At 41.7% G+C, this 108,295-nt stretch overlaps 3 protein-coding genes across 11 annotated transcripts; all 3 read right to left on the bottom strand.

The window, feature by feature from the left end:
• Positions 1 to 1,751: 1,751 nt before the first annotated feature.
• Positions 1,752 to 18,750, bottom strand: DUS1L (dihydrouridine synthase 1 like). 2 transcript variants are annotated; one of them, XR_009966234.1, is made up of 14 exons: positions 18,351 to 18,750; positions 15,901 to 16,009; positions 15,163 to 15,213; positions 12,637 to 12,749; positions 11,810 to 11,892; positions 11,546 to 11,649; positions 10,447 to 10,591; positions 9,728 to 9,824; positions 9,282 to 9,370; positions 8,097 to 8,257; positions 7,541 to 7,578; positions 5,183 to 5,258; positions 4,656 to 4,925; positions 1,752 to 3,128 (listed from the first exon to the last, which is right to left on the bottom strand). XR_009966234.1 is itself a non-coding variant. In XM_062626426.1 (13 exons), the coding sequence occupies exons 1-13, from the start codon at positions 18,585 to 18,587 to the stop codon at positions 4,765 to 4,767; spliced, it is 1,464 nt and encodes a 487-aa protein (XP_062482410.1). In that variant the 5' UTR covers positions 18,588 to 18,750; the 3' UTR covers positions 4,421 to 4,764. The 2 variants fall into 2 exon arrangements, 1 of the variants encoding a protein (XP_062482410.1); XM_062626426.1 differs by lacking the exon at positions 1,752 to 3,128 and having other exon boundaries at positions 4,421 to 4,925.
• A 2,080-nt stretch (positions 18,751 to 20,830) lies between these two features.
• Positions 20,831 to 65,055, bottom strand: FASN (fatty acid synthase). Its single transcript, XM_062626412.1, has 43 exons — positions 64,747 to 65,055; positions 57,048 to 57,194; positions 56,099 to 56,251; positions 54,632 to 54,805; positions 53,595 to 53,795; positions 53,036 to 53,158; positions 52,256 to 52,371; positions 51,878 to 52,012; positions 49,558 to 50,017; positions 49,034 to 49,221; positions 48,060 to 48,249; positions 46,651 to 46,745; positions 46,098 to 46,232; positions 45,598 to 45,801; positions 43,967 to 44,082; positions 43,337 to 43,512; positions 42,797 to 42,988; positions 42,429 to 42,509; positions 42,152 to 42,337; positions 41,662 to 41,841; positions 41,252 to 41,455; positions 39,586 to 39,896; positions 39,055 to 39,444; positions 36,655 to 36,819; positions 36,350 to 36,468; positions 36,091 to 36,245; positions 35,081 to 35,284; positions 33,922 to 34,072; positions 33,282 to 33,460; positions 32,576 to 32,695; positions 32,296 to 32,418; positions 30,499 to 30,719; positions 30,063 to 30,264; positions 29,052 to 29,203; positions 28,499 to 28,590; positions 28,195 to 28,346; positions 27,668 to 27,910; positions 26,071 to 26,259; positions 25,341 to 25,568; positions 24,699 to 24,919; positions 24,081 to 24,179; positions 23,710 to 23,961; positions 20,831 to 22,625 (listed from the first exon to the last, which is right to left on the bottom strand). Exons 2-43 carry the CDS (start codon positions 57,172 to 57,174, stop codon positions 22,488 to 22,490), a joined length of 7,542 nt encoding a protein of 2,513 aa, XP_062482396.1. The 5' UTR covers positions 57,175 to 57,194; positions 64,747 to 65,055; the 3' UTR covers positions 20,831 to 22,487.
• A 1,878-nt stretch (positions 65,056 to 66,933) lies between these two features.
• Positions 66,934 to 103,630, bottom strand: CCDC57 (coiled-coil domain containing 57). 8 transcript variants are annotated; one of them, XM_062626407.1, is made up of 11 exons: positions 103,473 to 103,491; positions 98,076 to 98,178; positions 95,713 to 95,897; positions 94,641 to 94,800; positions 89,628 to 89,811; positions 87,574 to 87,674; positions 83,971 to 84,199; positions 83,192 to 83,328; positions 75,766 to 75,888; positions 75,258 to 75,411; positions 66,934 to 68,972 (listed from the first exon to the last, which is right to left on the bottom strand). In XM_062626407.1, exons 3-11 carry the CDS (start codon positions 95,718 to 95,720, stop codon positions 68,758 to 68,760), a joined length of 1,311 nt encoding a protein of 436 aa, XP_062482391.1. In that variant the 5' UTR covers positions 95,721 to 95,897; positions 98,076 to 98,178; positions 103,473 to 103,491; the 3' UTR covers positions 66,934 to 68,757. The 8 variants fall into 8 exon arrangements, with proteins under 8 accessions (XP_062482391.1, XP_062482392.1, XP_062482389.1 ...); XM_062626408.1 differs by lacking the exon at positions 98,076 to 98,178 and having other exon boundaries at positions 103,473 to 103,609; XM_062626405.1 differs by lacking the exon at positions 95,713 to 95,897 and having other exon boundaries at positions 103,473 to 103,582.
• Between the last annotated feature and the right edge of the window lie 4,665 nt (positions 103,631 to 108,295).

Here is a 108,295-nt window from a genome sequence, read left to right as displayed (position 1 = left end):
TTCGAGTGGAAAGCTCTGAAAATCTGTAGACCAGGCCAGGTAATCTTCTTGTCCCTGATCTCACAGACACCACTGTTTCAGTTCTTTAATGCTTCTACAGCTGTAGCTTTCGCTTTGACTCTTATACTCCATGTGCCTTTGAAGTCTATGTGTATATAAAGTTTGTAGCCTGTAAATCCATGCTGAGATCCAGGGGTTTGTCTCCCAGTGCCCAGTACAGGGGCTGATGTGCTGCTTTTAGACCTTTTTTTTTTTCTTTTAATCCTGTCTGTCTCCTCTCACGAGCTCTTTGCCAACACAGGCATTTGCCTTCCTTTTTGTCAGGTGAATGACTACTACTTTTTTGAGTGCCTCTGTAAATAGATTTAGACACAAGAATCCAATCTCCCTCAAACCCAAAGACAGGGTCATTTTCACCATCATTCTGCATGCCGAGCTTTGCCTTTTCCTCCCCCTATTTCAATTCAAGTTAACTACTGTGTATCTTCTTGAAGGCCTGTGAAACAGTAACAAAATGGGACATGACCTTGCTCACTTGGCAGGCTGAATTTTTTTTTATTATACAGGGTAATGAGTATATTGCCTGAAAGCGATCCCTAGTTAGTGTGGGTGCAGATGTGTCCAGCCTGAATGGTAAATGGCTCAGCTTTATTTATGTTGTAATACTGCCTCCTAATTCACCAGCTTTTTTAATTAAGGAATGACAGTGGTCATCTCCACCTCCTCAATCGCAGTGTATCAGCTTCTAGAATGTCTTGGAAGTTCAGGTTGAAACTTTTTCCACTCGTGTGGTGATGCAGTTAATGCACAAAGCGCGTTGTGTTGCCGTGCCTGCCTGAGCAGTTTCCAGCCCTGTGGGAGGAGCACTGCAGTCTTCTGCCACAGCATGGGACAGGAGCCCACAAGACAAGCGTGCATCTGTCTGCATTGCCTATTCAGAAAGGCCTTGGAAGAGCAGGTAGGGACGCATATGCCTTAAACACTAATTCTGTATAGAGATGTCCAAATTGGGATTCCCAAGAATAAGGACCGTCCTTAATTTAGGAGCTTAACGCCAGCTTGATCCTTTCTTCACACTGGTGATTCTGTGATGAGGCTGCTTGTGAGAGATGTGTTCTGAAATCCCACTGTGTGGTTAAGAATGTGACCTGAATGTCTCACATAGCACCAGTCCACTGGTGTGTCAGCACAGCAGATGTTTCTCATTTCTTTTCTGACTCTGTAAACTCTTCTCTGGCACAGTGAGCGGTGAGTGAGCTTTCTGATGGGTTTGGGGAAGCTGTAAATGGTAAGGGTTCAGATAAGCAGTTTGAAATTCCATAATAACATTTAGCTTTTTATTATAAGAGGGATTTTTCAAACAGACCAGGGAACTCGGAATACTTGACAAAAGTGTGTGCTTGTGTGAGGGAAAAAGTGAACATTTCCACAAGAGGTGGGAGATGTGGTTCCAAGTTCCCATGTTTAAATAAGGCACAGAAGCATTTTTAAACACGGCTCTCCCACACTACTGGCTGGGCTCTTGGGTGCCTGCCACAAGTTTCCCTCCCCCTTGCTTTCTGTGCTAGTTCCAATTCACAAGGCAAGCTAAGTAACACCTGCCAGCTTAGTAGCTAAACTTGATTTGAATACAAGGGTAGTCAGAAATGATGAAAGCTGCTGAAAGTAGTGGTTGATGAGCTGATTAGAGTTGGAAGATGCTATTCCAATAACATACTTGAACAAGCAAATGAAATGGGAAGACTCAACAGGAGAGTTTGAACTACTTTTATTGTCATAATCTATAGAAAGCCACAACTAAAGGTTAGCCAGCATTTAAGTCCAGACTCCAAAATGGGTTTGAAGTTCTTAGCTCTTGTGGTCCCTCTAGAGGACTTGGTGCATGGGATGAGCTAGATAAAAGCAAGCTAGATGTAGGCAAATGTCTAGAGATCAAGATGCACATGCTTGTGTGATAGGGAAGGTGCCTTAAGAAATAGTATGTTTCATGTATGAACACAGCATAGATGCAAGTGAACGTAAGGGTGGTTGACACAAGGGTAGGCCAAGGCCTCTGCTTCACATGTGGTCTCTGTTTAGGGATCTGTTAATCTTGCTTATGGACTCTCTTGTTAATGTTTTGAATGAGAATGTTTCTCCATGGACTAAGTTTTACAGATACTAGAGTTCAGGGTAGTACTGAACTGCTAGTTCAATTTTCAGCACACTGTCCATGTATCAACTCATGACTGTAAACTAACATAGTTTGTAATGCAGGTCAGGAAATACAAACTGAGCTTGCAGGGCTCGAGGGGGGATGTACACGTGCATGCCTGAACACGTACAGGTGCATGTGTGCATAAGCAGTGAAGGGTCATTGCAAAGTCAAAAAAAAACGTGTTCAGAATGGGTTTTAGCCCAGACAGGGCCTCGCTTCAGCTCCTGAGGCCTCCAAGTGTTTCTGGCATTAAAAAAATACCAGGCTTGCCTCCTCTGTTGCAGAGGCAGGGAAGGGCTCGCCTTGGGGTCACAGAGGCCTGGTGCTGCCTTTGGCTCCTGACCTTAGAGGCACTTTGGGTTTTTGGACTATTACTGTTCAGTAATGCAGACCTGGTATTCTGGGCACTGGGTTTCCAGTGCATTTCCTTTCAGATCCAACATAACTTCCAAAGGGGAATATCTGACAGATTCTGACAGGCAGAGGGAAAATCTCTGCAGTTGAGATTCTAGAAAAACAAGTGCCAGGCAGATGAAGCATCAAGGAAGGAAACCATAGAAGTTTCCCTCCTGGCTTCTGTCCTTCCAGCTGTGTTCAAAACAGCTCTACCTCTGCTAAATTACCTATTTTTATTTTGAATTTGTGGAAGGTACACACCTAAGTCAGCTCCAACCTGTGGCACAGGCTGAACACAAGAATATAAGAATACAAATGGCCCCCTCACCCAGCCAAACCCTCAAACTGTAGACCAGAAAGTGGTAATACAGAGTATGCACTCAGAATGCATTACTACATACTGTACAGTGGTCCACTGTGTTGGCCTTTTGCTTGCTATATGTGCTTGCAAGACTGAGAACTCAACCACAGGATAATTTCTTGTCACTGGCCAGTAAAAGCTGCAGGAGCTGTTGGGGAATTGTTACACACCAACCTAGAATAAATTAAAAAAAGAGTAAGACCAATTATGACTAAAACCTGCCCCCATGGAGGCGAAGTGAATGGCTTAAACCAGGCACACTTAGCCTAGCACACCATGCCATACACCACACCTCTTGGTGGTCTGGCCATGTGACACAGAGGTTTGGGTTGTGGGCAACTACCATCCCCTCAGGGCCTGATGCTCTCAGTTGCAGACAAGCCTTTTGGGATGGGCAGGAATAGCTGCTCAGGACCAGGCCAGGCATGTAACTGTCATTGTACCCCCTGCCCCATGCCTGTTTCTTTCTCCTTCCCTTTCCACTTCCCTCCTCTTCACCACTTCCCTTGGAGGAACAGTAGTTTAAGACTTACTGATTTTAGAGTTGTGGGCACTACTGCTACAATGGTTTTGTTCATAACATGCCAGCTTTGCCAGACCAGGCAGGGCTAGACTGCACAGTTAACCGGCTTCACAATGCGTCATTGCTTTGTCCCCTTCAGTAGGCTACAGGTGACAAGAAAGCATTAACAGATCTGCTGCTTTTTGTGCACTGAGACAGTGCCAGCACCTCTGAAGAAAAGCTGCTCACACTGCAGCATACGCTGGAGCATGCAGCGACGGAAACAGCATTCAGCAAACAGGCCACAAAGAGATAAATTTTCAAAGTTGAGCTAAGGTTTAGTTATTTATTCTAGCTTAAGCAGGGGATGGCCTGACTTCCATTTTTTTTCAGTCTATTAAAGAGCTTGTACCACTGCTGTGGGTTTTTGGGGCTGGTTTGGGTTTTTTTGGCTCCTGACATTCTTTATTGCATCCCAAACACTGTAAGGCTAAACAGGCCAAATGCCTAGGGAGAAACACAGAGCCCATGGGGACAAAAGGGTAAAAGCCAGATAGGAGTCTTGCATGTATAGATCTGTGTCTGGTTTTGACACACTTCTCACAGAATTTATCAGGTGGGAAGGGGAAAGAATGATCATGTAGTTAAGTTTGAGACCTTGAGCAGGGAAAGGTTCATGAACTTGGTTCTTAGTTTCTGACAACCCTTTCTATTATAGAGATTTGATTTTTCCCCAACCTTCGGCTCATGGGAGACAGTTAAGCTTTGTACTGTAGAAAACTAATAATTGTTAATACACAATGTCGTTACAGCAGCATTTTGTACTTTTACATTCACATTTTCAAAGTACAGCTAGATTCTTTTTTGCACTTGAAAACGTGGCCTGTGGAAGCTCAGACAAATGTGACACATTTTCTGCTAGTGAAGAAGTCACTGACATTACTGTTTTTAGCACACCAGAAGACTGGTCTAATACAAGAAATTTATTCCCCAGTATTAAAAACAGGAGATGAAGGATTAATGAACATACAAGAGGCAGATTGTGATGGCAGCTTATATAGGTTGCCCCCACCCAAAAAATGCAGCATTTTCATTCTTTAAAACACAGCATGAGAAATTTAATTGTACCCTTTTTATTTCAAATGCAGGATAATTCCCTGAGTAAGCAGCATTTTACTTAAAACTTTTCAAGAACTTACTTAAAATAAATCTGAGGAACAAGTTCGCACAGCTGACGGTGAGCTGGAAACGGCATGTTCCTTGGCCCAGGGAAGCAGAGGTCTGGCAGAGTTCTTTAAGTGGGCATTGTCAAAGCTTCAACACAGCACTGTCACCAGCCTCGTTCAGTACAGCAGTCTCCCCCACATCTACATCTCCTCTCCGACTGACCTCTGGGTTTTGAATTACTCTTTGACTACTCTGCCATGAAAGGGATTTTTCATATTTGGTCTTAAAAAGTAATCCATGACCTGAAGAAGCAAGAATGGGGAAAAACAAATCTGAAATGAGATGACTGCACTGGCAAACAGAACAGCTCATTCCTTACAGCTGCACAGAATGGGTTCTCACAGTGGACACTATGCATCCCAAGGCTGTAGATTTTAACACCAACAGCTCCTCCCCTCCTCATCCCCCCCCACCCCCAAAAAAAAACCCAAGTTTAAAGCAATGAACATACGTGGGAGATGGGACGTCTGCTCAGTGACTTGAAGGAGGCTGCACTTACCTGGGCAGTCTGCTGTTGCTTTGAATGCACTTTTCTTACAGCAGCCTCGGCACATGTTAAACACACATTTATTGCCCTGGGGTGGGGAATAAAGAAGCTAGCATCAGTCAAAATAAAATTATTAGTGTTTACTACAATAAGCAACAACAATACAGCTCTGCTCATTCAGACCCTGGAAAAATATCATGAACTTGTGTATTAGGCAGCCACACCTCAGTCTAATGAAGATGACAGAGCTGATGTTATATGGGGGGGGAGCCCCAGCTACCAACTGTACATAGAGAACAAAAACCAAAACAAAAAAAAAAAATACCCCAAACCAAGACAAACAGAAAAAAATTCAGATTCAACTTCTGCAGCGTCTGTAACATGCTGGGCAGCCTGAGCTGCACAACACAAGCAGGTAAGTGCCATCAGTGCTTTGGAAAAGCACTGTGACATTTGTTGCATGTGAGCTTGTTGTAGTTCTCTCCAAAGTAGATGTGAAGCATGGTGCCCGACATGCTTGCTACCATCTGCAGCTATGCCTAAAGTAAATGTTACCACAGGAATTATTTCCCTACTTGCAGCTTAAAAATGTACCTGAGTATATATTAAAATGCAATGTATGACCCTTAGGGGATAGCAGCAGTTGAGTCTTGGGAAGCTGACACTTGCATTTAGCAATCTATCTGGGAGGCTACAATGCTTTGGTTCACACTTTGTTTTGTTCTCCCCCAGTTCCATGACACAGCTTAGAAACACATGATCTTGGGGAGGGAAATAAAACAGGCCCAGTCACAAGATTTCAAGGTCTGTCGGCATCATTACAGTGATGTAAGAGCAAAACAAAAGTGAGATTAAGCCCAGCTTCAGAGAGGTCTGTTGACACACCAAGCAGTGTCACCTGGATTAGCAATGAAATAGGGTGGCTTATGAAAGCAGGCCAGATGAGTGCTCAGTGTTCTCCCAACAATGAACACAGCACAAAATACACTGTCTCCTGTAGTTGCAGCTCCAAACTGAGCCCTAGCTGCTGGTTTTAAGGTACTACAGCTGTTACAAAAGGGAACAACACCACATGCTGTAATGCTACTTTTTGGAAAGGAAGACAACACATTTTTGGAAAGGAAGACAAATGATCTCAAAGACCCTATGTATGGTAGTGGTTTTTGTGCAGCACCTTTACCTCTGTTTATGGTTAATAGTTAAGAGACTTTTGTCCAAGTATGAACTGACTTTTTTCCCCTATGTATCAGCAGGACTTGGTACGTGTGTGCTACTCAACACTGTCATGCACCTACCTCAGGACTCAGAATCCCAGAATAGAGTTGGAAGGCACCTTTAAAAGTCATCTGTTCCAACCACCCTGCAGTGAGCAGGGACATCTTTCTCTAGATCAGGTTGCTCAGAGCCCCGTCCAACCTGACCCTTCCTGGAATGGGCCATACACCACATCTATGGGCAACTTGTGCCAGTGTTTCTCCACCCTCGTGGTAAAAAATTACTTTCATGTATCTAGTGTGAGTCTGCCCTCTTTTAGTGTAAAACCATGAACTCTTGTTCTATTGTAACAGGCCCTACTAAAAAGCCTGTCACCACCTTTCTTATAAGTCTCCTTTCAGTACTGAAAGGTTACAATAAGGTCTCCCCAAAGTCTCCTCTTCTCCAGGCTGAACAACCCCAACTCTCTCAGGCTTTCTGCATAGAGAGGTGCTCCAATCCTCTGACCACTTTTGTAGGCCCCCTCTAGGCTTGCTGCAACAAGTCCATGTCTTTCCTGTGCTGAGGACTCCAGATCTGGATGCAGTACTTCAGGTGAAGCCTTGCTAGAGCAGAGCAGAGGGGCAGAATCACCTCCCTTGACCTGCTGGCCATGTGCCTCTGGATGCAGCCCAAGATACGATTTGCCTTCTGGGCTGCAAGTGCTTATGAGTGCCTGCTCATGTTCAGCTTTTCATCCACCAGCACCCCTAAGTCCTTCTCCTCAGGGCTGCTCCTAAGCCCCAGTCTGTATTGATACCAGAGGTTGCCCCAGCCCAGGTGCAGGAACTTGCATTTGGCCGTGTTGAACTTCACGACGTTCACATAGGCCCAGTTCTCGAGTTTGCCCAGGTCCCTCTGGAGGGCATCCCTTCCCTCACGAGTGTCAACCGTACCACTCAGCTTCATGTCATCTGCAAACTTGCTGAGGGCGCCCTCTATCCCACAGTCTTATGTCACTGTTGAAGACATTAGACAGTACTGGTCCCAGCGTGGACTCCTGCGGGATGCCACTCATCACTGTTCTTCATTTGGACATTGAGCCATTGACCACTTCATGGTCATTTAATTTCCATTTAATAGAAACGCTCTAATGGACCACTGGCATTGACTTACCTTAGGGTTTCCACATTGATCACATTTTGCATATTTGGCTAGAAAAAGAGAGAGGATTTCAGCAATGGTATTTTTATGTGGAAGAAAGTAAACCAACCCAAACAAAGCAGCATCAGCTTGGCACTTCTCTAGCGAGAGAGACTTTTTAAAATTAAAATACAGTACCTCAAAGAACAGTGCAAAGGTCAAGGACTTTTTAAGTGCCTCTAAACTAAATCCAAACATGGAAAATTTTAATTCTCAAGTGTAAGAGAGGAGGACAACTGCTTGAAATGCACAGGCAATTTCAAATATTAATGACAGCTAAAATTCAGTTTGTAAAAGCATTCTGATCTTAAAAAGATGATTATAGTGGATCAGTGACCTACTTCTTTAATCCTAGTTTTCTTTAGTAATGAACATAAACTGAATCACATTGCCTACTACTGAAATTTCCCAGTAATCCTGTTTTAAGAAATTTCTACAACTACATGAACAAGGAAAATAAACAGTGGCTGTTTATGTCAAATGGGATATCAGCACCTTTCCAAGCATTAATCCAATAAATGGAACTTACGTTTTAAAGATGGATCAAAGCTTTTATTTGGATTTCTCAACTTCTTTTTTTGTTTATTCTTTGACAGAAGCTCAGCATTTCCATCTTCCTCCTCTTCCAAAGCACGTTTTCCTCGCACACCTTTTTCACTGGCTCCATTCTCCTTGCATCTCTCCTTTGGCCTGAAACAGTGAATATCATCGTAAATTGGCTGTAGTGAACAAGCAGGTGATCCCCAGATACTGTTCTGGTTTACTGAAATCTGGGTAAACTCTAAACTTTTCTATTAGGCTGAGAAAGTTGGGGCTGCTCAGCCTAGAGAAGAGAAGGCTGTGTGGAGACCTCATAGCAGCAGGGACTCTTCGTTAGGGACTGTAGTGATAGGACAACAGGTAACAGGTTCAAACTTAAACAGGGGAAGTTTAGATTGGATATAAGAAGGAAATTCTTTCCTGTTAGGGTGGTGAGGCACTGGAATGGGTTGTCCAGGGAAGTTGTGAATGCTCCATCCCTGGCAGTGTTCAAGGCCAGGTTGGACAGAGCCTTCAGTGACATGGTTTAGTGTGAGGTGTCCCTGCCCATGGCAGGGGGGTTTTGAACTAGATGATCTTAAGGTCCTTTCCAACCCTAGCTATTCCATGATTCTATGATTACGGTGAAATTACAGGGAAGTGTCACTGCCCATAGAAGTGGAATAGAAAAAGTGAACTTTTTTGTTATCATTGGCTATTAGTAACAGACACACTGTCTTCAGACCAATTTTCACAACAGAAAGGGAGTAAGTTATCTGAAAAGTCTGTCCATACAACACAAGCATCCTTTATAGAATACAATTTAGTTCTCATCTTCGCTACCCTGGCAGTTATCAGCAACATCCATGTTACATATAATGATAAAGTACTGTCAGGTAGCGTATTTGTTGTTCATCAGGTTCTCTTTCTGTTCTGCAGAGGAATTACTGGTTTTCACTTTTCAGAGAGAGAGAAATCTGAGAAGGCTCTAAAGGAGAAGATGAATGCAATGAGCAATATCCCCATGAACAAAGCAATAATCTAGAAAAAAAGAAATGAGAACAAAACCAATCCAAAGTCTTCATTTATTTTCAAATTAATATAAGCTCCTAGAACAGATTTGGGTGGCCCTGTACTGATAGGATAGGTGGGAAAGGCCTATTGGTCTCTGTCCATGTTAAAATAACTAACTTACCCAGGCCTGATGTATGGCTGACAGATCCAGTGGAAGAAAGGCAACCCTTCTTTTGGCTTTTCTCCTTCTTTCTGATTAGCTATTTCTTCCTGCAGTATAGAGTTACAGTCAGTTTTCCTGAAGTTCTCAGGCAACACTCTTAAATAATACTTTCAAACTTCAGGAAACCACAAATTGGAATTTCAAGTGACAGTTATTGACAGTCAAATATAGGCAAAAAACTTCTACTAAGAGAGATTAATTGAAGCAGACTTGTAACTCTTAAATCCTGTGTAAAACTGTCCAGACTTCGGGGGCCGCTACTGTAGTAAACTACCAACGTCAAGGTTGGTAAGCCACAAAGTTTCAATGAAGTGACTAACAGACATCAACTGTATGACATACACGGTAAGTTCCCACCAAGTGCAGACAGTGTTGTTCTGGGAGATTAGGACCCATCTTAGTACCTGGCATCGTAGTTTCAGCTCCCTGTTGACATCTACAATGCCCTCTAGAGTCTTCACTTTTGCTAATTCTTCACGCAGTTGCTGGTAAACTTGAAGCCTGAGGCAAATCCCAAACATCAAGTCATTTTATTCATTATTTCTACACTGAGATCAACTGAAAATATATTTATAAAAGCTTTTCACAGATTTCTCTTGCTGCACTTGCCTTTGGTAGAAGCTTATCTTCTTTCTTGTAAGTCCACAGAAAACCACACCTACCCACTTTTTTTTCAAATAAATACTTGGCACGCAACCAAGGTACTTTGAGATAAGCTAACATGAATACACAGTGCATCAGCCACTCCTCAGTAACTACCCATGGCCATGCTCTTACTACACAACAAATGCAAGACAACTTGCCTCACACTGAACAAGGAGTTAGTTAACTCGTGTTCGCCACAAAGTGCATATGTGTATCTGGGCAATTACCACATGGCAGTTGAAATACTGTGAGCTCACACCCTAGTTATCTTGTGGTAACCTGTTCATTCCCCATGCCCTGTTTTCCAGATATGCAGTGAAGAGTAAAGGCCTCAGCCCACATTCCGTCCAGCCAGGTCCAGGAAAGAAAACCTTGCAGCGTATTCATTCTGGCCAAACAAAATCTTGTCTACAAAACCCAGACACTTGCTAAGCAAGATAAGCCCTGAAAACATGAAGAGTTCTCTGGAGATACTCACGTGTGATGCCAGAGCTTGAAGAGATGAGCCCTAACATAAGACAATGGACAAGGGTACTTCTGCACTATCTCCAGATACTCCTCAGCCATCTCCCACACCAATGGGTTTCGGCCCTCAAACAAAGCTGGGTTATGGAGATTACCTTCTACGGAAGGAAAAGAAATACTCAAACTTCCATTTCAGAATTGAAACAGAAAACAAAAACCAGGCTCTGGAGCTTGATCAGCTCTGTTGTGATTCCACCAGCCAGACAGACACATCACCCATGTACTCAAAGAGGAACACAGGGTACATAAAACTCTGGTCTGACCTCAGGATACTACATTTGACTATACAGTTCTTAACTGAGCCAAATAGCTCATATCTAACTAAAGTACATTTTACAGAAAGGCATCCAATCTTAACATAAAGACAGTAAAAAAAATTGACAAATAGAAAAATCACTGGTTTTGTTGCCCAGTTGTTAAATACTTGGACAGTGGATGTCCTGTCTTATGTCTGTCTTAACATTCATTTGGCCTAAGTTTACAGATACTGCTTCTCACTATGCTTTTCTCTGTTAGCTTCAAAAGCTTTTGTATTTTCTAAGAATAAGATTCTACAACCTCCCAGAAAATATTTCATTGATCTAACTGTGCAAATGATTGGAAGCTTTCTCTGTTTCTGTCCTAGCTCTCCCTGTAGGAAGCTACGCCAGTTCTTTCTTGTCCCAACCCAACATGAAACATCTACAGGAATATTAATCAGTGGATGCACGCCCTGCATCAAGATCCGTTCAAAAACTGTTGCTTTGATTAACAGATGTCATGAAAATATTCCAGGACAACAGGAGTCCCATATGCCTTTGTCAAGTAATTAGATTTGAGCTGTCCACTCAATGGTACTAGAAGTCCAACATAACAATTCTTACATAATCTTAAGTGATTCCTGGTCCTGGTAAGACATGGCCACTCTAAGAAGAAGGAGAATGGCCACTCAGCTTTCAACCAAAGCTGTTCACTAAGTCAGTCTGACATAAGCTCTTAATGAATGTATATGGGGCTGCTAAGAGTAAGAAATAGTTTGTATTTTCACCTGAGTAAAAATTCATTTTATTTACCTGCACTCATGACACCATGCACTCCTGTTTTACGGATACATTCTTCAACATCACTGAGACACTGGATGTTTCCATTTGCAAATACAGGAATGCTTACAGCTTTTCTATACCAGTGAATAAAACAGATGCATAAAATTGAGAATTAGAGTCAACCCAGAAATTCTACTGCTGTCACACATAAACTTGTTTGCTCTTTAATCCACTTAAAATCTACCTTCATCATCTGTTAGCAGAATTCCAGCGACACGAGCACTGCTCACTGACCTGACAGCCTGAATGTGCTCCCAGGACGCCACGCCAGCAAGCGGTCCCTTCTGTTCTTTAGTACGGCCATGCACAGTCAGCAGCTAGAAAACAAAGTTACATCTACTTTTCATGTGCATGAACCACTGGACAAACCGACAAAAATTTCCTTTCACGCCATACACTTCATGGATGCCACTGAATTCCCACTGCTCTTTCAACAGCACAACGACTCTGGTATCACAGAAAGGCATCAGCAGCTCACCTACCATGGCATGGTCTTGGGCTTCTTTCAGATTGCTATTCCACAGCATGACAAGATCATATCTTGGGAGGACCTACAGATTTCCTCCTCTACTGGCTCCTATTTGTGATTCACTTTGGAATTTGTGGTTTATTGATCTGGCTTGCTCCTCAGCAGAAGGTCTGAACACTGTCAGTACTTGCTCTAACCACAGCATCTCTTCCTGTTTGAGTTAACTCCTAGAAAGCTGCCTATTTTCTCACTAGTGGCAGTCATTTTTGATACTAGGTTTTTATTATAGCTCTGTGGACTTCATGCACTCACACTGCCTCCTGCAGCAGACTGAGACGCTCAGCCACAGTGAAGGATGCCACCCTGTGCAGTGATTATAAGAGAGACTCTGAAATCATGATGTCTTCTGCAGCACACTATTGGCCTGCTGCCTACAACTGCGAATATATAAAGTCTCTCTGCATCCCATTTTTCCTCTTTGTAAAATGATGCAGCCTATTCATCTCCACTGTAATCCAAGATCCGGTCACCAGATGCTTTACAAAGAGACGTGTGTCCAATGCAAGAGTACAGGGAGCAGCTGCCACCTTACCTGGCATCCAGCCTTCTCCAGCATCTGTGCATACTTCACTGTCTTGTCAATTTCTGGGAAAACGCGGATTTTACATGTGATGGGAACAGAGAGCTTCTCATTTGCCAGTAAAACTGGGGAAGATTGAAAAGACACGTAAGTGGGCTGCACAATGCTATGAAGAGTGCATATCCTCAAGATACTAGGTGTGGTATGTAAAAAGCCTCAAAAGTTAATGCTAGGCAGTTCTCACAGCTTAAACAATCAGCAGTGTCCTCTGCAATCCTTACTGCACAGGTTAATCAAGTAATAGTAAAACATGAAGCACAAAATCTGCATTCTAACAAAAAGGCATAAAATAGTCAACGTTTAATAGTCCTAATGCTTCCACCACATCAAACCTTCACTTTCAAGGACCATCCCCTCAAATCTTCATCATTGGTACAGGTTTACTGTAATCACAGGCTATTGTACTCCTCCTACTCTGCCAACAACATTAATACTCTCTTGTCCACCTTTTCTACAAGAGATGCTTTGCTTCTTTCTAAATCTTCACATAAACAGTCATGACAAGTAGAGTCTTGTCCATGGCCAAAAGAGGCTTATCAACTGAATTTGACAACTGTGGACCCAGTTTAATAGTAAATGTAGGTTACACAATCAGGATGAAATCTAGAACATTTTAAACTCCCATAGTGTTTACACAGTGCATGAAATCGGAAAACTACTGAAAAGATTGCTAACAAAACCAACAGAAAAAACACTGAGCAATGGCATGCTTGAAATTCTCTTTACTTCCAGAGCTTGGATGTATAATATAGCCACCTGCTGTGTTCTAACTCAAATCCTAGGAGCCCTATTGATAGGTACTTTCTAACACCCTTTCAAATGAACACTTAAGGTGTATACAGGCGTAAGCAGAAAAGAGTACTCCATCATATTAGAAAAGGATGGGGGAGAAGGAGGAAGAGGAAGCTCTGACCACCTTTTATACAACAGTCTAATAAGACAACTCTCTTACTACACACCCTGGATTTTCACCCAACCGGATGACCTGGGTTCTCTTCTCACCTTGAGGCTGTTCTGATTTGTACCTTTTACTTCTAAGAAAGGTGCCCTAACTGCACATTACATGCTGGGCAGAAAAGCACCGTCTAGCTTTCCAGGGTCTCAGCAGTCTCTGTGCCAAACATCATTCAAGATTCCCTGGACCACGCAAACAGAAGTATTCTAATTTCACGGAATTCATAAACTTGCTCTGAAGTGGGGTGAAAGCACATTCTCAGCTATACTCAAAGACCAAAACCTTGCTTTTTAAATCAATTCTGAATGTATTAAAGAGAACAGAAAAACCCCAATACTGTTCACAACTGCTACCAGCAGTCTGAAAGCAACCTACACAAATTAGAAGAGAAGCATAACTTGTTATAGTGCGGACAGAAAGGTATGCTGAGTTGATCAGAAAAGGGCAGCTGTGGCTTCAAGTAGGAGAACACCTGGCTCCTGAGAACTTCAAAGTGAAAAAGTAAGACACTGGGAGTTCTGCTGTTTCACAGAATCCCAGATTGGTTTGGGTTGGAAGGGACCTTAAAAATCATCTGTTTCCAACCCCCGGCCACAGGCAGGGACCCCTTCCACTAGACCAGGTTGCTCCAAGCCTCTGTGTCCAACCTGGCCTTGAACACTGCCAGGGATGGGGCAGCCACAGCTTCCCTGGGCATCCTGTGCCAGTGCCTCAGCACCCTCACAGGGAAGAATTTCTAGACTCTAGAAGAAGTCTATAAAGAATTTCCAACTGCAGTTTCTAGAGCTGGAGAGACATTAAGCCATCATCAGACTGGGGCTTTATTGACTAACTTTCACCTAAAGTGTTTCAGGTACTAAAGTCTTTTAGCAGATCTAGAATAAGTCCTGTAGTGGGATACTATAAAGAATTCTGAGGGTGCCACTGGAATACAGTAAGAAAGAAAGAAGATACGAAGATAGGCTGAGAAAGTTGGGGCTGTTCAGCCTGGAGAAGAGAAGGCTGCGTGGAGACCTCATAGCAGCCTTCCAGTATCTGAAGGGGGCCTACAGGGATGCTGGGGAGGGACTCTTCATTAGGGACTGCAGTGACAGGACAAGGGGTAACGGGTTAAAACTTAAAAGGGGAAGCTTAGATTGGATCTAAGGAGGAAACTGTTTCCTGTTAGGGTGGTGAGGCACTGGAATGGGTTGTCCAGGGAAGTTGTGAATGCTCCATCCCTGGCAGTGTTCAAGACCAGGTTGGACAAGGCCTTGAGTGATGTGGTTTAGTGTGAGGAGTCCCTGCCCATGGCAGGGGGGTTGGAACTTGATGATCTTAAGGTCCTTTCCAACCCTGACTATTCTATGATTCTATGAAAAAAAACCACAAACCAAACCAACAAAACACAAACACAACCCTCCCCAAAGAAACATGCTGTACCTCCTTTCCCCCGAATCCATAAACCTCCTCTCAGTAATGAGTTCATCCTAGTCCCTCTCCAAGTGAAGTCTCTGTAAAGTGAGGCCTCTTTAAAGACTTACTCATTCTCTGAAGAAGATCCCATTCCTCTTGCAGAAATGCTCCGTAGTGACCTACGATAAAATAACATAACAGACTTGTAGAGAAGACCAAGATTCATAAACTCACATACAAAGATCCAGACACTCATACGCCTCTGGAAACAGAGTTGCTCTGTCCTGCCCAAACTGGAAGAGGTGAGTCATTCTGTCCCCCATGCCACCCTAGATTTACAGGACAAACGATGAATCCCCACAACCTACTTCCACTGCTACTCCTTAAGGCTGTTGTGTTGACACCAGCAGCTCGAAGTCCAACTTTCAGGAGTTTATATCAGGTGTATAAAAATTCCCTTCAGGATAATACCCAATCAGATTGAAAGATCTATTTGCTCTGTACACCACTGATCACTTCCTATTAGTCTTTGAAAGACATTTTAGAAGAGGAATAAGCAGTTACTGAACAGATCGCTTCTCAGCATCCTAACTTATTCAAAATTTTCAAACACTGGTTCTGGTTTTCAAACCAGCTATCTTTGCAATACCTCTTAGGGATCCGGTAGGTGTTATCCTTTTATATGCTAATGTGAATAAACTCCCTGCAAGTATCAAGGAAAGAGGGGACTTTACGTTCCTGCGTAACAATTTTAAATGCAGTGTTGCAAAATTGGTTTCATTTGGTCCTCTTGGTGTTTTACTAGCAACAGTCACATTTGAAACGTACCATTTCTCTATTTATGCAGGGTTCAGATTTGCACGTACCTCTCTTTGCAATCATTTGGGGGCAACCCAAATTTAGGTCTATGGCATCGCAATAATCCTGAGCCAACAGTGCTGCTTGGACAAACACTTCAGGGTCATTGGCACAGAACTGAGAAAGACAAAAAGAAGTGGAATAATTAGGCAATAGCTTTCTTGAAGTACTGACAACACATTATGACATAGTTATGAAGCAATCTACTTGCTACAGAAAACAGGCATAATATGCACAGTTAATAATAGCAAACACCATTTCCCAAAAAAAGAAAACCCACCACAGACAAAAACTGTGACACTCACCTGCCAAAGATCCTCAAACTTCAATTGAAAAACTGAGAAAGATGAGCATTCGAGAGGCAAAGAAATATTTATAGAATATTTGACATGTAATATCCACGAAAAAGATGGAACAACACTTAAGATCCCCTGTAGAACAAACAGCTATAGCATTTGATACATAAAGGTAGTGCAGAAGAAAAGAGTTACCTGTGGTGTCTCTGGGTCTTCAGACAATTCTTAGATAAGTACCACTGCCTCTCAAATGAATTCACGTTTGTGTGGAATGTGAAATAGACACACTGGGCTGATAGTCAAATGCTCAGTCTTAAATATAATTAATACTGCATGTAAAACAGTGCAAAAATCAGTTTATTAAGAAAAAAACGGGTGAATTTGAAGCTGCATTGTTGAACAGGACAGTAACAGACTATTATTCTCATTTATGCTTTTAAACAGATTTTCTTAAATTCATTATTAACAAAAACAATGCCATCACACCTTTAAATAACATGGATTTAAACTCAAACACGTGTGCAGAAGATGTCACTTAAGTGCTACAGCATTATGTAAATTATGTAACTAAAACAAGAAAAGGCATTTCCTTCTCGGAGATGTTTAAAACAGTAGAAAGCCTCCAACTATGCCACATCAGTGAGGATTTTTACACAGTAAAACCCACAACCCACAGGGCTGGCAGGGCTCAGACACAAATCTGCTTAATCTGGTTCCAAGAGTCTGTGACCAAAACCCAAACCTGCCCAGAAATATTGCAGAAATTGGTAAGGATTGCTGTACTGGGTCAAGCGAAGATCTAGTTAGCTCTGTGCCTTATGTCCAGTAGTGGCCAGTGCGATGGATAATGTAGCAAGCTCACAGTAACTGCCTCTCTTCAGGTAGGCTTCCCAGAACACAGAGTTTACTGAGCTGAAGATCTGTGTTCAAAAAACTTAAGAGCCTTCTAAGACTAGAAGTCTGCCACCTGTATTTTTCTGTGGCAAATGAAAGTACCTCTCTTAGAAAAAGGAGAATATACAAAGCTTTACTGAGACAGAACAAAGGTCCACCTCATCCTGCTCTGATAATGGTCAACAACAGATGAGTAGCAAACAGCAGAAACTGGTTCTTTGGAAGAAAATGTCTTCTTTGGAAGCAGAAGTGGTGTTTGCTGCACCTAATGACCCTCAAGAGAGTTTTCTTTCATTTGCTTTCTAAACTCATGTAATCTTTCAGCATCCATTACATCCTGCGGTAATAATTTTCAAAGCTTATCACTACCTTTATTTAACATTTGTTTCCTATTCATCTTCAAGCCAATCTTACTTTCACACACTTCTCTTATCTCTCCCCTCAGACAGGGGAGACACTTTTCTTCCAGGGCAGAGTCCCCATTCATTTAACTGCTCCACATGTGGAAACCACACCATTCCTCTGCTCATGCTGGCTGTCTTTCCCTGCATTCAGCTCTGCAGCCCTCTCCTTCTTTGGGATGGAGTGGAGGGACATACCTGAACCTCACAAGGTACTCAAGAAGCAGAAGCAACACAAGCTTTAAAGTGTGTCTTATCTTCCTTGCCTCTTTTTTCTATAGCTATGTACAGAACTCATTGTTTCAGAGTACTACTCAAAAATTTGTGATCCTCCCTGAATGGTATCACGTCTGGAACAACCCTTGACTCTAGAAGACCAGCTGCAACGTATGTGTAAAGATGACATGTAGAGGACTGAAACCCTGGGAGAAGTCTAGTGCTCCAGGCCTCTGTGGTTAAGATACCAAATCCCCTTTGCTACACAAGGGATAAACAGAAAAACACACCTTCATGAGCTAAGTACTGTTAGCAGTATTTAGGGGAAGAAAATGAGATTTCTGTCATCTCATAGAACCAGGTATATATATATATATATAAACACATACAGGTAACAAGTGACTGGCGTGAACTCATGAGCATTTGGAAAACGTCTGGATTTGTGAACACAAACGCGGTGGATGACAACGGTGTATTTGGCAATGCCGACTTGCCTTCGTAGCGCTACCCAAGAGCGCACCGCAAGGAGAACCCCGGGGAGCCATTCCCGGCAGTGCCTGCCGCCGCTCCGGCGCTGGGGCTGACCGGGCAGGCGCCGCCGCTCGGGGAGCGCTGCGGGCCGCCGGCTCGGACGCCAGTGGCAGCACTCACCTGCACGATAAGCGGACGGTCCTCGGGACAAGCCTCGTCGTAGAGGTTCTCGCGGCGGTAGTTAGCGTCCCTGAGGAAGACCTGGGCGTGCAGCATCGGCGTGTAGCAGAGCTGGGCGCCGTGGCGGCGGCTCAGCAGCCTCCAGGCCAGCTCGCTCTGGTCAACCATGGGCGCCACCACGTAGTGGGCGCTCCGCAGCGTCTCCCTCCAGAAGGCCTCCCCACGCAGCTTCGGCATTTCTCGCCCGCCCCCCGCCCGAGCGGCGCTGCGGCAGCCGCCCCCCCTCGCCGCCGCACCGGGGCTCGCAGCCGCCGCCTGGAGCCCGGAGGAGGGAGCGATCGCGGGTCCCTGTCAGGGCACGGCGCCGGCCGGACGGTGCCACCGCCATCTCGCTCCGGTCGGCTCCGCGGTGCAGCTGCGGCGGCGTCCCCTCCGGAAACCGCGGCGCTGCAAGGAGGGGCCGCCCGCTGAAGAGTTCAGGCAACGGCAACGCGCTACCATCTTCCATTGCCTTCACTTCCAGAGGCATAAACAACCCATTCTGATATCTTAAACACGCAGCCTAATTCTCCTTCACCCACCCCCATCTCTTAAGCAGCTGCTCCAGAATTTGTTTGGGGTTTGGCTTTTTTTTTTTTCTTTTGGGCCGAGTTGCTGTCAATGGGCCTGATCTTCAGTGACAGTAAAGTAACTAACTGCAGGAGGAAAATGCCTGCTTCCCTTATCACTGGTCTACCTTAAATGTTTTGGGTTTTACTTGACCTCCCCCTCAGCACTGGAAAGCTTCTCTACTGGAGCAGTCTGGTAGTGCTGTTTAGTCACCAGTTCTTGCATGTTTTAGCTATTGTCTTTGGCAAGAGGCGTATTTCTTTCTCCTCAGGGAAATGGTAGGATAGAAAACAAGAATAGCTTTCTTATTTTTCTTATTAAGGCTATATTGCAGATTTAAGGTATACTGCCCACGATTTCAGGGTAGCAATGTGTTTGTGAACCTATTAAGTTTACAGGGCCAACACGGCATTGTGTTTCTCAGTCTCAAGATTAAGACCAGCCTGGTGTAGAGAAGCCTATGAGAAGCTAGCTGAAAAGGAGACTGAAAAGTGAGTAGGGGTTGACAACAGAAACTCTCACTTCAATTTCTTATAGAAGGGTAGTTGTTAAGGACTTGACTTCTGCCCTCGTCTTCTCAAGGCAAGCAACTGTAGTTTTCGATTTTGCAGAATGTATGTTGCCATTTGCCTATGCCTATCTGATGGACTAGTGAGAAACAAGCAGCAGTACCAGCACTAGTAAGGTTTTTATTTTTGGCACACTGTGTTCAGCAGCCAGTTGCAGAATGGGATACAGGGCAGCAGCTCATAGTTACAAAATTACGGGGGGATCAAACCCAAAACAACCTTCTGCTTTTCAAGTAACAACCAAAGCAACATTGAGATCATGTAGACTAAGTCCTTGAGGAACTTCTGTTACTAAACCAGTTATCTTCAAGCTTTGCTTAGATGAGACCATGAATCTTTATACAGAGCACTCATCCACCTCCTACGCCAATAGCTGGAACAGCATTAGTCCTTGCTCCCTCTCATTCAAGATTTGTTGAAACATTTTAGCACAGAACTATTGCAGTATGTCTGCTTGAAGTTTAATCACTCCTTTCTCTTTCCTCCTAGGTTTTCAATTGAACCAAGCCAAGTAGAAGTCTTTCAACATTGTTTTTGTTCAGGCTCACTACAACTGCCAGTAGTTAAATTAAAAACGAACCAACCAACCACATTTGTTTTGTTACGTAGTATCCTATGCCACGATGTGCATGGGTAATATGCAGTAGACATAATGAAGTCCCAGAGCATGCACATATGCCCAGTTCACACAGCCACTCTTCAGTATTAGATTCTTTGTGGCTGTAAGGCACCTCACCCTCACACATTAGCCCCTTCCCCTCCTTCTGTTACTGCCTAACACCTAGTCATACCTAATAACTTGACAGCATTTATACCCATTACGTAACACTCTCAGTGACCTTGAGGTAGATGCCATTAGTCCCATTTTACAAATGGGGAAACTGAGGCAGTAGCATTAATGGCTTGTTCAAAACCACAGTAGTGGAGTCAGGATTAGAATGTAGGAGTTTCCACTTCAATCTTGTGGGTGTGTGCAAAATCATGGCAACAAGAAGCCATGCTCCAGAATAAGTAGTCTTCTTTATTATTATTATTTCTGCAGACTCCAACTCAGATATGCCAGAAGCAGGTTTTGCTTTTTACCAAGAAATGAGAGATTGTAGATGAAACACAGGATTAAAAAATGGTGGTAGAGAATAAGACAAAAAGCCAACCAGTGATCAATTCTGTTTAATACTAGGAAAGCCAAAAAGACACTGTTAAGACCAAAACATATTAAAAAAAAAACAAAACAAAAAAAACACCAAAAAACCAACAACAAACAAAACAAAAAAAGAAAAAGAACAAGACTTATTTTGGAAATTAAGGTGACATTATATTGGTTTTATTTCAGATTTCACAGAAGAAACACTTTATAAAACTAAAACCAGTTAACCCAGCCACTATCAACAGAGGGTGGCATAAGCAAGACACTAGGTCAGAACATGCAGTGAAGAACCATCTATTCCTGTCATTGAAATGCTCCTGTACTACCAGGACACTTCACTGGGGGATTCAGATGGAGCAAACTGGGGATTTATAGCAGTTCTGAGAGGCATAATAGCTCCTCCTAGTTGGGACTTCATTGCTACCCACATCTCCTCTGTATCATAAGTGTAGTAAGGATTTACTGATTTTGGAAAGGACAGATTCAGCATAGCAAAGGCAAGAAGTTTATTGACTTTTATGCAAGTTTCCTTTAAAAAGGTACTATGTCTTAAAATCATGCCATCAAACTGGTTACTTAGCTAACTTTTGTGGGATCTCCAGTCTCATTACTGAGAGGAAAATGAATACACAAGGCTTAGGAAGACCCTGTGCTAAATAAAATATACAGGGGCTCTGGGTACATACTTGTATGTTTGCCTGAACTTTGGTTATGGAAGAGCAGGGAGGGGTAAGAGGATTTGTTAAGTTATAATTGAAGAACTTTATCCCACCCCTAACCCCCACTCCAAATGTCTGGTTGGGTGGCAAGACTGGAGGTGGGAAGGAAAAAGGTAAAGCAATAGTCTTAATGCTTTACAAAGGTTCTGATAGAACAGAGCACAGAACCTTGCACAAATATAAAGTACCTTCCTATGGATAGCTTTGCCTTCTTTTTATCAGACCAAGTGTTAAGACAGTTCCATACAGTGGCATCCATCCTACACTCCCCCCGCCCCCCTCCCAAAAAAGCAGATGATGGCAAGAGCCCTGCCTTCCTCACTACTACCTTTTCCTTTCTGAACTGGGAATGGCAGTGAGAGAAAGAGAAAAAAAAACAGAAGAAAAAGAAACCACATTATTCCAAAGATGCACTTTGGTTTAACATATAGGCAACTTCCCCTTGTAGAATAAGCTTTCCCCTCCAAAAAGGGATGTTTCTTTTCTTCTATAACCCACGATAAATTAAAACCAAGTAAGAAGTCTCTGGTTTGACATAATAAATACTTAGAATATATCAAATGACAAAAAAAAAGTTACAAAAGCCTCAATGGAATTCTCTTTCTGACATAGCCACAGACAGATTCTTCACAGACAAAAAGGTATCTCAGAAATCAGCTGCAGCTCTTCTCCCTGCTCACCGGGCTTGGTCAACAAGTGCTATCACATATGCTTTGGAATACTGTTAAGACAAAAACAATATAGAGCACAAGAAATCTACTCCTAAATTTGTTTTTCATACTGCCAAGGGTGTAGGAACAATCATCGATGGGCAACCCTCACAGCAGTGCATAGTGACAGAGTTGGAGCACTAGAGTAACACAGACAGGGATACTAGGGGAAAACAAAGCATACGAAGAGAACAAGGAGAGAGAACCCATGAAGTTGGGAAAGGAAAAGATGAGCAAGAGAAAGAAATCAAGTTCAGCTGGACTTCCCAGTTCTGGCAGCAGAGCAGATGAGATGTTGAACAACAAGAAGAGTTCCTTGGGGTCTGTCATAACAAAGAATGTTGTTGGCATTTTCTTCACCATTGGTGGTAAGCGAGCAGAAATTAACCCTCTCTGACACTGACACGTGGCTCTGCCAGTGAGCTGTGGATGATCCCAATAATTGATTCAACGCCATCTCCCTCCAACAAGGTGCGGTGATCCCCTTCAATAATATGGACAGATACTTTCCCATCACATACCTGCATAGATATGGAAAAGAACAGCTTTACAGTCACATATACAATCAGGTAGTTGGTTTGGGTTTGGCAGTCTTCTAAGTCACTCATAGTTTACAACACTATCTCGGTCAAACTCAACTGAAAACAGCACCAGTTTGACACATTTCTATAGGTCAGCTGCGGGGCATTGCTTGGAATCAGTTTTAAAGCATGATAATTTGACAGCCTGACAGGTGACCCACTCAAATATAAGCTGGGCAAGAAGCCAACCTGATGCTAACTGAATAATTACCTACAATATCAAAGAATGATAAAATGGCTACTTCCAAGCCCTTAGGAAAATCAAATAATGCTCCTCTCGGCCTAATCTTTCTCCCACCACCATCAAATCTTCCTTTAAGGTCATTAAGTAACTCTTAATAACATACAAGTTAACCTAGTATCAATAATGAGTGTAACTTAGAAGTATGAAGGGAAAAGAGATACCAGAAGCAGGTGCTCCTGAAACTCTCTCCCTTTTCCCTGGTATTGTACAATAATGTAAGACACTTAACCCTTTTACATGAACAGGGCTAGAGACCAGCGACCTTATCTGGACCATGGGCTGAAAAAGTAAAGTTTTCAGTCTCACAGGAAACCCACAAACTAACTTCAAAGCGGTCCCCAAAAGCTAAAAGCTAAAGAGCGACCTCTGTTGTCAAAAGTCTAACAGTTGCTCTTCAGAAGTCTGTCCTCAAGCAGCAGACAAACTTTAGTTTACAGCGACAGAAGGATACTAAAAGTTACTTCTGTCAAGTTACTCTTAACATCTTTATTATCTGAAGTCTAGACAGAGAGCTGCAAGAACCAGCTATAGAAACACTTATCCAATAGAGAGAGTAGACCTCCTTCTAGCCCTCACTACCCCAAGAAAATGCCTGGAACAGTCAACTCATTTGCTTCTAGGGACTTTAAGTTCCTGTTAGAGCACAATAGCTGCAGAATTGTAATTTCTTTCAGTTGGTTTCATCCTTTCCCCCGCAGTAAGGATGATTTTCCATGCTTTTCTTTTGCTCCCTCAAGTATCAAGAGAACCTCAACAGTCACCAGCAGGCCTCAGACTGACCTCTGAGAGTCTGTAGTCTCCACCCAGTCCTTCTTCATATTCACTGTGAGACTTTGCACGCATCAATGTCACATTCCCATGATACTTGGACTCTGGTATATACTTGTCAGCAGCCTTTAGTTTATGGTAAAAGGAAGCAGCAGCAAAGCTGAGTGCTTCACGATTGATGTTTGCATGCATCCGAGTTATCAGGTCTGCAGCAGCATTCACACGAGCCTCCAGATCTTTCAGGGGTAGAAGAACCTCCAGCAGCTGGAAATAATATTTTTTTTTCCATTAGTCTCAATATCTGATAATCCATCTGTTAAACAGAAAACCACAGCCCTCTTGTGAAACAAAGATACAAAAAGCCCCAAACAAACCAACATCACCTTATTATATTCAATGCCTGTAAATTGCTGAACAAAGGCACACAATGCTTCAGTCTCCAATGCAGCCTCGTTTCCTTGGGCCAGCTTGGCTCTGTAGCTCTGTAGGAGAAGAATAAAATGTGAACATGATAAAAAATAATTACAGAACAAATGGCTTTGAACCAGGAAAAGGTGAGGGAGGAAAAAAAGAAAGAAAAAAGGTTAGGGTGTGGAATAAAGATCCCATGAGGACAGATCCACCGCTGGCAATTACCAAGAGCCTAGTATCCTACAGAAAATTCAATGGATACGTAAGGGAATGCTTAAGCAAGGTTTCCTAGCATCCCTACACAAGGATCTTGTCTTGCAGGCTCCAGGATCTCCCAAAAACATACTAATATTACAATTCATCATAGCAAGAGCAACATTTGTCTCCTAGCCCTCACCAGTTAATGGAGACCACCCCCCATATGCTTTCATCCTTCAGCCATTCCTAAGCATCTACTACCTACAGCCATCTGCCAACTCCCCTGTCAAGACATCTTTTCAGATGATTCATATCTGGAGCAGTAGGATCTTAGAATGTGAGCCCTGACACAGGATGATCCCCAGACAATAGATTTTCTTTGCGTCTCTTACCTGAGTGTATGCTGCCACAAAGGAATGAGACCCATCAAAGAGGAACAGACTATTGAGTGCATGGGAAGCATTTTGTTGGTCTTGCAGTTGGGAGCACATTTCAAAGGCTACGCAGGCACCAAAGGAATACCCAGCAATGCGGTAAGGTCCTTCGGGTTGTATCTGCTTCATACAGTCAATGTAATAGGCTGCCAGGCTCTGTATGCTGTCCAAGGGAGCAGCTAGAACACAGAAGCAAGTTAGAAACAGATTCCAGTGAAAGACACTGCCAGGCAGGTGGAAACATCCACATTATTTTGTTGAAGGTCAGTTTCTGAATTATGGTTAGCAACTTAACATTTTGGACAAAGAATAGTAATGTTGCTGCTTTCCAAAGACAGGTAGAGCACCATGCCTTGTTTTCCTCCTGCATGTTTATCTGCTGGCAGGGACTGTGCAACATCCAGTTGTTCCATTTGCCCATACATAATCTAACCTAGTACTTCTCTTGTTATTTGGGGAAGCCTGACATGACCCTGGTGCAGGCTATAGGTACTGATACTTTAACCTCAGAGTTTAAGAGTCTAGAAGCAAAGCTATCTCTATAAGGCAACCAAAAATTAGAATGTTATTTTACAAATTCAAGATGATGAACTGAGATACCTTTTGTGCACTGGAGCCCATAACAGGGCATATGAAGTCTGGAGGTGAGAGTGTAGAAAACTGCAACAGATCCTTCAATGGGGTGAACAAGGAAAAGAGGGCGCTCTGTGCTCTGAACATCATTGAGGCGGGTGACTGTTGGCCCTTCTGGGTTCACCAACAAGTTGTTCAAATCCAGTTTTGGAGATTTGCCTGGGCCTGTCTTCATCAGTTGGGATGGCTTTAGCTCTTTGAAGGGAAGCATACCAGACAAAATACAACTACATTCAGGATCAGTCTTGGTCACACACTCATAGTCCTGAAGAAGAATCTTAAGGTTGCTCTGGATTAGCCCATTGGCTCACTAAATCATCAGGGCACAGACAGAGATCTTCAGCAACTGCATATGCTTTTAGCTTACAGTAAGCATGACATTACATCGTTTACTCCTTAGACAGGTAAAAGGTATCGAATTGCATCCTGCACACAGCTGTAGAGGAGTACTCATACAGGCAGATAAGAGCCAGGCAAGAAAGTGGCTTTCACACTCTTTCTTATACCCTGCTCCCAGAACTAATGGGCCTGACCCCAGTGGCCCAATGCACTTCAGTGACATGTCTGTCACTTAAAAGCCTTTCAGCTATAACCTTATTTCATTATTTGAGGCTTATGCCACTACAGACAAAAGAAACTGGAAGCTTAATTATTTGCATTCAGGTGACTGTCAGCAACCCCAATGCAGGCACTATACCCTCTGCTGTCCTGGAATTGGAAGAAAGTTCATGGAGTTTTTTGATTGTAAGAAGTCGGATTTCTCTCATGGTCATAACAATGTCATAGTCTCTCTCCAGCGTCTGGCGCACCTCCACACCCATCAAGGAATCCAAGCCCAAGTCTGCCAAGGTACTCTCAGCATTCAAACTACTCACATCACGAACACCTGAGAAAAAAAGAGCACACCAATAAAAGGCCAATTTCTTTTCAGCTGTAGGCCTCTTGCAGTTTTCTTCTCAACCACCTTCTTTCCCCTGAAACCTGAATAAACTGCAGCTAGAGAATTACATTTTAGGATTATCTAATGCTTTCAACAAGTCACCTCTTCTACAATCCACATCTAGCCTACTCATATAGGATCTTGTCTTTAGAGTACATGTTAAATGTGTGCAGCTTTTACGACAGGGATGACAGGGGATACATCAGCCTCAGCTAAACAGGTGTGAGCTGTGTCACTACAGCTCTAGACCAAGTTCAGAACAGCCACCTAGAGGAATTTCACCTACTGCAGGCTCCAACTGAAACTGCAGTTCTAAACTTAACTAACCCTCAGCTACAGCATGAGACAAAACCATCAACGATGGTTGATTGCAACACCTGATGTCTATCACACTGGAGAAGACAATGCCTATAGTCTTCATTCCCTTTTCCTCTTCAGTTTTCACACTGTTAAAGTCTCTTACCCTTTCCTTACAAAACAACACTTGCATCTACAGCTCTTCCTCCCTGCCTCCACCTTCTGGTTGCCATGCTCCCACCATTAATCTTCTTACTAGCTTCCCCCTTTTTTGTCTTCACACAATCTCTCCTTTCAAACTAACCCTACAGCTGGTACAGATGCTTTCCTATGACTTCTCAAAGCCACATCTGTTCTGCGAGGTCAGACTTGTCCGACTGCCCACAGTTCCTTCAGTAATACTCAGGAGACTGCCTTTAATGTATCAGTATCTCTTTTGGTAGAAAACAAAGAAGCAATACATGCTTCTGTCCACAAAAGAGACAGAGTTGACAGAGATTATTCACTTTCAGCAGAAGAAGAGGGGACAATGGTAAAATTCATGAGGTACAAAACAGCCAGGAGGACATGGCATTTCTTGTAACACATAGTAAAGCTATGCTTACTGTATGTTCACACAGAATGACAGCTGATTAGAGAATACACTAAGTACATAAAAGCTACTTTTGGCAGTATAAGGATATCCCAAGGTGAATGTTTGAAAGCTGCAATAGTACTCAAAGCTAGTCATGTATTTGCTCTATTATGTGCTGTCCGAGAATTTTGCTCTTCAGGGCTGTTCATGTTGATTCTCCATTTGGAGAAAGGTGCCAGTCCACTCTAAAGAAAACCCAAGACAGTGAGGTATGCATGTGTATGTAAATACAGTAAGGTCAAGAAATGAACTGATTATTGGAGAGAAGCATCAGTGTAAAGGAAACAAACAGCCCCCCACCACCCCCACAGCACAGGAAATCAGGAGGAGATGCTGAATAGAGCATCTGCAGCATCATCACTGATTTCCAAAAGCATTGAGATGGTAGACACTGCCCAGCAGTGCTTGTCTGAGAGCACCTACCCAGGATGTGAGCAACAGCTGTTACAAGATCCCGCTGACTGCCTCCTTCAGTTTTCACAGAGACCTTTTCTGCTAGGACAAAACTAGACATGACAGGATGAGGCTGATTCAGGAAGATGTCAAGCACCTCCAGGCATGAACTGATTTGCTGTGGAATGGTTCCTCCAACCACAATCTCTTTGTGTCCCATTGTCTTAAGAAGGATGCCCACATCACCAATGGCTCCCCACTGGATTGCCAGGCCTGGAGAAGAAATCAGAAGAAAGAACACACTGGACAACTAACTAAAGCAGGAGGCAGCAACAAAAGGGAGTTAAAAACCAGCTAAGTGAAGGCCTGCATTTCCTTAAAATTCTGTTAAATGGTCAGTATTTGTTCACACATGAATGACTCAGGGTAACAGCTAGGAGAGGAAACAGCCTTCAACATTCAATATCCAGACAAAGGCACAAATTTCTGGTGAGCTGGTTCTCCTCTGGATGTTTCGAGAGAAAGATGATTCTGTGCAATCAGTAAAGTCATGTTACCTGGGAGTCCATCGTGATGTCGCTGCTCACAGATACGCTCCATGGTAGAATTGGCAAAGCCATAATTACTTTGACCAGCATTTCCTCTTCCACAGCTTACAGAGGAGAACACAACAAAATAGTCCAAGTCTGGACACTTCTTACGAGTCACCCTTGGAGTAGAGCAGGGGAGAGAAACTTCATCAGAAAAGCCTGCTAACTCTGTCACTGGGGAAGACTAGGGCAAGACTCAGTTTTTAAAACTGCTTTATCAGCTCTGTGACCACGAAAGCAGTACATATTTGTCTCTTCTACAGACACTTACCAATCCAAATGAAGGGTGCCTGAATACTTGGGCTTGTTGACCTCCCAGAATAATTCTGGGGTCTGGTTTTCAATCATACCATCTCTCAGGACCTGGGGGGAGGGGAGAAAGAGAAAAAAAGTGCATTTTTCCATTTAAATTGGCCACATGGCTTGAGATACGAGAGGGTATCACTACACAATGCTTTAGTGTAACTTTAGAGTATGGACATACCCTGAATGCCCCGAAATGACTAGGACAACATGGCTTTTGGCAAGTCTGCTTTTTTCAGTACTGTCACTGCAGCCTTCAGTTGTCAAGTTCTGTGGGGGCCTTTTCTTGTCCCCACGGGTCCCAGGCAACGTTTGTCAACTGAAATCACTGGCCATACAAGTTGCTTCCCAGGTCAAGGGGCCAGACCCTTAAGCCTTTAGTCACCAGGTAAGGCCAAAGCAAAGTGTCCTTTGAAACACAGAGATGCAATCTAAAACTGTATGAAGCCTGACTGCCCTCAGTAGAAAAGCCACTTGAATGGCTGCTCTTTCTCTCTTACAAGTCCTTACAAGTCACTTACCACAGCCAAATTAAAGATGCCTCCAACTGGACCAAGCTGCAAAGCTTCTTCTATCAACAGCTGTGCTCCTTCTAGCGTTGCGATATCACTGGTAGATACCAATACCTGGATTCCCAGTGCCTTCCACTGCCTAACACGTTCAGCCTGATAGCCTATAAAAATAAAGGTGACCAGTACCTGGGATGAAGCATTTAAACCGTAAGGCTTTGGTTAACCTGCCCCTTACTCTTTTCTGACTAGATAGGAACTGAATAGAGAAATAATACCCAACTCAGCTACAAGCAGAAAACTGGACAAAACTGCTAGAGTAAGGCAACAGATTATAGTAGCACAACTGGAACTTAAGTAGAAACAGCTGGTCTATGTGTTTGAACAAGTGGTACAATTGTGAACCTATCAATGGAAAGAAATCTGTAGAGACAGAGAATTATGTAGACTGAATTTGTATGAGGAAAGAGTGAAAAGGCTACCGCTACTAAGAAATCTCAATTCTGCAACTGTAATCAAACTAATGGCTTAAAACTGAATAAAAATGCTTACTGATATTATCACATAATAGGGCACATCCTTACAGATCAGCTATCTGAAGGAGCAAGAGTAAGCATCCACACAAAACTTGAAACAGTTTTGTGCGGTCCTTCCTTGTGGCATGTGATCTCCTATGCTACAGCTATGGAACAAGTCAGTGAGGTATTAAGAGACAGATTTCGTAGAGGGGATAAAAGTAAGGCTGGATAAAAAAATCCTGGGTAAGGGAAGAAATGGGCTGACAGAATTGGGAAGCATAAACAAAAAAAAAAAAAGGAGAGGGAAGAAGTAGTTGAAAAAGAAGTTAAAAGATACTTCCTCCTTTGGAACTAAAATGGCTTGTTTCAAGTGAGAGAATACATACATGAGAAAAAAGAAAAAGATATCAAGACACTATTAATTACTGATAGGACACTGTAAAAATGGAAAGAAACTACAAACTCAGATCTATTGAAAGGCAGTCATGTTCCCCATTTTGCTTACCAGTTCGTATGCCAGAACGAGATGTCAGTATGAGCTTCTGTGCTCCTCTCTCAACTAGCCATTGTGCCAACTCAAGCCCAAATCCTCCTAGGCCCCCTGTGATGATGTAAGACTTGGTAGGTGGACAGGAGGTTCGAGAGATGGCAGAGATTTTAACCGGGTCAGACCTTCCCAGAGGAGATTCCAGTTCCTCCTCCTGGACCTGCCCCCCGTGCAGAAAAAACACAGTTCAGATGAGCTGCCCCCAGATGTCACCCCTGAACCTCCTGCTCCGGGCCTGGCTCCTCCAGCCACCCCAGGAACACCTGTTACAATGTCTGCAGTAGAAATAACCACCCTGGGCTGTCCCAGTTATTCAACTTCAGCTGGAACTGGATCAAAAATATCCAATACTGTTACCTACAGAGGATGAGAATCAGAGTCATTATCTCATTACCTTGATCATAACTTTGCCAATATGTTTTCCCTGTGCCATGAACCTGAAGGCAGCTTCTACCTCTTCTTTGTTAAAGACTGTACTCCTCAGGGGTTTTACTACACCATCTTTTATGCCTTTCTTCAACAACTCTGATACTACTTCCCACTGTTGATTTTCTTCAAAGACTGCATCTAGTAGGATCCCATGAAATGCCACATTCTTGAGGAAGAGAGCCATTCCTAGAAAAAGCAACTTGGTTATGACCTGATGCTGGCTGACATGTCAAAACAGAGTCTGTCATCTGCTTCAGAAACATTTCTTTATAGGTCAGTAAAGTAAGACTCAGGAGTAAAGCAGTTAGTTGCTAGCATTCTACATTTTCCAAACTCATTCTTGCATATACACTCTAAATGCTGTATTAATTGGGTTGTTCTCTTACAAGCAGACCAGTTTAACAAAAATGCTACTCGCAAAAATTGTGTATGAGAAGACAAGCTACAACATGGTCAGTCTGATACTGAAAAGGACATTTTGTGTCCAGCCAAGTTAGTCATAGAGGAGCGAGAACCCCATGTTACATCCTTGTCCATCTCCACAGGAAATTCTTTCTCACAGGAAGTTTTCCAAAATGCTAGGATCTCTCAAAATGTAAAGAGACTGTCAACACTTGCTATATTCAATCATTCTACAACAGGAGAACATACTTGTTAATTTTCACTAACACATTTGAATTTGTTTTGCCATCCAGGAGAAATCAAGTTAAATCTTGCCCCATATGCCATCAAAAACTAGGAGGTGCTATTGACTCTCTTGAGAAACAAGAGGCCTTGCAGAGGGGCCTGGACAGACTGGAACATTGGGCATTCATCAATGACAGGAAATTTATCAAGAACAAATGCCAGATTCTGTACTTGAGACCAAATAATGCCAGGTACAAGTTAGGAGAGGACTGGAGAGGACTATGAGTTAGGAGAGGAATCGGCTGGAGAGCAGCTTTGCAGAAAGGGACTGCAGAGAACTGGTTAGCAGCAGGCTCAATAGGAGCCAGCAGTGTGCCCTGGCAGCTGAGAGGGCAAACCGCATCCTGGGGTTTGCAGACACAGCAGAACCAGCTGGGCAAGAGGTGACTGTCCTGCTGTGTTTACTGTTGGTGAAGCCTCACATGGAGCTCTATGTGCAGTACTGGGCCCAGCAATTTAAAAACAATAGGAAGGTACTCAAATGGGCAGGTCCCTTCCAACCGGAACTATCACATTCTATTCAAAATGGCACAGATACTTAGTGAAACAACAAATTAAGGTTCTCTCAAGATCAGGTTCTCTGTAGTTATCTCAAAAATTCCATTAACTTTCACTAATTATATTTACCCACAAGAGAGGGCAAAACTGCAGCTTGTGGAACTATGAACTTCATTTGCTGAGTTTTACAGTGCACTCATCTATCACAAATGGATATGTGACATCCCAAAAAGTTTCTAAGTCAAACAGATCTAGGAAATCTATAATGTATCAGACACAGTGGTAAACAGTGCCATGTGAAATAAATGCTGTTTCGTACTACTTTCCTATTCAAACACTGTGGGCAACATGTCCTATGCTGATTTTAAACAGTCTTTGAAGAAGAGAATTATTTTACATGTTTTATGCTCCTCTGAAAGGTGTTTGCTGAAAAACTACATAAATCACTAGTGATAAAAGTATCCCAGCTAAAAGTTTCTCTAAATTTGAAGATCGGTCTCTGTTAAGATAATATATAGGTTGTGCTGTCATGTTTGCTTAAACCTAATGAGATCTATTTCCCAACGCCCCACCTTACCAAGCTGACTGTTGTTAGACAGATCAAATTTGCCTATTTCCAAAAAGCGCCCATGTTGAGCAAGACAACGCAAACTGGCTTGGAGCTTCTCTTCTGCCAAGGAATTTAACACAAGGTCCACACCTGCAATGAAAAGAGAAGCAACTATTTAATAAACTCAACTCTGAACTCTGCTGAGAGCCTAACCCTGCTTTCTAGTGACTCATTTTATCTTTAGAACCTGCAACTGCATAATGAGGCATAGCTGACAAAAGAAGGAAAAAGTATTTCTTGCTCTTACCTTTTCCATTAGTAAGTCGCAGTATATGTTGCTCAAAGGTAGTATTTCGGGAGCTGGCAAAACTATTGGCATCCAGCTGTGGGAATCTTGCTTGGAGATACTCACGTTTCTCAGTGGAGCCTGAAAGTAAAAGAAATGCTGAATGATGCCGGTTCTCCTTTTTTGTGTTTGGTTTTTTAAATGATGAAACAGCCCATTTTCATCCGCACGTCTTTTCCACAGGACTAAGTCTGAGCAGCCATCAAGCACTTGTTTCAAAGCTCTCATGCTCTCAAGGTGTCAAACCTTAGGACAAAGGCTGTCTAGTTGTTACTGCTCATTTATGAGCTGGAGCAAGGACTGGAAACAGACCAAGCCTTGCAACAGATAGACACTCTTTTACCATATTACCGAATTTAAAATGAAGTAGCCTTAATATTTTTCCACACTTCATTATATAGTGTACAGAGGTATATAGTGTACAGAGGTATATAAATTTGTCTGTTGAAGTTTCAAGCACAGTCAGTAGCTGTATTTACCATGTACCCCATTTTTAGTCTAGAAACTAGATCAAAGTTATAGAGATCATATTGAAGCAAAAAGTACATATGTAAATGCATATTTTTATATATAAACACACACAATTTCCTCTCTCATGTATTATTATTTCTTATATATATAAATTTTATTTTATTTTCCCCTGTGACACTAGACCCTCAGTACTCACCTACAGTAGTAAAGACACGGCAGCCCATGCTCAGGGCAATGGCAATGGCTGCTTGGCCAACACCTCCTGAGCCGGAGTGAATAAGGATACTCTCACCCTTCTTCATACCACCTCGAACCACCAAAGCATAATAAGCAGTGGCATAAACCACAGGCACTGAAGCTGCTTCTTCCAGCGTCCTAAGCAGCAAAGTGAAAGAGAGAATGTATCTTTAGCCTTGGAGAAGACTACTAGATTCTCTGATGAAAATTGCTGTTCTCCAATGGAAAGGTCAAACTGTTAAGATAGCTCACACATACACTGGGATTTTGGTGTTGGTTATGTTACTGCTTAGTTACCAAAATGTATTTGCGGAAGGATGAAACTCTTGGCAGCTGTGGCAGTCTGCTGGCATGACTGAGAAACATTGATCTAAGGGCCTAAGGAGATAACCTGTGCAAGCCTCTATACAAAAACTAATGCTCAACTCCCGCAGTGAATCTAAGCCAAATCCTACAGCTGCTCAGGAGACTAACTCTGTTATCATTTCCCAGTTGGGAATCTACCTACTGTGCATTACTCTGGTCTGATTAGGGCTGTCATCAGCCTCAGGCAGGAAGGCAAATCTAAACCACACCCCAGAAGACAGAAGTGGACCTACCAGTTTTTAGGCACCTCCCATAGAAACCTCTTGTCACAGTCTACCACTGTAGCCAGCCCCTTTGCTGGCAGCAATCCCATCACCCTTCTTCCAGCCAGGTCCCGTCCTGAGAACTCCATGCCCAGCATGCACTGCTGCAAAGCCCAGTTACCTGAAAGAACATTATCATCTTTTACAAAGGCTATTTCTCTTCTAAAAATCCCTCGGTCAAGAATTTTTAGGTCAAGAATGTACTACCACTGTGGGTCCCAAAAATTAGAACCTCTGACAGAAAAAGTGCTGGAATTTGTCTACTACACACACAGTTTGTAAGCCACCAGAGTTAATTTCTTGCTACAAAAGTAGCAGAAAAGGACGTGGTCTCATTAAATCTTACTCTTTATCCTTGATGATATTGCTTCAGTTTCCAGTTTTCATCTGAGAAATGTCATGGAAATTTCCTGTTTCAGAGGCAATTTTGTTCCTCCAAATAAGAATGATACATAAACTAGACAGCATGATCACAGCAAAAATATATTGCGACACCTTATTCTTTTGCAAACACTAACTTTTTAGGCAGAGACTAATCTCAAGTCATGAAAGGATATCAGGCCCTAGTAGTCACAGCCATAAAAATCTCCAAATAGCACACATTCAACCCCCTCTCCTTTAAACAGAGCTTTAAAACCATTTAACAGACATTGCATTAATTCTTAACTCGCAGTGAGGCAAGATATTATCACCTTCATTTTGCAGACTGGAGATTATTTCACTTTGCATTTTTCTCCCCTAAAACCAAACTATATCCAGTAGCATGGCACCACAAAACTTCAACATTTTCACTGTGGCATGTACCTTGTCCTTCCCTGGAATCTCCACTAAGATTTTTCACATCACACTTGGTATCTATATGCAATGGGGCTAGTAGTGTTTCCTCACAGTAAGGTTTATTAGTATTGCTACATGAAAAAATGGGACTGCAACTGGAATTAGAACTTAGAAGAGTTTTTGGATGTACTGCAGCAGGGTTATACTTCCTTTTCAAAAGTATGCTTTCCTGCTAAACAAAGCCTGATACACATTTTACACAGTGCCTAACTAACATTAAGGAGATTATGTGAATAAATTTTAGAAGAGTAACAGAAAACACGCATTTTCTTCTAGTGTATTTTTAACTCACCAGGAATAGCGTCTGGAGAAAGCTTTCCTGTGGCCAGCATAATGTCCCGGAAGTTGAGAGATGCATAATAGACTTTGCAGAGTTGAACATCGGGATTCGTTGTGTGGAAGTGTCGAAGTGGGGAGACAATCCAATGAAGAGATGAGAGGTCTCCACGAGTCAATACATTCACATAGGCATATTCTGTCAGCTCCAGAGGCTGTGCTGCAGAAGAAGGAACAATTTCAGGTCCAGAAAAGGGCAACAAAGCTGGTGATGGGTCTGGAGAATAAGTCTTATTCTCATGAGGAATGGCTGAGGGAACTGGGGGGGGTGGGGGTTAGTCTAGAGAAGAGAAGGCTTGAGGGGACCTTATCACTCTCTACAACTACCTTAAAGGAGGTTGTAGTGAGGTGGGGTCTGTCTCTGCTCCCAGCTAACAAGTGACAGAACAAGAGGAAACAGCCTCAAGCTGCACCAGGGGAGGTTTAGATGGAGATTAGGAAAAATTTCTTCCCCAAGAGGGTGTTCAGGCATTGGAACAGGCTGTTCAGGGCAGGGCTGGAGACCCTGTCCCTAGAAGTGCTCACAAACATGTAGATGAGACCCTGAGAAATATGGTTTAGTGGTGGTCTTGGCAGTCCTGGGGTAATGGTTGGACTTGATCTTAAAGGTCTTTTCCAACCTAGTTGATTCTATGATTCTACAATAAGAACTTTACACACATTCATACAGGCACATGCTTTCCAGAATGAGTAAATTCCTTGTATAATTGCTACCTCCTCTTCCATTTGCTCTCCAGAAAGCCCTTTCTTAGCCTGCAATACTACCCATACTCTAAAGGGCTCATCCCTCTTGCTGGCATCAGAATATGCTACTGCTCAATCTGAGCTGGAGCAGAAGAATTCCAAATTATCCATTAAAAAAAAAATAATAAAAATAGTTGTAGCAACAGTAGCCACTAATTTTCAATTTTAAGTTCATTCAGACTCAAGGCCCTGCAAGTGATCCTCAGACCTCAAAGGCATTACCTTGCTGCAATGGGAGATGCCGGAATGAGCCCCACTTTCCATCACGGTACACATTCATCACAAGGTCCCTCTGAACGATCTTCTGCATCTCCAGAGAAGAGAGACTCGTGGGTGGGACAGCTGATGAAGGGTTCAAGTTGGAAACAAACACACACCTAGAAGCCAAGAGTTGTCATTTTACTTGATTTGCTATAGCCTAAAAAGAAGCTAACACAAAGTAGCTCACCTCCAACTAAGACTCAAAGGCACGCTTACAGACCTGATTCTGTGGCCTTCTGCTTCAAGGCGGAGACAGTTCACCATTCCCAAGATTCCAGAGTTCCCACAACTGGTGGCAGTCAACCACACAGGCTGCTCTGATGGGTCAGCCAAGACCTCCTACAGGACAAGCCCAAAACTGTTTTACTAGGAACCACAGAAAGGAAATAGCCCTCATATCTTAAGGCAGAGATGAGTCACTTCTATTGTAAGAAAAGTAACTGAACACACACAGACATTGCTAAATATCTCATTTAGAAAATGTAATGATTTAGAAATTCAGATATCCAAGACACAAACTCTCACCTTTAAGGATTCAACCCACATAAAATGGGTCTCATCTATTGGCAGAAAAATGGGTGTTTTGGCAGGTGCTTGCCGACGACACAGGAAAATAACTGAGCCAAAGAATGATTTCTTCATAGCAACCAGATTCAGTGAGGCTTTGCTGAATAAGCCTTCCCACTGTGCCTGTCAAATCAGGTAAACCAACAATTAACAGGAAAGCCAACTAAAATACAAGTCACATCTATACTTCATGTTGAGTCTCCTCAAAGAAGGCTTCATGAGGAACAACAGGCACCATCCATCTTTCTTGCTTTTGCGTGAAATCTTGGCATCTGTTCTGTATTGTCTCAGTACAAATATGTATTTGATTAACACAACAGTGTTTTACTCATGTCTAGACTACTCCTTCCCTAAAAGATCCTCAGAATGCAGTAGTACAAATATCCTGAAGCCCTGGTTAGGGAACTAGTTTTACTACACTACCAGGGTGTGCAAAAAACCAAGCGGTGACCATGCGGTCAAATCCCATAGGATACTGAACATGCCGAGAATTTAATTCCAGCAGTAATGCACACCTCCACAGTCAAATACAATATACAGATTCCAATACAGGAAATAATACAAGTGGAAACACTGAGCTTAGATGTTACCAGTTTATGTCACATAAGCCCTGTCTGCAACAAAAAAAACTAAAGCGTAACAGAGAAAACATGAAGCATCTACACACTTAAGTTAAATAAAATGGTATTTCAGAAAAACAATTACAATGCACATATGGAATATCTAGAAAAACTGAAGCTCCACTGTCTGAATGAAATGCAAACAACTGCAGGCTCCTAGAAAAGCACCCATTTGCTTTTCATATGCCAGACACAAAAACAGAAGGTTTTTACAGCATGATCCCTTGTATCAAGGACTAGGGTCAGCGTCACTACTTAGAAAACTTCAAGAACTATATTAAGTCCTGCTCACTTCCCTGTGTCATATCATTTTCCTTAGGGAAGGTGCATTCAACTTGCATGCATCTTATCCAAGGGATTTGCTAATATGAGACTAGTGACATGACAGATCTAGGTTTTAAGTTATCAGGTTCAGTAGCATCTCAGGATTTTCTTTTTATCTTTTTACCCCTCACAGGGTAAGATACAAAGCTGAGAAACTTACCCTTTTCTTTTCAAAACCTTTGCAAATAGTGAACAGCTGAAATCCAGGTCATAGCAAAATCAAAATCCAACTACCACACTCCGGAATTATAGACAAAAAAAGTTAAAACTATTAGAAGTGCTACTCTCTTCTTACTCCAAAAGAAGGGTTCAAACTTAAATGGGGGAAGTTTAGGTTAGATTAGATTAAATATAAGGAAGAAGTTGTTTACTGTGACAGTGGTGAGGCACTGGAATGGGCTGCCCAAGGAAGCTGCAAATGCTCCGTCCCTGGCAGTGTTCAAGGCCAGGTTGGACAGAGCCTTGGGAAACATGGTTTAGTGCGAAGTGTCTCTGCCCATGGCATGGGGGTTTGAACTAGATGATCTTAAGGTCTTTTCCAACCCTAACTATTCTATGATTCTAAGAGATGAGAGGCTACAGCCTCTCAAACTGGGAAGAATGCATGTGTCCTGTAGAGGGGCCATTTCCCATTACTGCTCAGTTTAACAGCTGCTAAGAGAAGGTGATGTCCCAGTTCCTACCCTTACCCTAGCCATTCAATCTTCCTCTCTTGTGCCAGCATTGGCATTACTTCACCTGCATGATGTACTGGTTCACAGATATAAAGTGGAAACGCAGATGCCCCCCACAACCCAAGGGCTTATTTTGCTTTACCTCATTATGGGACCAGATAAAGTGGGGAGAAAGGCAAGGAAGAAAATGAAAAAAGAAAAAAAAACAGCAAAAAGCCAACAACAAAAAAAAAAACCCACAAAAAAAACCCAAACAAACCCAAAGAAAACCAAACATGAGAAAAACCTTCCTTTGTGGAAGCACTTCAGTGTTAGAACTTTTACCAGTTTGTAACATCTCATTCCCAGCAGGGATACCAAAAGGAAGAGAGATATTCTGACACTGAGGATTTTAGGATCCTACAGGGATAAAGCTGTACCTCACCCAAAAATGCAGCACATTATTTTAGCTATAAAGGAATTGTTCTGGCCAGTGTTTTCATACAGATTATACAGATATACGAATGACAAGGAATTGTTTTCAAGGCATGAAGAAAAGCTTTCCTGACTAAACTCAGAGTTTACTCTCCCAACCTGATACATGGAAATTCACAACTCTATTTTGAAGAAGGGTTTATTACATTTTCCTGCAGAGGACCTCAGTGGAAAGTCATGTAGGTAATGTCTACCGAAGTTTCATCACAAAAGCATCTGCAATCCAGACTATCCACAGAAATTATCTGTCCTTCCAGGAGGCTTACCTCACTCAGGAAGCTGTGTTTCTGCTGTAGATCTGGACTTGTAAGGAAACTGACAATTTCTCCAAGAGTTTCTCCTTTAAGAAGAGTGTGTAGCAAAAGAAACCCTCCTTCTTTCACTGCAGCTGCCAAGTTAGAGAGAATTTCAGTGGTGTTCCCTACGACAGTTGTTAAGCAATTGTATACCACCAGGTCAGCATTGGCCAGATTTCCAGAGGGAAGGCAAGATGGATCCCACTGGCTAACAGAAACTCCAGCATTTTGTAGCTCTGTTTCACTATCTGAAAGACTTTTCAGGATGCGGTCAGTGGCAATGTAGTCCACCTGCAACAGGGGCTGAGCATTCAGAATACTTTTGATGCGAGAGAAGAGACGTCCGCTTCCTGCAAGAGCCTGTGAGAAAAGAGAAAGGGGAAACCAAGTTGAAACATAAATGATATCCAGAATTACAACTGGAACAATAGAAGTACATGATCCCGATAGAGGAAGGCCTGGAAACACTAGCTATGATTCCATTCCAGGCTTCCAGCTAACCTCTACTATCTTCATTCTGTGACTGGTCATGTTCTCCAATGCCACACCAAGGCAAGTCTTCAACTCTGAAGACTCTAGCAACCCATTGAGAAGAGGGTCATTCTGAAAATGCATTTTCTCTTGAGTCACAATCTGTTCCAGCTCAGAAGAAAGATTTCCATTCAGTTCCAGATGACATATTTCAGCAAGGATATGCTGAAGGCCCTTCTGTATGGGTGAGGACTCCGCAGCAGCTACTGTAGTTTCTAGTCCAGGGACGACTAATTTGACCCCATGCATGGCCACCTTAGCCTGTACGTTCTGGATAAGATCTGTGGAACAGAAGGGGAAAATAAAACAAAAAATAAAATTTTCTGAAGATTTTTCTTTCCCTCTTTGCCTCCATTTGCTACACCAGATGATCAGCACCACAAATCACAGCATCTTCTATCGTTAGCCCAACCACAAAGACAGTGCATGATCCAGAACATTCATATTATTATGCATCATGCCGTAGCTGCAGCCCCAAACAGGAGGCTTTATGCAAGACAGTATAAACCACCAAATTACCTGTGGTGAGACTCCAACTCAAAGAAGGCAACTAACAGAAAACTTCTGATTTAGGGAGTCGTGGAATGACATTGTTAAATTTCCACAGAAGCAGAAATATTAAAATGCTTTTTTGCATTATAACTAGATGGAAAAGAACTTATCCTGACCGAGATCAGGATAGAAACAGCAATATGGAAAATAAGAATTCCACCACAGCATCCATAAAGAACTTTGGGAGCAGTATTTGGACACTGAAGAAAAAGAGAAATCTTTAAAATTTATTGCCAAATCAAAGGATGAGTGTGAGGACACTTTACCAATACAGAATGACAACACTGCTGTCCCGAGATATAACAAAATTCATCATTAAACTGCCAAAATATTAGTAACTTCCTTCCCCTCCTTTGAGGAAAAGTCACTTAAAGTGATGAGCTGAGTGGATGCCTCCTCATCCAAAGAGCACTGTACTAGGCTACCAGTTTCACAATAGACTAAGTTCATCCTATTCTTGCAGCAAACGCAACGTTTTTTTTTGCATGCCTCACTAAACCACTTTATCCTTCCTTGGATATGCTCTTATGCCCACAGCCAAATGAGGATATGTAAGCTTATGCATCTCAGCAGGTTGCAGGGGAAAACAAAACAAACAAGCTAAAGCCTTGAGTAAGTAGGCTCTCCTGTCAGTGTTTGAAGCAACTAGGCTGGGCTCCTCCTGAAAGATGATTTGTGTGCCTCTGCTTGCAGAGGGGGTTGTACCATTTGACACCACATTGACTGTTATACACAGGTAGATGCCCCTCCCCACAGTTTTACTCCTCACCTACATTCTGGAGATCACAGAATGGTTTGTGTTGGGGTTGAAAGGGACCTTAAAGATCATCTAGCTCTAACCCCCCTGCCTCAGACAGAGACACCTTCCACTAGACCAGGTTGCTCAAAGCCCTGTCCTTCTACTTCAGCTAGAAGCAGTTTTCAGCTTCTAGCAAGTGTACAGACACAGGACCCCTGTTGAAGTCTTCAGCAGAGACCAACACTTTATTTCTTGGATATTGTGAATTAGTCTGAGAGAAGCTGTTCATACATTTGTCAGGCTGGAAGTCTCCCCTAGTGTGACAAGAAAACAATCCCACTCTACCTCTGCAGTGCTCCAGGTAGGTATGAAGAAGGACGCTGGAAGACAAACAGTTACTCTCAATATAGGGCACAAAGCAGTATTTTTCTAGGGTGGGAGGGATCCGTTCCTGCTGTCGCCGTGGTGCAACAGAAGCATGTAGACCATTGATTTGAACACCTCCTGCTTTAAGGCTGCCAAGACAGGGGTCCACAACAACATCAAGAGCTGAAAGACAGGAAAGAAACGTAAGTCTGCACCAAATACTACAAGCATTTTATTCAACAGTGCTATGTCAGACTTTACAGAAGCTGCAGAATGGCTTGGAAACCAAGAGGTGGCCCTCAAAGTACATCCTGCTTCTTAGAAAGTCATACACTTATCCACACAGCAGTCAAAACAACTAATAACAGGCCGAGCATGATAAATGTTACCTTCTACATTGTCCTGGTATTGGCGCACCTTCTCTTGATGCAGCACTGGATCAATACACACTGAGCGAATCCTGGTGGGTAAGCGCAGACTGCGCTCACTCTCAGCTAAGACCATCATGTGTAGCAGGGTGTCAAGGAAAGTCACCCAATTCCCATTCCACAGAACTTTCCCTGTGCTTGCTGCAGAAGAAAAGTAAAGGGAAACGTCACTGTGATTCTGTCATTCAGCAGATGCCAGAAGTCACTGCTTATCAAACACAAAGTCTGAAGTATGTACCCAGCTTCCCCTGTAGCCTCCAACAGTCACTTGTACATTGGAGATAACAGCTTTCCCAGTGCTCTGCCAGAATTCTTGGTTATTCTCCATTATCGCACAAAGTGTAATTACAACACAAAGCACAGTCAGGTGGACTACTGACAGAATTAAAAGATCAAATATTCATCATTACTATAATCATGCTCATCATTCTGCTACAGAAAGTAGATTTACCTTCACTATTGCATTCCAGAACACCCTGGAAAGTTGGTCCATAATTATATCCACGCAGATGCAGCTCTTGATAAATGTCTTCTTTCAAGAGGCCAGACTTTGAGCTCATGTCAGCTTGAGTCTGAAAGTCAACTAGCTGGTTATGGAAGTTCTTCAGAGCAGTGTTTTCTAGGAGGAAAATCTTCCCTGATGGGTACAGCGGCAAGAGTAAAAATCACCAAATGTTCATACATAATGGATTTTAATAGGACAGAGCACTCACAGTTCTTTGACTTACCACTCACAGTCAAATTCTCATTCCCTGACACTTCAAAATGGTGGGAAGCAGGCATGAGTCTTACTTCCAGCTGTACTGATCCTTCAAGAAACATGGAAAAAAAGACAGGATTATGAGATCATTCATTGCTACCACCCTCAAGCAGAGCCTTCTTTTTCACCATTTCTAGACTCAACACACACAACATGTAATAAATATGACCCTAACATGTGCTACTTGAACAAAGAAGTGAATTCATTCAGTCAGTTATGCCTCATTCTCTATAGTCTTCTTCCTGGGTTTGTCTTCACTTTCCCCTTGTATTTCTTTCCTCCCCCTGTCATCACCTTCATTACAGTTTGGCAGTTGTACCAGCACTCCTCACTCACCCTTTTTGGGAAGGATAGTTGCCTGGTGAATTGTGACTTCTTCAAACATAACAGCCATTTGCTCCATAGCCATGCCAACAGACTGTGCCAGAGTTCTCCAAGCCAGTACTAGGTATCCTGTTGCTGGGTACAGGACTCTACCATCAATGCAGTGACCAACCAGGTAGTGGTCAGGAGAGTCAGGACTCACATCTGGCAAAGAATAAAGAGCAGAATGAAAACAATAAAGACACCTTAATAAAGAAGTATTTTCCCCTCAATGTCTGTAAGAGGTTCCAATTGTTCCCCCAACTATCCTGCCTGGCAACACGTAGCTCTTAAAACTACTAAGAGTCTGAATCATAACTGTTTCCTGCTCTATTCACATTCTTTCATACCATTTCAGAAGCACATCCAATCTTTTTCAATTCAAACAAAATATTAAGAAGATGGCTTCAAAAGTGCTGCTTTGAGTTTTCTTTTCCCTAATTTTACAGAAGAAATGCAGATGAAAAGTGGGAAAGAGAAAAACAGAAAAACAAAACAGACAGGCACACACACCGATACTGTAGACTGAAGCAGATGCAGAGCCTTTGGAACCTGCTGGAAAGTCTTCAGCTTTTGGAACATCCCAGTCCTGGCTGTGGTCCCATTTGATGCATGGAGAAATAAGGGGTGTCCCCACTGGGACAGGGTATTCCACAGGTGGGAACAAGTTATTTCCAAGAACATTTATCCTAGGAAGACAAAATGGATCAAGACAGTGTGCCTGGGGGAACAGGGGTGTGTGGAAACTGATCATAGTACTTCAAAGGTCAGACAGCAACTGGTCTCAGGCTCCACATCCGAGATTTTGCTAGGAGCACCATGAGCACTTATTGCAGCTAATTGTAATTGTAATTCTAACAATCTACAAGATACCAAGCTTATTTCCAAGAGCTAGTTTCAGGTTCCTAGGCCCCTAAGATGGGATTCCTCTTTAAAAGGCATCTTCCCATCCCCAGCAGTCTCTACTCCAAGGCAATACTTCATAAGTGAGAACATCAAACATGTAAAGCACAGATGTAAACTCCATTTTCCAGGTTTATGGATGGAGTATTTCAATCTTTGTGAAAACATGCATGCTAGGAAAGAAATTATGTCTCTTCTCCAACTGATACCCCTCTCACCCTCCTCCCTTAGTCTCCTTACCCTGTTAAATGAATCTTTCCAGTTTGTGTTAGGAAGAACTCCAAATTATTTTTGTGCTCTTTCTTCATCAAAGGCAGAATGGTGCAAGTTGGTTTCAAAGTTCTCCTCAAGATAGCCTGGTCAAGTAGAGTCCATAATCACTGGTGGAAGGCATCACTACCATTTTGTTTCTGATTTTTTCTCTCTAATTCTCAAACCACTTCTGTTTCTGTGCCAAGAGTTGTGTGCTAGTTGCTGGAATGTGCACCATTTTAATAGGGAAGAGGAAGGCAGCACAACACCCCTCCAGCACCCCAAAAAGTAGCGCATCTGGTAAAGCGGAACCTATGCAACATTAGTGAAATTCTGCCAAAACACAAATCTCCCTTTCCCAAGCAGACTGTCAAGTGGAATCAAAAGCTGCACTTCGAGAACTGCAAGATCATCCCCTCAAGCCTCCCACTCACACCCTTCCCCCCCTCCCCAATTTAAGGCCTTAATCCCAGGAGCCCCTGGCAGTCTGGAGCATTCTAGTGCATTGTCTAAGTAACAGCTATTAAAATAAAAAAAATGCAGCCTTGAACATCTGACCCAACTTGCAACTTCTCTTCAATTTGATACCATGGTCTTTAAAGGAGAGAAGGGAGGGAAGAGAAAACCAGATCACTCTCAAACCCAGCTGATGTAGTCTTTAGTCGCTTCCATTAGAGTCCAGACTGTATAACCATTTTAACATGAAGTGTATAACCTTTTTATTGAGGAAAAGATCTCCCTAATTTAAAAGCTTTGCTCTGATTCTCTGTTCAAGTCACTTTGAAAGCATACATAAATATACCTAACATGACAAAAAAAATATACCCTGACTGGAACTCAGAAGCACTGTATAACTATTAAACTTGATTCACAATTAACTATGATTCTGCTTAAGACTTTCGTCCTCTTGCATGCCACATACCAAATAAAAAAAAGACCGAAGTCTTAAGTGATAGGCACAAGATCACAGAACTGATCTTGTAGAGCAAATGCATCCTAATGCACCTTTACTATGAAGCTAATTCCACAAAGATCAGTTCCTACAGTGTGAGGAGAAAGGAATAATGATCTAGTGATTAGGGGAAAGCAGTTTATGAAGAAAGCAAGCTCCTATAATCTCAGGCTACCTGGCCTGGAGAATAGGAGAAAACACCACTCCCAGTCACCAACTTCTAAGACCAGAATCTCAAACCAATTCAGTGTACAGACAGTGATTACAAATTTTGAATAGAGGTGGCCTGCTAGTATTTAATCTCTCCCCCACCCCAACTTTTTGCACACATTCTCCATTAGATCTAAACAAGGAAGTGCTTTTCTTACTCACTGCACATTTCAGAAAGCTAACCGTCAACTATTTGAAATGCATGGCAATGAATAAAGCAACAATGTCTTTTTTTTTTTGTTAATAGTAACATAAACCACTGTCCCATCCCCATACCCTATCAAGAAAATGCTAGAATTGTGAGACACTCAAAAGTACTAGACAGAAAAAGTGTTCCCAGAACTGGGGAGGGGGGAGGTAAGAGGAAAAGCGGCTTTATCTCCTAGTCCTCAGACCCTCAATCTCCTTCCTGCAGCAGCATATCAATATAACATCATACCAACACAATCAAATATACCTGTAAAAGAGCATGTGGAGCAATCTCTACTACAACAGCATTCTCTGGAATATGTTTCAGACCATCGTGGAACAGCACTGGATTCACTAGGTTGTTCACATGATACTCTGCAGAGCAGCTCTTAGCCAGATCGCTCTGCCACTGACATTCGGGGATAGACGTACTTATCCATCGTGCTGAACGAGGTTTAGGGTGTGGAATGACCTACAGATAGACAAGGAAGAGGGAGAGGAGGAACACTTACATGTCACAGATAACAATAAGGCAAAAATCAAGCAGCCCCTCCTTTTTGCAGGCCATTTTTCCCAGCTTGATTGCTCAGGATATCCTTCTACTTGGGGTCACAGGACTTCAAACCTCAAGTCTTGCTGAGGTCTACAAGCTTTTCAACAGATTTTGTTCTCCTCCCAAAGAAAGGAGCCCCTTAAGCTCAGCATCACATATACCCAAATACAAATGCATGAGCGCAAGCCACGTGAGCCATAGTTTGGCAACATTACCTTTTTCAGGGCACTGAGCAGCACTGGTGCAATAGATGCCATGTAATAGGAATGATATGCAACTCCAGCACTGCGCACCTCCTTTGCAAACACACCCTTCTTTTTCAGTTTAGCTACAAACTCATTCACAGACTCCTAAGAAGAAAAATATAAGTGAAGTAAAATAAAAGCTCACAATGTATTTGAGCTTTGTATGAGTGACTGTACTCCCCTCATGGCCTTCATCACTTGCCACTTAAGGGGAGCCATATCTGGGATGAGATTATTGCCCTTTTCAGCCTTACAGTAATGTCATCATGCCCATGGCTATAAGACTATTCAGTGTAAAGAGATCTTCTATTTCTAGCTTACTGAGGTACTATCATTACTTCGTCTCACAGAAGATTTGCATGTTTAAGTTTATACAAAGCACCATGTCCCCTCCCATCGTGCTACTCCAGCTCCCCTTTGTAAGGAGCTGAGCTTTAACTCAGCTTCAACCTTTCTTCAAACCAGAACTTCACAAGTCCCAACCACAACTCTATAGTGTGTACCATATCAGTTCCTTGCTCACCAGAGGCCCGGAAACAGTAACAGTATCTTCTGAGTTGTGACAGGCTGGTACCACATTTGGAGGACAGCATTGCTTACATTCCTCCCATGTCAGACCTGCAGAAGGAAGACCTCAGGACAATACAAGTGCTTCTAGCAGTGAGCCTCATAAGGGGAGGCAATCTTATCTGCACAATCACTGCACTTAACTCAGCATTTTGCAAAACTGGGAAGGATTCTTAAGATGGACATAGCTTTAATATGACATTTATCACTCTGATATTGAGCACAAGAACAGAGGACTGTATCTTTGTACCATGCCATCAAGGGATGGGGTGGGAACCCACACACTTTTGAAGAAGCTACAGATTGTCTTGCCCTTAGCAATCTGAGCTAGAACAGGAGAGAGAATATGCAAGTTTGACTCATAGAAACAGAGACACAAAATATCCATAGAAATTGGTAACTCTAGTGGCTTAAACTAGCATAACCAGATGTGCAGCACCTGGTCCTATAGTACACTGATACAAGTCACAGGAAGAGCAACTTGAACTCAACATCATATTATTAAAAATATGTTAGATGCAGCACTCCGAGATAAGTTCTGTGATAACAGTGTCATGTATTTGATATCAAGGTGAAAACTAAATTAGGCAGGTAGCCCTTTGCAGCATTAGACCCGCAACAGCTTTTCTCTTAAGTGTTTCAGTTTTTTATTTACCACTGTGTCCAATAATAAGAAACAGCACAACATACATGCTACCAATGAGAATTTGTACATGTAAACATGTAAGTCACCATGAACCCATGCCACAAAATAAAACTGCTGGGCCCAAAGCTCAAAATTTCACCCAACAGTGGGGCAAAACTACCTGACTTACAGAAACACCGCGCAAAGCTTGTTCAGGAGAAGGCTTCTTCCCAAGTCCTAGTAGGGCCAAGTAAATTCTAACAGCATTAAGTTCCACTAGCCATGACAGAACAGTAGCTTAATGGTTTCATGTCTCATTGCTCTTGCAGACAGTATCTTTCTTTTTAAAAAAAAAAAATTAAGTGTGTGTATATACAGGCACACATGTATATAAAAGCCAAAACCCCCAGTGCCTCAGATTTTCACCTCTCTTTACAAGATTATTTATCTAGCTTCTGTCATTGGTTACTTATCAATAAATCTCTCCATTTCCACTTAAGTTTTGGATGAAATACCAAAATGCTGCTGTATTCCAGGTCAGAGATTACTACCATTACATCAACTTAAATATTTAATAACCTGTTCTACATCAGAAGAAAAAGAGGAGGAAGCAGAGGCAAAACTTTTACATACATGACTGTCTCCACCAATACATTTCAAAGCCCTATTTTATACCAATGTCACACAACAGAGAACCGATGTACTTTCCTGTATCACTCTTTTGGTAAGGGTATACCTACCAACAGCAGCCATTGCTCCTGGGGGCAATTTGGCCTCTTTAACACACCGTCCCCGCCAATAAGCTGCAAGAATGACTTCTTCCTGACTTAAGCAGTTATCTGCATAGCCACAAGCTAGCTCTCCCACCGAGTGGCCCAAAATCCCATCAGGTTGCAGACCTACAGCCTTCAGCAAATCAATCAGGGCAATCTGCAGAGAACAGCAGGGTTAGTGATTCCATGCCAGAGTAAGCAGGTGTCAGGACTCAGAGGCACACAGCAGTAGTTGATTGCATTACAAAATGGCTTTTTGGTACATGATACTCTTCTTGTTCTTGCTGCATTCTTTATTATTTATTTATTTCAGATAACTGCAGCTCCAGCCTCATTTCAAATGAACCCAAAGAATTGCTGTGCGACTCCAATACTGTTTGGGTGTCTCCACTATGTAGCTTTCCACTATGGAGCTATTTCCAACAACAGGAGTCTGCCAAAAGCATATCTGTACACAGAGGCAAGAGGAGCTTTCCAGATCCCTTCAGAAGCTCTGCCTCTAGTTTTTTAAAAAACAGTTAATGCCACACTGACATTCAGAATTAAAACAGACTTCATGTAGTATCATTAGTTCATCAGCAGAATAAACTTCAGAAGGCATTCAATGGAAGCCTGTTCCTTGGCATAAACGTTTACATAAAGCTCAGACATCCCAGTATCTTAAAAGGAGAAACTGCCCCCCCCCCAGCCCCCCAATACACATGCAAATCAGTCCAGACCAATATTAGTCCGAGTATCTTGCAAGTGACAGAGCCCTAAACTGTCAAGGGTACAAGACACTCCCTCCTATCAGACAGAGACTTCAAACAGCTACCGTTTACTGGAATCACAAAACAAGCTTCCATTAACCACTATAAGGTGTTACTGGCCAAACACACACTACCACAGTGTGCTTATATGGCTTGAGTCCATAAGCCCTCCACCAGTCATTTGAGTCTTACCTGAATAGCAGCTAGTCCAACAAATGCATGGACGGTCTCATCAAAAGTGTTTTCATCTGCCTGCAGAAGCAGGTCTGAGACCTTCAGGCCTGTGTTCTTCAAAGCCTCATCTGAGCGCAATATAGACTGGCGAAACAAGTCCAACTTCATAAGACTCAGGCCCATACCTTTCCACTGCGATCCCATACCTGCAGGACAGGCAAGGAGAAAAGTGAGCTGTAGTAATGCTCCATAAAAGGAGTAGACATCACACACTTGCTTTGGCAGCAAAAGAATTCCAAGAGCAAAACACTGTACATCCTCTAAATTAGGCACTGCTTTTTATTTTCCTGGACTTTGCTATCATGCAGAAGATAGAGTTGGAAGGATTAGATAAAATACAGGAAATGTGAGTTTTCTAGACATACTGCAGGGCTGCAAGATACTTCCTCATGCTAGAGTGGAGGACAACATCAGAGCACAGAATCGCATTGCTCAAGCCCCAGATGTACAGAAGGATGCAGTACATCACTGAGCACACCTACCTGAGCAGATGTACCAGAGTGGTCTACCCGATGCCTGAACTTGTTGAACCTCTTTTATGTCACTCTCACTGCCAACCAGCGTGTAGCCCCTGTAGGGCATGGAGGACACAGGAACTGCAGAGATATCAGTGAGAAGGCTTAAAAATGGGCTGCATCCTCCATGTTTCCTGCTTTCCTGAATTAATGTTTCCACAGCTTCCTGGGTTCTGCCACAAATCTGAACCAGTCTTGGCATGTTGCAAGTCTCCAGAGGCTGGTGTTTGTTCTCATTTGGCCTCAGAATGACATGAGCATTAGCACCTCCAAAGCCGAAAGAGTTGATACTGACGAGGCCACCTTTCACTGGCGTTGGTTTACAAACAACCTCCAAAGTGCCATCTTGTAAGGCAGGAATATCTGGGTTTGGGGTATTGAAATGAAGATTTGGAGCCCATAGCCCATGTTCCAAAGAAAGAATGACCTGCAAGAAAAAACAGTGTTCTGTGCTCTATGTTTTCTTATACAAACATCTACTTGTTATTACTGGCTTAGTACAAATGACCATGTAGCATACACTAAAGCAACTCTCTGTGTTTGGATAAAGGGATGCTTCAGAGAACAGCAGCACTGATGTTACTGTGATAGTACCTACTACACCCAACCAAGATGCTTTGTTTTTACTTTACAACAAGTAATTAAACAGGTTGAGTAGTTCAAAGGTGCAGGTGAGTTTTCGCCTCCCTTACCAGAATTTTAAGTGGCCTTGGCAAACTCTAGTTTCTTTCCTACCTATCCATGTAATTAATGGATTCTCTTCAAGTCTGAAATCAGATACTTTAAAGGTCCATTTTCCTAACTGACCTCTCACATATGAGAGCGTTTTATGGAATTACAAAAGAGCACACTTACAGAAACTGCAGACTTTGAGAGACAGTTACTGTCTAAGAGACAGTAGGCTTGGTGTAGTTTCTTGCCTGGTCCCAAGGATGCCTGATCTGCCATTCTGATTAACTGTCAAACTTTAAACTAGGAAGTGTCATCCAACTTTCAATCAATCAACGAGACAGAGTCTTCAATATCCCTCCAAAGCTACAGGTGCTTTCAAGATCCCAGATCTGGCAACAAGACCTAACATAACTTCATAGAAAGCATAAGTAAAAGATATAGCAGGCATGATGGGTGGCACATGGGCTCTTGCCTGTAGCTCCAAGCTCTGATACAAAGTTAAGTGAGAAAACTGATGAAAAAAGAGCGAGAAAACATGGTGTCAGAGAAGTCTTCAAAAAGAAATTGTGGGCCTTGTCTTTGCAGTCCTGCACCCCCTAAGAAACACAGATGGGAAAACAGTACCTCAGAGTTATGGTCCTGTCCTGACAGATCACAGCAGAACTGCACTAAACAGTTTATGACATGCAACAGTACGGATGGAGAGGTTTATTTACAACTCGGTTGTTCCGACTATGAAGAAGGCTGTCAGTCTGAGAGATAAGAGGTGTTAAACTTTCCTCTATAGAGACACAAGACACTGCTGTCTCCATGATTTGCACAGAAGTCTATTCACAGCACGTTTTATGTATTCACATCACAGTAACCACTTTAAAGAGACTAAAATTCTAGTAATGACCATGTACGTGACTTCAATTTGTGTGGTTCTAAGGCTGTTGGTAATAGGCTTACAACCAAGTGTGAACATTAGCTAGCTCTCTGCTAAGCAGTTTAACAGCCAGAGTAAATAGGTTATTGTCTGCCTACAGCAGTAGTTAGTAGGCTGGTAGCCACATCCCAGAGAACTCACGTGACTTTTTTCCAGTGTAAGAGAGAAGAGGGAGAGATGATACATGCCTGACAAATGGCCAGAAGAATCAGCTACTCTTTTGGCACCAAAAGGCCACACTGACTGTCATCTCCAATTACTCCAAATATCTAAATCCCTCTACCTGTACACTGTTCAAACCCAAACAACTTACAGCAGAGTTCTGTTGGAAGGACCAGTATAAGGATAATCAATAAAGTGACCCCAAAGCCTTTATTCTGAGTTTAATTATGCTCCTGTAGAATTCAGTAGGAAAGGGGAACTGAAGTGGGGAATGGGGCAGATGCACAGCAGAGAGCCACGCAGGCATTTTTGTTGAGCTTGCAGAACAGCCACCTAAGATTTTAAAAGTATTTGAAGGTGAAGCAAGCAGATCATTAAGGAGAATCACCTGAGTTCCTCTCATTACCACTGAATATCCTATCCTGGATCAGTGCAAATTTTCCTCAAAACAGACAAACATTAAAACCCCCACTTAATGTTGTGTTTCCTCCCTTCCCAAATTTTAATTCCCAAGCCACCCATTACCTTGGCTAATGCAGCAAGCCCAGAGGCAGGCTCTGGATGACCCATGTTTGATTTGGTTGATCCAATCAACAGTGGCTTTCTCTCACATTGATGGAAGATATTTACAATGCTATTTACTTCCTGTGGATCTCCAACCTAGTAGGAAGAGAATCAGGACAACTATTAGCTAGCACTTCTGATATGCACCACAAAAGAGAAATCTGAAAGATTAAGATCCGGAAGTGGTGAGGCAGTACATATTCTCATAACTGATAGAAGGGAAACATATGTTCATTTTGGAAAAACAAATAATAATTTGATGGAAGAGTGTGGCACGTGATGCAACGGAAGAAAATAAGAGAGAAGAAAGCACCCCAAACCCAAAGGCACCATGCTGACCTTGGTGCCTGTCCCATGCGCTTCAACATACTCCACTTCTTCAAGTCTGATACTGCATTCTCTGTATAAAGAGCTGACCAACTGCTGCTGCATCTCTCCAGATGGGAATGTCACACCTAGGACCAAAACTGCTGTCAATTCCTCTAGTATCAGATGTGTCTTGTGCTGATTTTAGCACCCTTTCAACTGCTACCAGGTCCAAAATACCCAAAGAGAAACTTTTTCAGGATTCACACCAATGTCCTTAGTGCCAAACACAGTAAGGCTCTCAGGCTCTTTGGAAGAAGATCAGAGGTACCAGAAATGGACCTTAACCAATGAATTAAGGCTAGTGTGGAAAGATACTGCTTAACAGAACACTAGGAAATGTCTACATCAAGCAGAACATGTGAAATTTGGTGTCTCCATAAGTGGGACAGCAGTAGAGAAAGAGCCTTATAGTCGCACCTCATCTACACTTCTATCAGTGCAGAGGTGTCTTGGGGAAGGCTAAACTAGCAACAGGACATTCCTGTTATTCCTGCCATAGAAATCACCACTTGTCTCCTTCACCTTCTTTACAAAACAGGGTTCTGAACTTCGTGTGACCAAAAAAAAAAAAAACAACCACCAAAACCAAAAACCCAAAACAGACCAAAACCAACAAAACACCTCCACAAAAAACACAAAAACCCTTCCAACATCTAAGACAACAAACCCCACAACACCCATTTTTCATGACAAGGACTCTAGCCTGAACAGTTGTGTAGGTATCTGACTTTTCAGAGGCCCAAGGCCTACCTTGCTCCTTAAAGCCATCAGTGTTGCTTCCAGCATTGACTATAGTGGCATAGATCCGTTTAGCCATAGATCTCTTGGTCAAGAGAATGGCAACAACTGCTTCAGAGCGACAATATCCATTTCCTGAGAGCAGAGAACAGTAAGTCACTAATTCTGTTGTGCTCTGACACACTGCAAAGCACCATGCAATAAGGTTATCTCATTCCTGATCTACTGCTTACAGACCACTTTGAGAGCATGACATCCATGCCTTTAAAAAAAAAAAAGTCCTAGAAACGCTCATTGCTCATCACAAACAATGATAAGAATTTTCCATCAAGAGACAGTTATTTGCTCTCCCCAGTGCCTGAGGAATGAGCCATAGGGTTTCTTCCTCACAGGTAAGTTTTCCAGCTTCAAAAAAACACACAACCAGATCAGGTCCAGGATATGTCCTGAACAGTGTACCTAGGAAAAACTACAAGGCCAGCTCTTTGCTGTACTATGAGAGTATGTGGTCAGAGACTCCACAGCAAGCTCTTTTCACACAGCATGACAAGCTTTGGTACTAATGCCTTACCTGAAGCATCAAAAGCCTTGCAGGCACCATCAGGACTAAGCATACCCAGTTTCATAAACTGCACAGAAGTGTTGGGTTTCAGCAAAAGGTTGACCCCTCCTACTAGGGCTGCACTGCACCATCCATGACGAATTGCCTTATATGCATTTTCCAGAGCAATGAGACTAGAGGAGCAGGCCGTGTCAATAGTTATGCTTGGTCCTTAGGGAACAGAAAGGGAAAACAAAAAACCTGGGGTTTACTATTTCATACTCTCCAAACGCTCCAGGATGAGATCACAAGAGAAACACACTCAAAATATGTTAAATAAGTTGTTGCTTCAGAATGCAACAGGTAATGCTGATAAAATGGGAGACAAGAATCATCACCCTCTGCCTGCTTACCAGGTAACGAGGGATAAGAAAGGTGGAAAAAAAATGTAAACAATTTGGCTTTAATGGCATTTTTTAAACTTCCATCTCTGTCTCCATCAAACAGAGATATTGTAGGCTCACAGGGAGGTCTCATCCATTTCCCCATTCCCACCAAGAAAAATCTCTCACCCTTCCTGGTGCTACCCTTGCCATTATCTCTGTTCTCTGCTGTTCTTCAAAGCAATTCCAATCCCTCCACTCTTCAACGCCACACATGACTATGCCTTTACTCACTTAATTTCGGTGGCTCTCCCACTTCTTCCACTTTACTCAAGAAGAGTCAACTTTTCCACTCAGTATGTCTCTGGGCCAGCGGACTTGTACATAGCTTCACACCAAACAGCAGTCTGAAGGCTGGAAAGAAACTAGGCCTTTTATGAAGGCCTCCTGACATCTTTTAGATGAATGCTAGCTATACCCTTCAGCAGCAACTGAGCTACAAAAGCCTTACAATGAGTTAGTTACATTTTCTGCTTCTCGTATGCCTCCTTTCAATAGCTGAATGCTACTTTCTCATCCCCAAGGGGATCTTCGTCATCATATCCATTCCCCTCTACAAAAACTGTGGTAAAATCACACTCAAATCTCAATTGCTGACCAGTATGGAAGGCTTGAGGCACTTACCTGTAAAGTCATAAAAGTAGGAAATCCTGTTGGCTAACATAGCACGCTGGCAGCCAGTCATGCTGTACCCCACAAGCTTTTCTGGATCTTGGCTGAGGGCTTCACCAGCTTCTGACCCACTGGCACCAATCCATACACCTGTGTCTGTGCCACGCAGGGTGGCCGGATTAATGCCTACAGGGATAGAAGGTGGTAAATTACAGCAGACAAACTTATGAGGGGCAAACTGGGGAGATATCAGGTATGCCGGCACCAGTTCATGACCTTCTTCTTAATCCAACTTTCTGACAGTCCTCTGCAGCATTGTTCCCTTACCTATATTTACCTTTTACCTGTTTCAACTGCAGACCTTACAAGTCTCATTGCAGAGTCCACCAGAAGCTTGATGCTGGCTTTTTGCCATAGCAGAAGCAGCTTTTCAGCTTAGCTGGGCATTGCTAGAGCCTTGTTCAAAAAAAGCATGCAGGCTATGAGAGACACAAACACTGATCAGGCAGGCTAACATCTGACTTACAGTATAGAAAAAAGAAGCAGGTCAAAGGGGAAAAAAATTAAAGCACTTGGAATGTCATGTGAGCACATGAGTATCCACCTCTATCCACATATAAAGCCCAGATCTGGAATACAAGATAGAAAGGAAAATTCTTAAGTTCAAAAGCCAGCAACCAGAACAAGAAGCAATTCTGCGCTAAAAAAACTGCACAGCAAGCTCAACTTGCAGCAATCTCTGCTGTTTCTTCTCTGTACTTTACAAGTCCTGGAGACAAGCAGAATATCCAAGCCTCCAGACAGAGTCAGCAGCAGAGGAGCAAGTATTAATTTCAATATGTCAGTATTAGTGAGGTGGTTCCAACTTTTTCCCCATATACTTATGTTCAGACATGAAACTGATTAACATCAAGGATAACCTTTTCAGCTCTGTGGGCAAGTAACTCAGAAGCTCAAGAAACTAGCAGTGATGGAGATAAGAGACTCCTATTTCTGAAGGTAGAATTCCTCAACAAAACTTCTATAGAACAGAATCAAATACCACAAATTTTCTATGAACCTGGCCAATAGACAGGAATACACCAGGCCATCTGCCATTCACTTAGGCCATGGATGAGATTTCTAACCAAGTCATCTTCCTTTTGTACTACAAATATGTCTTTAACAAAGAGATCTATTATGGAATATTAGATTAGACCAGAATATATAAAAGCTCGAGCACCATTGACTGCTTATATGTTTCTGCCATACTGGTTGTACCATATGATGCAGGTACAGATTCACTGGCAGACAGCGTAGACTTCCTAGCTAGAGTTCCAGAGAAAACAGCTTTGCTCTAATCCCCATACCAGTTCTTTGCTCTCATCTCTAATGAGACAGTTTTCTCTTGTTAGAGACCCCACCACAGAGGTGCATGTCTGCACCTGCTGATCAGACAGTACAGCACAATTCTCCCGGTTCAATCCCTCAGCTATTTACCTCCATCCAAAATAGCTTCATAAGAAACTTCCAACAGCAAGCGAAGTTGAGGATCCATTGTATGAGCTTGTTTGGGGTGAACCCCAAAAAAGGATGCATCAAATTTGCTTATGTCCTTGAGCTTTCCATTTCTCTTGGGCAGTCCATACATTCCTGAGAAGAAATATTCAACAGTCACAGAACACATCCGTTTTGAAACAAATACATCGGTTCTGAAGCAGCTACCAGCTGAGACAAAGTACAGAATAACCACAGCTGATTCTTGACTACTCATGAAACCTCACTTCCCTGTTGCAGTACCCAGAGCACTGCATGAATATATACCTACCTACCTCTCAATCTCATTTGAAAATGAGAATGCTCCATTAACAAAAACAACTGTAATATTTAAGACTCTCCTGGATATGGCAGCAAAAGACATTTTTCTGATTTAAGCATTTTTGCTTTGGAAAGTTGTACTGAGCACAGAGTCAAATCAGTGGTTCCAGTCAGTCACTGGTTAGAAGAAAAACGAAAGCTACCTTTTACTTGGCAAATTGCTAGCTTGAATTGGATAGACATGTGCCAAATGCTTCAGAAAGACAATCAAGACAAAATAGAACATTGTAAAAAGCCACAAATTACAGGACTGGAGTGCCTGTGCTACTTCTGAACCCCCAAAAATATTAGAGCTGTCTTGCTGCCACAGCAATCACAACCGGTACAGGATTAAAGCTGCCTAGCTGCTCTGTCAGTATTCTTTAATTTGGAAGTAAGCTACATATTATTTATAAGCTGCTACTGTATGGGATGTAACATTCATGGAAGTGTTCTGGTCCTGGATTTCTTGACAAATCAGAATTGAATTCAGCTCTGGGAGGGGTTTGCATCCAACAAATCCTTTCATAAGATAATTCCTCTAAAATGGTCAGAGCCCGGAGCTCCAAAAGAAGAGACAATAAGCATTCACCTGGTTTCCACCTCCGATCATCCTCTGTGACCATATCAACTCCATTAAGCAGGTTTTCCCAAAACTCTTGCAAGTTCTCAGATTCTGGCAGTTTTCCTGCTATGCCTGCAATCACCACGTCCTCCATCTCTTAACTTCTCCCTGTTGCTGAGATCCACAAAGCAGTAAGACTAGTAAGATTTCTCACAGAGCAGAAGGGTAAATGTGTCTCTCCTTTCTGACATGTTGTGACAAACAAGCACATTCGCAGGAGAAACACCCACACAGGACCAGCCCATGGACTCTCTAATGAAAAGAGAAAGGCACCGCAACCCTCTCCCTTCCCCTCGAAATCCAAACCAAAAACAAGAAAGAAGAAACAAGACAATCAAACAGACCAGAATATCTGTGGGGTCAATGAGAATAGGAAAACTGATCCTGAAGGAGTGCTGGGCTCCAAGAACCACCAGTTTCTACATGACAACTACAAAGCTACAGTATGCAGAGCCACTGTGAAGTCAGCAGAGAAGGAAGATTAACATGCTGGAGCAGAGGTGGGTGGAGAAATGATGAAATATATACAGTAAAATACATAATTACAAGGCAAACATAAGAGGTAGCAAAACAAGTTCTACCCTCATTACAAAGTTAAATGCTAACTTAAGAATCAATAATCAGAAAGTTGGGGGGGACAGACGGACAGGAAACAACATGACACTAAAACCACATAAACACAAAATCAAACAAACACACCCCCCACCCCGAAATTAAAACTAACAAAAAAGCCACCAAAAAAACCCCACCACACACAGGAGAAAACCCACACAAAACCACCAAGATTGCAATACAACTTAGCATTAAATACCTGAAACAAGAAGTAAGTTTTACATATAAAAAATTTCCAACTGCACCCTGTGCTGCCATACATTTAGAGGACCAGGAAAAATAAGAATAGATATGGAGTCCAGATGGGATGAAATACCTTAGCTGTTGTCCCAGGAAAACTGCATTCTAAAACCCCAATTTCAAACACCACAAGAGAACATCATGCCACATAGCACAGCAGGCCATCTATACAGATCACACCAAATGATAGCTCATATATTACAGTCAACACATTTCTTTCCTATTACACTTAAAATACATTAACAACTCAGCAGAGAGAAGGCAAGTTAACCTGATGTTTCAGTTAAGTTCAAACTATAGTTGGTACATGCTAAGCAGGCAAGTTAAGGGGAGGGGGGAAGCCCCATATATATAGGGGTTCTTTTTATATATATATGTTATTGAGATTATACATACGGACATATAAATAAAAGTGCAGTTGCATGAACAAAACCAGTAGAAAGCATTTACAGTATTTCCTTAAACAATCCTGGTAAGTATACACAAATTATGCTTTAGAGCTTATGTGTGGGCTGGAACACCTCTCCTATGGAGACAGGCTGAGAGCTGGACATTTTCAGTCAGCAGAAAAGAAGGCTCCAGGGAGACCTTAGAGCAGCTCCAGTGTCTAAAGGGGCTGCAGGAAACCTGGAGAGGGGCTTGGGACAAGGGCCTGTAGGGACAGGCCAAGGGGAATGGCTTTAACCTGCCAGAGGGGAGACTGAGATGAGCTCTTAGGCAGAAGCTCTGAGGGTGCTGAGGCTCTGGCACAGGGTGCCCAGAGAAGCTGTGGCTGCCCCATCCCTGGCAGTGCTCAAGGCCAGGTTGGACACAGGGGCTTGGAGCAAGCTGCTCTAGTGGAAGGGGTCCCTGCCTGTGGCAGGGGCTGGAGCTGGAGGAGCTTTAAGGTCCCTTCCAACACAAACCAGCCTGTGATTTTAACAGGTAAAAAAGAAGAAGAAAACTGGGTATTCAAATAGCTAAGAGTCTGCCTTAACAACTCTGAAGACAAGACTTTGCTATGGAAGACCTAAGATTTGCCTTCCATCTCATACTGTGCTCCACAGTCCCATACAGGCTCTCTGCTTAAGTGTTGCTGGTGAATGATCATCTTCACAAAACGGCACTAATGCGTACTCTTAAAATAAGCATTGCTGGTTTTCCAATCCAAGACATTTAGGCATAGTTTTGCAGCCTCCTTCAGGAGTTCCCAATGCTTTTGAGCAAGAAACAGACGTCTCTTCCATGCACACACTGCTCAGGCATAAAACCTGCTTGTAGCTGGAAGAGGCTGGGGTGTGCTGAGGGAAAGTAAAGTCCTCTGGTTAGCCGAGGTGTAGCTCAGCCAGGACACAACACCACAGAAGTTGTTGCCTGATTTCTTTTACCCTTCCTCTTTCCTTCAGCAGTTATCTTGATTCACATCTGTGGAGTAACTTGAATTATGCAACATGTAACAATGAAGTAGAAGAGATGATTACCTCATCCAGTCCATCCCTTCTGGGAGCAGATTGGCAAGTGTTCCCAAAAGGGCACCTTGGACTTCTCAGTCTTACGCTAAAAATCCAGACAAAAGAAGTTCCATTCCACTCTGGTTGTTCGTTTAAAGAGAGAAACACTAGCCAAATGCACAAGGCTCTTGCTGAGAACCTAATCCCCAAAACTGAAGTTGGCAGTAATAGGCCCGCTTCACTCTGCTCTTAAGAGAAGCCTCTCAGCTTCTCTACTCAGGTAAGTCTAGTAAGTCAGCTTTATTATTGGCACTACCACTGTGCCTGGAAAACCCAGTGAAGGGCCACAACTGTTATACTTGCAGCAGTTCTGAACTAGGGGCAGGAAATAATGGATCTCAGGCACAAAACTTACAATTTAAGTGTGAGAAGAGAGACATGCAAGATGATGATGTGATTATGATTCTATTTTATGCCTCTGCTCTTTGAGTGATGAGCTCTAGGGAGAGAAATGTAATTTGTATTTCTGGGGACTGAAACATTAGAATCAAAGAATAGTTAGGGTTGGAAAGGACCTTAATATCTAGTTCCAACCCCCTGCCATGGGCAGAGACACTTCACACTAAACCATGTCACCCAAGGCTCTGTCCAACCAGGCCTTGAACACCAACAGGGATGGAACATTCACAGCCCCCCTGGGCAACCCATTCCAGTGCCTCACCACACAGCCTTCTCTTCTCCAGGCTGAACAGCCCCAACTTCCTCAGCCTGTCTTCATACGGGAGGTGCTCCAGTCCCCTGATCATCCTCGTGGCCTCCTCTGGACTTGTTCCAACAGTTCCATGGCCTTTTTGTGTTGAGGACACCAAAACTGCACACAGTGCTCCAGGTGAGGTCTCATGAGAGCAGAGCAGAAGGGCAGGATCACCTCCTTCGACCTGCTGGTCACGCTCCTTTTGATGCAGCCCAGGATACGGTTGCTTTGTGGGCTGCAAGCGCACACTGCAGCCGGCTCATGTTCATTTTCTCATTGACCAGCACCCCCAAGTCCTTCTCCACAGGGCTGCTCTGAATCTCTTCTCTGCCCAACCTGTAGCTGTGCCTGGGATTGCTCTGACCCAGGTGTAGGACCTTGCACTTGGCATGGTTAAACCTCATGAGGTTGGCATCAGCCCACCTCACAAGTGTGTCGAGGTCCCTCTGGATGGCATTCCTTCCCTCCAGCGTATCAACCGAACCACACAGCCTGGTGTCATCAGCAAAGTTGCTGAGGGCACACTCAATCCCACTGTCCATGTCAGCGACGAAGATGTTGAACAAGACCGGTCCCAACACCAGCCCCTGAGGGACACCATTCATTAATCTTTTCCAGCTGGACATTGAGCCATTGACCACAACTCTGCGTGCGGCCACCCAGCCAGTTCTTTATCCACCAAGTGGTCCATCTATCAAATTGATGTCTCTCCAATTTAGAGAGAAAGATTTAGATTACTTCTGGGATTGTTCCTTCCCATCCTGCACCTCTTTCCCTGGAGTATCATAAAAACTTCATTCAGGTACAGCAAATCTTGAGAAAATGTTCTTCTGAGACGGTGAAGTTACTGAATTTATCAGCAAAGCAATTTTTGCCAACATCTCATGGATGTAGTTGAGTAAGACTGTGTCAAAGGTGCAGAAAAAGATGCTGCAGTCATCACAGTATAGAAGAGCCAAGAAGTTAATTTTAGCTGGGTGAATGGGTAAGAGCAGCCACAAGTTAAGGATTTTTATACACCAAGAACTGGAGAGATTTAGGCTTGACAAGGAGTTCCAAATGCCTACATCTAAAATAATGTATAAATTACAGATTCAGCAGCTGACAATTTGCTATGAAAAATAATAGTAGGAAAAGGAAAAATCATTAAGTCCTCCACTGATTAAATAGTGAATCTAGTAGATTTATAAAAGCAACTAGTGATAGGAAAAGGGTGAATGGCTCTAAATTAGAAGACGGGAGACTGAGATGAGCTCTTAGGCAGAAGCCCTTGCCTGTGAGGGTGCTGAGGCACTGGCACAGGGTGTCCAGAGAAGCTTTGACTGCCCCATCCCTGGCAGTGCTCCAAGGCCAGGTTGGACAGGACTTGGACCTCCTGAACTAGTGGAAGGTGTCCCTGCCCATGGCAGGGGATTGGAACTGCTGAGTTTTAAGGTCTCTTCCAACCCAAACCAGTCTAATTTATGGCTACCAACAATACTTTTTATCTTTCTTCACAGATAATAAGCCAGAAAACCATTTTAAAGCTGACTGACATTACCCACAAATGGTGTATTGTACTATTTCACTGTATTAGAGACTGTTTTTCTGGAGTGCATTTTTTGACTATGCATGGCATACCAGCAGATTTTGAAGTAGAGGATCAATAAAATTATTTCTAATCTGTTTTAAAGGAGATTGGACTACAGCAAATATACAGAACAGACTGTTCCTACTGAACTGATGAGCAAGGCTATTGAAAGCAACAGGTCAAAAAAAAAAAGAGATAAAGAAGATAGAAGGGAAAAAAAAAAACGGATTCTCTGTTTTCTTAAGGCTATATTTTGCTGGATCCAACCAGACATCTAACACCTTTTTTCCTCCATTGACCCCACAGTTTTGCTTTAATGGAATTCTGTGAATTCTTCCCAGATAGCTTGCATTTTTAAGAGCAGGGAAAAGCAAATACCCACCCTAACATATCAGTCCAACAGACATCTCAGTTAAGCATAAACTACCACCTCAGTGGATTTACACAATATTTTTTGGCAATGATAATTGTGTTGCTGACTCACTCGGTTGGTGGCCAGTAATAACTAACAATCCCTTTATTATTGACTAGTAACAACTTTCATCACTTTATACCTGTGCTCACCTCCCACATCAGCCATTTGACAAGGTTGTTTTGTTTATTGACGCCAATTCCTTTCTCCAATCATGTTACACCTTCTTAACCTTGCTCTCTACATATTGCATACCTATTGGTATCAGTTTAGCTTAATCCTATTACTAATATTACTCTGAAGTTGAAATACTGTTCTCCATTGCATTTAAAATATTTTTCAGTATCTCACTAATCCACCACCAAAAATTAATTAAGAAGAAAAGTATTAGTCATCATTCTCCACCATCCCTGGCAGCTGGACAACTTTTTTCTTTTTACAGTAATTTAATCTATTGTTTTCCTACAAAAACATCTCTTTGTCCATTAAGCTTGTAAGCTTTTAGAGGGGAAAAGAAAAAGAAGGACATGAAAATATAAAAGTCATCGTAAAATTTGATTTCTTCTCCCACTTATAGCTGACTTGCCAACTGCTGAAGAAAATACTTCTCTTATTCCGTTGTACCAACATCCACCTAAGGTTCAGTGAAGAAAGGAGAAGAGGGAGGGAAGAAGAAACTGCAGAATAACAACAAATAAAATCCAAATCTAGTTTGGCCTGATGCACAGTTCTTTTTCCCAGACAGGAGAACAATGCTTATTTCACTGTTATTTTGATGGCTGTTATCAAGGTGGGGCAGAATCCTCAAAGATACTGTTTGCAGGCAGCCCGAATTTTGCTCTTTTTTTGAGCTCCCATTACTATAAAATGAACCATCTGTGACTCTTCCAAAGCTTCCTTCAGCACAAATATTGACAAATGTATTGCTTTCTTAGTTTTTCAGTATGACTACATCATAACCCAGGTTTCCTAATCTCCAACTATCATTTCCAAATTTTGTGATTAAACCTGTCATTAAATAGTAACTTCACCTGTAAAGTGCTAGAATGCTTGCCTCCAAAAGAAAAAAAAACAACCAAAGCCTCTACAAAACAGGGGCAAACACAAGCTGCTTTTCTGGTTTTTGGTTTGTTTTGTTTTTTAGCATTTGGCTACATCAATGTGTGTGCCATAGGTTCGATTTAACTGAAAGACAAATGAAAAACAGCAGTGAGCTTCATACTGAGAATATACTACTTAGCAGGAAATACAATCGGACTAGGAAGCTAGTATTTGAGAAAAGCAGGTTAGATTTTGCACATGGAATCAGCACGGCTCTGCTGATTCCCAAACGTATTTGTACAAAAATTTAAGTCTCCAGTATCACTGTATCACGTTTGTAAAACATCTGTTCGTAACTGTCCTCTCTGTAGGGCATCCTCTGAATTCATCCACTAAATGCAGCCTTTCACAATGTACGAGTATTTTCTGTTTATTTCAAGAAGCTTAGAGGCTGCAGAAAAGGTAAAACCTTTGCTCATAAGACTTGAGGCTTTTCCTCCCTTTTGTTTTTTAAGGCAAGACACGTTCCAAAGTGCCCAACACTGCTCTCCGAAGGCGCATGCAAGCTAACATACACAGCTTTAACACTGCCTGTTTCAATTTAAGCATCCAAAGACAGCTTTTAGCTACCAAAATATGCATCCAGCATCTGAAAGGGTCGTATGTCAGGAAAGAAAGGTGGAATAAAAACCAAACAGGAGCAAAAACAACTAGAGAGAAATTATAATCACGCTCCTGAAAGCATCGTATCATCAAATCCAGGCTGGTGTTCAATCAATGGGTTATCTCACGTGGCCGCTTGGTTTATATAGAAGTGGAAAAAAGAAGTTCAACAGCATATGCGGCACCTTCATAGAGATGGCTTCTTAGCACCTACTGACCAGCCACCTTTCGCAATAGCGAGCGCCGGGTCTCCTCCTTTACAGGCTTCCTCAGCCTGCCACGCCAGGGCTTTACTCTAACCCGAGAGATGGCGGGAGAGCGCAGCGCCATCGCCTCGCTGCCAGGACAGAGAGGCCCATTCAGCCGCTCGCTCGCTCCGCACCGGGCGCGGCCCTTCGCAGCCGCTCCAGGGCACGGCACGCTGGAGCTCGGAGGAGCGACGGGAAGGCTCCTGCCCCCGGACGCGAGTGAGGGCTGCAGGCAGCGGCGCCCCGCCTGCGTCCCCCCCGCGCGCACCCGGCCCGCGGTGAGGGGTCGCAGCGCCGGCATGGTCCCGCCCGCCGCCAAGATGGCCGAGGGCCAGCCCCACAATGCAGCCGTTCAGCCTCCCTCTGCGCTGCCTTGCCGGACGAAGCGGCAGGCTGAGGCTCGGTAACCCCCCGGCCGAGCTGGCGGGGACCCTCTTCTGCACGGCCGCGCTGGGCCGTAGGAGAGCGGCCCGCAGCAACAGAGCGCGGAGACCAAGGCGCCGGGCGCAGAACCTTTTGGTTGTGCGGGTCGGGCCCACGGTCCCCGGCCGAGCTCGCTGCCCACCACCACAAGCCCGGTGAGGCGCGGCCACAGCCCCACACAGTGTAGAGGGCTCCCAGCACGACGGCTGGGAGCGACGGCCCACGGGGGCTGCCCCTCTCCCGGCCGCTCTATATCCGCTGTCCCGCCGGTACCTGCACAGCGGCGGAAAGCTTCGTGCTGGGAAGGCTGGCGTCAGCTCCGGAGCGAGCTGCTACGGGGCAGGCTCTGCGGACGTACACGGACGCTTCGCGGTACCCGGCCGCAAACAGCCGATGCTCCGCTCTCCTCACTGTCTCCCTCTAGCTCCTGCCGCTATTTAAGCAGTCGCCACCTCCGGCGGCCACGCCACATGGGCTGACAGTTTACTCCTCGCCGCAGTCCAATGAGAGCCGGGGCAGGGCCGCCCCGAGCCGGCCCCGGGGTGAAGCCAGCCCCTGCCCCCCAGAACCGCTCTACGGGAGGAGGGCTTCACAGGCCGAGGCGGACCCAGGCGGGCCCCCGTGCCGTGGCACCAGGCCAAGCCCTAGCTCCCCGCCCCGTACCGTGGAAGGCTGGGCGCTGCGGAGGGGGGGGGGGAGGCCTGGCTTTGGGCCAGCGCGGCGGGGGGCGAGGCAGCGCCGACTCACTGCGGGAGCGGCCCTCCTCGTGTCCCTCTCCCACCTCCCCGCGGGTGTTCACACTGGGGATTCAGTGCCGCGCCGGCACCACCGCTCGCGGGTGAAGGGGCAGGCGGGCCTGGCCCACGGAGCGCTCGCCCGCGCCAGCGACGCACAAAGGGAACGGGCTCTGGGCTGGGCGCGCCATCCAGGGACGGCGCCCAATCCGGAGGCGGAAGCGTGTGGGCGGGGGCGCGGCCCTGCCAATCGCGGGGCCCGTGGGGTGTTGCTAGGCGATAAGGCGATGTGGTGACGGCTGAGGGGACGGCCGGGGGCGCGCGCAGCAGCCGGCCCTCTCCGGAGGCCGCGGTCGTTCACCCCGGCGGAGCACGGTCCCGGGGTTACCACAGGGCAGCCCGCACGCCGGCCGGGGATGCGCTGCCCCGTGCCCGGGCCCGTCGCGGCGCCGTGACTGGCAGCAGCGGAGCAGGCCCGGAGGCGGGGCGCTGGCCGCCGCTCGCTCCCGCCGTGCCCCTGGTATGCCCCTTTCCAAAGGGCAGAAAAAGGGACGGTGGCTTTGCGTGAGGGCTCCTTTCATCCACTTTATACCTTACCCTGAGTGAATTAAAGCAAAACTAAACAAACGACTTTTGTTCTGTATTACCTACGACTGCAACTCCAACCCAAAAAAAGCCATCCCGCCTTTCGGTCAGCAAACGTGGACCCGGACGCTGGGATGCACTCACTCCATGGTGGAGGTTTAGCGGGAGATGTCCCTGCCCATGGCAGCGGGTTTTGAACTAGATGATCTTAAGGTCCTTTCCAACCCTAACTATTCTGTGATTCTATGCAGCCACCCCGCCATCGCTCATCTGGGGTTGAATACACTGGGTAAGGCCCCACTGCCATTGGTGCTTTACACTGCTGCCACAAAAGACAGCTTGACCCTGACCTTTTCTGGGTGGAACTTTTGCCTTTATCCATCTATTCCTCAGCACTATCATAGAGTTTTAACCCTTTGATAACAACAATCACCAGTTTACTCTGTTTTACCTTTTTAGTACTCTGTGATCAGCTAGAATTCCCTTTTTATAGGTTCTCTTTTTTTTTCTACAATTCTGTACCATCTTCAGTACTCCCTTGTCACCACTCTTTTCTCATCTGGTTGCTAAAAATCAATGCCAATTTGCTAAATATTTCAGTCATAAGACAAATACATGAAAATTTCCCCCTTGTATTTAGTACACACTAAGCACAGCTCCCCAAAGAGGATTCATGCAATAGCTCATGTTACTATTAGGAATGCTTCGTTGATTTTCAGCATACTTATACACTATATTCTTAGAGTTACTTTGAAACAAATGTACAACGATTGGGCTACTTTTTTTCTATCACAAGTAAAACAAAATGAAACAATCAAGAGCTATCATCTTCCCTTACCTACAATTCCCTTAAGGAAACCTGTTTCTCAGAGGAACTGAATAAATTAAAGTTGCATTTCTGGCAAGATGTCTGCATGACCAGGCATGCTAGGTTATATGCTGGGGGGGGGGGGGGGGGGGGGCATGTCACACAACCAAAACCCCTCAAAGAAGCAAACAAAATCCTTAAAAACCTCAAAGAAACCTGCACAAAGGCATTCTGAAGTCTGCAGCCCATGAGCTTGTATCCATGATGTAAGGAATGAAGAGCAATATTTTCCAGGATCAGAAGCAGTGTTGCAAAGATTATGGAACAAACTGCTTTATTTTCTAAGGGCATACTGCTTTTAACACCTGTAAATGCACAGACTCTATTAGCACTGAAATATTGTGTATCTCCACACTTGAATATTGAACATGGCATTGGAAAATAAATTGGAAATTATTGAAAAAAAAAATCAGGATTATCTACAGCTATTCAAAACTTTGGAATTGACACATTGTGTTCCAGAATAACCAGAGAGAGCTGTAACTGGTGTGATCTGGGCCAAAATTCCTGCACTTGTTAGAAACCACTATGCTTTGAGCTACAGAAAGAGCTCATTCAGGGACTGGTTCAAGGGAATGCATCATGTTGTTCCGGCTTCTGAACAATGTTAAATGTTGAATCCAGCGACACGATTTTCAAGTAATTAAATGATTTAGAAAGAAGCTCACAAGGTCTCTCAGGCGTCATATTTGCTTGGTAACGTCTCAATGAAATTCACTGTAGATTTAGCATCTGATTATCATATAGCACCTTTGCACTAAAACAAAACATTTTCAGCAGGGAGCAGAAAAACAATTATTAAAATTCTCAAAATAATTACTACCACTTTGCCAGATGCCAAAAAGAGCAGCTGTTTACGAAAAGAACCAGGAAAGCATTTCTAAAAGGAAAAGTGTGACAGGGAAAAAAAACCCAACCCGCTTATGGGTAAGTAGCTCTCTTCATTAATCTTGTTTGGATTTTATATGTTTTTAGCAGCAACTGAGAAATATTATTCACATCAGTGATACCACTCACAGAATCACAAAATCACTTAGTTGGACCTCTTGAGGTCACCTAGTCCAATCCCTCAGCAAAAGAGGGTCAGCGGGAATAGGCTGTCCAGGACTGTGTCTATTTGGTCCACAGATGGACCAAGAGATGGAGAATCCATAACCTCTCTGGGCATCTGTTCCAGTGCTTGACCATCTTCACAGTAAATAAGTTTTTTCTTGCATTTTTAACATGTATTTCCTTTACTTTTAGTAAAGTTCATGTGTAATATCCCAAGTGTAATATCACAGTATAGTGTAATATCACAGTTCAGTATAATAACCCAAGACAGCTCAATATTACTGGAAATGTTACAAAAATACACCAGTTACTTGTTTCAATGTCCTGGCATGTTTATATAGATAACCCTCATTACCTCAACTCATCCAAGTTTTCTTTTAGTTTCATCTGTTGTAAGACTTACATCTTACAATGCTTCTATATGATTCTAAGTGTTGCTAATGAACATGTTTTTCACTACTTTAAACTCTAGACAATCTCTTGTTAAATGAGAATATAATTACTGGTATAACAATATAAGTTTAATTTTGTACTCTTTCATGCTATCTAAATAAATGGAAAAAGCTGCAGAAGATGAGAGAAAATATAGATTCAGGTGCCATCTTTTTAACCTCCCCTTCTTTCAAGTAGAGATAGCTGCACAGGATTAACGGTTGCATTGTTAATTATAAGAAAACTAGTAGGTTGAAGCATCCCACTTCTAAGCTTAAATCACATCTATAGTTTCTCAACAAAATATTTGCTAAAGACCTGCAAGCCCTGCTCAGAAGCACAAGGCTTTACATATGTATTAACTGGGCATTTCTAAATCCATGATGCAAGCATCATTTAACACATATAATTAAAGTAAATCTGTATTAACAAGTAATATACACAGATTAACCCTTTTTGTTCACAGTACGAAACATGGTATTTGTTCTATCTTCTGGCTGCAAACATCCCAACTCAACATAAAGAATTGAAGCTGATATTTAGATTTGATTTACAGATTTCAAAGTAAGTTAATAGCAAGTGTGGATCCAGAACTTGCTGACAACAAAGAAATCAGTCTTTAATATTATAGTTGCGGATTTTTGCCACCTTAGAAGAGATTTTTGGTTTTACGGGATAAGCATAAGAAAAATTCCTGGATTTTAGCTTCTGCTGAGCTTCCAGCCTGGTTCCTCTGATTGTCAAATCTGCAGCTGGCATTTCAAGTTTATCCTTGGCTTTGATATTTTGCTGAGATTCATCAGAATGTGTAACTTCAAGCTCCACTCCTCAAAAAAAGAAAGAAAAATACTTTGTAGTTATGTTCTTATGAGACTGGAAAATTGAAGAGTACTGGTTTATTCTTTTTTTCTAAATATACTGCTGCCAGAGTGCCACACTGTCAAAGTCTTATACTGAGTGAGTAGCAGACCCATTTCTACATCTAGGGCCACAGAACTGTCCATTAGGGCTTGCTATGCTGATGATATCCTGCTCAGTCCTTGTTTCATCTGTACCGGGTTCATTCTCCTTTAGCATCAGACTGCGTAAGAGAGGAGAAGGGAAGACAGCTGGAAGGTTGGCCTAACTACTCAGGTCAAGCACTACCTCTGTGTTGAGATGTTTTTAAACACACAATTTTCACAAGTTTACCCTTGTGAGAGAATATCTATATCCCCCAAAGCAATAACAACACACCAGACAACATGATACAAAGTTAGACCTACCTGTTCCCACATTGTGAAATAGTGATAAAGTAGCTGGCTGCAATAGTTTGATCTGTTTCAAGAAATGAGGAGCAGCCATAAAAGCTGCGGCAAACATGTTTGGGTATGCATGATCCAAAGGGCTCAAAGGCAGTTCTGTGGCTTGACAGAGTTGTACTATCATTTTCTCTTTGGTTTCTTTTTTTTTTTTTTTCTCCTCTCTTCATCTTCTCTCACAGAGGGAGGCATTTACTGTGGAAATTTAAATTTTTGTTGTCTCGAATATCTGTGTATACTACGGAGGACTAAGTCAAAAAGTAACACTTCTGGTTGTGAAGCAGGGAGACTGGTCTTAATACCAATCCGGAGTCCATTCTGCACCCTCTCACTTAATTCTCTGAAAACCACTATCTCCAGCTAACTGAACTTTAGTCTTATCACAGGTTTTGTTAGGTAAAATCAGTGGAATTGGTCAATCACAATATTTACTGTAAGCTATAGGTAATGTTTACAGGTGCTTGGCTCCAGCCACTTAATCCTTATTTTTCAAGGCACTGAGATTTTAACTTTAGATTTCCTATGGAGAGACAAAGCAGACAGCAGAAGTTGATAACAGACTTGCTTAGGATACGCTACAGCATACTGTACTACTTGAATTTCTTTGACCATGACAGGCTTCAATCCCAGGAGCTATTCAATCACAGAGCAAGAATAAAAAGTGCACAAATTGAGAAAGATATTAGTAGGATAAGGCAAATCTTCATAGCCAGCAGAACATGACAGAAAGTCCAGACAAAATTCTATGGAATTAATTAATCTTATTGAGGGTTTATAGCTCTATGCAAAGCTACTATGTTTAATGCTCTAAGCAAAGCACAGCACTGTCAAAACACAACACTTTTCAAAGCAGTTTTTACGTTCAGGCTTTCCTGGAAATAGCTGTTCACTCAAGTGTGTGTAGCCTCTGCAGTGAGTCAGCTTGATGGCGCTTGTTATTGCAGGTAGCCAATGCTTAGGGGACTCGTGCTATTGATGTCGAATCATGTTGTTCAGCTCGCCACCTAGTGGCTACCTACAGATGGAGGTATGAAAGGGGACGCTTGAGCCCATGAAGACCTTTGGGTGTGTTTTTCTGCCTGGGAGAAAGGACTTTAATCATTATAATGCATTACCCTAGACCACTACCACATCTGGGAGATAGCAAAGCAGAATTTCACAACATCAACAGTTTAGAACAGTTCAGGCAGTGGTGTCTGAAAGGTACTGGATACAGCTTCAAAGATAATTTTGCCTCAACAGGAGCCACAGGGATACAGGTAGAGACCTTGTACAAGCAAAGTAAAATTTCCCCAGATGGAAAATTTCGTTTAAAATACTTGTCACTAGATATTTGCTTATGGCTAACAGTGCTTCTAAAGGAGCACCAGCTCAAACAGGTTCCTATTCAGGAGAAGACCATTTAAATGAAGCAAATGTAACTAGGAGATTAGTTAATATTTGTGAAACACTTCAGAGATGATGTTTTATGTAACGCAGAAAAGAAATCATGAGTCTAAATCTGATTGGAGCCCGAATGAAGCCAGAGCCAGAGTGCTCTTTCTGTTTGTTAATATTTTACTAGATTCTTTCTCTAGCCAGCTTTTTACCCACATGGATTGCTCTTAGAACTGTCAGTGATGTCAGAGCTGTTGAAATTCTGTCTAGTGTGGAAACACTTAAGATAACTCTTGATCCATACAGTGTATGGATTTCACATCACAGAGCCTTGCAAGTAACAATGAGAATTACAGTAAAAGATTCCCTATCTAAATTCAAGTAGTAAACCAGAAAAGTTACTTTGCTTCAAAGCAGCTCAATCTCATTCTTTGTTAGTCTACAATGTAAACTCAGATTTATACACCCAGGACTCAGCTGCATCTGTATCTGGGGGTTCTCAAAATGCACAGTGGGACCATCCACCACAACTGGAGACCTCCTCTGGCATGGAAAATACAGAGTTTCATCTACTCCAAAAATGTATGAAACAAGAGGCGAGTGAGGACATTCTAAGTGTAGATACAGCTTGCCTTATGCCCTTATTTGTTCTGTACTGACCCCAGCCTCTGTTGACCTGAGGAGATACAGCTGATCAGGAGCTTTTCACATGGTACCACAAAGCACACTTCACAATATTGGCTACATTCTAACTGCAGTTTACAGTTGAACTTCAATAGGTGATGTTCACCTTTCCTTCCAGAAAAACTAGCAAGTTTCTCCAGTAGGAAGTAGAAACTTGATTAAGCCAAATTATTTGAAGAAAAATAAATTCCAGTTTTCTAAATGTTTTACAAAGCTTCCTCTCCTCTTGTCTAACATTTATTTCTAAAATCAAAACAGGTCCTGTAGCCCACACGTGAATAGAGAAACCTTGCAGCATTTACAGAAGCTATCACATGGTTGTACACGTGTTGTGATTTTCAGAGGAAAGAGTGTAACTTCTCTGAGAAGAAACTTTCTTTTGAGGATGGCCTGTCAACAGCATTCAAGATGCATGTGATACAGATCACCAACTAAAGTCTCCCACCTGCTCTCAACCTCTGGGATAGGACATATAAAAAGGAAAGATACAGATATGTATTTCTTACTAGTAGAGTCTATGCATGTAACACTGACGCGTTTAGTATCAGTGTGGCTTGTACCTGCCTACCTCTGCAGCAGGATCATTTTCTTTCAACAGGCACAGAGCAATAAAAACACCTGAACAAAGAACCTGTGATCCTTGTAAACCCTTTCTTTCTACTTATCTGCAGAATTATCATACAAATTATTAAATCCATCTCATTCCTAAAGTACAAACAAAAAATCAGCAGGTAGGGCAAGGAAAGAGAAATTTTTCATAGCCTTCTGACTGCTTAGAAGCTTCCAAAAGTTCCAAATTCTATGGTGAAATGAATGAAGTATGTAACAGTCCACTTCAGTAAGTCAGTGCTAACGTGCAGTCACAAATACTTTAAGAACCATCAAGTTGTGTCTTATGCTGGAAATACAGCAAATTGCAGGGCTTACTTGACATGCCAGCAATTTCAAGTCCCAGTAGGCTGCTTTGTACATGAAAAACAATTAATGAAGCTGTTTACAGGTTCAGAAAAATCATTCTCACACTACCATTGTTTCTGTTTCACCAGAAATGCCCATAAACCACAACTACTGGTGTGACAGATTTGCAGAGTTGAACTTGTAAAAAATGTTTGAATAAGCAAACTAACTTGTTCCAAAACACTTTTTTGTTACTGAGCTTTCAAGTCTATGTGTGTGTCCCTTGTATCTGGAAGGCCAATACCAAGTCACTCCATCTTAATGACAGTTATACGCACAGTAACCATGGTTTTGATAAATGTATTAAATTCAAGTGAGCGGTTTTAAAAAGGAAATATTTTAATCTTTTTCCATAGCTCAGGCATGAAAAATAAGGCAAGCCTTTGATAAAAATCAGAAGCAGAAATCCTTGAAAAAATCTTATATTCTGAGGTGAGATTCTTCCAAAAAAGATTTTGCTTTCACAATCTTGTTTCTAAAATGCAGAATTCAGTCTAGTAGAATTACGGATACCATTTGGATGGTTTCCTAGAGGAGAAAGCTAAGCAACATAAAAGACTTTTTAAAAGTGCTATTCTTGCAATGCAGTATTTCAGGGCCTGTATGTTTGACCAAGAAGCACCACTCTAGTATTCTTAGGGTAAATCTGGATGCAGAGATCAAATTCAGGTTGTTCTCAGGAAAATATCCCCCCTTATTGATGTTTCACTTGTTTCATGTTGGCAGTATTATCTTTCCACTTTGCTATTCTCTAGATCCCCAAATATCTACAGTATGTTTTGCAATGGTGGCTGGAAATTTCTAGACATTAAGAAACTGATGTCCTTGTAAGGCTGCCAGTGGTGTTGCATCACTTACCAGCAGCATGAAACTGCATGACACTATCAGTAATGTTTCAAAGACATCCTTTTGCTTATCCTGTCAATATAGGCCTGACCTGAAATACTCTTCCTATTACAGTCCCACAGAAAAGCACATGAATCATGACTGCCAGCACTACGTCCATTCCAGTCCTACAGGTCTGTCAATGCACGTTACTTTGCCCCTGCAATGAACTGCTGCTGTGAATAAATACACTTATAATCCATTCTTCATTTTGAAAGAGCTTTTAAATATTTTTTTTCTTGTATGCTGCTAAAGATGGTTCGTTGCATCCATACACTGGTTTAAAACTAGATTCAGTGTAGGTTGGAAAGAACCTCTGGGTGAAATGTCACAGTGCTTATGACTCCCTGCTCAGAATGCATCTTGGCACACTTGCGTCCCTTGCCTCTTTTCACTGTCCATCTCAGAGTCTAGCTTTGTTGTCTCAAAATCCCTCACTGGGTAGTTAAAAAGCAGCAATCGGGCCACCCACTGTCTCTTTTTCACACTGAATAACCCAGCTTTTCTCAAGTAACATGTGTTTCAGCACTGTAGCCATCTTAGACACTCTTCACTAAACCCTAGTTCATCAGTCCTTTGTGCCAGAGTCCAAAATGGGACGCAGTTCTCCAGATGTGGCCTCACAAGTACTGAATAGAAGGGAACAAATCACTTCCCTTAACCCACTGGTTGTATCCTTGCTCCTGCACTCTGGTTAATGGCACTTGAGTATCTATGTTATGTTAACAGGTCACTATTAATATGAAGCTCATTTGAAAGTTATTAAATGGCTGACATATAACCCCAAAGCTGCCATCAGATCTCAGGAATAATGATGATGATAAAAAATATCAAAACAAAAAACCCCAAACAATTCACACATGCCCCACAGCACTGTAAGAAACAACTTATTGAATGCTGTGTCTCTTACGAAAAAATGAAAGTCACCTGTACTTGGAACATTCTGGAGAAATGTTTATCCATCTGTTTATAAAGACCTTTAATAAGAAAGAGTCCACAATACTTCTGGGGAACACTTCATTATTAGCCATCCTTTAAGTTTTTCCAGTATTATAATTTAAGGCCATTACTTTTTGTCCCATCCACAGGAGTTTTCCAAAGTTTTGCTGATGATGAATTACTTCATGAACATGCCAAAAGTTTGGGAGACATGAGAGTCACCTGCAATACACTACTTAAGATAATGACTACCAATAAAAAGTTTCCTTTCCATTTGCCTGTGAAAAAGCTACAGTTTACTGCACATACCTTAAAAGTGGCACTTCTGCTAAAATTCCCTATTGGACTATACAATTCTAGTGAATAACAATGCCTAGCTCACTGTGTGTCCACAGCATATACCACATTATGCCCACGATCTCACCTTTGGCCTTTGGGTCTTAGCATACTAAGCAGTGTTGTAGCTATTAACATGACACAAAAATAATGATTGAGCAAGGATTTGCCAAATTACAATTTGATCCATCAGTCACTTGGCAACAAACAAAGCGTGCAGTTCTCAGACAGATGCTTTCATATCTGCCCCAGATAAGTTTTAGACTTTATCAAAACAGAAGAATATTTGCATTTTCCAGGAGTATTTAATAAAAGGGGTGAAGTATTTGCAACAATGGCATTAAAACCATTGAGAGATACATATGTGTTCCTCTTAATTCTTACTACTGCTTGCAACTGTAAAATTCACTTCAAGTAAACTCATTAGATCTTCAGATTCTGATTACAGGACTGTAACAACAGTAGCAGTCATGTAAAAATTTTGTGGAAGGTGGCAGAATCTGCTACCGTACTTCCATTATTCTGGAAGAGTCAAGTACTGTTAATTACTTTATAAAACATTCTTAGGTTGGTGACTGTTCTAGGGACTGCGAACAGAGGAGCTTGATCCCTTTTCTAAAGTTTGCCACATACCTTGACAGAAATTATGTGCTCTAGATGAAGAAAGCTGGACCTGCAGGGCTTGACTAGGACTCTGCCTGGGTGGCTGACTTTGAACAATCTTTAAGAATGTATCTGCCTTTTGTTGCTTTGGCCCATGATTTTCAATGGACAAATCTAGTTGAACCTGTTCAAATTCAAACACACTCTCACAGAGATGCATACTTTTCATGTCAAATACATGTGAAAATTGGCATCTTGGTCTTGGGAAGATAGAAAGTTTCAGCAAGAGGCAAGTCAAAAGAAAATTATTATTTTTAATTTTGAAAGTTCGTACAAGAAGATTAATTACGACATCATGAAAGTGACTGAGAAACCCACGTTTAGTAAGTGTTAACAAATACTATTTTCTACAGGAACAATGCATAATTAAAAAAAAAAAGCATATATTTTTAAGTCTTCCAGGAGATGACTGCTGAACAAATGCAATTGAAAATTCCAACTGAAGGCAAATTACACTGATGATAAAACTACACTGTACCTCAGTGGATGGTAATATCATCTTTTCCCCACATCCGCTTGGAGCTTCTTCATCCTTTAAGCGAGAGCAGACAATTAGAGAAGATATCCTTGAGGGATGCTGTTGCTTTGCATACTGCAGCTCCTAATATGAAATATTACATCAAGACAAGTAATCCATGGTCTCTAAAAATAATACATCTATAGCTCAGTTTACTGTTACACTGCTAGATTTAAAATAATCAGTCATATAAAAAATAATATTTTATATATATTTTTATATATATAAATAATATATATATTATTTATATAATAAATAAATAAAATAATCAGTCAAATAATATTAAACAGAATTATTTTCCATTTAGATTAACATGGCCAAACTACCTTCCTAATAAACCTCTTACTAGATCTGTTAAAAATCTACATTTCTTGCTGCTGTCACTGTCATCCTGCTTGTTACTCAAGTTTACATTGCCACTCTTCCTTTTGTGACTGAGGGTCACTTCCCCTTTTTGTCTTTTCCAGTGATTAAAATACAGACAAAAATTCCAAAGGAAGTCCTAAAAACCCCATAAATAATATAAATCAGCTATGGAGAAGAAACTTGTAAGCAAGCAAAATACCCTAATTCACCAACTTTCAACATGGTGTCCCTCAGGGATCGGTGTTGGGACTGGTCTTGTTCAACATCTTCGTCGCTGACATGGACAGTGGGATTGAGTGTGCCCTCAGCAACTTTGCCGATGACACCAAGCTGTGTGGTTCGGTTGATACGCTGGAGGGAAGGAATGCCATCCAGAGGGACCTCAACACGCTTGTGAGGTGGGCTGATGTCAACCACACCATGCCAAGTGCAAGGTCCTACACCTGGGTTGGAGTAATCCCAGGCCCAGCTACAGGTTGGGCAGAGAAGAGATTCAGAGCAGCCCTGTGGAGAAGGACTTGGGGGTGCTGGTCAATGAGAAAATGAACATGAGCCGGCTGCAGTGTGCGCTTGCAGCCCAGAAACCCCTGTACCCTGGGCTACATGAAAAGGAGTGTGACCAGCAGGTCGAAGGAGGTGATCCCGCCCCTCTACTCTGCTCTCGTGAGACCTCACCTGGATCACTGTGTGCAGTTTTGGTGTCCTCAACATAAAAAGGCCATGGAACTGTTGGAACAAGTCCAGAGGAAGCCACGAGGATGATCAGGGGACTGGAGCACCTCCCATATGAAGACAGGCTGAGAAAGCTGGGGCTGTTCAGCCTGAAGAAGAGAAGGCTGCGTGGAGACCTCATAGCAGCCTTCCAGTACCTGAAGGGGGGCTATAGGAATGCTGGGGAGGGACTCTTCATTAGGGACTGTAGTGACAGGACAAGGGGTAACGGGTTAAAACTTAAACAGGGGAAGTTTAGATTTGATATAAGGAGGAAATTGTTTCCTGTTAGGGTGGTGAGGCACTGGAATGGGTTGTCCAGGGAGGCTGTGAATGCTCCATCCCTGGCAGTGTTCAAGACCAGGTTGGATGAGGCCTTGGGAGATATGGTTTAGTGGGAGGTGCCCCTGCCCTTGGCAGGGAGGAGCGGAACTGGACGATCTTAAGGTCCTTACCAACCCTAACTATTCTATGATTCTATTCTATCATTCTATGAAGCAATTAAAGTAAGATTTGGAATTTTACAAGAGGTTTAAGATCTCCTTCAGCCTTGTCAAAGAAGATGAAAATAAACATCAGTCTTTTGATATATATTTCAAACTAAAGAGAAGCAGAAAACTGGAGCCCATCATACAAAGTAACTGACACTGAAATTCCTGAAGGTATGACAGTAATAAATTCTGGTTTTGGTAAGGATGATGATCTTGAACATAAGAGCAAACATAGCTTGGCTAGTAAGTGTGATTACCTAGAAGGAAAAACACCGAAAACGATGTTTGGAAGCTCAACCTGGATCTCAGCTTCAGAGCAGGAGCTGAAGCCTCAGCAGGTATCTTGTAGGTAAAGAGCAGCCTGGAATGAGAATACTGCAGATGAACAGCTTGGATATAAAAAGGGCTACCCTTTATAGCCTGGACAAGTTCCAGCAGAAACAGAGATAATACCAAAGGTTCCAGAGCTGGAAAGATCCTCAATTATAGCCACTTCAACCATGACTTCCAAACAACCCATGAGCTGAAGAGGTTGGAATTCTACTCCTGGAGTTTAGCACACCATCTGGAAATTCAACAGTCAAATGCTACCTCTGCAAGAGCCATGGACACATTGCATTTTTAGAATCTATTTATTCTTACAAAAGCAAGAACAATCTTCAATGATTTTAAAAAGAACATGAGAGACACACTATGTCAAAAAAACAGCAGACACAGTACTTAGCTCATTAAAAATAAGGCAAGACTGGGATGGATGGGCAATGAATATTTATTTGTCTCAATTTAAAAGTCATCTAAATTCTAAGATGACTTGGGAAATAAAGAAAAATTAAAGAGGTGGAAAATGAAACAAAAATTATTAACACCCCCCCCCCCAAAAAAAAAAAAAAAGAAAGCAAACAAAAAACCAAGAAACCAACCAAAAAAAAAAAGAGGGTTTTGAATTGTGGCAATTTTGCCCACATCTGGAAATCATTTTTACATATGATTTGCATAAGCATTTAGCTAATCGTTTTCAGACTCAATCCAAGCAGCGCACAGATGAAACAAGCAGGCTACAAAAAGTCTACTCAAATGCTTTGCTGGACCCTAATCTTTGAAAAATTTATTCCCAGTGTTAAGTGTTTAATAGCTTAAGAAAGAGTTCAGTGAACTGAAAGTTCAAGTGAACAAGGATACCAGGCTTGTGACTTTAAATTAGTAAAATGTTCACAAGCATCCTGAACAAGTTACACATCCACAAGCACACTGAGGCATTCCACAGTAAATCCACCTGTTGGCAGACCACTTTCCAGGCTTCCAGCATACTAACAGCTGCCCCACCTATTTCCTTCTGAATCCCTGAAAAAGGGAGATCAGAATCATATGCTCAGGACTGTTGTCTAGGACTGGAGCTGACTTTTTCACTTTGGAATTTTGCAAGAGCCTTAAGATCTGCTGCTCCAGAAGTAGCCAATACTACTGTCCCATAATACATACCACTGATCTGCCAGCAAAGGGCATTTATTTAATGCGCCCTGATCCTTTCCTCTAAGGACCTTCCTCACGCTACAAGATGCTAATACTTATTGTAACAGTGCTGCTGTGATAGCTCTTGATCAGGTCCTCAGATGGTCAAAAAAAGAGTTGCAAAATAGTGCTGCATTCCCAGATCTGTTCTTACAGAGCTCATATGCTTTGAGCATTCCCAGTCTTGGAAGCCAGATGGCTTTCACTATGATATTTACTGACTAGCATCTTTGAAGCCTTCCATAACACTTCTGATTTAAAAAGAATTTGATTAGGTAAATTGGGTAAAATATACCAGATTATCCAGCTTGCACTGCACTTATCTGACCTATTACAGTCTTGAGTTTCTGTTATCTTAGACTATCTGCTATATCTAAGGATGAATAAGTCTCCATTAGCTCTGTAAGGGTACAGCAGATGGCATTCTCAGTTCATCGCTGTCTGCTGGATGGTTTACAATGTTTGCTCACACCACAACCTTTAAAACTTCTTCACTGACTAATGGGCAGTAAAGAAGAACAGGGGCTTATTTTCACTCAAGCAATATGCTCAAATTTGGTTCTAACTAGCTCTGACAGCATAGCATTTTGGACTTCAGGCAACCTTTCTCTATCAAACAGGAGTGCCCTTCCTGTTGGTTGTCTTCTGCCAGGAAGAAGCTAAGAGAAATTCAAGCACCTGTGGTAGGATCTCAAACTCAAGAGTTCTTCCCTGCCAGGTTTCCTTAGAACATATTCCATAATGTTGCCATAGATTCTATCTGATAGATTCACCTTAGCCAAGAAACATGTACCAATTTTCTTCCCAAAATAATATGCCTTTCCCGGCTGAAATGCTGCTGCATACTTTGGATGCTTGGAGAGCCTTTTCTTTTCATATTCAAACAGGCATCACCTGTTTTTACTACTCTTCATTATCCAAGAGAACAGCAATCTTGTGCAGAAGCTGGATAACTGTCTGCCTAAAGACCTAAGAGCAGAACACTGAACTTGACCTTGAGAGCACTTGCTCTCAAATTTAATTGCTGGATGACCTCTGCATTTCAACTTTCTGCACTATTTTCTAAAATCTAGAATCTGACCCAGAAGTTTGTGTCATTAGTGCAGCTAAGAGCCCTCATGGCTAATCTGCAGCACCATGTTAATCCACAGGAAAAAATACCAAACATTTATTTTCAGCAGAGCTGAACTGCAAACTGAAAGTGTGTCATCCCAGACATGCAGCTGGTTAAATTAGCACCATCTGAGTTCCTTAATCTTAATTTACCTAATTAATAGCATTTATTCTAAGCAACTAGAGGTTAATATATTTTTTTCTTTAACACCATTTTTAACTGTAAGAAAAATCAAATATTCATTAGAACTTACTTCCACTGGGTCTTCTATGAAACCCACTTTTGTAATTCAAACTGTCAGGCCAGATGGCTCATATTCTTTGTAATACACTTAAGACAACCAGATAACATCTACAGAAATCAGTGATAATTTCAGGCTCAAAAAAAGCCCAAACCAAACAACAGGATGGCATGCTCGAAACAAGTATGTAGTTATTCTTTCTTATTTTTTTTAGAATGTGTCTAGATGTAAAAATGCTTAAGATGCTTTTCAAATGGGTTCTGATGGCAAAATCTTCAAGTGACTGACAGTTGCGATTTCTTAGTGCAACCTGACAACATGATAGGATTATCTCCTGTGTAGTTTCATATTATCACAGATATCTTAGTATGTAAAAAGAGAAACATGAAACTTCAATCTCCTATACATTCCTGGATGAGTAATTCACAAAAAGGCTCTCAATCTGTGCTTGATTTCAGTTAAGAGAAATAAGACTGCATAAAGAAAGAATTAAAAACAAACAGGATCGTCCAGAGGAAATAAGCTTTAATTCAGCTGAGTTTTCCCCAAAGGCAGAGGAGATTGCAGCTTCAATCTAATAGGCTGACTTCTTGGAAAGCGGCTCAGGAGAAACACAGGAAACCTGGTAGACTACAAGTTGAACATGATGCAGCAATGCATTTGTGAGGCTTCTGGCTAACAGCATCCTGGGCTGCGTCAGGAAAAGCACTGCCAGCAGGCCAAGGGAGGTGATTACTTCCTTCTACCAAGCACTGGTGCAACCACATTTAGAGTATTGTGTTCACTTTTGGGCTCCCCAGTACCAGACATAGAGATACAGGAGCAAGTCCAACAAAGAGCCACAAAGATGAGCAGTGAATTGGAGCATCTGACATACTAGGAGAGGATAGGGAAGTTGGCCTTCTTTAGCCTCCAGAAGAGAGAGGGCAGGAGTGATCTTTACAACACGTATAAGCACTTGATGCAGATGGTGGGAGGAAGTAAAGATGACTAAGGCAGACTTTTCTTAGTGATGTACAGTGGAAGACCAAGAGGCAATGGGCAGAAGCTCAAGTACAGGACACTGTTTAAGGATAAGGGGAGAAAAACCAAAAACAACCACCAAACCCAAACCAAAAAACCAAACTCTAACCTTCTTTACTGGGAGGGTGATCAAACACTGGAACAAGCTGCCCAGAGATGTTCCCAGAGGAAGTATTTCCCCAGCTGAACTTGGTTAATAATTCTACTGGAGTTTCATACATTGGAGCAACAACCTCACTTTTTCTGAAAGAACATTCTTTACTGCTCTCAAAACTACAACAATCAGCTGCTTTGACTCAATCCTCACAGGAACAAATCAGCTGATCAAGTAAGTAAAGTACATAGTGAAATCCTGATTATTGAAGTTACTGGGAAATCTGCCACTAACTACTAAGGGAGTAAGGATTTATCCATTTGTCTCTCTGATGAAAGCTGCAATTTATCCATTAAAAAGTTGTATTCTAATTACAAAAGATAAGAGATCGGTTAATTACATAGCCTGCTTTCATAGATGGAAAATGTGCTATTACAATAATGTGGACAAGGGTGCTTTAAAATCCCACCACTGTGGACATTTAAAAATGTGCTGATTAATCAATTTCAAGTTTATCTTAGAACCCACTACAAATCCTTCAAATGGTTACCTTACTTATTTAAAGCTAAGCTTTATGAAACTAATGCTTGTAATTCAGGATTGCATTTATGCTGCATTAACCAAGTGTTTCTGAAATTCCTTGGATGAAAATCATGCTTAAAAAAGTTAATTTTGGAGTCCCAACTATAACCCTTTAAGTAAATGAGATAGCAACTGCCTAGCAACCAGTCACCAATGGTGTTTCCCAGGGCTCAATTTTAGAGCCAGTTCTCTTCAATGTTTTTATCAGTAACCTGAACACAGGAATCGAGTGCACACTAAGCAAGTTTGCCAATGGTACTAAACTAGGAGGACTTGCTGATTCCCTTCAAGATAGAGAGACCTTACAGAGAGATCTCGATAGACTGCAGCACTTGGCAATCACCAGCTATATGAAATTTAAGAAGAGGAAATGCTGAATTCTGCACCTGGAATTACCAGTGTAATCCTGGATGTCTGTATACACTGGGAGACAAGAGGCTGGAAAGCAGCCCTGCAGAAAGGGATCTGAGGGTTCTGGTTGATGGCAAACTCAGTATGAGTCAATGGTGTACCCTGGTGGCCAAAAGGGCCAACCATATCTTGGGGTGCAATGGGCACAGTACAGCCTGGTCAAAGGAGAGATTATCCTGCTATACCTAGCATCAGTGTGGCCTCCCTTTGAGTACTGTGTGCAGTTTTGAACTCCACGAGGAGTACATAGAAATATTAGAATGTGTCCAAAGGAGGGGAACAAAGGTGGTGAAAGGACTAGAAGGTAAGATTTCTAAGGAGCAGCTGAGGATACTTGGCTTGCTCAGCTTGGAAAAAAGAAGACTGAGGAATACCTCACTGCTGTCTACAACCTCATCATGAGGGGGAGCAGAGAGGGAGGTGCTGATCTCTTCCTTCTGGTGTCTGTGCTGGGATGCAAGGGAATGGCTTAAAGCTTCATGCAGGCTGCATATTAGTCCCAAGTTCTTCCTTGAGAAGTGTGGTCAAGCACTAGAACAAGGTCCCCAAGGACTGGTCACGATCCCAAACCTGTCAATGTTCAAGAAGCATTTGGACAATCCTCTTAGATACAAGTTTTAAATTCTAGGTTGCCCTGTGTGGAGCCAGGACTAAAAGATCACCATGGGTCCCTTCCAGCTCAGGATATTCTATGATTCTATGAAATCTTCTAAGGTACCAAAGGAAAATCTGAGCTAAAGTCAGTAAAAGATATTTAAATACAGAATTTTAAGGAAAGTTCTATTCATGGAATTACAACTGGCTTAACTGCTCATTATCACTAGATTTAAAGAGCATATTATTACCTGTGTTGTAAGCCTGTGCTGTAGATGCTTTAAAGCTGATAGCTGACACTGTATTCTTTTGACAAGCTCTCTTGGAAAAAGGCTACCAGATACAACACAAACTGTGCAGCACTTAGAGCTAACAGGATGCAAAAGTCCTATAAAGGAGAGAAAATACTAAGGAAGACATTCTCTGTTGTTGTCATCAATACTACATTCCCAGCCTATGTTTATAGTGGATATCAGTGAAACACAATACACGCCTTCTCATTGCAGACGGAATCAATGCTATACAGAAATGGGCCTTGTGTTTTTCTCCTTTGCTTCTTTGCCAGAGCAATGGTTGAATGGAACTTAAATGTCCACAGTGAAATCTTCTTACATTATGTATACTCTTGATTCAAGTTTACTCTATAGTAAGCTTATTCTACTTTCTTTTCCACTTTCATGAAGCATTAGTTTTTATTCCAAGGGATAAACTACTTCTTTTCTGCTCTTGAAAGAAGTCTTAATTCAACTTCTATTTCCCACACTGACATCTGAGCACCAGGGAGTCCTTCATCTAAGATGCTCATCAGCAAAAGTTACTGCCTACAGGCTCTTATTGTTCTGTGCTAGTACCTCCTATCACAGAATGGTCCTTCTTGCAACAATTAGCACCACAGTCTCACAGAAATTATACCGATCAAGAATCAGTCAGGTCCAGCACTTTGTCTTCATATTAAAGCTCAAAGGATGAACTGATTCCCAGGTTTTATTCTAAATACATAAGCTTGCACTCTTCTGTAGAATAAATTTACCTTCCTTTAATACTGTTCTGAGTTCTGCCCTGAGTCCATTTCCTATTTCAATCAGCTGCTGCTTCTCCTCACTCAGAATAGAAATTTGTCTTGCTGCTTCCTGCAGTTTATTTTGCACTCCTTGTAGAGTGCCGCTGACACCATACCAAAGACCGACACCAGGACCTATGTCAGGAAACTGTAGCTCAAGATCTACCATCTTTTGTTCAATAACTTCGGCTTTTGGCCCCTGGAAAAAGACAGATAGTGTTTATAATGAATATTTTGATACTGAAGTCCGTAGGTTTAGAAATTTCTACAAGCACACACTAGAAGCCAGTTGAAGAAAAAGTGTAAAGTTGAAATCTATAGGCATTTTTGAGGGTCCGTTTTCAGAATTTTCTTCACAATAAAGGGCAAATGAAACCTACTCTTAGCAATATAGGGCAAAACACGGTAACAGCCTGGGATGTTCCCACAAATGTTGTTAACTGTAAGTGTAAAGTAATATACATAGGATAAACACTGTATAAGTGTAAACTAGAGAGCAGTTAATTTTACAATAAAATGTGGAAAAGGCACTTTACTGCAGATGGCAAACTATCACAAACCCTTCTCTGTATAAGCATTGCATGCATACACACGAGGTAAATACAACCTAAAACATTATTTTTTAAGAGAAAGGCTGAAGAGTAAAAAGTACAGATTCTAAAAATGGTTTTGTCTCTGCAAATTTAATTGTGTTTATGTGCAGATACACATTATGATAAAATATTTACCCAAAAGACCCAATCACCATTGTCTCAGTGGGTCATGCAACTCCCATTCTCTTATTTCTTTGGATAGTTTTACCAGAAAAGAGGAAGCCCTTTAGAACACTCATGGAAAGCATACAGGTACACAAACACTATGTGGCAGAAAGGTGGAGAAATTACTGCAGGACTAGAATATAAAAACATGAAGGTACCAAGGTGAAAGAAAAAAAGAACACCACTTTGGTGTACATACAGCAATTTACACCAAAGCAGACACAAATTATTACATTCGACTCTCATCATATGAACTGTTAAATTAACACACTGAAACTCAACATAAAAAGAGGTCAAGGCAGTGACCAATTAACAGTACCACTGGTTGTCATACCATGTACCATCTTCACTGTACCAAGATGCAAAAGCACATCACAGAGCTGTGGGAGGAATACCATTTGCTTAAACTTCTATTTTTCCTGAATTTTTCTTAAAAACATTCAGCAGCATTACACAGAAGATTTTTTTTTCAGGTGAGAGGTTGTACACTGTAGAGTTAGGAGTTGAACTCAGAAATCTTTCTACCTTTAGCTCCATGCCCAGAGTAAAACTCTACAATACAAAAGAGAGAAAACACAGAAAAGCTGGTAATAAAAAATGGTGAGAGGAAAAACTCTCCTCAGAGTTGATACAAAAGGAAGAGAAGAAAAATCACATGCATGTAATAATCTACATGCCTATTTTACTAGTTTCCACATAAACTTTCCTCTTCTTTAGCTACTTTTTAGCTCTATAGTAATTTTGATATTATGGTCCCAGAACCTCTGTTATATTAAATGAGAAAAAAACCCTATCATTATAGCTCTTCATATTGACTCCATATCTGCTCCCCCATTTTTAGCTACCACTATTGCTCAACAGATTCTAAACTCCCCAAGCCAGGGATATTTTTGCATGTAATTCACCATGGCCTTAAGAGCATGTAATTAATAAATGGTAAATGGAAGCAGCACAGAGACAGTATAGAAAAATGTTAAGAGATAAGCACTTCTCATATGCAGTAAGGAATTCTGATGAAGTTTTGCCAATTGTTTGTAACAGAACTGTTTCCAGTTGCCAGTCTATGCCTAAGAAGGCTTGCTATGTACCAAGGAAGAAGAAATAAAGCAGTCAGCAGAAATACAGGAAATGACAGCTCAGCATCAGTGAAGACAGCATTAACTACAATTCCAGCATTTTGTTCATTTCGAGTTTTGGTCTGCACATCTGCTATTTACTACATGCCTGTATATATAAAGCACACGTGATTCAGCATTTCACACACAAGATGCACATTGCTGCCTGAAAAATGTTCTCATATCTGGCCCTGAGCACTCAATTACAGTTTAGCAAAGGATTAATCTCTGTCATAGAGAATGCTCCATTCCTATCTTACCGTCTCCAACGCAAAGCCACTCCCTACTTTTCTTTTAAGGCTATATCCCCACTTAAAGAAATGTGAAGAAAATAAGAATGCATCTTCGACAGTCATTCATAAAATGTTTACGGCAACAGAAAAGAATAGATGGTATAAGATTAAATTTTCACCTAGTTCTGGAAGTGGCCAAAAAGAAAACATAAATCTATGTTGTCTACACTGCCACACACTGATTTGCTAACTATAATTTGACAGCAGGAACGAACAGATCTCCTTCTATGTTCAGTAAAAAGATAAAACTAAGATTAAACATGATCTGTGCCTGGTGGCTTGTGCATGTTTTCACACAAGGTTCCCAAGGCCCCACAATTTTGTTTGATCATTGGTATTATTTCAGTTCTTAAAGCTCTTAGTTTTAACGCCCACAAAATCACCAGGCCTGGAAGGGACCTCTGGAGATTATCCAGTCCAACCTGCCCTTAAGGCAGGGCCACCTAGAGCAGGTCACACAGGAACCATCCCGGGTAGGTTTGGAATGCCTCCAGAGAGAGAGAGGCTCCACCACTCATCCTTGTTTATTACCTGGCTATTATTTCCATTTTCTTGAACTTAGATGGTTACTGGTGAGTAACAGTAAGAATAAAGCATGCAACTTCTATGGGTAGATCTTACAGATTACCTCAAAATTAGAAATCCCTTATTTTTTCATTGTATTTTAACCTACCATACATGAGACTCCATTTACTACACCATGAAGTTCCTGGGAGACAGAAGGGGAGAACATACAGTGACTTAAGCCTTATGTAGTATTCGATATTTGTCCCAGTCTTCAACTCCTGTGTTACTTTTTCAGACAGACGCTTGTTGCAAGTTAACGCCGATGTCGGTCCTGCCCTTTACAGCAGCGCGATGGGAATGACATTGCGAGCCCTGGAGCCGTGTGAGGGCGCTCCAGCGCCAGCGAGCCCCTCGCCCGCACTCGCTGCAGGTGGCTGGCGCTCCCTAGCGGGGCCTGTGGGGAAGCAGGGCTCGGCAGCTCCTGCCCGCCCGCGGGGACACGGCTCCCGCGCGTCCTCCCTCCTGATCAGAACGCGCATTGAAAGGCTTTTGGCACTTCAGAAAAAGGCTGAAATATGGATTTACAGCGGAAAACTTGAGGAGGCGACACACTGCAGTTTGAGAATTTGCAAGTGCGGAAAAAATACCCAGAAGGGCTTGAAGGATCAGGAGTGATTTGTGACGGGACGGCCAGTCAAAACGTATTCCCAAGACAGGATGAGCCTAAGTCTGGCTGAAATAAATCACTGCTGGCTTTCATCTAATTTACACTCATTACTAGCTAACCACATAAGCACATACTGCCTGAGTTTTTAATATTTATTGAAATAAAAATAATATGTATTTAATTACACACACATGCACATGCAGGCATTTTCAGGAGTTTAAACCGCTTCATACCTTTTCTGCACCTGGGTTTACCATACAATCCAAGTTAACTGAGCTGACTTGGGTATTGCTCAAAGTGGTTCCAGTTGAAATTCTGTTTGTGCACAATAAACCTAAAAGAGAAGATAAGTATAATATAACTATATATGTATTTATCCAGTTTAGGCTTTCATAGCAACAGCTGCTTTGGCCTTTTGTTCTATTACTATGCATGTATACCACTTCAGGAGATATATTGTGAACAGAGCTGAAGAAACAGAAAAATAATAGTAGTCCTAAAACATGCAAACGTAAGTCAGCTACCAAGTAAGAATGCAAATAGAGATGACACATGAGAAAGGTCAATTCATGGGTAAAGGAGCACAACGAAGTTTTTATTTCTCCCAGTACTGCCTCAGGTAATCATTCTTGGGAAACTGACAATACTGAACATAACAAGAACATTTAAGGTACAACAGCTTCTTTCAGTCACAGCTGAAAAAAATATCACCAATAAATGGAAGCTAATCCTGAACAATTCTTCTTTTAATGACATTAAAAATGTGAGTCCCAACTTATGGATGCACATGGACAAGTCATGGGAAAGAACAGGTTACTTTCTGGAAATCAGAAGCCCTCCTCCAAATTACATTGTCTTAAAAATATCAGATGGAATATTATAATCTCTTCTAGTGAGTGAATATAATCTCCATAAATTTAAAAAAAAGGATACAAGAAAGATTAGTTGAATGAAGTATTTCAGCCATAAAGAAAACAGATAAACGCATTTCTGAAAACTTATGTTTATCAGCTGACAGAGATTATTGCATCTCTTGGATACTGCCCAACTTTAACAGCCATAATTCTATTATATATTGGATAACATCATCTTCAAAAAACTGGACTAATTGAGCTGCCTGTGACAAAAACTATGCTTGAATTTGTTTTTTATTTAAAATTAACAGAGGTTTTGTTTTAATTGATTATTAATGTCTCATTATTAACACAGCTAGAGGATGCTTATTGTTTATTAAATAAAGACTACTCTTGTTTGTTAGTGGGCATTTCCTTAGCACTCAGCCATAGTAGCAAGACAAAGAAAGCTTGGTGGATGCAGGTCAAAGAAACTGTGTTAACAAACTGACCTTCCATGAAAACAGGAATCACAACAACTATACCTGGAACTGATACCCTATGCTCATTTACATACCTACACACAAAAAAGTACTACCTACCTACCCACCCAAAATGAGCCTCTCTGCAAGAGCTTCCCTGCATGACGTTTCCCAGGCAGACCTGACCCTCACTGGGGGACCTGGTTGACTCAAGATTTAGTGATGTAGAGCATCTTTGAAACGAGACGTTTTTTTCCCCCCATTATCATTTAGCCCCACTTCTGGGAGTGGTGTGGTGACTGCCACACCAGTAGCACCTCACGTAATATATTACGGGCACATGCACAGGAAAGGTTTGTAAGGAAGGCATAGACCTGTTAAAGAGGGTGCCCATTAATACGATCAGAGGGCCTGAATACTTCTCCTGTGAAGAAACTACAATGAGGGAGGTGAGACACTGCGACAGATTGCCCAGGAAAGTTGTGCATGCCTTATCATTGAAAGTGCTCAAGGCCAGGTTGTACAGGACTTTGAGCAATCTGCTCTAGTGAAAGATGTCCCTGCCCATGGCAGGGAGGCTGGACTAGGTGACCCTTAAAGGTGCCTTCCAACCCAAACCATTCTGTGATTCTATATATTTGCTTCACTATCTGGAATTCTGTAATAACTTGTAATATATGTATACTTGCTTTACTCTTGCAATATATATACACACATTTACTTTCCTCACAGTAATTTTGTAGTGACTTATAGTGTGCGCATATTTCTTTTTACTAATAATAGCTTTGTAGTAATTTGCAATATAGAAATTCCGAGACTCTCAGACCTCTGTGTGTTGATGTATTGTGGAAACTTGAGAACCCCACAGTCATGATCTATACATACACATGGGCTGGATAGCCCTCCTAGGTCATGACCACCACAGCTACACTTCATTAACTGAGTTTAGAGTTCTGTGGCAAGAGTAGTCACCTTGCTCTGCAAGCTGTCCATTTTCTGTCAAAGGAAGAGAGGACATCTGCTTATCAAGACTCTCCATTTCTTTCCTCATTTGTGCAACAGCAGCCCGAAGACTGGCATTCTGCTCCTGAAGCCTTTTTATTTCCAAGGTAGGAATATTTTTGCTTAGAGAAGTTTTATCATCATACTGAAATATCTGTAAAATAACAAGACAACACATTTCATTAATGAGCAACACATTTTCTCCACACCATCACACAGAGATCCTAGTACTTTCAATCCATGAACAGACTTGGGAGAAAAGAACCACAGAAAGAGAAAAATGACATCTGGTTATTCTGGGGATTTGTCAGGGGAAAAAAGTGGTATGTAGAGAACCTGAGATATAGAAGAAGGCATAAATGGGGAGGAGAATAGCCACAGAGATAGCTCTGTCTTATCACTGTTGTTCTTTGAAGTGTGCCATCTCTAGCTCTTCCATGTGTGGGTAACCCATCTCCTTAAAGAACTTACTGGTTCAACAGCAGTCACTTTTCTGACCAGCCAAATTCTTGAAAGTGTCATTGGAGATAATTTGTTCACAAGAGCATGAAGAAGCTGGACATACTTTGCTAAACTGGAAAAGAGGAAGGAGTGCATGGATTACACCTAGACAACCTGAACAATGGAGAACAGGTAGAAAACCTCTCAGCACTTAAGATTTAAGATAAGTAGCAGTATCTTCTGTTTGTACTTTAGTTACAGATAAGCTAACAGTGAACAATGCAAAAGGAACATCTATCAGATAACAATTGAAGCTCTGCCTTCACAAAGGCTTTGAAGCCTGACTTTTGGAATTGTACTTGATACAAATATGAATTGATGAGCAAATGTCATTCTTAGATTTCCAGAACTGAAGAAACTGACAAAAGCAAAGTTGCCAAAACTGGTTTAACTTCTGTAAAAAACCTGACTGATATTAGTAAAATACCAGCAGCTTGCTTATTTCCGAGTAATCCCAGAATAATTCAATTTCTGAAATTTTTGAGTGGGAATTGCTCAGCATTTTCTCCACAGGCTGCATGCAACCTTACAGATTATTCTAGAGATTTAGTTTGGAAAGGTAGTCCTGTGTGAATAAAATGATGGTGTAATCAGGACTAGAAATGTGAAACATTCTAGACCACAAAGTGTAAGAACTGCTTTACTCTGTTACACCAAAGGTTGCTAGTTCCAGAATCCAATTCTTGTCAACAGTCAGCAACATATGTTTAGAAAAAAAAAAAGACAAATATGGAAAAGCTTCCCCTCATGCGCCTCTTCAATTTCCAAATTCACAATTTTGGGGGAGGGAAGGAAAAGGAAAACCAGATGCAACAGCAACAACAAACCAAAACCAACCAAACAAAACCAACAAAAACACACCAAACCAAAAAAAGACCCCCCAAAACCCCACAAACCCAAACACAGACATTGATTGGAGAACACGTTTCCTGATGTTTCTACCCAGGATTTCCTTGAAATTCTAGCACAATCATCAGGAAGAAGTTTTAGTAGGATCCATGGGATGTAAGGACAAGGATACTAGGGTGCCAATATTATTTACCTCTTCTCTTTCTTCATTCAGAGTGTGACTGCAAACACATTTAAAGACGTTACATCAGACTGATGACAGTGTATTATAACTGTGGTTTCATCCAAACAGAGAATGCAGAATTTAGATTCTACCTCTGTAAAATCCTCTGTAGCTGATGGAAACATTTGTCATCAGCCATTTAAGAAATGCAGATACTATTTGGTACAAGAGTATTAGAAAGCCCTGCAATTGTGGACTACACATTCCTACAGTCACTAAATGAATCCTGATTCACAGACAGTCCAGACCAGATGTTTCTGGAATATTTGTATTGAGTGCTGCTAATTCACGTTTCTGAGCCTCAAAAAGTGTTTCACTGTTTTCAACCCTAACCTTAAATTGTGCAAAGCAGCAGTTCTGCCTTTTGAGAGGGAAAGGCAACCCGTAAGGCCTTGCACATAAGACATGTCAGAAAAACACTTCAGTGTCAGTATTTATGCCTCGCACAGACTCAAACATTACTCCTTTTTGATCTCCTCCGTCATTCTACACTTCCTTCAGTCTCCTTATTTCCCCAGTCATAAGTCTGGTCTGTGAGTGCGATGTGAAAGCATGATCTAAACATAATAGCCTTCAAATTAAATTTCCCTGTCATAAAGACAACACCTGCCCTACAGCCTCTTTCTCCTGTGGCTCTTCCTGCCCTAACAGTAGAAGGTATGCATAAGATGAGGCTAATGTCTATTCTGCTTTCACAATTTCTCTGAGGCTGTTAAGGTGAAGAAAAGGGACAGAGACTGAAAAGGCATGAAGGGAAAGGCACCAGTAGGTATCAAATCACTCAGGGTTTTTCTGGAGCCCAGAACTTCATCTCAACCTGCAACATACAAATTAATTACCACAGTTTCAATCAGAAATACAGCAGTTCCAGACTTTTGCCAGTGGAAAAGGGTCTAGACAGAACACCACGTAAGCATTCAGAACTACTGCAAGTAATCTTTTATCTGTGCACTTGTATGATATTATAAGCATGCTCCAGTGAGGCAGACAAGGCCCAAGTCATACTCAAAATCATTTACAAGCAAGATTTTCCAGGCTGGTGTGTGTCACATCGCCATTAAAGTCAAGAATGACTACTGCAATATTTGTTGCATCCTCATGGGGTCTCAAACCAATCTGAGGAAAGGGCCTTTATGCTGAAGATACTGTACTAGGGTGTATTTAAACTATTCTTGCCTCAATCATCTGAATCAGAGGGTAGCTAACAAATGATTCCTTCTTTAAGAAGACTCACTGACACAATTTTTATCAATTTTAAACTTTCAATCACTTTCCCCATTTGTTTACAATTAATTTTGTACAGAAAATTTAAGATGAAAGGTTCTAGTTCCCAATAATTTTTCTGGCATTTATTTGGCATTTATTTGTTTTTTAAACAAGAGCCCTTCACATAAAACAGAGACAAAAATAATTCTGCTGTGATGGGTACTGCTTATCCTACAGGCTAAAAGTACAAAACAGAGAGTATATTACCAACAGAAAGAAAAGTGTGAAAATGGAAACGAAGTCTTGCCAACAAGAACAGTCAGTTACAGTGGAAGAAATCAGTGAATGTGAACAGTAAAAGAACCCTTTCCCAGTTCTGGTTCTCTCGGTATTTGAGCAATCAACCTACAATCAGTCTAGTTTGAAATTGAAGTGGAAAACCAACTTGCTCTATGGTAAGATTTTGCAAGCAGTCTGCTTTTGTCTAATTATTTTATAAAAATATTTACACAAAGTATCCTGAATACATCACTTTCTGTGTTCAGAAACCACTAGGCTTGCTTAACACTGCTTTTTCTTCTCAGCAAGCTCTGATAATACACTCTTAACTGCTTGCTGTTGAGCATCTGCAGCTGCCCAGAAGGGCACGCTGCAGCGCATTCTACTTTCATTCCTTTACAAAGGACAATTTTCTACTCGCAATGCCTTATCCTTCAGCACGGTTTCAAACCAGCATTATGATTGCAATTTTGAATGGTTCTCTTTTAATATATGTATTTTAATAAGTAGCAATCAAAGAAAAACTATTTTGTGACACTGAAATAAAAGGCATTATTTTAAACAGCTGGCAAATTACTGTTTTAAAGCATTGCCTTGAAAGTTTAACTACAATTTTAAAATCTACCCTGAATTGCAACTAACACAGACCCTTGTGAACTTTCCAGAAATTAATTCTTTCCATTCTGATGTGCCATGATGGTACAGTACATTTTTGTTTTGGAGCAACTGTACATACAGCTCCTTTTGCCATTGAGTAATGGATCAGAGCCATAATGAAGCCTATGACACCTAATCTATGCGTATTCCAGACTAGATATGTCTGTATTTTGAATTAAACATATGAAACAGATGAACTGCTTAAAAAAAAGTGCAATGGAAAAATGCCCCATAAAGTTGTCAGAATGAATTCACCTAATTCAAGACAGTGTCGACCCTGTTTCCTTCAGGTAAAAATACCGTGATTAAACAATGCTTGCATTGTCAGCTCTCTCTCAACAGTCAAAGCAGAAAGAACAGTCGTCATGCAAGTTGCAGGCTTTTTTTCTGTAGATCAGCTTCAAAGTAGGATGGAGGAAAAGCAGAGGACATCACTACAAAGGGTATGGAGAGGAGGGAGGGGACAAAGGGAGCGAGAGAAAGAAAATCGAAGAAAAAATAGGGACAGGGACTTAAAGCACATCCATTTGGTTCTGTCAAAAACTCTTCATGGAAAAGTAACTTGGCTTTGTTGTCTCATCTTCTGTATGCGATACGGACAATGCTGATTCATCTCTCAGATGTGTTCCTATCCTACACCCATTGATGCCTATCAACATTTTTTGGAAGATGATGGTAAAATAAAACACCAGAGTAAATGCATTCTATACTTTGGAAACAAGTGCTTTCTCTGTGCCAAGGAGTTTACTAGGCAACTGGTCATTGAGAATAATGGTTAGCCCATTGTATAACAGTCTCTAAGCAATAAACATGTTTCATTTTTCAGAAACAGAAGCTTGTACACTTCACAAAATAGGATTCCCCACCCCCACCCCCCTTACAAAAATACTCTTGAGTTTTCCAGGACTAATATTGTTCCCTTGACAGAATTCAAGCTGCGCTGTGATCTGAAACTCTTTTTGGCTGTGGGCCACTCTAAAAGAAATCTTTCTTCTGCTACAATGCCAAGAGAAAAGCAGCGGCATCTCTCAAGCCAACCTGACTGTTACAAGGGCTAAAAGACTATTAGAGACTGTCCTTTAAAATTAATCTGGTCTCTCATGAAATATATTTGCTGAACTGCTGTACACAATACAGAATTACCATTTTACAGATTTTTGAAAGAAAATTGAGGTAATGCCTCCCCTGAAGAACACCATGGTGAGAAAATCTCCGTATCTCTCTATGCAACAGATGGTTCCTAAAAAACATTAACGTGAAATTCTCACCTGCTCTCTTGCTGAAGACAGGCTTTGTGTTAGATCCTCTGATTTCTGATACCAATTACTTTCTGCATTCTCGCAGAGGTGCTGCCAGTCCAGTTCTGCCTGCATTTTATTCTGCTCCAGTATCCATTCTTGCTCAGCTACCAGAGACATTTGTTTATACCTACAATACACAGAGAGAAGCTGTTGATTGCAGCAGGATAAATACTGAGGATGTTTTGAGTTTGATTTTTTGTTTTGTTTTAAATCTCAGCCTTGTTTACTGTCCTCATCTTCTTTCCTTGTTCTATTTTCCAAATCTATTACATTCTATTGTAAGTATTTTACTAGACAAAAGCATCTTAATTGCTTAGAGCTCAGCAGTCTCCTAGGGTCCATCTCTATGGGTATTTACAATCACCTTTGGAGGTCACCTCAGCAAAGCTGGCGTAAACTGCTCAACACCAATACTGCTCTCAGCAATACCATCCACAGCATGTTTCCCATTTGCTAATAATGGAAATGGGATACAAAAGAGCTAGGAATTTAAGTTGTTGGATTGTCAGGGTAAAAATCCTAAGCTCAAAGGCTGCTGCACACACATACATTGAAAACACAACTAGGAAAGAGAGATCAGAGATGCACAAAATGAGAGAAACCTCATATGCAAAATTTAAGAGCTTTCAAGACCAGTTTCAACACAAGCTGAGCTTTCAAAACATGAAGCTGTCAAGACTTCAGGGAGCTCATAAGCTTGATTGTAAATGTCATTTTAGACAAAGCTTTAAACAAAGCTTTAGTCATCTTTACTATTCTTCATCCTTATGGAATTTGGCCAGCTGTGCCCTCAACTTCTCTTCCTGCCCATGCATTGATTGATTTTGGAATTCTTTAGAGGCAGACTCCTAAGAAATCTCAGTCAGATGAGAATCCTGGCCTGGTTTTAGCACCACAACTTGTTTTTGAAGTCTACGTACAAGAACAACCACCCTCCCATGTTAATATATATTTGCTTAAGACAATTAACAAAATATGTGATGCAATCTTGAACATAAAACTACCCAATAACTTTTTTTAATTAGGAGCTCAGAGGGACTTTTTCATGAGCCAAATGCATACTGTAAACTAGTATTTCCAGTCATACAAAATGCAGAAATTCTTTAGTTTCCAGTCGTCTTCTTCAACTGGCAGCTGTCACTTTCCAGGCTGGCTATGAAAGAAGTCCTTCTGGTCTGTTGTTCCCAAATACTTTTCCACATGATCTCATTTTCTTGTTAAGCCCTAAGGAGAGGTTTCTTGATTAAGTCAATCATAAAACTAATGTTTATATGCATACATCGAAATTTTGCCACAAATTTTGCTGCAGTAATATATATAGAACATACAACAGCCTGAGTTGGAAAGATCATCTGGTCCAGGCTTTCATGGTAAAGGAGCCTAGATGAGATTATCTAGTACCCTGTCCAATCATACCTTGAAAACCTCTAGTGGTGAGGACTTTTCTCTGTCCCTACAACAATGGTTCCAGCAATAATTGTTCTCATTGTAAAAATCTTTTTTACATTGAGATGAAACCTCTCCCAGCGCAACTTGTACCCCTGGCCTCTTGTCTTCTCCATGGGGCTCCTTGTGAAGGGAGATCCTCCATCCTCTTTGTAGCATACTAGAAAACTGCAAAGTCCCCTCAAGCCTTCTCCTGGAAAAGACCCAATTCCTTTAGTCTTTCCTCACAGGGCAAGTTCTCTAGCCCTTCAATCACCTCTGTGGCCCTCTCCAGTCTGTCCATGTCTTTTTTCAATTGTGGGCACCAGAACTGACACAGTACTTGAGGTGTGGTATCTGTTTAACCATGAATTACTGTGAGCTTTTCACATAAATAAACTGGGCACAAAAATGGTATGATGTTCTCAATTTCTTTCATCACAGTTTATGAAACAAGATAAATCAGGTCACTTACATCCTAATGAGAGCATCCTTCTCTCTTAAGCAAGCACTGTGACTCCATTCTCTTCTGCAGAGCAAGATTTCCAGACTTTTATGTCTCATCTGCAGCTTCTATTGCCACTATTTAGCTGGACTTAAGACCAATGCTGAATCTTTCTTATGACACTGCAGAGTTTAACTCCAATTTACCACATAACTGACGCTGTGATTAGCACAAAGAACATCATCATCTCACCTAATTATAGGATCAGGTAATCCTAAAAATAAAGTTGGCTTGTTTTGGGTTAAGATGACTCATAAAGAAGCCATTTTAACAGGTAATCCACTCCATTTAACATATTCTTTTACCATATTGAAAATATTCTTCACAGTAATTGAAGAACTGAAAGAGAGCTATGTTAGGTGTTTCAAATAAGAGACTGTAGGAATCCATGGAGCACAAAATGCTGACTTGAATATTCAGTTTTCACTTACAGATTAATTTCCTGAGCATGCACTCACACACACAAAAAAAAAAACAGGTTTAAAATAAGACAGAAGTGTATGTTAAAAGAAGTTAGCAAATTAGACTGAACAGTCTTGAGCTATAGATAAAAACCCCCAAATTATTTCAGCCTTTTTTGACACAACTTAAAAGTAAAATTTTAAATATAAACCAAACATTAACAGAAGTAAGCACTGGAACAGGCTTCCCAGGGCAGTGGTTGAGTCACCATCCCTGGAGGTACTTAAAAGATATTTAGATGTGGCACTGCAGACAATGGTTTAATGGAGGATTTGGCTCTGTTAGGTTTATGGTTGGACTCGATATTAAAGGTCTTTTCCAACCTAAATGATTTTAAGCTTCTGTATTTCACTGGAGATAAAGTGACAAGAGGGCTGCTAGGAAATAGGAAGCTATGGGAAAGACTTCCTCACACACACACTCATGTAAACAATTAAAAGTAATTTTAATATCAAATACATTTTTACACAAAAGCAAAGGAAAGCAGGCTTCATTATTCTTTAACGTTTAGAATACAGATAGGTATAAAGCTCCTCCTAAAGTATCACAGTCAGAAGGTCGAATTTCATTCTTAGTCTGATTATCTTTTTTGATGAAAGGACAGCAATATAAGAGGCAGAAGTGTGTGTGAGGAAGCCTTGTAATGAGGAGAATAACAAGAAACATTTACCCAGCTCACTGAAACTGCCTCCGCTCCCTAATGCTGACCTCTCCTGCAGTTCCACGGCTAACAAATATAGCAATGTGCTGTCTACAGAAAACGATTTTACACAATATCAGATTACGAAACATGTTCTTAAGAGTTCCTCACAAGGGACAGCTGCCAGGCAAACAAACCAACAGCTACTATCCAAGTAGTGCATAATTTTCTAAGTTGTCATTTCAAATCCCATCAACTTATGAAAAAAAAAAGAAAAAAACCTAAAAGCTTATGTAACTACAACAGTGTCAAACCAGAATTGCTAGATGGCTCTGCAGCAACACAACACTGTGTGTCCATATTTTTATACCCCTTTCTAACAAGCAAGATCTCCTTCCAGTTCATGGATATTCCACTCCATCTGATGTTTCAGGTTCACACACTCCTGATGCTGATGATCTATGTGACTATTCCTAGAACAAAACCAGAACACATTAAAGAGCATCTCTGGTGACCTAATGAGGCATCCATATGTAATATTTTTAACAGTAAGACATAACTGTAAATACAAGATGCTGTAATTCCCTAAAGAAAGTCGCCATCAAAATTTTTCTCATAAGTCATTTGAAACCAATCATAACAATTGTGACTTATCAATAATATATGCAACTTTTGAAGTTGCTGGAGGATCTGTTGAAAAGGATTGCAAGACTTCCACTTAACAGAGTTCCTCTTCTCCACAGTTTCTGTTACATAAGAAATGGCAAAACAAAGGCTGGCCAGCAGAAATCTGATATTTTAGATACATTTAAAAATAGAAGCAGCTCATATCTTTTCCTCTCCTCCTCCTCCTAGTATTTGCTACTAACAAAAAATGTTTCTCTGAGACACAGTGGAAAAATACTAGTAAGGCCAATATTTCAAACAAATACAAAAAGCCAATACTGCTACTGTGACCAGTAAGTTCTCTAATGATACCCAGAATCGTTTCAAGCTCTGGGTTCATCCCTGCAAGACTCGACAGGCTTGGTATAGTCTGGTAGGTGGCCAAACAGACGTGGATTGATATTGTGTAGTTCTGCAACCTTCTAATTACTTTCAACTCTATATTGCAGTTATTTTTGGTAGCTGAATGACCACAGCACTTGGTTGATCATATAACAAATATGTAAACAGAACTGCAAACTAGAACTGGATAGTCATAAAAAGCTAAATGCATATTTACTTTCATATTCTGCTATGATTTTGCTTTTAAATTTACACTTCACCTGACTCAATCCAAATTCTGTAGCCAACACTTGGATATATAAATAAAGTAACATAAGCAGCATCTCTGCATAGCCCAGACAGGCACTTTTATACCTCCCTTGTTCATCCCACAACTTCTTAGGGCACGTCAGATCAGAAGAGTAGTCGCTGTACTGCTCAGTGACTAGTACCCAGCTTACCCTAGCAAAAGGGCAATGCTAGGCATAGAAGACTCAAAATCCTCCATCCATTCCCAAAAGACATGCTTCATATAAAATTCCTGAAGTGGCTTTAGAATTTGAATACGTTCCAGAACTACAGTAACATAAATCAGTCAGTGATCTTTGAGGAATTCCAGGTTCACTTCCAGATCACTCCTAATAACTAAAAAAAACTTATTTAAAACTTATCTAGTCATCTCCACATTACAAATGCAGTTTGACTCAAATAGTTTACAGCAATTAACATTTTAAACAGGATAATCCCTAAGACACTGTTTACAGCTGAAGACAATAGTTCTATCAAACAAGAATGATGTGTGGAAAGAAATAATCTTTTATTCTCTGCTCCCCACAAGATTTGGAAGTCTATACAGAATAATAAAAATTAGTGAGAGTGGCCAAGCTAAACAAGGGCATTGCTTCAGCTATCTTAATATTATAATTGGTTTTATTGGTCATAAATCTTGGTCCCATGATAGATATGCCCCAACAGACTTCTTTCTTTCACAGAGGCCTACCAGAGAAGGTGGGATAAAAGGCATTTAAGAGTGCACAAACCCAACTCCCATTTTAAGATTAGCTTGCAACAGTTTAAAATAGCTGAAAGGCTGAACCATTTGTGTTGAATCCACAGTACAACATAGCAACTGATGTCTAATAACCTTAGACAATATTATTGACAATGGTTGATACCATTATCATTTGTCTCCTCACATACATAGAAGGAAAGTGCATCTTGATTTAACACACAGGAGACACACAATACTTTCAGATTCATCTCACTTCCCAGAGGTGTTCAGTGCCCAAGGAAAAAGCATTCTTTTTCTGACAAATCCTTTTCTGCTCCCCACACTGTGTTTCCCTTTTGCCATCTCCATCCAGTCATACTGTCCCTCCAACTACTACATAAATTATGTAGGGACAAGCTGCACGTTTAGGAGCATCCTCACTTTCACATAATGCTATCATATCTCTAACAGGTTACCAGAAATCACACAAGTCATTGTGAAACCAAGATACAGAAGGTGCAAAGACAGCCTAAGTCACATCTGTTAGCCCTCACTCTGTTCATGTTCTAGGTGTTCCTCTGTCAGAATAGATAACCAGACCTCCATGCTCAAAGTGCTCTTTATTGTATGAATGATTTTACCACACCATTCCAATCCAAACCTCTCCCAGAGAAGCTAAACTTCTCTTTTCCTGAACGCAATTTTAAGGAAGTCACATCTCACCTACAAAACTGTTCCAACTCTTAATTAATGTTCTTCAACATGTTGTATTGTCAGCAGCAATAACAAAATTAAGGTTTTTTGTTTCTTTCCTTGACAAGCATTTGCTCCACTTTAACCAGCTGTACTCTAGCACCACTAGTCTCTGCCTCTTAGCATTTTCAGATGTTTTCATTTGAGTAACTGTGATATCATACTGTTCTAACTCTTCATTTCTCTCTTCAAAAATTCTTAGGGTACAGAAGAAAAACCAAAAACCTTTCAATTTGATAAAATTTTTCATGCATGTCTTTGAGCTGCTTTTTGACATATTGCAGCATGTACACCAAGTAACAAACACCGCTAGAGACACAATGATATGATGGACTTCAATTCTGCTGGCCTAGATTTCACATTTATCCCTAAAGCAATAAAAAAAAAATAAAATTATTTTCATATTCTGCTTTCTGTTGGCAATCTTCAGATTGTGCTACTATGTAGAATATAGTGTAAGCAGAATAGTCTTCATTTGGGTAAGCAGATACAGATTTTTTTTTTTTTAAAGTCGGTGTCATGAACATTAAAGCCTCCCTACCTAGGAAATGCAACACTAAAAGATTTGTTCCCTCTGTATCTTCCTTTCAGCTACTACTGTTGCTTCAAATGCATCTGATGGCTACCAGTTCAAAAGATTAGATAAATCTTAAGTTCCCTCCTCCAACCCAATTGTAAATACATTAAAAATAAAAAACACCTACAAGATGTTTTCCGGACCCAAGGCACTGAAAGAAACTATGCTCAGTCTATACTCACTAAAGCATGAAAATATTTTTATAAGTGCTTTTTAAAAGCCTGACATATGTTTTATTAGCTAAAGTTAGCAGTACATTATTAGGCAAGACCTTTGCATGACGAACAAAAAACAAGACCGCAGCTCCAGCCTATTACGTCCTTGAAATCATCAAATTGAAATCACAAGTTTTCTTGAAAAGAGTTGGTTAAGAAAAATTATAGCTCTTTCACAATCTCTCTCTACAATTACCTTAAAATTAAAAGGCACCACACAGGTTCCTATGAAAACAACCCTCTTCTCTATCTCCATATTATCTCACTTAAATTAACAGCACTCGTAAATTGAATGTGGTATCTTGAGGTGAGTTTGGGTTACATATAACACAATTCATTTTATATAAAAATATGAACGAACACACCTTTCTGTAATTTTAAAATACTGCTTTCCAGAGAGCTGTATTTCCTAGAAATGCAATTTAATAGGGGAGAAGGGAACATTTTGCCTTTGATAGCAGCAGTATTTATAATTTCACATTGGTTTTAATAAGAGCCATAATGTAAATAGCAGTATAATTTTAAATATAAATTGCACCAATTGCCTGGATGTCTTACAGTCAAAAGAACAGTAAACTTACACAGAATATTAACAGATGATTTAGGAAAGAGTGTACGTACAAGCAAGACACAACATCTTACAACAAGCACAGTTTACTCATACAACCTAAACAGTAAAAATAATAATGTCCAACCACTTACTTAAAGCCTACCCAGAAAGAGGCAATTCAGTGGAGCTTTTGCAGCTGTTACTACTAAGATGCTACTTCAACAAGAAGTCAGATGCCATGTTTGAGACAGTTACTTTTCAACCAAATAAGGAAAACAAGGTGATGCGGAAGCACATTTCAAAGTAACAAGAGCTTTCAAACTTCCATACAATCCCTCTTTGTAAGAGGTCTAAAGCTTTAAAACGTTGTTTAAAGTATAAAGAAGCTGTACTTGCTTCTCTCTTCCTTGCTATCTTTATAACATACCCTTACTGTATCAAGAGTAAGACGAGTAATACATGCATGACAGACTAGCAGAGCTAATAAACCAAGACTGCTTCTCTTCCTTTCAAAACTACAGAAAAGAAAATGCCACATAGCCAGTATCAGTTAAGTATCTCTAGCTACAACTGTCATCCTTGGTGATTCCTACCACATGAGTACTAGCACAGCCGTTTCACTCTGTGCTGCATGTCAAGCAATCAGCATAGACACACTAGTTGCGCCAATCTTGTCAACATAGTTCCAACAAGAAACATCAAGTTCCAAGTTTGCATCACTTATGTGGTATCTCCTTCTTTACTGCTAGTAGCTGGTTTGTTATTTACTTTACAAGTTAAGTTAGCCATATAAACAGCAAATATACACTATTACATAACCCAACTGGAATAGATAAAATATAGTAGAACTGGGGGATAGGATAATGAGTAATAACATACATGAGAAACCTGGGATGTCAGATACTGAGCAGTGACACACCTCTGGCAAAGTACAGGGCAAGCTATGCTGTGGGGTACATGACGGCTTAGCATTATGCAGGACAGTCAGAAGAGAAGGAGGCATAAGTTACCGCCTAAGTAAAATATAGGGTATGGTGAGAAGAAACGATTGCTCCTGGGACTGAGAAATGGGCACATATTCTACAGAGGGGTCAGGAATGTAAAATGAGGGCAATGCACCATGAGGAACAAGGACACTGAGTCCCTAGAGCAAGTATCCTCAGGGAGGACAGGAAGAGACAGACAAATGGATGAAGGCAATGCTACCAGAAAGCTAGGGATCAAGTATCCCGCAGGACTAGAGGCTTGTACACTTGGAGGGGACAGAGGAACATAAAGATGTAATCAAGTGGGAGTGAAAGAAAACACTGCCAGTGGCAGCCAGCAGATCCCAGTAGGAGGGTGGGAAGTCACACTGAGGGCCCAGAGGGTCAGATGCTCTGAGGCAGAAGAACAGATGGCAGGCAGGCTGTCAAGGTCAAGTCTCTTAGTTCTCAGTAGAGAGGAGCACACAGTAGCACAAGGTAATGCTTGGGACTCAGAGGCAGCACACAGAGGGCACTATGTAGAAGGGTGCAGCAAAGAAGCTGGTCCCCAGAGAGAGAAAAGGGCGGAAGGTGCACGGGTGCCGCATCGGGAGCTCTGAAGGACAAGCTGCGGCACAACGGGCCGCTGCGCCTTCTGATGGCGCCCGCGCATCACTCAGGTGGCGGCTCGGCTCCGCCTGGCACCAACCTGCCCGTCCTTCCGCTCACCTCCATAGGCCGCGTCCCACGGGAGCCGCGGCGGCAAACACCCGGTCAAGAGGCGGGCCCGTCCCCATGGGAACCGCGGCCCCCGTAGCCTGGCCCCGGTTCGCTCCAGGCGGGGCTCGTGGCGAGCACCGCTTACGCCCCATCGGCGCTGTGGCGGCCCCGCCCCGGCCCGCGAGCAGGCCCGCTCAAGCCCGACTCCCTCAGCGCCCGCAGCTCTGCTGGGGATCGCCCGCGCCCTTCACTGCCCTTCTTCTTGCTCAACAGACCGGCGCTTCTCGGCTTCTCTCACTCCTTGTATCTTCTGCACCCTCTCCATTGCAACACAGCAGCACCTCCGCACTGTGTGAGCATGTGCGCACTCCTTTGCAGCCCTGGTCTCCCAATAGCAGCCCCTTCTCCCAGAACACAGCTATACATTATTCAGTACTCTCAAATCGCATTTTACTGTTCACTTGTCTCCCTACACGTTTTATCAGACTGTTCGGTATAAAACAGTTTCTCCCTCATGCAGATCAGGAAGAGGAGTCCTGGCCCGTTTCAATTACAGCTATTAAGAACTGGCCCAAATGGAACAAACTACCCATTCCCTGCAAATTGCACTGCATCACGTGAAAAACTCTTAAAAGCTTGTAAAACAAGCTCAGGCCAACTACAAAATGAAGCCATGCAGCACAGATAAGCAAGTTCTGCTACCAAGGTATTTAATTATTAAAAAAAAAGTATCTGTCAACTAAACCAGACTACACTGTCTGTATGACACAGGAAAGAGTGACACACGAGCTAGATTAAAGCATGATTTTCCCTTAGTCACTCGATGACTTGCTTTGCAGGAAGAAGTCATGGGGCAAACTTCCTGTAACGCTCTCACTTTTTCAGGTTTCTGGAAGATACAGCTTTGCCAGATAGGAGACGTTTCAGAAACCTGAATGTTGCCTGAATTATGCCTGAAGTACACTCATTTAAACAAAACAGAATATTACCAGTAGTTCTTTTATACATATGTATTTCCTTAGGTCATCAGAAGAGTATTTCCTAACCCTATGTTATCTAAAGAGAGCAGGTATTTACTTCTATCTGTAACTATTATTGAAAATCAGAATCAGAACTAATAATTAGACTTTAGAAATAAATCAAGTTTCATTTAGCTACATGAAGTGTATCTACATATGATTTCAGAACACTATAAATAAAGTGATTTAGTTAATTTGTTTGTATGAATCACCTCTGGTTTAAAATACAGCAGTGAAATCTGACTTCAAGTGATTTTCCAAATTTGAGCACACAAAAATTATAGTGCAAATCCCAGCATAATTTATACTCTGCAGTGGGCCTCTAAAAGCACTCATCAAAATCAGTACATAATAGGTAAATATCTAAATCTATATACCATGCTGACTGGTGGCATACTCCTTTTTCTTATGGCTTACCCCAGAGTTGCCCAATCTCTCAACCACATTATCTTATGCAACCCTTCCTCCCCCCCCCCCTTTTTCCAAATTAGCTGTAATTTCCTCCAAGGTACCTTCAGCCAGTCCCTAGTCACATAGTTAAACACGTCAGCTGCCCAAATGAGTAATTTCTAGTAATTCAATACTGTCCAAAATGAGTAAATTTTTATCTTAATGGTGAGTCAAAAAGATCACAGTCTATACAACACGGATTTTGGTATCAATGTAGAAATCTGTATACTCCCAAAATAAATACAGGAAATGTCCTCGTTTCATAGATGGAGATTAAAAGAAAATTTTTGCTGAAAGGGAAAAAGGTAGCAAGAATTTAGAAGAGAGGTATTTTCTGTTTTTTATAAAACACTAGTGAATTCATTAAGATTTAGGCTAAAGGTAAATTTCAGGCATCTTCAGAACCACCTTCAGAGTCACTTCTGAACACAAGTCTTTGGACCCATCAGTGTACTGTGAAATACCAATACTTACAAATAGCTCCACAAAAGAAAGAAAATGGATTCGCCCTCTAAAAAGGCTGTGTTTCAGAGGAAAAGCAGGGTAAATCCCAGCTACAAATACACTACTAAGCTCAAAAGCACTCTTAAGTTTCCCTTCAAAAGGCCATGTACAACTTATTATGGCCCAACTCCCTAACAAGACCCAGGATTATGCAAACTATGTATCCTGCCAAACTCATCCTTGCTTCTATGGAAAAGTAGTCCCAAGACACAGGCCACATGAGACCCACAGCACATTCCAAAGATGCACACCTCGCTAATCAGAGGAACAGGCTTAAGAAACATCATGCAGGGACTCAGTAAGTGAATATGGATGTAGTCTACCTTGATGAAACATAAAAATGAAAATGTCATTCAGAAAAGTCTTTCAAGAGCAGCCTTCTTTCAAATGAATACTTATTACCCCAGAACCCCAAGGAATGTATTTGGTATACAGTATACAAACAATAAATATAAAAATTCAGAACTAGCATTTAAAAGATCATCTTCTAAATAAAAGTGACCTACTTTTTAGCTTGCAAAGGACTCCAGAGGAATTTTTGGTCCCCTCTGAAATTTGAGCGAGTATTTAGGAACCAAATGACACCTTTAAGTTCAAGTTTTATCCAGACTAGATGAATTCGATTTTCATCTCTCTCTCTCAATGCCTACCTGTACAACAACTGTGGGTTATTTTTGAAAACTATATAAACTTTTGTAGGTACAGTTCATGTTCTTCAACTGAATCCTGAGAGCTATATAAAAATACCTAATTTTCATACTTTAGAAACAAACTAAAAATTACCAAAACTTCAACTCTGAGTATTACAGACCTTTCTACAATAGAGACCTTACAAGGACTCTTTGGGCAGCATGATCTGCTACATTTACATTTTGAATCAAAGGCAGAGGTGTATGCACTGCACAGTTAGCCATGTATGAAACCATTTGAAATATTCGATGTTTCTGTGAACATTCTTAAAAATGCTGCAGTGAAAATCAGTAATTAATACAACAGACTCCATTGAATGCAAACAAGGAAACACAGCCTAAAAAAAAAATAAATTAAATCTATAAAAGCTTAATAAGAATAAATGTTTAGAGGCACTTTCGATTATTGGGATTAACCTACAAACTGCAGGAACAGCATAGAGTACAGCTAGATTTTGGAACAGGAAGAGCAACCACCCAAAACTGCTATGATATTCAGAAGCAATTCTAAAGTTCAGGAAGTGCTAGGGAAGACATTTACCATCAGAAGCCCTATGTTCCAAAGCAACTAAGCTTTGTCCTCAGGTTAGCTACCCTCTTCCTATTTATGCTCCGTAACAACAATGTTCCAGTCACTTCTGCCATCCTGGAAACCTGATCAGGCAAACATTTCCAGCATTTTCTGACCATCTTTACTGATGTGAATGGCAAACAGTTATTGGATTCACTACCTCACTCTGTTTTTTAAGAAAACAATCTAGGAATCTCATGAAGCTTAACAGGAAAATGGAAAGTCCTGCACCTGGGTAGCAATAATCCCATACATGTGTACAGCCTGGGGCCAGCCAGTTGGAAAGCTGTGGGTCCTAATGGATATTGAATTGACCATGAGCCAGCAATGCACCCTTCTGCTCAGCACCCACCATATCATTAGCTTTCCTTGCTGTAAAGGTGCAAAAGAAAAAAATAACAAAGCCAAATTAAATATGCAAAAAAAGAGAACATACCAGGATCCTTACTTATTTGGAAACTAGTAAGAAATTACAGAGTGAAGGACTTTAGTGGAGGTTTGGTGGAATCTAGCCCAAGGACATTATACTTTCCTGTTAAGAATCCCCTTTAGCAAGAAACTAAACTGAGACTTTCAGAGTCTACTCTAGACATAGAATTTGCCTATTTAATGATTCCTCATGAGCTCAACAACATTTTGAGAGTACATGTAATAAGTGGCATACTTACAGATGAACAATACTAAGATGCAGTGGTTTGCTTTTTATTTAGTTAGAACTGTAAGGAAGAATCTTTCAAAGCTCCTTTTGTAGTTAGATGCCTCAAGTTACAGTCTCTCTGCTGCACTTTTAATATTCCCTCTACTCATAAGTGTACTGCATCATATTTAATGCTTAAACATGTACAATATAACCCTACCTAACAGATAGGGGGTTTGGGCCTTCATCTCAGTTCCAAATGTTTGAGCTTACCCCAACTCTGTGCAGGCTTCTGCAAGAACAGCAACCCTGTGTTCTGCTCACTTACACTACTGCCTTATTGAATAGTGAATCAAATCCAGTGATCTGGATGCTGATTTTGGGATTATCATTTACCCTGGCACGCCATCCTCTTATGAACACATCTCTTTCAGAAAAATGCATTCTTCAAAAACAACAGAAGCTTTCCGCTACAAAAGTGAGACCACAGACTACCAGTCAGATTTTTCAGCAGCTGGTCTATGTGTATGGACATCCACTTCTGAAAAACAAATGAACTGAAGTGACTCTCCTCTGCCTCTAGGTAAAAAAAAAACCACTGACCTCTTGAACTGTGTGAATGTTCTACAACTGAACTCTAGAAAGCACATGGCTGCAGAGTTGGAGGCTTTAGTAGGGGTAATGTTGATATGCGAAGGACACAACAATCCTCTTTTTTGCCTTTTTAACATGTGTAGCTAACAACCTCTTTCCTTATCTAGCCTCTTATATAATTTGAGTAGCTATAAGAGATACTGATGCTTTGAGTATTTTACCAACTTCCACTGTTACACCTCTCCATTCCTAGGCACCTCTGTCCCTCCTGATAACATCTTCACAAAGTACATACCTCTAAGGTTTGCATTAAAAATTCCACTGGTTCTACAGTGATTCAAGTAAAGTGCAATAACAAAGCAGAAGAT

This window comes from Pezoporus occidentalis, unplaced genomic scaffold, assembly GCF_034315485.1.
Source record: "Pezoporus occidentalis ecotype Australia unplaced genomic scaffold, CSIRO_AGI_Poc_V1 ctg292, whole genome shotgun sequence".
Classification (NCBI taxonomy): domain Eukaryota; kingdom Metazoa; phylum Chordata; class Aves; order Psittaciformes; family Psittacidae; genus Pezoporus; species Pezoporus occidentalis.
This window is presented reverse-complemented; position numbering and strand designations above follow the sequence as displayed.

Bases quoted from the DNA above. Each gene is read 5' to 3' on its own strand.
- DUS1L (XM_062626426.1), bottom strand. From the start codon at position 18,587: ATGCCGAAGCTGCGTGGGGAGGCCTTCTGGAGGGAGACGCTGCGGAGC. The intron at 12,750-15,162 runs GTAAGTCTTTAA...AATCTTCCCCAG, and splicing joins GGATCTTCTTCAGAGAATGA to TTTTACTGGCAAATGAGAAG. The intron at 11,893-12,636 runs GTAAGGTGGCAG...TTTGTTTTCTAG, and splicing joins TGGAGAAGGCTGGATGCCAG to CTGCTGACTGTGCATGGCCG.
- FASN (XM_062626412.1), bottom strand. From the start codon at position 57,174: ATGGAGGACGTGGTGATTGCAGGCATAGCAGGAAAACTGCCAGAATCT. The intron at 39,897-41,251 runs GTAGAGTGGGAT...TCTGTTCCACAG, and splicing joins CTACCTGGAGCACTGCAGAG to ATCTTATCCAGAACGTACAG. The intron at 28,591-29,051 runs GTAAGTGACTTG...CCCTCCCCCCAG, and splicing joins GCATCTTTAATTTGGCTGTG to GTCCTGAGAGATGGTATGAT.
- CCDC57 (XM_062626404.1), bottom strand. From the start codon at position 103,615: ATGGGGCGTAAGCGGTGCTCGCCACGAGCCCCGCCTGGAGCGAACCGG. The intron at 84,200-87,573 runs GTATGAAGCGGT...GTCTTTTTCCAG, and splicing joins TAAACCCAGGTGCAGAAAAG to GGGCCAAAAGCCGAAGTTAT. The intron at 68,973-75,257 runs GTATGTGGCAAA...TCTTTTTTTGAG, and splicing joins AGCACATAATTTCTGTCAAG to GAGTGGAGCTTGAAGTTACA.